Source organism: Carcharhinus amblyrhynchos, chromosome 7, assembly GCF_965287045.1.
Source record: "Carcharhinus amblyrhynchos chromosome 7, sCarAmb.v2.hapA, whole genome shotgun sequence".
NCBI lineage: Eukaryota > Metazoa > Chordata > Chondrichthyes > Carcharhiniformes > Carcharhinidae > Carcharhinus > Carcharhinus amblyrhynchos.
The window spans coordinates 110,839,213-110,983,391 of record NC_137330.1 but is presented as its reverse complement, the minus strand read 5'-3'; the positions used below and the strand labels follow the sequence as shown (position 1 = coordinate 110,983,391).

Genomic DNA, 144,179 nt, shown 5'->3' with positions numbered 1-144,179 from the left:
CTCTACTGCAGAGGATGTGGATGTTCCATCATTAAGTATACTCAAGTTTGTGGTGGACAGAATTTGGCAGTGAAGGGATATGTGGAGCTGGCTGGAAAATGGATTCCAGGCAGAAGACCAGCCTTGATCATATTCAATGATCTGCACATAAACTCTATGGGTAGGACTGTCCAGTCATGCCCACCCCAAGACTGGAAATTCCCACCCCAGAAAAATGAACCTTCAAATCGTCCGTCAAATTTTCAAATTGCCTGCAACAATTCCCATGGCAGGTGGGACCAACCTACCCCTATGTTACTGCTGAAATGAAATGCTATCTAGTGGGCATGCTAAAGCATGTGCAATCTGCGCACCAATGAGCATCAAAAATGTTTTGTGTATAACTTAGAGACATTCCTGCTATTGTATAATGTTGCCTAAATAATATTTTCAGAAAATATGAAATTTGTTAAGTGCTAGGTCTGAATGTGTGGTCTACTCCGGCTCATATTTCTTACGTTCCTATGTTGATGTCAAAGGCAGTCATTCTAACCTCAGCTCTGTAATTTGACCTTTTTGTACATTTGGATAAAGGCCATAATGAGGTCAGGAGCCAAGTGGTCCCAGCAAAACTCAAACTCAACATCAGTGAGCAAATTATTGGTAAGTATCGCTTGATTGAACTGTCAATGGCATCTTCCTCACTTTGTTTATGACTGAAAGTGGACTGATGGAGCGTTAGTTGGCCAGATTGGATTGTTCTGCTTTTGGTGCCTGTCTTACTTGGGATATTTTCAACCTTGCTTTTACAGATGCACCATAGAAAGTATCCTTTCCAGCTGTATCACAGCTTGGTGTGGACAAGACTGCAAGAAAAGGGTCGCGAACGAAGCCCAGTCCATCACACAAATCAGCTTTCCATCCATTAACTCAGTCTACACTTCCTGCTGCCTCGGAAAAGCAGCCAGCATAATCAAGGACTCCATACACCCCGAGATATTCTCTTCCACCTTCTTCCATTGGGAAAAAGATACAAAAATCTGAGATGACGTGAGATCACAGCTCCTTCCCTGCTGCTATCAACCTTTTGAATGGACCTACACCCTAGCTATGACTGTAACACAACCTCTCCTTTTTCCCTATGTACTCTATGAACATTATGCTTTGCCTTTGTAGCACACAAGAAGCAATATTTTTCACTGTCTACCAATACATGTGACAATAAATCAAATCAAAAGAAATGCTAGTGTTGCAGCTGTAGTGGAAGAGTTTGCCTAGAGGTCTGACTGTTTAGACCTTTCGGACACTTCTTTGATAAACCTCTGCAGTCATGTCCTGGGGCTCAGGTGATTGACCTCCAAATGCAGCACAGCAATCCTCCTTTACATTTGGTATGACTGAAGCGAGCCAGCTCGACTGCAGTTTTACCAATTATTATCACACAACTCAATTTTAGCCATATTGTGTATTCAGCTCACACATCACCAGCTGATTAACCAACCTCAAATAGACGATGGCCAGAATTCTCCCATCCCGCCCACCAATGGAATTCAGGCGAGGGCATAGACATGTAAAGGTCCACTGAAGTCAGGTGGGAATCTCAGGTTTTCAGGTGAGTGCGACTGGAGAAACCTGCCCTACGTGTGTCAGCAATCTTGGTAGCTTTCTGAACTCCTAAGCCACTATCTGATGTGGAAAGAATTCACCTATTTATGGAAAGGTAGTCTTGGTTTAACACATGGTGGAATTAGCCAATTTTTTTGAAGTTAAAGTGAATATAGATTGGAAAACCATGTCACATTCTTATCTAGCATTTCCTCTTTTCTGAAAATATCATTTAGGAAACATTATAGAGGAGCAGGAATGTCTCTTAATTATACACAACACATTCTTGATGTTCACTGGGGTGCAAGATGCACATGCCTTGGCATGTCCACTAGATAGCATTTCACTTGAGCAGTAACATAGAAATTATTCACAGAATATTTCTGGCCGAGCCATTTTTATATCTACGTAGCCAGCTCACCTCTGATCCCGCGCAACTTCACCTTCTGCACCAGTCTGCCATGAGGGATCTTGTCAAAGGCCTTATTGAAGTCCATGTAGACAACATCCACTGCCCTATCCTCATCAATCATCTTTGTCACTTCCTCGAAAAGCTCGATCAAGTTAGTGAGACATGACTTCCACTTCACAAAACCATGTTGCCTCTCACTAATACGTCCACTTATTTCCAAGTGGAAACAAATCCTGTCTCAAAGAACCCTCTCCAATAATTTCCCTACCATTGATGTAATGCTCACAGGCCTGTAATTATCTGGATTATTTTTGCTACCCTTCTTAAACAAAGGAACAACATTGGCTATTCTCCAGTTCTCTGGGACCTCCCCCGTATCCAGTAAGGATAGAAAGATTTCTCTCAAAGCCCCAGCAATTTCTTCCCCTGCCTCTCTCAGTATTCTGGGCTATATCCCATCAGGCCCTAGGGACTTGTCTCCCTTAATGTTTCTCAAGAACCACAATACCTCTTCCTTTTTGATCTCAACATGACTCAAGCTATCTACACACCCTTTCCCAACCTCATCATCCACAAAGTCCTTCTCTTTGCTGAATACTGACTCAAAGTACTCACTTAATACCTCATCCATTTCCTCTGGCTCCATGCATAGATTCCTTCCCTTGTCATTGAGTGGGTCAACCCTCTTGCTCTTTATATGTGTATAAGAAGCCTTGGGATTTTTCTTAATCCTGCTGGCCAATTCTTTTTTGTGACCCCTTTTAGCCTTCCTTACTCTTAGTTTAAGTTTCTTTCTACTTTCCTTGTATTCCACACTGGCTTCATGTGTTCCCAGCCTCCTAGCTTTGACAAATGCTTCATTTTTCTCTTTGACTAGGTTCACAATATCTCTCATTATCCAAGATTCCCAAAACTTGCCATACTTATCCTTTATCCTTACAGGAATGTGCCAGTCCTGAATCCCTATCAACTTACACTTGAAAGCCTCCCACATGCCAGATGTTGATCTGCCCTCAAACATCTGCGCCCAATGTACCTGTGGGTGGTGTTCTCACGTGAGATGATGGCATCTGTGTCGATGATCCGGCACACCTTGCAGAGGTTGCTGTGGCAGGGTTGTGTGGTGTCGTAGTCACTGTTCTCCTGAAGGCTGGGTAGTTTCCTGCGGACAATGGTCTGTTTGAGGCTGTGCAGTTGTTTGAAGGCTAGAAGTGGGAGTGTGGGGTTGGCCTTAGCGAGATGTTTGTCTTCATCAATGACACATTGAAGGCTCCGGAGAAGATGTCGTAGCTTTTCCGCTCTGAGGAAGTACTAGACGATGAAGGGTACTCTGTCCACCATGTTCTCTGTCTTCTGAGGAGGTCGATGCGGTTTTTCGCTGTGGCACATCGGAACTGTCAATCGATGAGTCAAGCACCATATCCTGTTCTAATGAGGGCATCTTTCAGTATCTGGAGGTGTCTGTTGCGATCCTCCTCATCTGAGCAGATCTTGTATATATGGAGGGCTTGTCCGTAGGGGAAGGCTTCTTCAACATGTTTAAGGTGGAAGCTGGAGACAGCTGGAAACTGGCAGGTATCGGCGTTGAGTACTGAAGAAGTTGCAGCAATGCCATCATCATGGGGGATGCTGGTGTAGAGTATTGAGACATCTATTGTGACGAGGAGTGCTCCTGGTTCAACTGCTCCATTGTGCCAAGTTTCTGCAGGGAGTCCGTAATGTCGCAACAAAAGCCAGTTTCCAGATGCAATTTTACAACTCACCCGCTTCATCCTGGAGCACTATGTCTTCACCTTCAGCAACCAGTTCTTCATCCAGACACACGGAACAGCCATGGGGACCAAATTCACACCTCAATATGCCAACATCTTCATGCACAGGTTCAAATAACCTCTTCACCGCACAGGGCCTTCAACCAAGGATGGTCACCTGGGCACTTCACTGCACCGCTAGCCCATGGATAACCTCACAATGCTCCACTTCTCCAGCTCCCACCCTAACATGTTAAAGAAGCCATCCCCTATGGACAAGCCCTCCACATACATAGGATCTGCTCAGATGAGAAGGATCACAACAGACACCTCCAGACGCTGAAAAATGCCCTCATAAGAACAGGATATGATGCTCGACCGATCGATCAAAAGGATTGAACATAGAACATAGAACAGTACAGCAGAATACAGGCCCTTCGGCCCTCGATGTTATGCTGAACTTTGTCCAAAACCAAGATCAAGCTATCCCACTCCCTGTCTTTCTTGTGTGCTCCATGTGCCTATCCAATAACCACTTGGAAGGTCCTAAAGTGTCCAACTCCACTATTCCACACCCCAGCCACTCTCTGAGTAAACAACCTACCTCGGACATCTCTTCTATATCTCCCACCATAAACCTTATAGTTATGCCCCCTAGTAACAGCTACATCCACCCGAGGAAATAGTCTCTGAACGTCCACTCTATCTATTTCTCTTATCATCTTATAAACCTCTATTAACTTGCTTTCATCCTCGTCCGTTCTAAAGAGAAAAGCCCCAGCTCCCTCAACCTTTCCTCATAAGACCTACCCTCCAAATCAGGCAGCATCCTGGTAAATCACTTCTGCACTCTCTCCAATGCTTCCACATCCTTCTTATAGTAAGGTGACCAAAACTGTACACAATATTCCAAGTGCGGCCTCACCAAGGTCCTGCACAGTTGCAGAATAACCTCACGGCTCTTAAACTCTAACCCCCTGTTAATAAATGCTAACACACTTATAGGCCTTTTTCACGGCTCTATCCACTTGAGTGGCGACCTTCAGAGATCTGTGGATATGAACCCAAAATCTCTCTTCCTCCACATTCCTCAGAACCCTGTCGTTGACCCTGTAATCTGCATTCAAATTTGTCCAACCAAAATGAATCATCTTGCACTTAGCAGGGTTAAATACCATCTGCCATTTATCGGCCTAGCTCTGCATCCTATCAATGTCTCTTTGCAGCCTACAACAGCCCTCCACCTCATCCACTACTCCACCAATCTTGGTGTCATCAGCAAATTTACTGACGCACCCTTCAGCCCCATCCTCCAAGTCATTGATAAAAATCACAAATAGATGTCCTGAGGCATAGTACATTGGGGAGATCATGCAGACACTATGACAACAGATGAACGAACACCACTCGACAATCACCAAGCAAGACTGCTCTCTTCCTGTTGGGGAACATTTCAGTGGTCACGGGCATTCGGCCTCTGATCTTTGGGTAAGCGTTCTCTAAGTCCACCTTCACGAGACATAACAGCGCAGAGTTGCTGAGCAGAGACTGATAGCCAAGTTCCACACACATGAGGACGGCCTCAACCAGAATCTTGTGCTCATGTCACACTATCTCTGACCCGCACGACGTGCCTGGACTTGCAAAATCTCACTAATTGTACTGTCTGGAGACAATACACATCTCTTTAACCTGTGCTTAATGTTCTCTCCACTCACATTGTTTGTACCTTTAAGGCTTGATTACCTGTAAAGGCTCACATTCCAATCATTATTTTGTAAATTGAGTTTGTGTCTTTATATGCCCTGTTTGTGAATAGAATTCCCACTCACCTGACGAAGAGACAGCAAGTGGTCTGAAAGCTACTGGCTTTTGCTACCAAATAAATCTGTTGGACTTTAATCTGATGTTGTGAGACTTCTTACTGTGTTTACCCCAGGCCAACGATGGCATTTCCACATCATGACAGCCTAACGGTGCCAGAGACCTGGGTTCGATTCCTGGTTTGGGTCGCTGTCTTTGTGGAGTTCTCCTTATATCTGCATGGGTTCCTCCGGGTGCTCTGATTTCTTCCCACAGCCCAAAAGACGTGCTGGTTCAGTGCACTGGCAATGCTAAATTCTCCCTCAGTGCACCCAAACAGGCACTGGAAAGCAGCGACTAGGGGATTTTCACAGTAACTTCATTGCAGTGTTAATGTGAGCTTACTTGTCACAGTAATAAATAAACTAAACTTGATCTCCCTTGTGGCATTTACGTATATCATTCGGGAAAGAGGATTGGCTTGTGTTCTGGTAGAAGCAGGATTGATAGATATAGAAGTCAGATTGGAAGAATGGTGGAGAGCTTCACCAATCTAATTTTGACACATTTTTATTGCTAAAATGTGTAAAATTGACAGGTTCCTGAAGTCCATTAATGCCAACCTATTTCCCACTCTGACGGCTTTAAAAAAGCTAATCAATTCAAATACAGAAGAGTTGAAATTAGAGTGACCAAGTTAAAGAAAATTGGAAAATGTATCTTTTAATAAGAGCTACAAACACGTACATACAAAATGCAAAACAAAAACATAACAAAATGTTTGCACTTAATTGATTCGATGACCCTTGGGTAATGCATATGGTTAAAAGGTCAAATCTTCTTTGATTTTTGATTTGATTTGATTTATTATTGTCATGTGTATTAACATACAGTGAAAAGCATTGTTTATTGCGCATTATACAAAGCATACCGTTCATAGAGAAGGAAACGAGACAGTCATAGCTAGTGTGTAGGGAAAGATCAACTTAATGCAAGGTTAGTCCATTCAAAAGTCTTGACAGCAGCAGGGAAGAAACTGTTCTTGAATTGGTTGGTACATGACCTCAGACTTCTGTATCTTTTTCCCGATGGAAGAAGGTGGAAGAGAGCATGTCCAGGATGTGTGGTGTCCTTAATTATGCTGGCTGCTTTGCCAAGGCAGCGGGAAGTGTGGGCAGAGTCAATGGATGGGAAGCTAATTTCCATGATGGACTGGGCTACATTCATGACCTTTTGTAGTTCCTTGCTGTCTTGGTCAGAGTAGGAGTCATACCAAGCTGTGATACAACCAAATGCTTTCTATGGTGCATCTGTAAAAGCTGTTGAGAGTCATAGCTTACATGTACAATCCTGATAAGAACCTTTCCCAATTGATGTCATGAATTCTGACCTCACCGATCACCTTCACCTTTAATAGTTTGAGTGAATTTTAGGCAGCACAAAAGTATCTGATAAGGAACCCACCTCTTAGGGGGCAGGAAATAACATGCTGATAATGGATTTAAAGGCCTGCATGGGCTGGTATCACCAGGTTTTAGTCCAACCTATTTATTTGATAATATACTCACAAGCTTTCGAGGGACACCCTCACCTGACGAAGAGGGTGTCCCTCGAAAGCTTGTGAGTATATTATCAAATAAATAGGTTGGACTAAAACCTGGTGTTGTCAGACTTTTTACTGTGTTTACGCCAGTCCAATGCCGGCATACCCACATCATGGGCTGGTATCTGCATATTGCTTTTGGTACACTGAATAAACTTGATTTAAGAAATAATATCTGTCAAGTCAGCCAAAGAGGATTCTGTCGTGCAACAGCATAAGTTTTACTTCAGCAAACTGGGCAGAGAGAGTGGCACAAGTCTATAATAAGAGTTAAAAACAGGAAATGCTGGATAACTGATACAGCACCATTCTGTAGAAGAATCATATGGACTCGAAATTTTGACCCTATTTCTCTCTCCCTAGATGCTGCCAGACCTGTTGAGTTTATCAAGCATTTTCTGTTTTTATTTCAGATTTCCAACATCTGCAGTATTTTGCTTTTATGTAATGACAGTTATCCGGGACAGATGGAGATGATGAAACTAGGGAATGTAAACTTGACTATTCCAAACCATGGGCACTCAAATTCAAAAACATTTAGTGACCTCACCAGGTCAGACAAAAGACATCAGCTGTACCTTCCAAGTGTATACTTTACCAAGAATGTCCATCATTTACAATCACATTCCAATACTATGCAAAACCATTTAAATTGCATTTCACCCATCAATGCCATTATATCATGCAGCGCCCTTTACATCCTCAGCCTTTAACTACATGTGTTCCTTCATTCACGTTATTAAACGCATGAGCCACAAAAATCCCTGCTTGTACACACTGAACACAGGCTCCATACTAATAAGTGTGTATTCCTGTGTGTCACTGCAACATAAGGTCTCTTCTGCTTTCATTTCAAAGGTAAGATTGTCCATGACATCCAAAAGAAAGTTTTATCATGCCATGTTCTCTTTATTATCTCAAATCTTGGAAAAGAAACATTCTAAGTTCTCAAGTGGGAGGCTCTAGAGCTGTCGGAAATGGGAAAGTGGGAGGGTACATAAAAGCTGTTGGTTCCTAATGATCCTGGAATCATGGAAATTTCATTGCACATAAAGAGGCCACTTGGCCCATCATGTCGCAATGATGCTGTTCTCAACCTATTATACCCATCATTAACTACCAGAGAACCATATGAAGGAGGTCTCATTTTGCTCTTTCTACTGAAAATAACATGTACTCTGCTCATCGGGAAATTAAGAACTTTCTACATAGAAGCGACCTAACTTGTTGAGTATTTACAGCATTCTTTGCTTCCATGATACAGATAGGAGACAGATGGTAAGATGGTTCCCCCATTTCCCACCTCTCGATGCAATGAATGTTTTTTCATTGGTTCGGAGATGGGTTTATCTGTTTTCTTACAACAACTGCATTTGCAAAATTATTGGGAAAACATCTTTAATGAATGTTTGAGAAGCATCTTTGGTCCCGGCCACTACGTCCTCTATGCCTGCAATTATGTAATAGAATAAAATACTAGAACTGCACAAACACAGCAGTCACTGATGGGCCGGAGATTTCAGTCCTGGGTCTGCTAACGATATTTAAATTGTATTAAGATGCACGGAGGCCATGGCACCCAGCAGGGAAACGCCCTCTGCTGGAATCTCCTGGCACACTGCGCTCCAAAAAAAAGGATCGCAGTGGGCTGAGAAAATCCCCATAGTGTTTGCACTGGTGACTCTTGGACATTAAAAACTCTTTTGGTTGTTTAAAGCCATGAATTATGTGGCTTTATTCTCTTATCCTGGGATTTCAAATTTAGTCTACTTTTTAAAGAAAAGTTGCTGTTTATCAACCAGGTTATAACAGAGTGAATGTTTGAGGTGGTGGATATGACACTAATCAAGCAAACTGCTTTGACCTGGATAATGTTCAGCTTCTTCAGTGTTGTTGGACCTGCACTCATCTAAGTGGGCAGACTTTGAAGACTCAGGATGTAAGTTATACAATTGCTCAGCCTCTGAATTGCTTTTGTAGCCACAGTATTTATGTGACTGGTCCAATTCGATTTCTGGTCAATGGTGACAACCAGGATGTTGATGTGGGGGATTCAGCAATGGTAATGCCATTGAATTTCAAGTGGAGCTGGTTAGATTCTCCGTTATTGGTGATGGTCACTCTCTGGCACCTGCATAATACAAATGTTATTGCCATTTATCAGCTCAATGCTGAATATTGTCGAGTCTTGCTACAAATGGACGTCAACTGCTTCAGTATCTGAAGAGTTGCGAATGATATTTAACATGTTTGCCAATGATTGCAGAATCCACACTTCTGATCTTATGTTGGAGGCAAGTTCATTATTGGAGCTTCTGAAGATGGTTGGTCCTGGGACGCTAACCTGAGGAATCCTGCAGCAATGTTTTGCAGCTGAGCCAACTGACTCCCAACAACTACAGCCATCTTTCTTTGCGCCAGAGATTTTCCTCCCTTATTCCCATTGAATTCCATTTTGCCTGGGCTCCTTGATGCCACATTCTATCAAATGCTGCCTTGATGTCAAGGGCAATCGCTCTCACCTCACCGCTCGAGTTCAGTCATTTTGTCCATGTTTGGACCAAGGTTTAATAAAATCAGGTGCTGAGTGGAACTGGCTGAAATTCAATGTTATGCAGATCTGCATGACATGTACAACTTCTTCTAGGCCATCAAGATCATATATGGACCAAAAGCAAAGGGTCCCTCCACTCTTCTAGCTGAAGACAGCACTACCCTTCTCAAAGGCAAAATATCCATTCAAGCCATTCGGAAGCAGCGCGACCAGAACGTTCTCAATTAGGGGTCAACAGTACCAGAAAAAAAACCATCAAAACAATCCCTCGGACGTTTGAGATAAAATTTGGGTATGTTGCCAATATTTGCTGAGGTACAGTTCTTGTCTCGGGTGACTGTGTGGAGTTTGCATGTTTTCCACGTGTCTGTGTGGGTTTCCTCCGGGTGCTCCGGTTTTCTACCACACTCGAAGAATGTGCAGGTTAGGTGAATTGGCCTTGCTAAATTGCCCCTTTGTGTCAGGAGGATTAACAGGGTAAATACGTCAGAGATAGGACCTGGGTGGGATTGTTGTTGGTGCAGGCTCATTGGGTTGAATGGCTTCCTTCTCCACAGTAGGGATTATAGGCTCATCAACAGATGAAGAACAAGGTCTGTGATCTGTACAACATTCTTACACAGATCCATGAAGCTAGTAGTTACAAACTCTCACTCAAACTTTTAGACTTTTTTACAAAAATCATTGAAGAGATACTACTCCCTGACTTCTGAAATGCCATCGTTTCACTTTTCAAGAAGGCTGATAGATCATTTCTGATAGATCATTATATACTATGGGAGTATATCCCTTCCGTACAGTGTGGGGAAGGCTTTCATGGCATTCTGCTGCATCGCCTTCCACTGTCAGCAAAGAAAGCCTTGCAGAGACCCAGGATGAGACTGGATTTTGTAAGCAAGCTGTGGGCAGCAATGCAGACCGGTAAAAAAGGATGACTACCTTTTTATGAGAAATTTTACAAAATTCCTATTATAACAGAGAAGCTCAAACTTCTAAGTTTAAAATAAATGGCAAAAGGAAATGTCTAAAAATTATAAGCGATGATGAGAATTATGTTCTTAACTTTCAAGTGGCCTGGATTTGGTAAATCCAGTGTTCAGATAATCTCTTGCGTAGTATGGACAGGTTTATCATCAGCAGAATAACCCAGCCTTTGTATTGGCATTGTATCCAAGCAGCAGAATGACCTCAAGCTGGGAGCCCTGCAGGGAGACTATTACTGCTGACTCTGATTGCAGCATTATTCACAATGAAGAGAGATTACGTGAGTTAACACAGCAAGTTTATTTTGGGGCTCAACTTTTGAATAACAACACAGGAAACTCAAATTGAACTGTTGAGGTGAGATAAGGGAGTTTTTTTAAACAAAAGACTTCTTCCCCTTGGAAATTGTATTTTCAGGTTTTGATCGTTGAATAAGATAAAAATTACAGATTCAGCCTCAAGTCTTTATGACAATCAGGTTATATATGAGACCAGCTGGCATGTGTTAACCCTGAATAAATTGTTTTCCAAATTCAATTTTCCCCAGTAGATTTTTTTTCTTTTTTTCACATCCTTCACTCCAGCATTGTGCTTTTGCCACTGTTCAGCTGACTTTCAGGAGAACTAACATTTCCTTGACCTGGAATGTTTTCCTGGGATTGTTTGCAATCATTGTCAGTAATTTGCTGCATTAGGAATAGTGGCCATAAAGCTGGCTGTTCGCATCTCTATGCTGTAACTTGCTATATAACCAGTGCACTGCTTCACTGCTGCTGCCTTCCACCATGTGCATACCTTCTTAAATGATAACTTGTTAAAATGACCATTTACTGTATTTCTCTGTCCTAAAGCATTGCTTGACACTCTGACCTTTCCCTTCTAGAATTCTGGGGTGCAGTGTTGTTATTTTACTTTAATGGCGCAGTACAAAATTTTTTTCTTGATATTTAAGAACATCCACACCTTCAGCCCATTCCAGATCATTTATCTTTGCTGGATATTCTCGAAAGAATATTATTAAACTAGAAAGACGAGGACTTGATGGATTGAGTTATAAGAGGCTGGATGGACTGAGACTTTTTTCACTGGGATAGGTGGCTGAAGGGTGATCTTACAGAGGTGTATAAATCTATATAGGATATCTGTCCTGTATAGATATAGGACAGATGCCAGAGGTAGGTTTTTACTCAGAGAGTAGTAAAAGTGTGGAATGCCCTGCTTGCAACAGTAGTGGATTCGCCAACATTAAGAGCATTTAAATGGTCATTGGATAAACATATGAATGATATTGGAATAGTGTAGGTTAGATAGGCTTAGATTAGTTTCACAGGTCGGCGCAACGTCGAGGGCCGAACGGCCTGTACTGCGCTGTAATGTTCTATGTTCTATAATGAGGGGCACAGATCAGCTAAATAGTCAATATTTTTTCCCCAAAGATAGGGGAGTCTAAAACTAGAGGGCATTGGTTTAAGGTGAGAGGAGAGAGATACAAAAGTGTCCAGAGGGGCAATATTTTCACACAGAGGGTGGTGTCTGAAACAAGCTCCCAGAGGTAGTGGTAGAGGCGGATACAATTTTGTCTTTTAAAAAGCATTTAGATAGTTACATGGATATGATGGATATAGAGGAACATGGGCCAAATGCGGACAATTGGGATTAGCATAGGGGTTTTTAAAAAAAGGGCAGCATGGGCAAGTTGAGCCAAAGGGCCTGTTTCCATGCTGTAAACCTCTATGACTCTATTCCAGAAGGAACGCCTCCAATCAGTAACAATTTGGGTTTACAGTTTTAAATTACATTTTTACCTTTAAACTCAAATCAAGCAGAAAGAAAACCTCTGTCTTTTTCTCTGATGGTTGTAATGATTTTACATAAAATGAGTTTTGGAAGTCTGAGCCAATGTGAACCACCAGACAAGAGATAAACCACATTGTCTGAGAAGGATGAAGAAAGAATTCTGTTGAATTCATCTGTTTGCACATGAATATGGAACATCAACCAGTAATGTCTGTTGATGTAGCAAAGTCGTATTTTGCTGTTTTCTGTTGTTGAGAAACTGTACTTTGTTGAGATGCATGTCTATCTGTCTTCAATATAGTTTCCACCCTTGACTGCTATGGCATGGAACAGTTCTGCATCAGAAAGAGCAGTGCAAAGAACCAGAAACCGGATCTTCTGGTCATTCTGAAGGTGACCCTGCCTGGGAGGTTCCCCGGTGACAGGATGAGGGGGCTGCACAAAGCATCATAGATATCAACAGGACCAGAATGGCAAACCACCTCCTCTGTCAGGAAGCATGCTGTGGGGAGGAGGGGGGGATAGAAAATTCCACCTGTTATTTCACTTGGCAGGGTATCAGAAACCTGCAAAAGGAATTCCACTCACGGATATCTTGTTGAGACAAGAACAGCAAACAGGACACAATCATGCTGATTTTGTACTTGCTTATGCCGAACTGACCTTGCAACTTGCATGCTACTTATCTCATAATCCTCTCCATAAATGCACCTACTTCCACCTCTATCAGTGTCTGTTTCTGCTCACCACAGGAAATAGTTGCTCAACTGGTGTGTTAAAACTGATTACAGTAAGTGACTGGGCTACTCCTACTCTGCCTGTCATGAAACCAGACGGTTCAGTTCGTATTTGTGGTGATTTTAAAACAACCACAAATCCAGTGTTGTGTGCTGATCAATAGCTGCTTCCTTTAATTGAAGATTTGTTTGCTGCGTTTTCAGATATACAGCAAGATTTTTTTAATTCATTCATGGGACATGGGCATCACTGGCTGACCAGCATTTACTGCCCATTGCTCATCAACTATTGATCTTTCACAATGTATTTACAGATGAATATAGTTGTTGAATCTCAACGATTGCTTACCATTGTTTCTCATAAAGGTCTTTCTTCATTATAAAACATTACCTTTTAGAATAACATCCATACCACCTCTGTCCCAAATATCAATGGATCAGACTTTAAGTGGACCCTTTGGTGTACAATGTTATGGGGATGATGTTCTAATTACAGGGTCCAGTGAAGAAGAGCACTGGAACATCGTCAAGCACATGGTCTCGATATCAAGGAAAAAAAGTGCAACATTTTCCAGATGTCAGTCCAGTATTTGGGTTATGTGATTGATAATAAAGCTTACATAAAGCACCCAAGAAGATGGACGCTATTTTAGAAGCACCACATCTGATGAATGTGACACAATTTAGATCTTTTTCAAGATTAGTAAATTATTAAGGCAAATTTGTTCCTAATTTAGCTGCTTTAATAGAACATAGAACACTACAGCACAAACAGGCCCTTCGGCCCACAAGTTGCACCGATCACATCTATACCTACTAAGCCATAGACCTATCTATAACCCCAATCCCATTAGATCCCATATACTCATCCAGAAGTCTTTTAAAAGACCCCAGCGAGTTCGCCTCCAACACCAACAGCAGCCGATTCCATTCACTCACCACCCTCTGAATGAAAAACTTACCCCTAACATCTCCTCTGTACTTGCTTCCCTGCACCTTAAATCTGTGTCCTCTCGTAGCCACCATTTCAGCCCTGAGAAATAGCCTCTGAGAATCCACCCTATCTATTCCTCTCAACATCTTATAAACCTCTATCAGGTCGCCTCTCAACCTTCGTCTCTCCAGGGAGAAGAGTCCCAGCTCCCTCAACCTATCTTCATAAGGCATGCCTCCCAATCCAGGCAACATCCCTGTAAATCTCCTCTGTACCCTCTCAATAGCTTCCACGTCCTTTCTATAGTGAGGCGACCAGAACTGTGCACAGTACTCCAAATAGGGTCTGACAAGTGTCTTATAAAGTTGCAGCATTACCTCCCGACTCCTAAACTCAATCCCTCAATTAACAAAGGCCAGTACACCATACGCCTTCTTGACCACATCCTCTACCTGTGAAGCCGATTTAAGAGTCCTATGGACCCGGACCCCAAGATCCTTCTGCTCTTCAACACAGCTAAGACTCCTACCCTTGATATTGTACTCCTGCATCCCATTGGTCCTGCCAAAATGGACCACTACACATTTATCTGCGTTGAAGTCCATCTGCCACTTCTCCGCCCAGTCTTACATCCTATCTATGTTACGCTGCAACTTCTGACATCCCTCCAGACTATCCACAACACCACCAACCTTCATATCGTCGGCGAACTTACTAACCCATCCTTCCACTTCCTCATCTAGGTCATATGTGAAAATGACAAACAGCAAGGGTCCGAGAACAGATCCCTGGGGCACTCCACTGGTGACCGACCTCCATGCTGAAAAAGACCCATCCACAACCACTCTCTGCCTTCTGCAGGCAAGCCAGTTCTGGATCCACAAGGCCAAAGCCCCCTGGATCCCATGCCCTCTCACCTTCTCAAGAAGTCTTGCATGGGGGACCTTATCAAATGCCTTGCTGAAGTCCATGTAAATCACGTCTACCACTCTTCCTTCATCAATGTGTTCAGTCACATTCTCAAAGAACTCAACTAGGCTCGTAAGGCACGATCTGCCCTTGACAAAACCATGTTGACTATTTCTGATCATTCTAAACTTCTCCAAATGCTCATAAATCTTGTCCCTCAGAAGCCTCCCCATCAGCTTACCAACCACTAAGGTCAGACTCACCAATCAGTAATTTCCCGGGCTATCCCTGTTCCCTTTCTTGAAAATAGGAACCACATCTGCAATCCTCCAAAACCTCTCCCGTCTCCATTGACGACGCAAAGATCATCGCCAGGGGCTCTGCAATCACTTCCCTTACCTCCCACAGTAACCTGGGGTACATCCCATCCAGTCCCAGTGACTTGTCTATCTTGATAGAGTTTAAAAGTTCGAGCACATCCTCTTCCTTAACATCCGCATACTCAATCTTTTCAGACTGCCGCAAACCTGTAGTACAACCTTCCAGATCACTTCCCGCCATGAATACCGAGGCGAAGGAGATAGAATTATGATCTCCAACCCCAAGATACTCTCCTACCGAGAGATCCGACACCTGTCCTGGTTCATTAGCCAGTGCCAGGTCAAGTACAGCCTCTCCTCTCATAGGCTTGTCCACGTACTGTGTCAGGAAACCCGCCTGAACACACCTAACAAACTCCTCCTCATCCAAACCCCTTACCCTTGGGATATTCCAGTCGATGTTTGGGAAATTAAAGTCTCCCATCACAACAACTCTGTATTACTACATCTCTCTAGGATCTGTTTCCCAATCTGCACCTCAACTTCCCTGTCACTACTGGGCGACCTATAGAAAACACCCAGCAAAGTTATGAACCCTTTGCTGTTCCTAACTTCCACCCACAGAGACTCTGTAGACTGTCCCTCCACGGCATCCTCCTTCTCTGCAGCCATGACACCGTCCCTGATCAACAGTGCCACTCCACCACCTCTTTTGCCCCCAACCCTGTCCTTCCTGAAGCATCTGAATCCTGGCACCTGAAGTACCCAGTCCTGTCCCTGAGATATCCAAGTCTCTGTAATGGCCACCACATCACATTCCCTTTATTGAAGCCAATGCACAATTGTGTGAAACAGTCTTGGGAAAGGACAACAGAATGTCAGAAAGCGTATAAGAATGTCAAAGATGCTTTGCAGAAGTCTGAAGTATAGGTTCATTTTAATCTGAAGCTACCATTGCTGCTTGTTTGCACACTTCACCTTATGAAATAGGGGCAGTAGATTCACATATTATGCCTTCGGGAGAGTAACAACCAATAGCTTTTGCTTCCTGTATTCTGGTTAATGCTGAATCTAACTATGCTCAGCTAGAAAAAGAAGCATTGTGTATAATTTCTGGTGTACAAAAATTTCATCATTATTTATATGATCATCATTCCACATTATTGACTGATCATTGACCCTTGGCTACAATTTTTTGGGTCATATAAAGGAATAGAGTTGTTAGCTGCTCGCCAATTGCCATGATGGTCACTGATGTTATCTGTGCATTCCTATTGTATAAACTATCATCAATCAGAGTGCAATGTTAATACTGATGCATTATCATGCTTAGCTCTACTTATTGAGCAGATACTGCCAACTAGTTTTGTTAATATTCTTTATTTTTTGCTAGTAGATTATTTGCCCGTGACAGCTTCTCAAGTTCAGCCATACCCATGATGGAGAGGCTGATGGATATGGTATAGAAAGGAACAATAACTGAAATGCATCGTGTGCATCCTGATTTTAAAATATACGCGTCAAGAAAGCTTGAGTTGGCCGTGCAAAGATGGCTGTCTATTCTGGGGAATCCAAGAGATCATTCCTCCTAGTCTGCATAGAAGAGTTTTTGAATAGCCACATGAAAGACATCCTGGTAAGGTCCAGATGAAGGAATTGGGACAGTTATTTTTGGTCTGGAATCAGCAGATGAAAGAAAAAGTGGGTCAGTGTCAGTCCTGTGCACGAACAGGAAATATACTGCCATTTTCTCCTTTACATTCTTGGAAATGGCCTAAAATGCCATGACAACCATTACATGTAGACTTTGCTTGTTTGTTTGAGTCACATGTTCTTATACATAATTGATGCATATTCAAAATGGACAAAAATTATGGGATCTATTACATCTGAACAAACCACTGAAAATCTTGACCAAGGTTTTGCAAGATATGATAAACCACAACAGATTGTTTGCAATAATGGTTCACAGTTTACTTCACAAGAGTTTATCTCAAAGTAAATGGTGTTCAGCATAAAAAATTCACATCTTATCATTCATCTTATGGGACAGCATGGTGGCATACTGCCGCACAGCACCAGTGATCCAGGTTCAATTCCAGCCTCAGGTGACTATGTATGGAGTTTGTTCATTCTCCTTGTGTGAGCGTGGGCTTCTTCTGGCGCTCTGGCTTCCTCCCACACTCCAAAGATGTGGAGATTAGGTGAATTGGCCATACTAAATTGACCCTTCATGTCCCAAGATGTGTAATTTTGGGGCAATTATGGGGTAAATACATGGGGTTAAAAGGTAAAATGCTCTGTCGGAGACTTGGTGCAAACTTAATGGGCCGAATGCCTCCTTTTGCACTGTAGGGATTTTCTGATTCTACAATCAACCAATAGATTAACTGAAAGATTTGTACAGTCCTTGAAGCATAACTTAAAAGCTTCAAAACAGCAAGGTTCAATCTCACATTACGTGAATAACTTTTTGTCATGTTACAGAAACGCTATTCATCACATGCACTACTAATTTATTATCACCTCAAAAAAATTTTAGAGATAGTAGAGCAACAACAACAATCTCAAGCTGCTAGACGAGACATGAAGTTAAAACAATCACTTCAACAATTATGCCACAAGTGAGAAATGGGTGTCAGTCATTGTTTTAGCAAAAACAGGTCTAATTTCTTCCACAGTTCAAACCAAAAACAAACGAGTTTGATAACACCATGCTGACCATTTTTATCATCTCAAAATGATTTATCAGGATAATCTCCAGAAAAGCCAACTTCTTTAGTACCTAGTGTTGTGAATCCTACTGCGCCAGAGTTGTATCTGAGTGGCCTGATGATTGTGTATTAACTACTATACCAAGTTAGAATGATACCAAATTAGTCCCAAGCGGAGAAGCATCTACTGAAGTTCCAAATCATACTTCTAGAATCGAGGACCATATTCCAGAATGTCATATACAATCAAAGATATAAATGGCTTCCTGATCAATTTTCCTACTGTGTATTAATAATGCATAATATTGTGTCTATTGATGCTATGTATAACATAGTAGTAATTTGTTGTCATGACCACAAGTAGAGAGGAAAGGATGTTATATATTTTAAAGTGATGCATGATTGTTTTAAGAGCTGATCACATGATTTGATATCAATCTAATTCATTTTGGTAGGACAAACTTGAATGCGGATTACAGGGTCAACGGCAGGGTTCTGAAGAATGCGGAAGAACAGAGAGATCTTGGGGTTCATATCTCTGAAGGTTGCAACTTAAGTGGATAGAGCCATGATGAAGGCTTATAGTATGTTAGCATTTATTAGCAGGGGGTTTGAGTTTAAGAATCATGGGATTAAGCTGCAACGATACAGGATCTTGGTGAAACCACATTTGCAATATTGTGTGCGGTTCTGGTCACCTCACTATAAAAAGGATGTGGAAACATTGGAGAGAACGTAGAGGAGATTTACCAGGATGCTGCCTGGTTTGGAGGACAGGTCTTATGAGGAAAGGTTGAGGGAGCTGGTAAGATGAGAGGCAACTTATTAGAGGTTTATAAGATGATGAGGGGGATAGATAAGAGTGGATGTGCAGAGACTATTTCCTCGGGTGGATGTAGCTGTTACTAGGGGGCATAACTAAAAGGTTCATGGTGGGAGATATAGGAGGGATGTCCAAAGTAGATTCTTTACTCAAACAGTGGTTGGGTGTGGAATGCACTGCCAGCTGTGGTAGTGGAATCGGACACTTTTAGAACTTTCAAGCGGTTATTGGATAGGCACACGGAACACAGCAGAATGATAGGGAGCAGGATAGCTTGACCTTGGGTTCGGACATAGCTCGACACAACATCGAGGGCTGAAGGGTCTATACTGTGTTGTACTATTCTATGTTCTAATTCGGGTGTGTGCTTAGGCTGTCATTTTACTTTCAGTTTTGTACTTCGTGCAGTGCAGACAGAATAGTTCTTCAATAAACCTGTTCTATTGTTATTTGAATCTACATGTGCAAACGATGTACTTATCTTTTATTAAGCCCATAATCCCTAATGTATTTAAGACACTACAGTCAAGGATATAAAAATACAATTGATATTCTTCAGTTCTCTGCCCAAAGGCAGGTCCAACCTTCAGCACCACAACCTTCACCATGACTAGGAAAATAGGATCCATACCACCCTAGCTAGAACAAGGATCAGGCTCCATGCAGTTGATAGCACACAATCTGATCCACACCAGCCATCCAAGCTAACTGGTACCCCAAGGAAATGTATATGCATACTGTAGTTTGGAGCTATGAACAGTAAAGGTAGAGGTTCCATCACATGATTGACCAGAAATCTCTCCCACCCTTACCACCCACTATTGGCATATGTTGGGAGGTTACAAAATACTCAATTTTTTTGGCTGCATCATGTATGCATCTTCCTTGTCCATCAAGTCCTGGGGTGGGACCTGAACCTGGAGCTTCTAGTTCAGAGCAGGGATGCTACGCACTGCACTACAAGACTTCCATAACATAATAGATGCACCATAGAATTCAGGAAAACTTTTCTTATCCAATAAGTGATCACAAGGAGTTGAAGCAAATAATAAAAATATCTTTAAAGGGAAACTAGATAAGCATACGAGGGAGAAAGGAGTAGAAGGATATGATAGTGGTAGAAGAGGTCAGATGAAGGGGATTTGTTGAAGCATGAAAACTGGCAAACAACAGTTCAGCCAAATGGCTGTAAAATTTTATGTTTTCCATTTGACTGCCACTAATTCAAGAATAATTGACAATTTTGTCAAGTCATGTAATGTAATTTTGACATTATACATTTCACTGGTCAGATTGTATCTGGAGTATTATATCTAGTTTGGTCCAACACTATGGCCTATAGAATGATCCTGGAGATGTTCCAGAGGAGAACTGCAAGAATAGTTTCCAGATTAAAGAACCTCAGTTACTCAGATCGACTCAAGAACCTTAGTCTATTTACCTTAAAACAGAATAGGCTTAGAGGAGACCTGATAGAAGTCTATAAAATAGTTAAAGGCTTGGATAACAATCCTAATGGTAAGTTATTCCAGATAACCAATTTGGTATAACTAGAGGATGTGTTTAGTCATGATGCACCAAGGGTCAGGTTTAATGGGCCAGCTGGTCTTTTTCTGACTGTCAGTTTGTTTTTAGAGGCACACCCTACCCAGTTAACACTGCAAAGTCCTTTCCATTAACGTATTTGGACTTGTGCCAAAATTCAGACAGCTACCCCACAGCAGTTAGCTAGCTAACAAGAAACAGAGGGTAGCTGTAAATGCATCTTTTTATCGTTGTTCGAATGGAATTAGGAGTGTTTCACAGGGATCTATGTTGGTCCTTCAAGTATTTACAATTTATATAAACAAGTTGGATGAAGGGATTCATAGAATCACACAGAAGGAGGCCATTTAGCCCACTGAGTCTGCACCACCAACAACCCCACCTAGGTCCTATCCCTGTAATCCCATATATTTATCCTGCTAATCCCCCTGACACTGTGGAGCAATTTAGTGTGGCCAATTCACGTGACCCTCACATTTTTGGAGTGTTGGAGCAAACCAGAGCATCCGGAGGAAACCCATGCAGACGTGAGGAGAATGTACAAAATCCACACAGTGACCCAAGGCCAAAATTGAATCCAGGTCCCTGGCGCAATGACGCTGTGCCACCATTCTGAATTGAAGTTATTGTTACTAAATGTGCTCATGATACAAAAATAAGTGAGAAATAAGTTGTGAAAAGGACATAAAGAGGCTACAAAGGGACATGGATAGGTTATGTGAGTGGGCAAAGAGCTGGCAAATGGACTATAATGTGGGAAAATTTTGGCAGGAGAAATGAAAAGAAGCATATTCTCAAAATGGTTAGAAATTGCAAAGCTCTGGAGGGATTTAGTACGTGAATTGCAAAGGTTAGTGTGTAGGACAGCAAGAAATTAAGAAAGCCAATAGCATGTTATCACTTACTGTAAGGATGTAGTATCTTGGATGACAAGCAACCACCATTAAGGTCCAGAATACTACATTTCAATAATAATGGAACTATTTACAATATTATACAACATATGTAACTCAAACACAATCTATAAGGAAATCTGATCCGGGATCTTCCTGATCCTGTTGGAATGTTGTAACTCACTGACGGATGCTCCATTAACAGAAGTAACTTCAGTTTAAATCTCATTGAGTGACTCTAAGCTTGTGAAGGTTCGTCAATACTGATAAGCTCTCCATATTCCACTGGAACTTTACTTGGCTCTTCCCCAGGACAGTTTGCAGCAGCATTAGTTTCATCCATTGCAACATCACTAACAGGCACACTAGGGGCAGCCTTTTCTTCGATTCTGTGGGAAATTCCCTTCATCTCAAATGATCTAAGTGTTTCTTCATCCTTTTTCCTTCACATATACAAAGTCTCAAATGCTCCCTCAATTTTTTTTGAGTCATAACGTTTCTTCTGTGTGTTCTGCTTTGCCTCCAAATCCCCTGTCAAATTCCGAAATATCAGGAGGGCAATTTTACTAAAGGACAGGAAAGGGAAAAAATTTCCTGTCTGTTTTTTTGCGTGCACTTAGTCTGTTGAATTTCCAGCACTCTGTGCTTCACAAGGTGCCGCCAGGAGGTTCACATCTGTTGGGGAGGCAGGCCAGAGCCTAAGCCCATCCGAGAGACCGGCATTAGCCCGCTCAGCAGGCCACCATGTATGCGCTGATCTCCCAACAGGCAGCCAAGTTTTACCAAATATCTATCCCTCACGATCCACTCCAATCACAGGACATTTTGTTACAAGTACAAGTTTAGGGCGCGCTAACCTGTTTAGTTTTGCCTCATGTAGTCATACACTGTACTATAGCGAGAGTTTACCCAGAGAGAAACTGAAAACAGGTCAAGCAATCTTTTGGAATCAATTTGATGACTCATTTCTCAACACTTCGGGTCACAACCCTCTTTGAGAAACACTGCTCTAAAGGATCCCATTTTGCTTTTGTTACTCTCTTCCTTCTTATATACTTGTAGAAACATTTACAGTTTGTCTTAATATTTTTTGCTAGCTTACTGCCATTTTATCTTGTTCCTTTTTAAAATTTTTGGTCATCTTTTGCTGATTTCTAAAACTCTCCCACCTTTTGGGCCTATTTATTTTGAAAATATTATAAGCCTTTTCCTTTAATCTAATACTGTTCTTAACCTCTGTGGATGGAGCATTTGTCCTGTGAAATTTTAATTCCTCAATGGAACAAGTACTCATTGAGAATTATAAAATGTATGTGTTTGTGAGCCAAGAAACAATTTGTCCTAAATACGTTTAATCAATTGGTTCTCATGTTCCTTTATCTTCTCTTCCTTCATCTACCTATCCAATCTATTCTTGAACGTTGTCATAGTCATTGAGCTGGAAACTATCACTGGAAGTCGATTCCACAACCATATGACTCCAGATCTCATACATTTAATCTTGTATATTATGACCTCCACATTCTTGATCTCTCAAAAACTGGAAACAGTCTACTTGAATCTACCATTTCTTATCTGTTCAGAATTTTCAATATTTCTTTCATGTTCAGGAGAACAGAAGTTCCCAACGGCACAGGGGTGACATAGTGCCACTGCCACCTCACAGCACCAGGTACCTATGTTCAATTCTTGGCTTGGGTCACTGTCTGTGCAGAATCTACACATTCTTCTTGTGTGAGTGGGTTTCCTCAGGACACTCTGGTTTCCTCCCACAGTATAAAAGATGTACTGGTTAGGCGCATTGGCTATGCTAAATTCTTTTCCAGTGTACCCGAACAGACGCCGGAGTGCGGCAATTAAGGGAATTTCATAGTAGCTTTGTTGCAATATTAACAGTAAGCTTACTTGTGACACTAATAAATAAACTTAAACTTTAACTTTAACATATACTTCTTTCAAATATGTTAACATATACTCATTACCTGTGACAAATCTGGTATCTAGTGAGGTACAGCCCCCTGATGATGCTTCTGTAATTGTAATTTCAGCAACTTTGTCATTTATTAGTTTTCTGTCTTCAGAAACTTTCAAAATATATTCCTTATTTGTAATTTGTCAGTGGAATCAATTAATATAACTTGCAATATGAACAAATTTCTTTTTGCAAATTTCATACAGTATGTTTACACACTCTTAAAATGCTTTCACGCAGCCCATGTACATTCTAACTCAAGAATCCCAAAAATTATTTCACAAAACTCTGCCCAGAAATTAGAAATCAGCAACTCTTAAAAGACCTAACATTCCTAACTCATGATGTGGAGATGCCAGCGTTGGACTGGGGTAGGCCAGAGTTGCAACTTGGCCAACGTTGTCTACCTGATACACTGCAGCAAAGAATGTCCTAAGGCATGGCACATTGGTGAGACTATGCAGACACTACAACAACGGATGGACACCGCTCGACAATCACTAGGCAGGAGTTCCTCCTTCCTGTCAGGATACAGGGCATTCAGCCTCTGATCTTCGAGTAAGCGGTCTCCAAAGCAGTCTTCACAACACACAACAGTGTAGAATTGCTGAGCAAAAACTGATAGCCAAATTCCGCACACATGACAACAGCCTCAACCAGGATCTTGGGTTCGTGTCACACTATCTGTAACCCCGACATGCGTGGGCTTGCAAAATCTCACTAACTGTCCGGCTTGAGACAATTTAAAATCAACAAAGAACAAAGAACAAAAACAGCCCTGGAAACAGGCCCTTCAGCCCAACAAGCCCACGCCGCCATGACCTTTGCCCCCTCCACCCATGACCTTTGCCTAATGTTTTATGGCCATCCACATTGAGGGAAATTAATTTAGGGACAATTTATTACTGCCAATCAGCCTAACAGCACATCTTTGGGGTGTGGGAGGAAAACGGAGCACCCGGAGAAAACCCACGCAAGCACGGGGAGAATGCACAAACTCCCACAGACACTGGCCCAAATCCATGTGTCTGCACAGCAATCAGTGATAGTCACTGAGCTGTCGTCTTGCCCAGTATCTGGTCCAGTTTAGGCACACACTAACGACATGAAGCACTAGGCCAATCTCAAACAACCAAGAGCAGCCCCAGTACGACCCATCGTGTGTATGCCCCTCGTTGGACACAAGGGGGACCGACTTAAAACCTGTGAATGAAAAAGAGAAAAAAAACATTATTAATTTACACCTCTTTAATCTGTGTTAACCCTCTCTCCACTCACATCATCTGTACCTATAAAGACCTGATTACTATTATCTTGTAAATTGAGTCTGTGCCTGTATATCCCGTTTATGAACTCAACTCTTCACTCACCTGATGGAGTAGCACTCCGAAAGCTTGTGCTACCAAATAAACCTGGACTTTAACCCGGTGTTGTGAAACTTCTTACTATTCCTAGATCAGTGAGGGCACCTAGTGTCCTTAATGTAATTGCACAACTTATACTGATATTCATTTTAGGGTATGTAGTATGAACAGCTTATAATGAAATAAAGTACTACAATTGATAAAAAAATCAGGGATTTACTGATAAGCATAGGATGATTTACATCTGAGCTCATAAAACTGGTTATTACTGCCTTAAAAATACATTTACATTACATGCCTGGTGGATTCAACAATGGGTGCTACTTGATACTGCTTATGCTAATTTACAGCCAATTGCCATGGTCAAACACAGAGACCAGACTACCCTATACATATGGAAGAAAAGTAATGTGAACAATAGCAAAGGCATGAGTTTGGGAAGGATAATAAACAGTTGCACTACAAGCTAAATTATAATTCTTTCCAGGATATAACATAAGAGAAGAATTTGGAATACTGGTGGATAGATCACAGAATTCGTTTGCAGCAGGAGCAGTGGGAGAAGCAATAGATCTTTGATCTCCATCAGCAGAGGAATAGAATATAAATCTCAAGCAGCGATGCTGAATGCATTTGGAACTTTGGTCAGGCCCTACCTTAAATACTGTTCACAATTCTGGTTATGCCAGGAAAAGATGAATGACCTCCTCCATGTGGCCAGCGTACATGATTCTTGTCTTCTCTTACCAGCTTTCCCTTTTCTGAGAAAATGATCCACTTTCTGGAGGGGTTTCAGCAAAGGAAAATTAAATTGATAATGGAATTTTGAGGAGAGGTTCTGGAATCTGAGGAAGTTTACATTGGAGAAGAGAACATGCCAGAATGTGTGATCCAAATGATTACAAACAAAATATGAAGCCATGCACAAATGAAATTGACAGGCAGGAAAAGACTGTCAAGTCCACCCCAAAATATCAATGCTCCACATCAATGTTAGTATAGACACAAAGTCCAAAAGGTTTGATTTATTACTGTCACATGTATTAGTATACAGTGAAAAGGTTGTTTCTTGCACACTATACAAAGCACACCTACATGGAGAAGGAAAAGAGAATGTGCAGAGTGTTACAATTTCTGCAGCCAATAGCTCACCTACTGGATTTTTACAGTAACTTCATTGCGGTGTTAATGTAAGCCTACTTGCAACACTAATAAATGAACAAACTTAACTGACTCCCCAAAGCCTATCCAAGTCAGCAGTATGATAGACAACACTCCACTTGCCTGGACGACCTGCTCAAAAAGCATTTGACACCATCCAAGACAACACTATCCACTTGACTGAGATCCCTATTCATCACCAAGACAGACGCAACAGTGCATACCATTTAAAATTCATCAGGCTTCCTTAGATAGCACCATCAAACACAGAACCTCTACCACCTAGGACAAGGACAGCAAATGCGTAGGAGCACAAAAACTTTAAAGTTCCACACCAAGCCACATATCACCTTGGAACTATATCATTGTTCTTTCACTGTCACTGGGTCAAAATCCTGGAATTCCCTTCCTAACAGCACTGTGGATGTATCTACACCACATGGATTGCATCGGTTCAGTTTAAAGTTTATTAGTCACAAGGAGGCTTACATTAACACTGCAATTAAGTTACTGTGAAAATCCCCTAATTGCTACACTCCAGCATCTGTTCGAGTACACTGTAGGAATATTTAGCCCCCACCCCCTATCCCTGTTCCCAGCACAACAAGAAGGCGGCTTACCCCTGCTTTCTCAAGGGCAATTAGGGGTGGGTAATTAGGGGCAGCACGGTGACACAGTGGTTAGCACTGTTACCTCACAGTGTCAGGGATCCAGGTTCAATTCTGGCCTCAGGTGACTGTGTGGAGTTTGCATGTTCTCCCTGTGTCTGTGTGAGTTTCCTTCATATGCTCTGGTTTAGAACATAGAACATAGAACACTACAGCACAAACAGGCCCTTCGGCCCACGAGTTGCGCCGAACACATCAACACCTACCAATCTATATAGACCTATCTATAACCCCCAATCCCATTAAACCCCATATACTCATCCAGAAGTCTTTTAAAAGACCCCAGCGAGTTCGCCTCCACCACCACTGACGGCAGCCAATTCCATTCACTCACCACCCTCTGAGTGAAAAACTTACCCCCAACATCACTTCTGTACTTTCCTTCCCGCACCTTAAATCTGTATCCTCTCGTAGCGACCATTTCAACCCGGGGAAATAGCCTCTGAGAATCCACTCTATCTATTCCTCTATCTAAACCTGGCCTAAATCCATGAGAATTGTAGAGCAGGAGGTGCCTATCCCAAAAATGGAGCCCCAGGTTGGGAATGCCAAGTACATGATCTTGACAGGAGCTGGCCCACACTCTTTAAAAGGCACTCATGGAATTTGTACAGCCTGGGAATGAGGTTGGGAATCTCTGAATCAGGAACCAACTGTCATTTTTTAAGTGTTTGCAAGTCATCTCAACTTTGTGAAAATCCAGGCCTACCAATAACAGTATGTAGCCAAACAGGCCATCTAAAATGGCGTTTTGTAAAGCACTCTGGGATAACTGGGCAAGAAACTAAACTGACAGGCTGCAGTTTAAAGACAGAGACAAACAGGCTACAACCCTGATGAGTGAATACACAGGATATGGGCCATCTCCAGGATGAAAGAGACTTTCTGATCACACTGGGTTGTGTGCCAGACGTAAAGGCACCGTGAATCCTTATTTAGGAGGAAGGTATGTGACCTATGTGCCTACAACACCTACAGGCATGGCCACCGGGGACACACCCAGAGATCGGTGTGGTAGCACCTGATTGGACTCTTATCGATCAGGGTGATCAAGTCCTGATCGATTGATTGGCAATGGCCAAAAAAAAGGGCGTGAAGCCAAATGGGGTATAAAGGATGCTGCACAACCAGGAATCGCTCTCTCTCTCTGACCCCACGAACGAGCTACAACAATGGTGAACATCGCCAGCAAGAGGAGAGCCACCACACCCGAGAAGGAAGAAAGAGAGACTACAGCCAGAATGCCAGACCAGAGCAAAGGACCAAACTACACAGACAACTACCAAGACCAGCACACAGATAAAGGCCAGTATCTGTTTGGGTATTTGTCAGTCACACACAGTTAAGTCAAGGTCTTGTATTGTACTTGAATTCTAGTATTTTCTGTAAGATAACTTATTGTTGGTCAGGTGGGTGATTATTGATTGTGTGGGTTTAAATAAATATTGTTTGTACTAATAAGACGTCTACTCAAAGTTATTTGTCCACCATATAAGGGTTAAAAAATCAGCCTGTTTTAACCCTTATATGGTGGACAAATAACTTTGAGTAGACGTCTTATTAGTACAAACAATATTTATTTAAACCCACACAATCAATAATCACCCACCTGACCAACAATAAGTTATCTTACAGAAAATACTAGAATTCAAGTACAATACAAGACCTTGACTTAACTGTGTGTGACTGACAAATACCCAAACAGATACTGGCCTTTATCTGTGTGCTGGTCTTGGTAGTTGTCTGTGTAGTTTGGTCCTTTGCTCTGGTCTGGCATTCTGGCTGTAGTCTCTCTTTCTTCCTTCTCGGGTGTGATGGCTCTCCTCTTGCTGGCGATGTTCACCATTGTTGTAGCTCGTTCGTGGGGTCAGAGAGAGAGAGCGATTCCTGGTTGTGCAGCATCCTTTATACCCCATTTGGCTTCACGCCCTTTTTTTTGGCCATTGCCAATCAATCGATCAGGACTTGATCACCCTGATCGATAAGAGTCCAATCAGGTGCTACCACACCGATCTCTGGGTGTGTCCCCGGTGGCCATGCCTGTAGGTGTTGTAGGCACATAGGTCACATACCTTCCTCCTAAATAAGGATTCACGGTGCCTTTACGTCTGGCACACAACCCAGTGTGATCAGAAAGTCTCTTTCATCCTGGAGATGGCCCATATCCTGTGTATTCACTCATCAGGATTGTAGCCTGTTTGTCTCTGTCTTTAAACTGCAGCCTGTCAGTTTAGTTTCTTGCCCAGTTATCCCAGAGTGCTTTACAAAACGCCATTTTAGATGGCCTGTTTGGCTACAAGTATTTAGTTGATTACACTATAAAAGATATTTCAATAAAATTGAATTCTAAGCTTCTGAAGAGTATGATAATCTTGCATTACTAGATCCTATCTTTATCTGTACTATTCTCTTCTGAATACAAATATGCCATGTTTCATCAGTGTCTGAGATACACAAGATCAAGCTGTTTTGAGAACAATTTACCATTGTTGGGTGGTACGGTAGCACAGTGGTTAGTACTGCTGCCTCACAGTGCCAGGGACGCGGGTTTGATTCCTCGCTTAGGTCACTGTCTCTGTGGAGTCTGCACATTCTCCCCATGTCTGCATGGGTTTTCTCCAAGTGCTCCAGTTTCCTCTCACAGTCCAAAGATGGGCAGGTTAGGTGGATGGGCCATGCTAAATTGCCTCTTAGTATCAGGGGGATTAGCTAGGGTAAATGTATGGGATTACGGGGTTAGGGCCTAGGTGCGATTGTGGTCGGTGCAGATGATTGGCTGAACGGCATCCTTCTGCACTGTACAGTTTTATGATTCTATGATTAAACACAAGGGAGGCTGGGAGACAGTGGCTGCGCTGATGAGTGCCAGCAATCTCTACAAGAGGATGGGGGTTCAATGCCAGGAAAAGATGAATGACCTCCTCCATGTGGCCAGCGTACGTGATTCTTGTCTTCTCTTACCATCTTCCCTTTTAGCCATGCCACATGAACACCACATGCAGCCACCTCACTGGGTCTCACTACCTAATCTCCCTCATGCTTCTTCAACTCCCCATCCTTGCTCACAGGCAGTGCTCACATATGCCAGGCATCACTGTCATCTGAGTCTGGCAGGTGGCCTGCTCACACATCCACATTTATCTTCCTGCAGGATAAGCTTGCTCATAACTGTCATGAGCAAGTGAAGCATGGCAGAGCTTTGGATCCAGACTTCTTTTGTGGAGAAAATCCTTGCATTTGCAAGGGAGGAACAACAGTGTGCTTATGCAGAGAGTGAGGTGGGTGTGAGAGAGAAAAGTGAAGAGCCTCTGCACTTGCATCCAGCTATCTGACTCACGTGAGTTCTACTGACTCAGACCTTTGCCCTGGCCATGCACTAATACCATACTTGCAGGAAAATCGACTAAGCAGTTTGGCCCATCCACCATCCCACAACAAGCCTTGACACTAATTCCAAGAAAATGTTGGCGGAAGACACTGACGATGCCTTACAGCTGTCTCCTGCACCCTCAACCAGCGCAGAGACACAGAGATCGGTGGACATTCTTAGGAGACAGGGTTCGGGTAACTTTCCGGTGAGCACCACATTGTTGCTGAGCTTCTCACAGAAGATGATACCAGCAATGCAAGGTATCTAGGCCAACATTGTAAAGGTGTCAACAACAATGGGCTTGACATCAGATCCATGCAGACAGCGTCCACACTCAAGTGTCCACCTTAATCATTACCCTCTGTAAAGCGTGCAGAGCTCCAGAGCATCTCCAGCCCTGCTGCCCAGGCACACCTTCATCCTTGCCTGACGTCCTTCCCCTGCCTTTTCTGTAGACTCCTCTTTCATGATCTCCTGCACTTCCTCCTCATCCAAGTAGACATGCCGTTCCACCAGACCCTTGTCCGACAGCTCCTCAGTCCGTTGCACAGCAAGGTTGGGGAGGGCACAGCAAACCACCACAAAACGGGAAAATCTCCCTCTGGGGGTAATATTGTAGAGCTCCACCTGACCTGTCCAAACAGTGGAAACTCGTCTTCAGGAGTCTGATGATCTTCTCAATGACCACACGAGTTGTAGTGTGTGCCTCGTCTCAGCTGGTTTGTGGCCTGCAACTGGCAACAGCAGCTACATCCTGAGGCGATAACATTTACCCGAGGAGCTATCCCTCTAGTCTTGGGTGTACCTCGAGAAGTTCAGGGATCTGGGATCGCCCAGGGAAGTTCTCATGCATGCTTCCTGGAAAATAGACACAACTGCATGATGCTCATCTCGTGGTAGTAGATCAAGTGATTAAGGGAGTGGAACCTCTTCCTGTTGATGAAAGGGAATCGCTGGTGCTATAAGCCACATAGAGACACTTGGCTGCAAAAAATTGGGGTAAACCAGCTATCTGCCTGAACTCCATAGAGCTCTTATCCTGTCTGACCTAGTCCAGTTCAAAGTGGATACAGTCCCTTGCCCTGCCAAAGAGCACACCCATCATTTCACACATGCACTTATGGGTGGGTGGGTGCCTGCGATATCCCACGCAGGCCTCCCCGGTGGAACCAGGGAAAGATCCAAATATGTAGAAATTCCGAGCTGCCATGACCTTCATGGCAGAGGCTGTCCTCCTGTGCTACATGGCGCTAAGTCTGTGAGGACATGTCAAAGGTGCCTCTTTAGTAAGCCATAATCTCTGATGGCATATGCTATCACTAAGCAACATGAAGAAGAGCCGAGTATGGTACACCTTGGGCTGGCATCTTCACCTTCAAGGTTCCTCCCCAGCTGGTGTGGTCCCTGGTCACTGATCCTGGTCTACAGCCCCCTGGTCATCACATTGACACTCCAGCATCAGTGCAGATGCACGTTGCTGCTGGAGTCTCTCCTCCTCCATCACTGTCATCAATATTACTGCTAATTCCAATGACTCCATTTCAAAATCGTCCATAATCCTACAAGAGAATAGAGAGAGAAAGAGAAGTTGGTATTCCCATGACTAATCATTACAATGCCCTGATCCATTGGCTATCTTGACCTGGGAACAGACAGTCAGGAACATCACCTGCAGTGCTCATGCATTCGCGAATATCAATTCCTCGCCCATCTCCAGAAAAGGGTGGTCCTTCGAATCTGCCCTTGCCCACTCTGATTCACAGCTGCCCATCAGTCTGAGGCCACTTTCCCTTGTGCATGTGACCAATGTGACCCACATTACAGGAAGGATGTGGAGGCTTTGGAGAGGGTGCAGAGGAGGTTTACCAGGATGTTGCCTGGTATGGAGGGGAGGTCCTATGAGGAGAGGCTGAGGGATTTGGGGTTGTTTTCGCTGGAAAGAAGGTGGCTAAGAGGGGATCTTATTGAAACATATAAGATGATTAGAGGTTTAGATAGGGTGGATAGTGATAGCCTTTTTCCTCTGATGGAGAAATCTAGCACGAGGGGGCATGGCTTTAAATTAAGCGGGGGTAGTTATAGGACGGATGTCAGGGGTAGGTTCTTTACCCAGAGGGTGGTGAGGGATTGGAATGCCCTGCCTGCTGCAGTTGTAAATGCGCCTAGTTTAGGGGCGTTTAAGAGATCCGTGGATATGTTTATGGACGAAAAGGGATTGGTTTAGGTTAGTGGGTCATTGTTTTGTAACTGGTCGGCGCAACATCGTGGGCCGAAGGGCCTGTTCTGCGCTGTAATGTTCTATGTTCAATGGAGGATCTCACAGGAGGTTCTTAAGCTTAAACATGGCATCTGGCAGAGGACATTTGGACAGTTCAGTGCATGTTGGGAAATGGGGTGGGGCACAGCAGCCGTACATACATGTGTTGGTGACCCTGGGGAGATGTGAACCCATTGGTCCTTGTTCCCAAAGAACTAGCTGCAGCCCTGATACCTAAAGCTGAGTCTCAGCCTTGGACTTACTATGGGGAACTGACATTTTTCATATTGGTGCCTTTTGGTACTTTAATGCTAATCAAAAAAAATTTAAATTAAGATCAATCATGGTCCCCACAATGAAGAGCAAAGGTGCTAAGGGTTAACTCATGAGGACAATCAGTATGACAAGCATTAATCTCAACCTACTAATTCTGCATAATTGATTCCCCGTTCAGGAAGAAGCAGTGCAAATAGGCATCTGGTTACTCAAGTGATAGACATTAGGGACCTCATTAGTGTCATCCCTCCATACTTTAGCTCACTGGATTATTATTCCTCAGGTTCAGTCAGCCCCTCCGAAAAGGAGCGGCTCCAAGTAACATTGTCTTGTGGAGTTACAGCCACCCAGCCCATCTGGCTAGGCTGCATGGCAATGAACACATCCTACCCCAGACCACATGGCCTGCACCCACCCCGAATCCAGATACTCCACCCTGAACTCTAGAACCACTAAGAGCAGACTCCAGTACTAGAAAGCAGATTCCAACACCACAGAGAGCAGACTTACCAACCATCACTAATATGAGATGTTCGTGTACCTTTAAGGAAGTTTTTTTTTAATCATGATCTCTGCAGCTCTCAGTTTCAGTGTTTCTGAGCTCACAACCTCTTTGTTTATTCTCATTGTTGCTGGGCTATCTACAAGGGTCCTTTTCATTGCTGCTGCTTAAACAGGGTTTGTTTATTTTCACTGTGATGTTTATAACTGGTTGGCTGGTCAGGAGATAGTGAGGCTGGACGTGATAAAAGGTAGACCGATTAGGAGTATAGAAATACAGAGGGACCTGGGAGTGCAGGTTCACAAGTCTATGAAGGTTGCGACACAAGTGGAGAAGGTTGTGAGGAAAGCTTATGGAATGCTAGCCTTTATAGGAAGGGGTATAGAGTACAGGAGCTGCTGTCTAATGCTTCAGTTGCACAGAACGTTGGTTAGACCGCATTTGGAGTACTGCGTCCAGTTCTGGTCACCTTACTACCGGAAGGACGTGGAGACTCTGGAGAGGGTGCAGAGGAGGTTTACCAGGATGTTGCCTGGCAATGGAAGGACTGAGTTACGAGGAAAGGTTGGAGAAACTGGGACTTTTCTCCTTGGAAAGACGGAGATTGAGGGGAGACATGATAGAGGTATATAAGATACTGAAGAGTCAATAGTGAGAGGCTGCTCCCTAGACCGGGTACAATTACGAGAGGTCATGATCTAAGGGTGAGGGGGGAGAAGTATAATTTGGATGTGAGAGGAAGGTTCTTCACGCAGGGGGTCGTGGGGGTATGGAACGTGCTACCGAGTAGGGTGGTGGAGGCAGGAACATTGGACTTGTTTAAGGTTTACTTAGATAGACACATGAGCGAAACAAGGGTTATAGTAGGGGGTATTAAATAGGGTCAGAGCCTCGGGAGACACCGGAAATGCAGACTTATATGTTAACGTTTTTGTCTTTTTATTCCGCAGGTGGAGGTCCACCTTGTTGTCAAACAAGGGGCATGCACACGGTGGGTCGTGCGTGGGCTGCTCTTGGAGGTTCCAGGAGTGGCCTAGTACTTCGTGTCGGTGTGTGTGCTTGATCCTGGACCGGTAGACGGGTGCCACAACAGCTCAGTGACTAGCATTGCTAGCTGTGCAGATACATGGATTTGGGCCTGTGTCTGTGGGAGTTTGCGCATTCTCCCTGTGGTTGTGTGGGTTTCCTCTGGGCGCTCCGGTTTCCTCCCACACCCCAAAGATGTGCTCTTAGGCTGACTGGTATACCAAATTGACACTATTCTCCCCTGAATCTGGCTAAGTTAGGGGTTCCACTCGCAGACATGCAGGGCAGGGTAGGTGTAGGAGGATGCGGCGGCGCGGGTTCGTTGGGCCGAAGGGCGTGTTTCCCATGCTGGGTTGTTCTTTGAGACAGAAGTTTTTTCATTTTCAGTTCTGAGCTACAGTCGAGGTTTAGAAAGAAAAACAAGCTAAAAAGAAGTATTTTCTCTATGTCCCAGTTGTTTTAGAAATCCTGCTGGTTATCTAAATGTCTTACCTTCCAGCAGTAAAGATTCTGCAGTTGACCAGAGAGTCTCTGAGGGGATCTGAGAAGCGGTTTTGCCTTGTTCTGAGTGAATCCAGATGACTGCAGACTTCAACCAAATGACTCAATTTCCAGTATCATGTGAGCATTAATCTTTGCTTGTTTAAAAGGATTTTGTCTATGGAAGGTTTTGGTTTTGATTGGAATGCATTAGATATATTTGTTTATGGTTTTACATTAAACATTATAGTGGTTGTTTTGCTTCTTGTTTGCAATTGATAAAAGTTTTTGCTAATTTTCTTACTATACATGTTAAATATACTCTTAAACAAACTTGTCTGATAAAAGCTCCCTAGTGGGTCATTTGAATCATACCTGAAGTGAAATACATGTTTACCATCGCCAAATTCAAGAGACAAAACTTGTGATCTAGGAGGGCTCCATGAAAAACTTTGGAGTTTCTGATAATGAACCACAACAGATGTACTCATATATCACTAAGATAAAACTTACTGACCCCTGCAAGTAAAGTCAATGATCCTCTTCATTTTCAACCCACCCTCCCATCCACCTTTACAGCTGCCCAATGTTCTCTCTCCACTTGGACTCACTAGTGCTCCGTGGAAATATTAGAGCTCATCTCCCACCAGAGGTAACAGTGCCAGGTTTGAGTTGGTGCAACATCATGGCTAATGGATGGAAAGATAACTGGGGGCAGAAGTAGCAGCATCAAGCCCACTAAGTCTATTAAAGTATATTTAAATCCATGCAAATCTCTTTCTGGTTGTAAATCTGATCGCATCATAAGAACATAAGAAATAGGAGCAGGAGTAGGCCAACTAGCCCATCGAGCCTGCCCCGCCATTCAATAAGATCATGGCTGATCTGTCTTGGCTCAGTTCCACATTCCCGCCCTCTCCCCATAACCCTTAATCCCCTCTCTCATCAAAAACCCATCAACCCGCGTCTTAAAAATATTTAGCGAGGTAGCCTCCACCACTTCAACGGGCAGAGAATTCCAGAGATTCACCACCCTTTGAGTGAAGAAGTTCCTCCTCAACTCCGTTCTAAACCGCCCCCCCTTTATCTTGAGGCTGTGCCCCCTGGTCCTACTATCCTTTCTGATGGGATCCCAACATGATCTGCATTCTTCAGTGTTTCTGTGGACCAGATGAAAGTGAATGAGGAACCCCCTTTGATCTCCACCTCTATCCTATCCATCCCATTCATCATCTTATACGTCTCAATGAGATCTCCCCTCATTCTTCTAAACTCTAACGAGTACAAGCCTAATTTATTCAGCCTCTCCTCATAGCTCAACCCCCTCAACTCTGGCATCAGCCTAGTAAACCTCCTCTGCACTCCCTCCAAGGCCAAAATATCCTTGCGTAAGTACGGCGCCCAAAACTGCACACAGTACTCCAGCTGCGGCCTCACCAATGCCCTATACAGCCGCAGCAAGACCTCCCTACTTTTATATTCAATCCCCCTCGCGATGAAGGCCAGCATCCCATTCGCCTTCCTGACCACCTGCAAGCTGGGTTTTTGCGACTCATGCACAAGGACCCCGAGGTCCCTCTGCACCGTCGCCTGCTGCAGTTTTTCTCCACGTAAGTAATAATCCTTCCTACCATTATTAGGGAAGGCAAAGAAAACGGCATTCTGAAATCTTAGCATAAGGGGATTTGCACCCATGGTTAACCTGGTCACTATTGTACTCGACCTCTTGAACTTCTTTATTTTCTCCTCACAGATCACCCTCTTCATACTTGGAATCAATCTTACTTTCTCAGCACGTTTAAACTGGCACACAGCAAACTTGGACTATATTTGCGTTTATTTTTCCTCAATGCCCATTAATCGCATTCCACAGACAAATGAGGAAGGGTGGAGTTGATTTTCCTAGGCAAGGGAAGGCTGGTTTGCATGTGTGAAGGGAGATAAATCTCCTGAGGTGCACACTGATGGGATCCCAACATGATCTGCATTCTTCAGTGTTTCTGTGGACCAGATGAAAGTGAATGAGGAACCCCCTTTGATCTGTCAAGTAAGTTAATTTTTTAAAAATATCTTTTTTAATCCTCATTTCTGGATTTCCCAACTAGGACATCATTGCCCAACCTGTTAAGCACCTCGTCAGTGTCACCGAGGTGAGTGCACAACAGGAAGAGCTAATTCAGTGAAACTGACAAGCTGGGAACGCTTTGTCATTGAGTCATCAGGCGCAATCTTACCAACCATTCATGCAATTTTTTTAAAAATCAAACCTGGCAGACTTTCCTATTCCACTTGTTAACCACTTTTTTTTGTAGTATTTTGTCAAATGTTTTCTTAAATTCTATTTAGACTGAATAGCTCAGTTGGCCAGGTAGTGAGTGTAGCGCAAAGATGCCAACAGTGTGGGTTCAAACCCCATACTGTAGTTCACGAAGGGCTGTTTCCTTGACTTGTCCCATGCTTGACATGGATAGGTTCTTCAAGCTGTATAACCGTTTGCCTCTGATGCCTATGAGTCCTTGTGAACTACAGCTAATTATCATTACCTAAGGGAGTTCATACTGCCTGAAACAGGAATAAATAGCATTTATGCTTGACCTGAAGCTGCTCCTACACATACATTTATCAACCGATCAGTTTCAGTCTTTATTTAAGAACACTGAAATTTGAATACAATACATGACTATGAATAAAAGACTGTTTCACCTGTGAAAAAGTTAACAAGATTCCATTCCATAACTTGGTAACTGTAAATCGGATGCATGATGTAACAATTCATTATCTGGTGCAGGCAATCTAGCACTGAATGGTCTCATAGGCCCAGTTACCTTTTGAAGGAACTTCTGTTGATTGCTAGAATGTTAGTTCAATGTTTGGAAAGTACAATTCTGTTAAATCACTTTAACAGTAAAACCTTCTTTCAAAATCTGATAGTGCCAAAGTTCTAACAAAATATCTGATTCATGGCTTTTTACTCTTTGCTTGTAAGCAAGTCTTTAACAATCACAATGTAACAGTTCCCAGTTACTTTTTTCACAAGCGCCCTGAATCAAAAATGTCAATGGAATAATCAAGGTAATGTGCCATCAATTGCAGTCAATTACTCAGCTACAGGTATTACATGCAGTGACACAATTCATCTCCATTCTGGCTTCTCCCCTTGGCATGCTTTACTCCATTTGATGCTTACATTGCTGACACGTTGAGATCACTACCGACATAATATGCCATTCAAAACTTCTCATAATTAATTACTGAATAACCAGACACTATTTTTCAGACTGGGGGGGATGTATGCAGTGAAGTTCTTCAAGGTTCAGTAGATGTTAGTGACTTGGCGTTGAGGTTCCAGGACACAATTTCAAAATTTGCAATGATACAAATCTTGAAAGTGTATAAAACAGTGAGGAAGATGCACAGGCTTCAAGAGAGCATACATAGTCTGAGATAAATGTTGGGCACATAGCAGAAAATTGTGAAGGAATGAAGGACAGAGATGGATGGAGGGCTCAGGATGTGATGAGTGAAACTGGATCTCAGGGAAGGGAGGATAAAGAAATGAACAGTTGTGAGGTGAATGACAGGTGTTTCACTGTGTGATTGAAGGCTAGATAGAAATTTTAGGAATCGTCTATTCTCATAAAGCGCGAGTGCTGTTCAGGTCTTGCTGCAAGCAGACAAGGAATGCTTCATTAACCAAGTTACAAACGGGACTGAACTCTGTGCAATCATCTGCGAACATCCCCAATTGTGGCTTTATTATTGAGGAAAGGCCATTGGTGAAGCAGTTCAAGATCATTGGACACTGCCCTGAGGAACTCTGCAGTAATGCAGCCTTAGGTGATTGGCTTTCAACATGCACAGTTTCTTTTGTGTTAGGCATGACTCTAACCACTGGAGAGTTTTTGCCCAATTTCCATTTCAATTTTGCTCAGACTCCTTGATGCCACAGTCAGTCAAATACTGCCTTAATTTCAAGAACATTTCACTTCATTCACCATTGGAATTCAGCTCTTTGGTCAATGCTTGGTCAAAGCCTGTAATAAAGTCTGAAGCCTACAGAACCCAAACTGAGCATCAATGAGCAGGCTATTGGTGACTTAGAGCCACTTGATACCATTATCATGACATCTTCCTCATTTGCTGATGATTGAGAATAGACTGATGGGTGGTAACTGGCGAGATTGTGTTCTGAGGGTATTTGCTGAGAGGATGTTTCCTTTGTGAGGACTCTAGAAATAAGGGGCACAGTTGAAAAATAAGAGTCATGATTTAGCAGCCATGTTAACCGGTAAATCGCGATTCTCAACACCAAGATTTCAGTTTGTGGTTTAAAGGAGATGTACGAGGCAAGTTTTTTTTTTACACAGAGGGTGGTGGGTGCCTGGGAACTCGCTGCCGGGGGAGGTAGTGGAAGCAGATACGATAGTGACTTCTAAGAGGCAAATACATGAATAGGATGGGAATACAGGGATATGGTCCCCAGAAGGATAGGGGGTTTTAGTTTAGTCAGGCAGCATGGTTGGTACAGGCTTGGAGGGCAGAGGGGCCTGTTCCAGTGGTATAATTTTCTTTGTTCTTGAAAAACAGAAATCTGTTGCCATGACCTCTGAGAGGGAAGTTAGAGGTGAACACAGGTGACCACTATCCAAGGAGGTCCAAAGGGAGAGAGGACACTTGAGCATGGGAGGCTGGGGGTGGGGAAGGTGGTAGCTATCAGTGGTCAATGATTGACCTCGTGGGGGTCTATAAGTCCATTCATGGTGTTCTGTGAGTTCAGGGGTTCATGTTGGGAGAGAGGCTGAGATGGGGAGAGGGGTGGGTGACTGAGAGGTTGGGAACAGTGCTGACTGCAGTTAGAGTCATGCAGGTTTATAACATAGAACCCCCAATTTGTCCATGCCACCTTTTGTTTTAAACCCCTAAGCTAGTCCCAATTGCCCACATTTGGCCCATATCCCTCTTTACCCATCTTACCCACGTAACTCTCTAAATGCTTTTTTAAAGGCAAAATTGTACCCACCTCTACTACTACCTTTGGCAGCTTGCTCCTGACACTCACTATCCTTTGTGTGAAAAATGTGTCTGTCTGGACCCTTTTGTATCTCTCACCTCTCACCTTAAACATATGTCCTCTGGTTTTTGACTCCCTTACCTTTGGAAAAAGATGTTGACTATCTACCTTATCTATGCCCCTCATTATTTTATAGGCCTCTATAAGAAAACCCATAACCCTCCTATGGTCTAGAGAAATAAGTCCCAGTCAATTCAGCCACTCCTTATAACTTAAACTATCAAGTCGCGGTAGCATCCTAGAAAATCTTTTCTGCACTCTTCCTAGTTTAATGAAATCCTTTCTATAATAGGGTGACAAGAACTTCAACAAGACGTCCCAACTCCTGCATTCAACGTTCTGACCAATGAAACTAAACATGCTGAATGCCTTCTTCACGATTCTATCCACCTGTGACTCCACTTTCAGGGAGCTATGAACCTGTATCCCTAGATCTCTTTATTCTGTAACTCTCCCCACGCCCTCCCATTAACTGAGTGAGTCCTGCCCTGGTTCAATTTACCAAAATGCATCACCTCGCATTTATCTAAATTAAACTCCATCTGCTATTTGTCAGCCCACTGGCCCAATTGATCAAGATTCCATTCCAATCCAAGATAACCTTCTTCACTGTCCACTATGTCACCAATCTTGGGTGTCATCTGCAAACTTACTAATCATGCCTCCTATAATCTCATTCAAATCATTAATATAAATGACAAGTAATAGTGGACCCAGCACTGATCCCCGAGGCACCCCACAGGTCACATGCCTCCAGTTTGAAAAACAATCCTCTACAACCACTCTCTGGCTTCTGTAATCAAGCCAATTTTATAACCATTTAGTTACTTCACCCTGGGTTTTCTATCCAGTGATTTTTATTATGGAGGGATGACAGCAATGGCTGCTGCTTAAGTTACTAGGATGCCTGTTAATAAAGCCTAACATCGAGGGAGGAACCAGTTATGCCCAGTTAGTAGCTGAGATCTATGTCTGAAACCTGATTGGCTCTCAGGAGTTAACCCTTGGCACCAGCTTTCAATAAGAAGGCTGGCAGACCGAGTGCCTCGGAAACAACAACCATGGGGTTCATCTCTCCTCAGGAACCCCAACTCCTTTATTAACAGTCCTATTGGATTCCCTTCCACTCCCAATGCCCATCTCTCCGTCTGAATGTGAGCGTCCAGGTACGACCAAGAAGCCCAAGTCCCTCTTGAAGGAGCCTTCAGTGGTCCCATGCACAAGGCAGGAAGGCTACAGGCTTCCTCATTGAGACATGGTTGCAGGAGGTCCAAGATAAGGGAGGACGCTTGGGTGACTCTTCTGGACATGATCCCTTCTGTGCATCAGGGGCTCGCAAGGGCTAACAATCTGAGAGCTGATGATGGGGAGTCCCCGAATGCTAGCTGCAGTGCAGGAGGGTAATGATGACTTGCAGCGAGGAAAGGGTTGTGATGCTCCTCAGGGATACTGTGAATTTCCAACTCCTTTCTGACTGACTTTTTTACTTTGTGCATTGCTAATGGTGTGATTGGAAATTAATCTTGAGATAAAATATGACAACAAGAACAGTCTGGTTCAGTCTCATATAGTGGCTAGGGAGGGGAATAGAGTGGGTGGCTAGAGGCTGGAGTCTTTGGTGAGAACAATTCCAGAAAAAAAGTTAAACAAAGGGACGGAAGACCAAAATGAAATTCTGCTTGTGGGGGGCATTTGTATGGCTAAGGTATTAAATAAATATTTTGTGCAAAAGAAGAAGATATTGACAAAGTCACAGTACAGAAGAAGGTAATAGAAAAATTGGAAATCGTAAAAATAGGTAAAGAGGAAGTACCCAAAAGGTTAGCAAAGCACAAAGGAGATATGTTAGTCAATGAATATATCCTAGTTTCTAGGCAAAATAAGGATGTGTGTGGTAAAAATTTTAGTCACACACTGCTCTAATACAGCTACAGCACTGACATCTGCTTAGAATTGTAGAATGATTACCACAATCTGTAATCCCATAGCCTGGCATATCTCTACTTTGCCATTATCACCAAGCCATGGGGTCAAACCTGGTTCAATGAAGAGAGCAGCAGGGCACGCCAAGAGCAACATCAGGGCATACACTGGACATACCTAAAAATGAAGTATCAACAGGATTATTGGCGTGCCAAACTAAAGCAGCAAGTAACAGACAAGTAACAGACAGATCTAAGCTCTGTAGTCCTGCCACATTCAGCCATGAATGTCGGTGGACAATTAAAAGCTCGCTGGACAAGGAAGCTCCACAAATATCCCCATCCTCAATGATGGAGGAGCCCAGCACATCAATGCAAAAGATAAAGCTGAAGCATTTACAACAACCTTCAGCTAGAAGTGCCCAGTTGATAATCCATCTCAACTTCCTCTGGCAGTCCCCAGCATCAGACCCAATTCGATTCACTCCACCTGGTATCAAGAAATAATGATGGGCATGGATACTGCAAAGGCTATGATCCTTGGCAATATTCCAGCAATAGTACTGAAGACTTGTGCTTCAGAAGTTGCTGCACTGTTAGCCAAGCTGTTCCAGTACAGCACAGTGACAAGTCTGACACCACCAGGTTAAACTCCAACAGGTTAATTTGGTAGCAAAAGTTACTAGTTTTCGGAGCATTGCTCCTTCATCAGGTAAGTGAGCTTGTTGTCATATTTTATTTCGAGATTAACTTCCAACCACACATTAGCTACGCACAAAATAGAAAAGTCAGTCAATGAATATATCCGAGGTTCGAGGCAAAATAAGGAGGAAGGTGGTGCAAGTTTTAGTCACAATCTCCTCCAATACAAATATAGCACTGGCAGCATCGTAGAATGGTTACCACAATCTGTAACCTCATAGCCCAGCGTACCCCCCACTCTACAATTACAACCATGAGTGCCTATTTCTCCCTCTGTAACATCAACTGATTCCTGCCTGAGCTCATATTCTGCTAAAATCCTCATCCTTGTCTTTGTTACTTCTAAACTTGATTATTCCAATACACTCCTGGCCGGCTTCCCACATTTCAAACTCTTCAAACTTGAAATCATCCAAAACTCTGCTGCCCATGTCCTTACTCGCAGCATTCATAACCTCCTGTGCTTGCAAACTTACAATAGTTCTTAGTTGAGCAACACCTTGATTTTTAAAGTTTGCGTGTTGTCTTGTTTTCAAGTCACCCCATGGCCTTGCCCCTCACTATCTCTGTCATCTTCACCAGCCTTACAAGAGATCTGCACTCCTTTCATTCTAGCTCGTTATTATTTTAATATGTGTTTAAGAGGAATTTAGTGTACCCTTTATGTTACCCAGTAATATTTTTCACACAATTTCTTTACCCCTCTTATTTCCATTCTCAGTTCACCCTTGCACTTTATGTATTGTGACTATGAAACATTCGGAAATCCAGAAGCCCAAGGATAAAGTGAATTTTATACCTTGGAGTCCTGGAATTGAGCCCAGGATAAGGAGTGTTTTTTGGCAAATACATAATTGCTCACATTTCCAACACAGATGAAATAACTGTGGAACAAGGTATCTAATAGAGGAAACGTTGTACAAGTATGCAACTAGATAAAACACCTGGGCCGGATGGCTTCATCAGAATTTTATAACTGGTCTTGCTATAACTTGTTCCTTGGCTGATTAAAATCTGTTACAAATTTCTCATAACTGGGGTGGGAATATATTGTTTTCTTTTAAAAGATTTTTTGCTGTTTGTGTAAGTCATTACTAACTTTACTAAAAAACTGTAAATCTAAAATTTCTTGAAAAATGATTTATCTACAATTACCTAGAAGGGCTTGAACCATCAATTATGTAGGAGGATAGCTAGATTTTAGTAACACAACAGTCTGAAAACAGTGGAATAAAGACTACATCGCAACGAGAAAGGATTGAATGTTGTACCTTTGAACACTGGATTCATATACTAACATTGCCATAGTCCCAAATGACCTAGGCTGTGATTGGTGGTGATTTAACCGGAGGATCACCACACCTCTAATAAGAGACAAAGTTGCAAAAGCAACTGAAAAAACTCAACCAATACAGGAATTGAACCCATGTTGTTGGCATCACCCTACATCATTAACCAATTACCTAGCCAACTGAGCTAAAGTAACCCCCATTCAAATACTATACTTAGGCTAACATTTGTTACGCCGCAGCTTCAATAGTTTGCCAAGCACCATTTCCCTGATTGTAATTTTCTGGAGTTCCTCCCTCCCTTCCATTTCCTGATTGAAAGCTATTCTTGAATGTTCGTTGTATACTCTATAATGAAACCCAACACAAAAATATATGGTCAATTCATCTGCCAGCTCTTTATTTTTCATTATCAATTCTCCTTTCTGACCACTACGCACTTTGTTAACCCTTTCCTTATTTAAGTAAATTGTAGCCTCACCTCTTCCTATCTCTAATCTCCAACAGCTGTACAACTCTCCAAGATATTTCTGTTCTTCATATTCTGGTCTTTTGTGCATCTCCAATTTTAATTCCTACACTATTGATCACACCTTCAATTGCCTAGGCCTCAAGTTCCAGAATACCCTCTCTATACCTTTTTGCCTCATTGTCTTGCTTTCCTCCTTAATACTCACCTTAAGATCTTTGTTCAAGCTTTTGGTCATCTGACCTAATATCTCCTTATGTAGCTTGGTGTTATGCTTTGTTTTATAATGCTTCTGTGAAGAGACTTGGGATATTTCATAACACTAATGGCACTACAGACATGATGGGCCAAATGATTTCCTTCTGGATTTTCTATGATACATTGTTGTTGCTGACACCACCGTGATGATTTTGAACCGCTCAGAGGTGGCTTAGCAAGTAATTCAGTAGGGTAAATAGGAGGTGAGCAACAGTCTCACCAATTATACCCACATACTGAGAATAAACGCATGTGAAAATAATCTGGTGAGTTGTGTTCAAAGCATGGACCGTTGTACTTATTTTACATTAACTACGTATTCATGATCAAAGCTTTCATTCTATGTATTGTCAAGGCCCCAATACATGGATTTCACACAGCTTCAGAAACAAGAAACATTTTCCAAATTTACTAAGTCTTCCCAATCACCATATTAGTGAATCTAGAACTGTTTTTTTATATTGTTATAACTTCTTTGGGATCTGCTTAACAGAAAACAGCTACACTAACACAACGTGAAAGTAAATTGACTCTAACATTCATCCCTAATATAAGCAAATATCTAATATACTTTGGTACTGTAAAATGAATTTTATTGGACTAAGTGTCAATACACTTTCTCTTCTTCTTCTGAGAAGATCTTCTCTCCTCCTTCTTCTGAGGCAATCCCTCAGGCTTGAAGATGGCTTGCTTCCATCACACTGTGCTCTAAGACTAATGAGTCTAATGTGAGGTCCATGGCAGTGGTGTTACTTGAAGGGAAGTATAGTAGATTGTTTGAAAGTTTGAGAATCCCCACTGATGCCTTGACTTCTCCTCTGCACATTCCCAATACATTTAGTGCCTTCTCGAATTAACTTTCTCTCCTTCGGTCGGTCACAAGCCAGGGTTGCCCATGCATGAATGGATATGTTTGACCTCTTCAAAGGTGCTTTGAGTGCAATCCTAAAGTTATTTCCATTGGGAGTTTCTTAACGTGACTGAGTTCCAGTCAAGCAGTTGCTTCTGGAGTTTGATACCAGTCATTGAAAGTAAGCATGCAGGTGTAGCAAGTAATAAAAAAAAGAGCAGTGGTATGTTGGCCTCCATAAATGAGAGGATTTGAGTGCAGGAGCAGGGATGTCTTGATGCAATTATACAAGGCTTTGATGAGGCCACACCTGGAACACTGTGTACAGTTTTGGTCTCCTTATCTGTGTAATGATATTCTTGGTCTAGAGAGAGTGCACAGAAGGTTTACCAGGCTGATTCCTTGGATGGCAGGACTGACGTATGAGGAGAGATTGAGTCAGTTAGGATTGTATTTGCTGGAGTTCAGAAGAGTGAGTGAGGATCTTATAGAATCTGGACTAGATAGGGTAGATGTTCCCAATGTTTGGGGTGTCCAGAACCAGGGGTTACAGTTTGAGGACAGACAGGGTAGGACAGAAATGAGAAGAAATTTCTTCATCTAGAGAGTGGTCAACCTGTGGAATTCGTTTCCACACAAAACAGTTGAGGCCAAATCACTGTACATTTTCAAGAGGCAGTTAGAGGCAAAGGGGATCAAAGGATATGGAGAGGAAGGCAGGATCAAGCATTGGAATTGGATGATCAGCTGTGATCATAATGAATGGCAGAGCAACTTCAAATGGTCATATGGCCTCATCCCGCTCCTATTTTCTGTGTTTCTATGGTGATAGGCACACCATGAGCTACCCAGTGGAGTTCGTTTTCAGTAATTAGTGCTTTGTGGCTGGGTAAGTAAGCTTGAGACCGTTGGACCACCTTCCTTGCCACCGAATTTAGAGGATCTTGTGAAGGCGCCACTGGTAGTACTTCTACAGTGCTTTAACATGCCTGCTGTAGGTTATTCAAGTTTCCAAAGCATACAGAAACATGGAATCACTGTTGCCCTATAAACCATGACTATATAGTCTCAGATTTGAAATCCTGATACTAATATTTTTATCCTCAGATGGCTGTGGGGCAGCACTGTGGCACAGTGGTTAGCATTGCTGCCTCACAGCGCCAGGGACCCAGGTTCAATTCCCGACTTGAGTCACTATCTGTGCAGAGCTAGCACATTCTCCCCGTGTCTAAATGGGTTTCCTCAGGATGCTCTGGTTTCCTCCCACAATCCTAAAGATGTGCTGGTTAGGTGCATTGGCCATGCTAAATTCTCCCTCAGTGTAACTGAATAAGTGCCAGCGTATGGTGACTGGAGGATATTCACAGAAACTTCATTAGTGTTCATGTAAGCCTCCCTGTGATAATAATAAACTTCAAACTGATAGCTGAAGGCTGAATCTGCACGTTGGAAGTGATGATAAATATCATCCATATATGTCCTAGTCAAGATGAAGCCCTCACGATACAGAAAATAATCCATTTCTTCCAGGATCGCATCACCGAACGTAATTGATGGGGTGTTCATGCTGGTTAGAAGGGGCCCTTAATTTCCTGGCTACTTTGGAACGGCCAAATTTATATATGTTACAGAGAAGGACAATGATCTGGAGCTCAGTTTCTGAGTGTGTACACACACAGTGTCATCTGCATACTGTAGTACCATGATTGAGGTTGGGGTGATTTTGCATTTGAATTGAGTAGGCCTGGGTTAAACAGTCAGAACACAACATAAAAGTAACTTGACCTTCTGTATTCGTTCCGAATATCATTTTGATTGATTTATTATTGTCACATGTATTAACAAACAGTGAAAAGTACTGTCTCGTGCGCGCTATATGTGTCCCGTTCATGGAGAAGGAAACAAGAGAGTGCAGAATGTAGTGTTATAGTCATAGCTAGGGTGAGAGAGAGAAAGATCAACTTAATGCAAGGTAAGTCCATTCAAAAGTCTGACAACAGCAGGAAAGCTGTTCTTGAGTCGGTTGGTACATGACCTCAGACTTCTGTATCTTTTTCTGACGGAAGGTGGTGGAAGATAGAACGTCCAGGGTGCATGGAGTCTTTAGTTATGGTGGCTATTTTGCCGAGGCAGTAGGAAGTGTGGACAGAGTCAATGGATGGGAAGCTGGTTTGCGAGATGGATGAGTTTCAAAAGTTATGGGATGCTTTGGGACTGCAAATTGAATTTTATTATATAATAGAACTAAGTACACTGACATCTAGTGACATAACAAGTACTGCATCAGCTTTGACAGCTGATTCAAATGGCAACCATCCATTGACCCATTTGGAAATATTAGTGAATTTTGCTGTTTCCCCACAGGTTCAACTTTATAAGACCATAAGACATAGGAGCAGAATTAGGCCACTCGGCCATTGAATCTGTTCCGCCATTCAATCACGGCTGATATTTTTCTCATTCCCTTTCTCCTGCCTTTTACCCATAACCCCTGATCCCCTTATTAATCAAACTATTTATCTGTCTTTAAGACATTCAATGACCCAGCCTCCACATCCTTCTGCCGCAAAAAATTCCAGATTCACTCTCTCTGGCTGACGAAATTCCTCCTCATCTGTTTTAAAAGTCCTTTTAGCCCGAGGTTGTGCCCTCCAGTTCTAGTTTTTCCTACGAGTCAAAACATCTTCTCCACGTCCACTCTATCCAGACCGTGCAGTGTCCTGTAAGTTTCAATAAGATCCCTCTTCATCCTTCTAAACGCCAACAAGTACAGACACAACAGAGTCCTCAACAATTCCTTCTTTATAAAAGCATGTTTAAAGGTCTGTTTAAATTGCTGAAATTTCATAGAACATGTTACTATCTACTTCAGAAACCAATCAGAAATTGTCAACTGAGTGGCTCAGAGAGATTGAACATAACAGCAATTGCCATGCAGCCAAAGTGTAAAATCAAACTAAAAGCCATCATCAACAAAGTACCTTCAGAATGAGACCATCAATAGGAGAATTCTGGCTGGAAGCAAATTGGTCCTGATCGGAACAGATCCAATTGACTAATTAATCCCATCTGACTAAGGATCAATCGGCGTCATTTTCAAGTTTAGGATTAAGGCAACGTAGCTCTTGGATTTATGGTGAAATTGCGTCAGTTGTGATTCTCCAGGGGGAATTTTTCCATCCCACCTACCACAGGAATCAAAGAAGGCGAGACAGGACCATAGAAAGGTCCGTTGACCTTGGGTGGGATTTTCCAGTCTCGGGGCAAGCACAGAAAATCCAGTTTCTACCTCTCAAAAGTTACAAATAGTTTCAACCAAGAGAAATTGACACAATGGCCAATCAAATGAAAGAGGTAGATGTGAGGGTGAATCCAGGGGGGATTTTTAGTAAGTATATAACAGGGCAAAATCAAGTTTTCAAATCTTTCAAACTAAAGAAATAACCAGGAGTGGAAACCCAATGAGAAGCTGGAGGAGTGGATGATGAGCTCACTCAATGAAAATATGAAATTAATGAAGGTCATATGGTTTATGGCTTACCTGACTCAACTTCAGAATCAGGAGGAAAGGATAAGCCAACTGAAGTTGGAAAAGGTGAAATGACAAAAGAAGGCCATTGATGGGGATGTAGTAGTGAATCGTCTTTTGGAGCAATTACAGAAAGAGATAAATCAAGAAATAGCAATGAGAAACACTTGTGTAATGAGTTAGAGTTTCGAACACTATTTAATTGTATTCATTTATTATTGTTACATGTATTGTGATTCAGTGAAAAATATTGTTTCTTTTGATTGGATTTATTATTGTCACATGTATTAATATACAGTGAAAAGTAACGTTTCTTGCACGCTTAACAGACAAAACATAACTTTCAGAGAAAGGGACAAGAGAGTGCAAAATGCAGTGTTACATTCATAGCTAGGGTGAAGAGAAAGGAAAACTTAATGCAAGGTAAGTCCATTCAAAAGTCTGACAGCAGCAGGGAAGAAGCTGATCTTGAGACAAATAATACTTGACCTCAGACTTTTGTATCATTTTCCCGACGGGAGGTGGTGGAAGAGAGAATGTCCGGGGTGCCTGGGGTCCTTAATTATGCTGGCTACTTTTCCAAGGCAGTGGGTAATGTAAGGGTCAACGGATGAGTGGTTGGTTTGAGCGATAGACTGGGCCTCATTCACGACCTTTTGTAGTTCCTTGTAGTTCTTGCAAGCTGCTACAGAGAAAACATACCATTCATGGAGTACACAGGGGAGAAGGAAGAGTTAGGGCACAGGATATAGTGTTGCAGTTACATAAGAAATAAGAAATAGGAGCAGGAGTAGGCCATCTAGCCCTTCGAGCCTGCCCCGCCATTCAATAAGATCATGGCTGATCTGTCGCGGCTCAGTTCCACATTCCCGCCCTCTCCCCATAACCCTTAATCCCCTCGCTTATCAAAAACCCATCAACCCGCGTCTTAAAAATATTTAGCGAGGCAGCCTCCACCACTTCAACGGGCAGAGAATTCCAGAGATTCACCACCCTTTGAGTGAAGAAGTTCCTCCTCAACTCCATTCTAAACCGCCCCCCCTTTATCTTGAGGCTGTGCCCCCTAGTCCTACTGTCTTTTTTGAGCGGGAAGAGTCTCTCCACCTCTATCCTATCCATCCCATTCATCATCTTATACGTCTCAATGAGATCTCCCCTCATTCTTCTAAACTCTAACGAGTACAAGCCTAGTTTATTCAGCCTCTCCTCATAGCTCAACCCCCTCAACTCCGGTATCAGCCTAGTAAACCTCCTCTGCACTCCCTCCAAGGCCAAAATATCTTTGCTCAGGTGCGGCGCCCAAAACCGCACACAGTACTCCAGCTGCGGCCTCACCAATGCCCTATACAGCTGCAGCAAGACCTCTCTACTTTTATATTCAATCCCCCTCGCTATGAAGGCCAGCATCCCATTCGCCTTCCTGACCACCTGCTGCACCTGCAAGCTGGGTTTTTGCGACTCATGCACAAGGACCCCGAGGTCCCTCTGCACCGCTGCCTGCTGCAGTTTTTTGCCCCGTAAGTAATAGTCCTTCCTACCATTATTCCTACCAAAGTGGACCACCTCACACTTGCCAACATTAAATTCCATTTGCCATTTCCTGGCCCATTCGCCCAGCCTATCTAGATCCTTCTGCAGACTCTCCACACCCTCCGCACAATTTGCCGTTCCACCAATCTTGGTGTCATCAGCAAATTTCAACACCCTACACTCGGTTCCCTCCTCCAGATCATCTATACAAATGGTAAAAAGCTGAGGCCCCAGCACCGACCCCTGGGGCACTCCACTAGTCACCATCCGCCAATCCGAATAGCACCCATTGACCCCCACTCTCTGCCTCCTATTTGACAACCAATCCTCTATCCACACTAACACCCTACCCCCAACTCCATGTCCCTCGACCTTCTGCAATAACCTCTTGTGAGGTACTTTGTCAAACGCCTTCTGAAAATCTAGAAAGACCACATCCACCGGCTCTCCTCTATCCACCGCCCTAGACACATCCTCATAGAACTCCAGTAAATTTGTCAGACACGACTTCCCTTTAATGAAACCGTGCTGCGTCTGCTCTATCAAGCAATTCCCTTCAAGATGCCTTGCAATTTCCTCCTTAATGACAGATTCTAACATTTTAAGGTGAAGAGAAAGATCAGCTTAACGCGTGATAGGACCATTCAAAAATCTGATAGCAACTAGGAAGAAGCTGCTCTTGAGTCAACTGGTATGTGTTTTCAGACTTGTGTCTTTTTCTCAATTGAAGAATGTGAAAGAGGGTATGTCTAGGGTTCGTAGAGTCCTTGATTATGCTGGCAGTTTTTCTGAGGTAGATGCAGATGGAGTCAATGGATGGGATTCTAACAAATGGAAGCATCTCTCCAAGCAATTGAGAAATGTTGAAAATAAAAACCAGAGTAGGCCATTCAGCCCTTCAAACCTGCTGTCATTCATTATAATCATAAGTGAGAAGTCTCACAACACCAGGTTAAAGTCCAACAGCTTTATTTGGTATCAAGTTTCAGAGCACTGCTCTTTCATCAGGTGAGTGGAGTCTAATCTACTAGACTACCAGTCTCCACTAGTAATTGTACTAGTTGTATCCTCCACTTACCTGATGGAACGGCACTCGAAAACCCGTGGTTTCAAATAAACCTGTTGGACTTTAACCAGGTACTGTAGAACTTCTTACTGTGTCCACATCATTATAGTAAGAAGTCTCACAACACCAGGTTAAAGTCCAACAGATTTACTTGGTAGCAAAAGCCACTAGCTTTCAAAGTACTGCTCCTTCGTCAGTTAAGCTTACCTGGTGTTGTGAGACTTCTTACCGTGTTTATCCCAGTCCAACGCCGACATCTGCACATCACATCATTATAATCATGGATAATCATCCAACTCGGTAACCAGCTCCTACTTTCCCATCCAACTACCTGGAAATAGTCAGGTGGACCTGGGCATTTCCATTCCCACTCAAAAAATTTCACTTCTCAATCGATTTGGGCGACGGTGGAGAGGAGATTTTAAAAGTTCCCTATGTAAACACTTGCGCCGAAAAAAAACTTACCAAATAAAAGAGCGCAAACTGCTCATTGACAACCGCACACTCCTCCTTCGATAAAATGGATGTATAATCCTCGTGCGCTCTCCATCTTTAACGGCCATTGACTTCGCGCGCTCCCCCTCCGAGCCATGTGACACACGTGATATCCCCCCCTCCCCCCAGTCGCATAACGCGCATGCGCTTCCCCATTGACCTAACGGCCGTGTGATGCGCGTGCGCTCTCTTTTCGAGCCGCGTGATGCGCATGCGCTCTCTCCTTCCGAGCCTGTTGAGTTGGCGGCTGCGGGACGCTGGCCAGTGTGATGGCGACTGCGGGAACCGGAGTCAGGCTGAGCGCGTTGCTGTTTGACTTGGACAACACCCTGGTCGACACGGCCGGGGCCAGCAGACAAGCGGAGCGACAGGTAAAGGAGGACCACCAACTTCCTCATTCAGGAAAAAAAAACCATCAGCCATCGAAATGAGGGACAACAAGATGAATCAACCTGTAGTCACATAAACCGCACTGCCTGGAACAGGCCGTTGAGCTTAACCAGTCAATGCTGCTCCTCGCACAACTATCAGCATAACCCTTTCTATGAAGCTTCCCCTTAAATGCATAATAATAAGGCAGTAGAAGGAATGACCTAGAGCTTCCTAAGTTTTGCTGCTCTTTACTGACCTAAGGGAGCAAAGTAGAAGCAACTCCGAGAATCCCTGCAGTGCAGGAGGCCATTTGACTCATTGAGCTTCCACCAGCAACATATCCAGGCCCTGTTCTTATAACCCCAATTTAGTGTGGCCAATCAACCTAACCCGCACTACTTCATGGAAAATAATGCTACCTACCCTTAACTAATTAACTCTGTTAAACAAGCACTGAAGATGGCAAAGGTACAATGAACTTTGGGTGAGGGATCTCAGATGTGCAGCACCAAAACTGACTTGGTATTTAACCACTGCTGACTGAACTAGTCAAGTCGTAACATACATATTAGCCGTATATGACAGGTGGTAAGGGACAATTTTTCTTAACTTTGTCTGCACTATGCCTGTTGCAGATGCATCTTCTGTCCATTACAGTACTGACCACTACACATTCTTTAAGGAGACAAAGCACTAACTACACAGTGAGGACACACTCTCTCGTGTTTGGCAGTATCACTGTGCTAAATGGTCTTGGAGGGAGTGCAGAGGAAGTTTACTAGGCTGATACCGGAGTTGAGGGGGTTGAGCTATGAGGAGAGGCTGAATAAACTAGGCTTGTACTCGTTAGAGTTTAGAAGAATGAGGGGAGATCTCATTGAGACATATAAGATGATGAATGGGATGGATAGGATAGAGGTGGAGAGACTGTTCCCGCTCAGAAAGGACAGTAGGACTAGGGGGCACAGCCTCAAGATAAAGAGGGGGGGGGGTGGTTTAGAACGGAGTTGAGGAGGAACTTCTTCACTCAAAGGGTGGTGAATCTCTGGAATTCTCTGCCCGTTGAAGTGGTGGAGGCTGCCTCGCTAAATATTTTTAAGACGCGGGTTAATGGGTTTTTGATAAGCGAGGGGATTAAGGGTTATGGGGAGAGGGCGGGAACGTGGAACTGAGCCACGACAGATCAGCCATGATCTTATTGAATGGCGGGGCAGGCTCGAAGGGCTGGATGGCCTACTCCTGCTCCTATTTCTTATGTTCTTATGTTATGTTCTTATGAGTCTACACCGACCACAATCCCACCCAGGCTCAATCCTCATAATTCCACGCACTTACCCTAGCTACCCCTGTAACACTAAGGGGCAATTAACAAAGAACAATACAGCACGGGAAACAGGCCCTTCGGCCCAACGAGCCCACGCCACCATCTTAAAGCATTTTCCTACATCTACCTTGACCCGTGTGTATGCGTATGGTACCCCCATTGAAAACCAGATTCAGGGGAGAATAATTTAGGGACAATTTGTTACACCAATCAGCCTAAGAGCACATCTTTGGGGTGTGGGGAGGAAATCCACACGACCACAGGGAGAATGCACAAACTCCCACAGACACTGGCCCAAATCCATGTATCTGTGTGAAAAACCTCCCTCTAGTATCCAAATTATACTTCTCCCCCCTCACCCTTAGCTTGTGACCCCTCGTGATATTTGTCTCCAATCTAGGAAAAAGCCTGCCACTGTTTACTCTATCTATTTATTATTCATTATTTTATACATCTATACACCTTAATCTCTGTCTTTCTAAGGAGAAGAGCCCCAGTTTACCCAATCTTTCCTCATAACCCAGTCCTTCCATACCAGGCAGCATCCTGGTAAACCTCCTCTGCACTCTCTCCAGGGTCTCCACGACCTTCCGGTAGTAAGGTGACCAGAACTGGACACAGTACTCCAAATGTGGTCTAACCAACGTTCTGTATAACTGTAGCATTGGACGCCAGCTCTCATACTCTATACCCCTTCCTATAAAGGCTAGCATTCCGTAAGCTTTCTTCACAACCTTCTCTACCTGGGTTGTCACCTTCAGAGACTTGTGCACTTGCACTCCCTGGTCCCTCTGTATTTCTATACTCTTAATTGGTCTACCCTTTATCATGTAACTCCTCCCTGCATTATTCCTTCCAAAATGCATCACCTCACATTTATCAGGATTAAATTCCATCTGCCATCTATCTGCCCAATATACCAGCCTATCTATATCCTGCTGTGTCACCTGACAATCCTCCTTGCTATCCACCAATCCTGCCATCTTGGTGTCATCTGCAAACTTGCTGATCACAATTGAGCATGGCCAAGCCACCTAAGCCGCACATCTTTGGATTGTGGGAGGAAACCCACACAAACACGGAGAGAATGTGCAAACACAGACAGTGACCCAAGTCGGGAATCGGCCTGTGAGGCAGCAGTGCTAACCACTGCCACCATACCACCTGTTTCTAATATTGATTGAGGGGTAAATATTGCTCAGGACACATGGGCTCTTCTTTGAAATAGTGCCATGGGATATTTTACATTTGCCTGGCAAAGCAGATAGGGCCTCAGCTCAATATCTCATCCAAAAGACAGCACCTCTGGCAATGCAGTGCTGCCTCAGTACTGCATGAAAGTGTCGGCTTTGATTTTGAGTCCTGGAGTCCAGCTTATGTAAGTGCTACTGCTGAAATTATGACTGACACTGTCATAGGAGACCATGCAAAAAATGTGATGACTACTGATGTGACCCATTCAGCAGATGTACTGGGTATATAATGCCAACTTCCTCAATACTTTCCAATTGAGCCTCTAATTTGGCATGTAGGTCATAGGGGACCAGTTGTGTCTTAAAGTATTTAGGTCAGGCTTCTGGGTCCACGTAGATAAAAGCAAATAACTGTGGATGCTGAAATCGAAAGAGAAAATGCTGGAAAATCTCAGCAGATCTGGCAGCATCTGTAAGGAGCTAAAAGGGCTGATATTTCAAGTCCAGATGACACTTTGTCAAACCTCAGCTCTTTCCTCTCCTTACAGATGCTGCCAGACTTGAGATTTTCCAACATTTCCTCTCTTTGGGTCCACATAGATCTTGGGAAGATTAGAGTTGCTAGGGCCAAGGCCTTCTTGAACACTTTGGGTACTTCCCAATGACTTTGTAAACATTGCCAATACTCGTTTTAAATGTCTGTTGCCAATCCAGGTGGATTTTCTGTAGCCAGTTCCTTCCCAAAAGGCTGAGTCCTGATCCTTTCCCCACTATTACGGGGAGATGGACTGTCTGTTGCCCATATGTAACTGGGGTTACAGTGGTCCCAACAATACATAAGGGTTCCCTAGAGTATGTGGCCAACCTAGCCTTGGTGTCCTGCTGGCTTAAAGGCAAGATGCTCAGAGTTGCGTAAAAGTCTGTTCCCCAATAATAGAGACAACGGTTCCTGTGTCTACCTCCATGTCTGGTGAGTAGCCATTTACTTGGAGTTTAATCTTGTGAGCTAAGAGGGGACATGAGAAGTCTTTGGCAGGTAAGATCAAGGAAAACTTTCTATAGGTATGTCAGGAATAAAAAAAATGACTAGAGTAAGAGATACGTTCCCCCCCTCAGCCTCCTCTGCTCCATAGAAAGCAGTCCAAACCTATCCAGTCTCTCTTACATAGCTCAAACACTTCATCCTAGGCAGCATCCTGGTGAATCTCCTCTCTATCCCCTCCAGTACAGTCACATCCTTGCTATTGTGAGGTGAGCAGAACTGCACACAATATTTTAGCTGTGCTCTAACTAATATTCTGTAGAGCCTCCCTGCTGTTACACTCTATGTACGACAGATAAAGACAAGTGTCCCATATGTCTCCACCTAAAACTAATCACTTCTTTCTTGGGCTATACTCTGTTCAAGTATTGTTTTAACTCTGACCATTAGTTCAAAGATATTTTATTCACAAACATGGATGAAAAATTATAAGTTTGAATTTATACTGATTTTCTTCCTCCCACAAGGTTAAGGATTTATTGATATCACAACATGGTTATGAAGAGACTGTTGCTGACATGATTATTGAGAAGTTTAATACTAAGTTAGAGAAGGAACATCCTGATCCCTCTACAAAGATAGATATCGATGAAGAGCGCACATTATTTTTGGAATTGGCTATACGAGAAACAAACAGACATAAACCAGACCTGGACTTGGCTAAACAATGTTATTTTCTGTGGAAAAGGACAAGACTCCAACACATTCACATCCCGGAGGAGGTGAAGGCCATGTTGATGGAGCTCCATCAGTCCTACAAGTTGCTTTTATTAACCAATGGGAGTTCTTCAGTACAAAGGGAAAAGATTAAAGTTTGCCAGTGCCAGCAGTACTTTGACCTGATAGTCGTAGGCGGTGAGCATCCGGAGCAGAAACCAGCTCGCTCTATTTTCCAGGAATGTTTCAGGCTCTTGGGAGTGAAGCCTGATACCTGCGTGATGATCGGTGACAATCTAAAGACAGATATTGAAGGTGGGGTGAATGCTGGTGTTAGAGCAACTATCTGGATAAATAATAATGGAAAGCCTGATGGAGAAAGTACAGTACCTGACTATACTGTGAAATCTGTACTAGATGTTAAGGAAATTTTGGAAAACATTAAATGTAAAGGTTAACTGGAAATAGTAATCTCCTATTTGTGTACTTTGCACAATTTTAATGGGAATAGTAGTTCAAAATAGAAGCTTAAGGATGTCCTCTTTGGTTTTTCTATCTTATTGGGACAGGGATCTAATGTTTACAGGATCATCACACTGTTACCCAAAACAAATAATTTTCCAAAAGCACAACTTAAAAATACACTGGATCCTTAACTGTTTAGTTTTGAAACCTCACGGAAACTTAGAAAATAAGTGCAGGAGTAGGCTATTTGGCCCCTTGAGCCTGCACCATCATTCAATATGATCTTGGCTGCATGCACTTACAGTATCCCACTCCCTCTTTCTCTCCTTACCTCTTGATCCCTTTAGCCACAAGGGCCACATCCAGTTCTCTCTTGAACATATCTAACAAACTGGCCCCAACAGCTTCCTGTGGTAGAGAATTCCACAGGTTCACAACTCTGAAGTTCTTCCTCATCTCAGTCCTAAATGGCTTACCCCTTATTCTTAGACTGTGACCCCTAGTTCTGCACTTCCCCAACAGGGGGAGCATTCTCCCCACATCTAGTCTGTCCAGTCCCCTGAGTATTTTGTATGTTTAGAACATAAGAACATAAGAAATAGGAGCAGGAGTAGGCCATCTAGCCCTTCGAGCCTGCCCCGCCATTCAATAAGATCATGGCTGATCTGTTGTGGCTCAGTTCCACTTTCCCGCCCTCTCCCCATAACCCTTAATCCCCTCTCTTATCAAGAACCCATCAACCCGCTTCTTAAAAATATTTAGCGAGGCAGCCTCCACCACTTCAACGGGCAGAGAATTCCAGAGATTCACCACCCTTTGAGTGAAGAAGTTCCTCCTCAACTCCGTTCTAAACCGCCTCCCCTTTATCTTGAGGCTGTGCCCCCTAGTCCTACTGTCTTTTTTGAGCGGGAAGAGTCTCTCCACCTCTATCCTATCCATCCCATTCATCATCTTATACGTCTCAATGAGATCTCCCCTCATTCTTCTAAACTCTAACGAGTACAAGCCTAGTTTATTCAGCCTCTCCTCATAGCTCAATCCCCTCAACTCTGGTATCAGCCTAGTAAACCTCCTCTGCACTCCCTCCAGGGCCAAAATATCCTTGCGTAGGTGCGGCGCCCAAAACTGCACACAGTACTCCAGCTGCGGCCTCACCAATGCCCTATACAGCTGCAGCAAGACCTCCCTACTTTTATATTCAATCCCCCTCGCTATGAAGGCCAGCATCCCATTTGCCTTCCTGACCACCTGCTGCACCTGCAAGCTGGGTTTTTGCGACTCATGCACAAGGACCCCGAGGTCCCTCTGCACCGTCGCCTGCTGCAGATCTATGAGATCTATGAGATCCTCTCATTCTTCTAAATTCCAGTGAGTACAAGTCCAGTCGATCTAGTCTTTCTTCATTTGTCAGTCCTCCATTCCAGGAATCAGTCTGGTCAACATTCGCTGGACTCCGTCAATAGCAAGAATATTCTTCCTCAGACTAGGAGACCAAAACTGCACATAATACTTAATGCGTGGCTTCACCAAGACCCTGTATAACTGTAGCAAGACATCCTTACTCCTATACGCAAATCCTCTTGCTATGAAAGCCAGCATGCCATTAGCTTTCCTCACTGCCTGCTGTACCTGCATGACCACCTTCAGTGACTGTTCCACCATGACACTCAGGTCATGTTGCACTTCCCCTCTTCCTAAACTATTTAGATAACATTCCTCTTTCCTGTTTTTGACACCAAAGTAAATAAGCTCACATTCATCCATATTATTATTGTATTTGCCAACTCAGCCAGCCTATCCAAGTCACCCTACAGCCTCTTAGCATCCTCCTCACAGCACACAGTCACCTAGCTTAGTGCAAATTTGGAAATAATGTATTCAATTCCTTTGTCCAAATCATTATATTGTGAATAGTGGGGGTCCCAGCACTAAACCTGCAGTACCCTACTAGCCACTGCCTGCCACTCTGAAAAGGATCTGTTCATTCCCACTCTCTGCTTCCTGTCTGCCAATCGGTTCTCCACATCAATACATTCTCTCCAATACCATAAGCTTTGATTTTGCTCACTAATCCCTTGTTTGGGACCTTGTGAAAAGCCTTTTGAAAGTCCATATACACAATATCCACTGGTTCACCCTTGTCCATTCTACTGGTCATATCGTCAAAAAAATTCCGGAAGATTTGCCAAGCACAGTTTCTCTTTAGTCAATCCATGCTGACACAGACTAATCCTGTCATCGCTTTCCAAATACTTAATTACATCCTTAATAATTGACTCTAGTATTTTCCCCACCATCGATGTCAGGCTAACCAGTCTATAATTCCCCATTTTCTCCCTTTTTTTAAAATGTAGAGTTATATTATGTAACTCCAATTCACTGGAAATCTTCCAGAGTCTATAAAATGTTGGAAAATGATCACCAGTGTATCCGTTATGCCTAGGGCCACTTCCTTGAGTACTCCAAGATGCAGAGCATCAGGCCCTGGGGACTAATCAGGTTTTAATCCCAGTAATTTCTCCAATAAAATTTCCTAGCTAATAAGGATTTCCTCAGTTCCTCCTTCAGGCTAATGGTAGAAGCTTTGGAAATCTTTTAAACTTGGTAGTGAAAGCTTTAAAAATGTTTTGAATGCTCTTTTAAAAACTATTGTTTGGAGCTGCGTTATTTTTAATTTCTCATATCAAAGCTCATGTTCAGTGTAACAAAAGGAAATCAGTTGGAAGAAGAAGCCAAGTTATCTCAGCTCTTCAAAGCATTCATTTTGTTTTTTTAAATATATCATTAGACAGTAATTAATTTGTGGCAATTATCAGGAAACGTAGCATGCAGTCCAATCCCAGTGTTCAAATACAGCAGATCAGAATGGAAGTAATTTGTGTTTAACTTGGTGCAATCTGAGATTTGATAAGATTGTAAAAGATTAGGCGAATTTGTTTTAATTTCTATTTTAAAATAGGTGTTTTGTGTTTAGGATTTCAAACCGCAATGTCGTGACAACTGAAATATCTTCTCCCCATCTTTGAAATGATGTTTCAGTGCCAACCAAACTGACCAAGAGACACCAGATTCAAGTTGATGTCAGTCAGATTGGGTGCTTGGGCATAGAAAAGTGGGACCAAGTTATCGTGCAGCTCCTCCTTCACAGAAAGGAAACAGGATTGAGATGGCCTATGGTAGTATCCATGATTGAATTACTTGCCCGCTATTACTGTCCAGTCCAAATGATCAATACAGTAAAGTGACGTGAGTTAAAATAAAAATTCCCTTTTAAATTGTGACGGTTAGAGTACAGTACCACACAGAATTATTTCAAGTGGGTTCAGGCTTCCGAATGATTGATTGGTGGATTGTAAAGTTCAAGAAAAATCATGAAATATAGAATAAAGACATTACATTGTATGTAGGGGAAACTGAGGTGTAACATAAACTAGCTTAAAGTTTATTTATAACACTGCAATGAAGTTACTGCGAAAATCCCCTACTCTGGTGCCTATTTGGGTACACTGAGGGAGAATTTAGTATGGCCAATGCATCTAATGAGCACATCTTTCAGACTGTGGGAGGAAACCGGAGCACCCAGAGGAAACCCACACACAGGGAGAACGTGCACTCCACACAGACACTGACCCAAGCTGGGAATCAAACCCAGGATCCTGGTGCTGTGAGGCAGCAATGCTAACCACTGTGCTGCTCCACTAGTAATGCTGTGGTAGAAATTATACAAAATTAAGTATAATATCAAATGAGATTATCAGCCCACGCTGCATTTTAGCTCTCTTATTTGAAAGGTTTATTTTTAAAAAAAGACTTGAAATGACTTGCACAGAATAGTATATTTATGTTCCCACTGCTGTTTTGTCAATGTTGTATAATGTGTCATAAATGAAGTGTGAAATTTAAATCAAAAAGCAAATACACTAATGCCTCAAACTTAATTGTTTGGAAATTACAATGCAGTTGCTTGAGGCAGGAAAGGAGCCTGTTGAATTTCTGAATCCAATCTGTAATTATTATGCACGTTAAAACTGTCTCGAGATACATTTGGATAATGTCTGCATCAGAAACAAAATTAAAGGTTTTCATTCATTGTTTGTATCCCTTTGACAGATAATTAAATATTTCTACAAGTGTGCTTATGATTTTTTTGAAAACTAAGTATTCCAGCAGAGGAGAAGCTTTAATTAATCAGTTCAATAATAAGGCCCGATTAGAAAGAATTCCACTAAGAAGGAAATTAAAAGTTATGTTTATCTTTATCAGGTATGACTATTCTGACTAACTGCTCAGCATATCTTGAATACAAATTTCTTCTATCCCAACCACCCCCAGCTATACAGGCACAGGGTAGATTTTCTTCAGGGTTGGTCTTGCAGGGTATTTGACAGTCACAAAATGCTTCTGGTGCTATTCAGCTGCAAGGAAAAAGGACAGGTGTACTAGTTTGACACAATAGTGGAAACTAAGTAGTATTAGGGACCAGATTAGAAGCTCCAACGTTATAGAATCCCCACTGTGCAGATGGAGGCCATTCGGCCCATCAAGTCTGCACCCATTCTGACTAAGCATCTTAATCAGACCCTACCCCTGTCACCACACACACAGGGAGAAGGTATATTATGAAGTTAGCCTAGACTCCAACTATTTTTGATTTTGGCATTATTGTGAGCATATGATGTTCTGCTCGAGGTGTGATTCTGTTGACCCAGTAGTTTATTTAACAACATGGTTAAAAGTATAACAAAAAATTGGCATAATCTTTACCAGTTGAGATACTTAAACATGACAAGGTATAATACTTAACTGATAGCTATTTCTATTAGTATCTATTCAAACAATATCCCCACAGATATAAATTCCTCTTCAGAATTGGTTAGCAAGACACAGGCTTACCTGAATTCCCAGTCCTCCAGCCTTTTAACCTCTCTGGATAGAGATAGAGGTCAACCACGGAAAGCAACTGGCCCAGACAGGGTACCCAGACAAGCACTCAGATCCTGCGCAGATGAGCTGGCGGGGGTATTCACAGACATTTTCAACCTCTCTGTTTACAACGATTTGAGGTCCCTATCTGTTTCAAGAAGATGGCCATCAGCTTGGTACCTGAAGAAAATCACGCAGCATGCCTTAATGATTATCGGCCAGTGGCTCTGACATCTATCATTATGGAGTGCTTTGAAAGGCTAGTCATGGCACGAATCAACTCCAGCCTCAGGACTACCTGGATACAGTAGTTTACCTATTGCTGCGACAGGTCCACAGCAGATGCCATCTCTCTGGAGCATTAACAAGGACACTTTTGTCAGACTCCTATTTGTTGACTATAGCTCAGGCTTTAACGCTATTTTTTCCACGAAACTCATCTCCAAACTGTGTCCTGGGCCTCAACACCCCACTCTGCAATTGGATCCTGAACTTCCTGACTCAGACCACCATCAGTAAGGATGGGCAACAACACTACCATGATCATTCTCAACACCAGTGCCCCATAAGGCTGTGTTCTCAGCCCCCTACTACTTATACACCTATGACTGTGTGGCCAAATCGCCCTCCAATTTTCAAGTTCGCTGATGACGCCACTGTAGTGGTTTAGATCTCAAACAATGATGAGACAGAGTACAGGAATGAGAGAATCTGGTGAACTGGTGCAGCAAAAATAATCTCTCCCTCAACGTCAACAAAACAAAGGAGATTGTCATCAACTTTAGGAAGCATAAAGGAGAAGATACACCTATCTACATCAATGGGGATGAAGTAGAAAGGGTCAAGAGCTTCAAGTTTTTAGGCGTCCAGATCACCAAGATCCTGTCCAGGTCCTCCCAGTGCCAACACTATAGTTAAGAAAGCTCACCAATGCCTCTACTTACTCAGAAAACTAGGAAATTTGACATGTTAGCTACAATTCTCACCAACTTTTACAGATGCACCACAGAAAGCATTCTTTCTGGTTGTATCACAGCTAGGTATAGTTCCTGCTCTGCCCAAGACCACAAGAAACTGCAAAAGGTCATGAATGTAGCCCAATCATGGGGTATCCAGACGGGCACTCAGATCCTGCGTGGGTCAGCTGGCAGGGAGTATTCACAGACATTTTCAACCTCTCTTTACAATAATTTGAGGTCCCCATCTGCTTCAAGATGATTATCATCAGCATGGTACCTAAGGAAAACCAAGCAGTGTGCCTTAGTGACTATTGGCCAGTGGCTCCAACATCCCTCATTATGAAATGAACCAGCCTCCCATCCATTGGCTCTGTTTACATTTTCTACTGCCTCGACAAAGCAACCAGTATAATTAAGAACCCCACGGACCCTGGACATTCTCTCTTCCACCTTCTTCTGTCAGGAAAAAGTCTGAAGTCATGTACTAAATGACTCAAGAACAGCTTCTTCCCTGCTGTTGTCAGACATTTGAATGGACTTACCTTGCATTAAGTTGATCTTTCTCTATATGCTAGCTATGACTATAATACTACATTCTGCACTCTCTTATTCCCTTCTCTATGAATGGTATGTTTTGTCTGTATAGCCTCAGGGAACAATACTTTTCACTGTTAATACATCTGACAGTGATAAATCAAATCAAAAACACCCACCTTCTGTCTGTCAGACAACAGCCTCCAGGGGAAAACCTGTCTTCACACAGAAGAAATCAAATGAGATGGGGCAGGGGGGTGTAAACGAGGGGGAGCAGGGGACCACTTCTTGCCTTTTACAGACCTCTGGAGATAGATACCTATGTTCTAACAGGTCCCCAGACTTCAATTTCCAGAAAGAGAAAGTGCTGCTGCTTTTTTCCAAGTTCAAGCTGCAACTGTCTGCTTTTTTACTCTGTAAGCCAAGCTCCCCTATATATGATGTTCTTCTGGTCAATTAACCTAATCAAACCTTACTCATAAACCCCAGGGCAGTTCTTTTAACAGCCCAACAAGTAAAACGAACTCAAATTAACTTAGGGACAAATTAAGAGGGGCAGCCCCCCCAAAAAGGGGGGACGGCCCAAACAGTGATAGTCCAAAGGAAACTTAAAACATTAAATCAAAATGTTGTTGTAAGGGTCTATAACACACACCAGCCCCTGCGGTGCCCAGCGGGCGCGGAAGGTGTCAACTGCACCCGTGGACACCGCGTACTCCGTCTCCAGGGACACCTGGCCGCAAACGTAGCCGCGGTAGAGGGGCGGGCAGGCAGTCAGGATGATGGCCCCGTCGATTGCCCGCTGCCTGGACCTGTTGATGGCGCGTCTCGCCAGGCCCAGCAGCAAGTTCATGAGGAGGTCGGCGTCCCGATGCACACCCCAGGGCACAACTCTAAGAATAACAATAAGACATTGGCCCAGATTAAAACAAACTCCATTAATTAGGATGAATTAGCCTTCGGCAAATCAGCAGTGGGCTGCCAGCTGTAGACAATTCAGCTTTGTAATCAGAGTTGAAATATAAAACAGTCCCTTCAAAAAAAAAGACACAAAATACATTTCCTAAAGGTACAGTATCCCCACAATAGCACTGCCAATCCTGGATAGCCAGGAAGACTGCTGGAATGAAGGTTTGTTCTCTGTACATTAGTATTAGCAACCTGGAGAAAAAAGTATTTTGCATTCTTTTAATTTTGTCTCAGCCTGTCTGTCTGCACCATGATTCTGTCACATTACTTCCAGTAGAATTAATGTTGCGTGGGATCAACTACCAGGGAATTCTCTGCCTGTTTTCAATGGTTTTTGGCTCTGAAATAATCTTGCTAAATTTCTCCACATCTGACCCCTTAAAATCTACTGCTTTGACTGTGCATTTGTTAATCCATCTCAATATCTACTCTGACTCAATAGTTAGAGTGACACAAGGTCACATACTCAACCAGTGTGTGATGGGACCAAAAGAGAGAATGTGGAAAATCTCAGCAGGTCTAGCAGCATCTGTAAGGAGCAAAAAGAGCTGACATTTCAAGTCCAGATAATTTTTTGTCAGAGCAGGAACCAGTGAAATCCCACTGGAAACAGCCTTCCAGTCGCAAAAATAGGATTCCTTTTTTGTTTCCTATCACTGGACCACTTTTGTATCCAACTTGCAACATTTCCCTGGATCCCATGGGCTGTTACTTTTTTTAAATTGGTATGTCATTCAGGAACTTTGTCAAAATCCATATAGATCACATCAATCCTTCTTGTTAACTCCCAATGCCCATATTTCTTTAGGGTATGAGGCATGTTCATAAGAATACACATTCAAATCGCTTACTCACAAATTAAAATGGGTGTCCTGCAGTTATGTGCATCTCATATAACCATAGGTTGACTGAAAGGTAAAAATGTACCTAGGAACAGAAGTGCACGTAGCTGTTGATGAAATCAGTGCATGAATCAGATAATGAAGATAAATGGATGGCACAATGCTTTTTGTCAGAGCAGAATTTTAAAAAATAACGCTTAGTAACTGCAAGGCACCAGTAGCTGTCTGTATTATATATAAACTGATTAAAATCAGATACTGGACAATTTTTGGCACAATCTTATGCTGCAGTTTCTGATCCACAATTAATTACTCACGTATAGTGCCTGCATATTATGGGAACTGCAGCCTGCTTCATTTTTTCGGCAACCTAAAAACTTCAGTAACTCGCCTTCAAATTATTTTCAAAAACACAATATAGAAAATATCTGCAGGACTGGGTGGTGCAGCCATGCCATAATGGGTATTTTTTTGAAGAGCACTGCATTTAAATTAAGTACGGTAAGAGATTTCACAACATCAGGTTAAAGTCCAACAGTCCAAACCTGTTAGACTTTAACCTGGTGTTGTGAGACTTCTGTGTTTGCCCCAGTCCAATGCCAGCATACCCACATCATGGCTTTAAATTAAGTTTCAGTCTGAACTGATAGACTGAAGCATAATTCAACCCATTTAAAAATGTAATTTTTGCAAACTGAATTCAGTAATTATGCATGAGGAAGGTCCATCTTAATTCATCCACCCAGAGATTCCGACATCCATACAAAGTCCACCATTCCATAGCTTATAATTCATAAAAATTATACAATCCCTACAGTGGAGAGACTGTTCCAGCCTGCGCTGACACCAATCCCAGGCCCTTTCCCTGTAACCCCATGTATTTACCCTGCTAATCTCCTAAGGGTAATCAATCCAACCCGCAGATCTTTGGACTGTGGGAGGAAACCCACACAAACACAGGGAGAACATGCAAACTCCAGATAGACAGTGACCTGAGGCTAGAATTGTACCAGGGTCTCTGGCACCTTGAAGCAGCAGTGCTAGCCACTGTGCCACCAAAACAATTTTTTTTTTTACAAAATATATTTCTAGGGAGTTCATCTTTACTACTGCCTGGTTTCTATTCCACATATTGATAATGTAAAAAATGTTTTGATGGTAATTCTAATGTAGCCTCTCACTTGTTTGAACCTGTTGAACAATTGATTTACGCTAATGGATGTACCACCAGACTGGTGATGACAAGGGTGGAATATTGTGTCCTCCAAGATGAGCTTGGTGGAGGGGATGCATTTAGTTGGAAGGGAAGGTGGCAGGTAGGGACCTTCCTACCCTGAGTCCAGGATGTGAAAACCCATGTACAGAACTTGCTGAAACTCCCATGTTTCTGCAGTCTTTCCTCAAAGATCCAGACACCTAACATCTGGTAGTTCTTCTCTTAAGCTCCCCTAGTTTCCCTTGTACCATAGTGACCTGAACTGAAATGCAAGATGTCTTTTTCTCATTCATTCATGAGACATGGGCGTCACTGGCTGGCCAGCATTTATTGCCCATCCTAGTTGCCCTTGAAGGTGGTGGTGAGCTGCCTTCTTGAATTGCTGCAGTCCATGTTCTGTGGCCCACAATGCCGTTATGGACAGAATTTCAGGATTTTGACCAGCAACCATGAAGGAATGGTGATATATTTCCAAGTCAGGGTGATGAATGCCTTGGAGGGAAACTTGTATTCCCATGGAACACGATACTTGGTGGTTCCCATGAATCTGCACTCCTTGGCCTTCTAGATGAAAATGGTTGTGGGTGCCACAACATGTAATTTAAAATGAAGAAGTTCTGTTGTGAAATTGTGGTGGTTATCACTTATATCAGGAATTTCCACTCAAGGGTAGATACTACAATTTTGTAAATTTAGGAGAAGTAGTAATCCCAGCCTGCTGAAAGATTTCTTACAGAATTTTTGAATAGCTCTTTAATATCAGATCCTTGAAACTGCTCAAATATTTGCATAGTGAAAGATTAATAATATGTGCTAACATTTGATTTTTCAAATCATAGCCAGATTTGAGAGCCAGGTGCAAAGTTACAACAAGATAAGTCCCACTGGAATTTCTTGTGCAATAATTGAAGACTTGTATGTTACCTTATCATAACTCCCTGAAATGTCTAATCGCATTCCATATCAGACAAAATGCGGTCAGTTTTATTGTGCCAGGAAATCTAGTAAATTTCAGAATCGGTGAATGACCAATTGATTGTTTTTCTTCCAGTGTTGGTTAAGAGAAATGTTAAAGACAGATGCCACAACTCCTGGTAAATTAGGATCCTAAATCCGTGCCCAAACCACTAGGACAGGTTGAAAATATTCAAAGCTCAGCACTTTCTGCTGTTATTAGTAAAAAAAAGTACAATTTCAAACTTCCTCCAGTTTCCCATTCTTTGTAACAAGTGTAAGGTTATCAAGCAAACAGAATCCAGACTGGGAGGCAGTGAAGATCAGAACTCTAAACTGATGTACTGCACCCTGAAGGTCTCTTTCAAAGTAGCAGAGCTGAGATTTGAGTCTGGACTGTGGTACAGCACGGTGGCACAGTGGTTAGCACTACTGCCTCAGTGCCAGGAACCCAAGTTCACTTCCCAGCTTGGGTGACTGCGTGTGGAGTTGGACATTCTCTCCGTGTCTGCACGAGTTTCCTCCGGGTGCTCCGGTTTCCTCCCACAGTCCCCATGCTAAATTAACCCTACTGTCAGGGGACTAGCTAGGGTAAACGTATAAGGTTTGTTTAGTACTGTGGTCAATGTAGACTTGACAGGCCAAATGGCCACCTTCTGCACTGTCGGGATTCTATGCGAACCTCAAGTGGATGTTAAAGGAACCCTATTAGCAGGGAGGAAATAAAAAAAAATAATTTCTTGAAAAATAAATGTTATTTACTGGTTGTGCTGTGTCCACAACAGCAGCGCTCAAGACTGCACTTTTAGTAGACATAATAAAAGTAGATTCTCACACAAAAAATATTCTGCAAGTATTGCTGCTATGGTATACAATTCACCCTGAAGCTTTGCTGAATGCAACTTCAAACACATTAGCTGCAACCAGTCAAAAGCAACTTAATTCTCAAATAAATCCCACGAGATATCAATGCATGTGCTGCCACCAAGAGTCCGCAGCAAGATCCAAATATAAAAATCGGCCGGAAAACAGTCTTACTGCTCTTACCATGTGCTATCATTCCTCATTCTGTACAAAATATACAAACTGAGTGAAATACATTTATCAAAAAGAAAACCCTGCTGAAATGAGCCTGCCATATCATCTCACGTCCAGTCGAACCTTAATGTTCATTGCTGCCAGTTCAGCTACGAAGTATCGGAAAACATAAGGCACGGAGACAATCTCAACGGTGTCTGACTGGTGACAGAGAGTGCACTGATATTTCCTATGACGTGTGGCAGACCATGATGGTGGGGGCTTTTCCAGTACTGGCGACAGAAGGCTGCCGCACTTGATGCAAACATGAGCAACAGATCGGTCGGAGCAATTGAAGAGGCGATCTTGAAGCAAGAAGGATGTTCCGTGGGCCAGCAGGGCATCACGTTCCATCTCCCCAAATCGAATACCACCTTGGACATTTCTCCCTCCTAGGGGCTGGTTGGTCACCTTATCCCTCGTCCCAGTAGTTCTAACTTGGAACTTGTCGGACACCATGTGTCGCAGACGCTGATAGTAAACCACTCCAATGAAAATATCAGCCTCCAGCTCCAACCCACTAATGCCACTGTAGAGCTTTTCCGTGCCATAGTAGTTGTATCCAGCAGCCTGCAGCATCTTCCCAAAATATTCTAGGGCAGAGTTTTCCTCAGAGAAGGTGAACGGTGTGGCGTCATGGCACAACCCATGCATGGCAGCAGATTTACCCGCCATGCTTTCAATCAGCATCCCGATGGTCATACGGGAAGGGAATCCATGGGGATTGAACAGAATGTCTGGCATCATTCCACTCTCCGTGAACGGCATGTCTTCTGCTGGCCACAAACGACTCAAGATGCCCTTTTGTCCATGCCGGCTCGCAAACTTATCCCCAATGGTGGGGTTACGAGGGACTCTCATGGTGATGCACACACGCTTAAATGGTGCAGTTCCATTATCATTACTGCAGACTTTGATGTTATCCACGACACAGCTTTCTTTGCTCCTGCAGAAAATCAGGCAACATTTTTTTGTAAAGAGTTAAATCTATTCACAATCTTTAAAGCTCAGCACCTGGTTAAAAACTACCCAACCACAAGACTTTAACGTTATCGTAAGTTTCAACAATGGTAACTTTGACCACAAACTAAACTACGAACTGGAAATGAACAAAGTCAGAAGTGGCCATGCTCCGCCAAAAACTTCTGGTGATCAAAATGCAACATTTTTTTGGAAGCTTGCACCTCTGGGTCCATCAGAAAAGGGGAAGTTTTGCTTTATCCTGCAAAAGTGATGTGGGAAAAGCTGTTCTCACAGCGAGTGATTCAGGTCAGGGCAATGCCTGGCAGTGCGGTGAAAACATTCAAGAGGGCGTTAGATGATTATTTGAATAGGGACAGCATGCAGGGGTATGGGGAAAAGGCAGTCGTGATTTTCATTTGGAGTGTCAGTGCAGACATGATGAGCCAAATGGCCTCCTTCTGCACCGTAATAATCCTGTGATGTTACTGAAACATCCCAAAATCATACCACACATTATCTTTCGAAGTACAGCCACTGTCACTATGTAGCCCAACAAAGTATTAATTGCCCGTTGGTGTATATTTTTTTAAATATATATCAATCTCTGTCAGCGAGTGTGCAGAGGGCAAAAATACAAAACATTTCACTCGTCAATATAAATGTCACAGGATACAAATTCAAGCTCAGATTTCACTTGGACCTTTTGACAAAAAGCAGTGCAAAGAAAATCAGGAATATTTTCCATACTGTAACAACGTACAGTATCACACACACCATCAAAATTTTACTTACTTGTAGTACATCACAGAACTCTCACCAGTGTTGAGATTCACGTAACTATAAAATGGATCACCATACTCCAGTACGGCCCCAATAAACGGTAGTCCATCATCATCAAGTTTCTGTGCCGTTCGCTTATCACCAGGTTTGACACCAAATACAAACAATCCATCATTTTGCTTAATCTTTTGGTCAAGGTCTATCATTTCAGTCTTATAAACACTTCCATGAGCAAATCCTCGTTCCCAAGATGCCTTGTTGACAATCTTTTTCACACATGTTTGGAAAAAAACACAATTAGGGTCTGTACTGCATACAGCTAGTTCAACTTGAGAATATTTTCCAAAACTAAACAGTGCTTGGTCTGAACTTCTGCGAGTGGCAATCACTCCACTTCTACTTTCTTACTTGCATATCTTGATTCTCTCTCACCCATCGTACCACCGCAGGCTGGATGAGAACTATGGGGAGCAGGTGCTCCTCAGGCCTTCAGTCAAGGGCTGCAGAATTAGATGGAAGGAGGCCCCTCTTCTCTTAGCACCAGTAGCCTAAATCAGGCAAACTTAAAGGTCCAGCCATCTGCAAGCCAGGAAGGAAGGGGGAGGCGGGGGCAAAGAGTTGAGGGAAATGGGGATGTCGGAGAGTTGGGTGGGGTGTAGGTCAGATAGTTGAGGGGAGGGGGCAGAGCATGGGTTGGACAATCAGGGGAGGGGAAGGAGTGTTCCATGGAGGGAATCCTGGCTGAGAGGATTCAGAGTCCCATGTTGAAGGTGGAGGTGGTGAATCCCTTTGGAGATATGGAGCTCGACAGGGAATGGGATGAGAGTGGTGGCGGTGGCGGTGGCGGGGTGGGGTGGGGAGGGGTCCAGTGTCGGTTTGCGTAAGCATGGTCACACAATAATTAGCACTGCTCTCTCACAGCACCAGGGACCCAGATTCAATTCCCGGCTTGGGTCACTGTCTGTGCAGAGTCCGCATGTGTCTGCATGGGTTTCCTCCCTCAGTCTGAAAGATGTGCTGTTTAAGTGCATTGGCCATGCTAAATCTGCCCTCAGTGTTACCGAACAGGCGCTGGAGTGTGGTGACTAGGGGATTTTCACAGTAATTTCATTGCAGCATTACTTGGGACACTAATAAATAAACTTTAACTTATCCAGAAGGTGGGATTTGCTTTAGTTTTAACATTTTTTCATCTAATGAAGGAGCAGCGCTCTGAAAGCTCGTGATTCCAAACAAACCTGTTTGATTTAACCTGGTGCTGTGAGACTTCTTACTGTAAGATTTTCTGGGTAGCCATTGATGTAACAGTCAGATTCATCTGAAGTTTATGATTTAAATATGGTTCCTAGTGCAGGTTAATTGATCACCGGAAGTTTGCATTTCCTGGGCAATTATCCGTACCTGGGAAGTTCCCGGGGGAACCGGCTGGGCTTCCCAGGGCATCTTTGGGATCTCCCCTACTTATACTGCCCCTAGAGCTCAGAGGTTACAGCCGCATGTATTGGAACTATGTTTATCCCAGAACTGTTCATAATTTAACCAACTATACCTCTGAACAGTGATGATCATAGGGTTGATATTTTACAAAGTTTTTTTAAAAATTATGTGCGAATTGAGGTAAAGAATATTTAGATGGAACAATTCCATTTCAAGCATTTTGCTATAGTACCAAGCTCACCATCTCAGGTGCAGATTAAAACTCTCCAAATATTGCCCTCATCGATGTATCTCAAAACAAACTTCAGAACACGTCACAAGTTGAACCAGTGGATAAACATTCATTTCTTGCAGAGGCAATCCTCTCATGCTGTTAGTTTTATCCCAACTTTTGCGTTGAGATTCTTACAGCCAGCAGCAGATGCTTTCACCCCATCAGATTGAGCTAGATTCAAACCCTGCTCTATAGCTGACTCTAACTCACTGGCTGATACTTCATTAGAGAAGAACAATGTGCAACAAAATGTGATTTATACAGAGAGCTGATGAACCTTGGGATGGCACAGTGGCACAGAGGTTAGCACTGCCTGCCTCACAGCGCCAGGGACCCAGGTTCAATTCCAGCCTCGGGTCACTGTCTTGTGTGGGGTTTGCACGTTCCTCGTGTCTGCGTGGGTTTCCTCCGGGTGCTCCGGTTTCCTCCCAAAGTCTAAAGATGTGCAGGTTAGGATGATTGGCCGTGCTCAATTGACTCTAATGTCAAGGAGATTAGCAGGGTTAATGATGGTTATGGGAATAAGGCCTGGATGGGACTATGGTCGGTCCAGACTCAATGGGCCTAATGGCCTCCTTCTGCACTGTAGGATTCTATTCTATAATTCACACTTGTGGGGTCAGTGTGCTTACAGGTATGTGTACAAGTAGCTTTCATGTGATTTAGTTTTAATGAAGTACTTAGGGACTCCTGCCTTGCTCAGTCGAACAGCTGCTCTTGTCCAAATGGAAAAATCAGGTGAAATAGTGACAGGATGTACTGCATATAAAGTACGAATTATTCCAAAAGCTTGGTTATTACAGCAAGAGGCTTTGCCTTGGTGATTTCTAAATGCAGAGGAAGATCTAATTAACTTGGGAGTTTCCTCCAGGACTAAAACAGTGTTGACATTTAAAACATTAAAATAAGTTTCTCCATGTTAGATGACAGGACTTTGTTGCATGGTATTTACGGCACAGGAACTGGTCTACGTCAGGCTTAATGCTCCTTATTCCCACAACACATGTATATGATCCCAATGCACTCCGTTCCTGGTTTGAGATATGATTGCAGCATTTTATAGATCTTCTGCACTAAGAATGAGAAGGAGTTGGGATAGATTAGCATTGATAAATGTCAATATGCAAGTGCCAATTCACCCCTATTATTGCAGAGGTGATCAACCCAGGTGGGACTTTCAATCACCAACAAGAAAATAAGAGATGTGCGCCATTTAACGGCAGGTAAAGAACATCACTTGTTTCAAACAATACTGGGGAGATGATGGTGGTATTATCGCTAGATTATTCCAGAAACTCAGCTAATGTTCTGGGGACCCAGATTCAAATCCCACCATTGCAGAAGGTGAAATTTGAATTCAATAAAATGATGACCACAAAATCATTGTCATATGTCAGAAAAATCCATCTTGCTCACTAATGTCCTTTAGGGGAGGAAATCTGCCCTCCTTAACTGTTCTGGGCTTCATGTGACTCCAGAACCGCAGCAATATGGTTGACTTTCAACTGCCCTTGGGCAACTAGGTTGAGGCAACAAATGCTGGCCAGCCAGCGACGCCCATGTCCCACGAATGACCAGAAAAAACATTGGTCACCCCACTTGTTATGAGCATAGGAGTTTGTACTCAGCAAAATTAAGACAAATTCAAGAAGCAAATACATACCATAGCATCTTCCATGTCATATCCAGTGTATGAGATGACAGCTACAATAGCATTTGTTCCTATGGGATAGTTATCTATATTGAAGTAGTCATACATGTGTGGTCGCACAAGAGGACTCTGAGGAGTTTGAAGGCGATAGAGTTTATTATCAGATCTGTCTGGGTAAGTGTGTAATGGAAAACCCATTGTTTGTTTACCTAAAAGGATGGAGAAGTGGAAATTAATCATTTACTGGGCTTTCATTATATCATCAGTACATAAAATGAACAAGCTAAGCATCTGTTATATACGGCTTTTTGTTACATTATTTTCTGAACATAAACCTGCAATAATGAAAAATATTGCCATAAACTGACACAAAAGAATGACCAAGAAAATATCACTAAAGGCAAAAATTGAAATATTTTCATGACTACATTACAGTATCGAGTAGGGACCAAAAGGCACGATTTAAAAAGTCTAGTTCCACAATTAATTTTAATTTAACATCCTTCCCCATCTCATCACTGTGATAATTTTCTCCCCCTCTTTATATCCTGAAGATCTTGGTTTCTACAGTATGTATGGTACCAAAGATATTAATTGCCTTTTTAGTTCCTTATTAAAGGGTCTTTCTTGATATACCAGCTTTATGTAGAGTGTGCTGGCAAGGTATTCAACTATGAGAAAAAAACTTTAAAGCTAGAAGCAATCCTGCCATCAAAACGCACATATGTTCACTCCAGCACACTTCAGTGGATCGTGATCAGGAAAAGGAATTCTGGTCAAATACCTCTCCTTAACCTAGGTGCTTCAAGTCAAACTGCACCATGCCTAACTGCCACCCTTGATATTTTAGCACCGACCATATTCAAATCCACAACCTTACAGGGAATCCATGTGATTTGCCACCTATGTAGTGCAGCTCAACTTGTATGTTGAAAACCAATGTTGCACAAGTTTTTAGCTTTTAAAAATTTTAAATTACGTTGATTGGATTACATTTCAATTACCGGCAATGACTTAATTTTAAAATTTTTTTGACTTGTACTTCTGTTAATGCTATTCTGAAACCAGCTCTAACCAAGAGGACGCACATAGCAGTCTTAATATGGAGGCATCTGACATCTCTTCACTACTGTTCTTCCAGCAGCAAAGCCAAGATAGGGAACTCACCACCAGTCCTCCCAATGTGCTATTTATACAGTTGTTTGAGCAGATTGCACGCTTCACCATTGCACTGACTCAGTCTGTAACAATCTTCAGAGTTAAAATGAAAAACTTTTGAGCCAAAGTATCATTCCATTTTCCCTTCATCCTCATCACCTCTTCTACTCATGGACACGGCACCAGAGCTACAGACACTTCTCCGATGCCATGTCTAATAAGCCAGCCAATTCTTCCACAGCCATTTGTTTCAAATCCACTGGTCTCTTTTGCAGAGGGTTGTACTATCTTCACTTAAGCAGGATAGTGGAAGTCAAATAACATTTACAGCAATTCCAATCTCTAAACTACCAATGATTCCTGGCACAGTTAATTTACATTTTTACTTACCCATCTGACACTGGTACATGTTCCTGGGACTTTGGTTATGATCAGAGTAAGGAATGAAATTAGCCACCACACTCAGCATGCTATGGGGAAAGAGTTCCTGATGGCTGGTTACTCCAGGCAAGATATCCGTCTCAGTGATAGCAATATTCATGTACAGCTGTATTGACAAGAGAATGTATTACAAACATTATTAAGAACTGCATCAACAACTGCAGTTCCAGATTCAAAACGTTAGCTCCATTCTCTCTCCACAGATGCTGTCAGAGGCCTGCTGAGATTTTCCAGTATTTTCTGTTTTTCTTCAGATTGCAGCATCTGCAGTAATTTACTTATATATTAAAAACAGCACATTTGCTTTTTAGCATTATAATCACGTTGTGTTCTTGAAAAGAAAGGAAACATTAGTTCTTTTTTTAATTCATTAGTGTCACAAGTAGGCTTACATTTACACTGCAAAGAAGTTACTGTGAAAATCCCCAAGTTGTCACATTCCAACGCCTGTTTGAATACACAGAAGGAGAATTTAGCATGGCGAATGCACCCTAACCAACATGTCTTTCCGACAGTGGGAGGAAACCAGAGCAGCCAGAAGAAACTCAAGCAAACACGGGGAGAAGGTGCAGACTGCACATAGACAGTGATCTAAGTCATGAATCGAACCCGGGTCCCTGGAGCTGTGAGGCAGCAGCGCTAATGACTGTGCCACTGAGTAACTTTGAACCATTTGCCTCAGAATGGTTTTCAGGCACTTTATCCATTTTTTTTTAAGTGGAAGGAGAAATAGCTTCTCTTTAACCCACTTCTCTCCTTTGCAGAGGGAAGTAGTATATTCACGTAAACAAAGCTGGTGGAATTTCAATTCAATTAACAAAATCTGGAATTGAAAGCTCCAGAACGGTGACCATACAACTATCAATTGTGGTAAACATCTGGTTCACTACTGTTCACCGGGAAAGGAAATCTGTCACCCTTATCTAGTGTAGCTCATTTTGCAGCGTTTCTCACATTTCACTTCCTCTAACAGATTCTTCACGAGGTCAGGTCATTGCCAGTTCTGGCCTTTGCCTCTGTGCCCACTGGTGTGAGGTTTCGCAGCCTGTGAAGGTCAGACTGCTTCAAACTGGCCTTTGGGAAAGGTCACATGGTGTTAGGTTGTCTGCCTACATGACAGTCCAGATCCACAGCAGTGTGATTTGACTCCTAACTGCCCTCTGAAATGGCCCAGCAAGCAACTCAGTTCAAGGGCAATTAGGCATGGGTGACACACAATGGCCTTGCCAGCAACACCCATGAAAGAGTAAATTTTAAAAAAACTCTTCCCCATTGACATGATTACAACACAATCAAAAATGTTATCATTTGCATTGCAATATATTTAAGGAACAGTTAGATGTTCGGATGGAAAAACATCGGGTCAGTATGAAGATTAATTGGGCCAATGGTATCCAAATTTATTTTATCACCTAATGAGCAATGAGTTAGACATTTCCAAAATGCATCATTGAAAAGCGTTGGTACTGGGAGATTATTACCTGTTCTAGTGTCCCAATAAGCTCTTCTTTTCCCAAGGCCAGGTTTCTGACAGGCCGCATCATCCGACTCATGGTGGTGAAGATGTATAATCCTGGGTAAATGCTAGGCTTACCCATCATTGGTATAAGAACAATTTCAATCCAAGGAGGGATCCTTTTCAGCTGCAGCACCTAACAGCAGAACAGACCATAGGCAACACTATTAATATTTCCTTCTTAACATCCATTCATTTTAATCCTCTGCGTCAATTATAAATTTACTAACTTGGCCAACCATTTTTTCCCCACGAGCAGCATAAACCACACAGATTAGACATAGTCTAGTCAATACTGAATTAGCTGAGCTCAACAGAAGAAAGGGGCTTTGCAATTAGTGTCAACACTGAGAGGGGAGGGGAAATCAAGGACAGTACTTGTTCATCATCTTGAACTAAGACAACAGGCAGTCCTGTGTTTCCCACTCCAATCCAATCCCACTTTTAATAAAAATGGAGAGACCCTGAGTGATGCAGAGCCCCACTTTGTCTACCACTTGCAGGTGGTGGTTCTTAATAACAATGAAGAAAGACGGAGATGAAGAGAGGTGCTTCCTCACATTTCCCATTGTCCAAAGCAATGATATTCAACCTTCTCTGGTGCCTTGCAATCAACAAAAGCCTGAAAACACTCGCAAGGGAAAACCAATCTTCAACATACAACCTCAGCTAATGCAAAGGAAAAGGATGCTGTAATTGCCAGGAATATTCTTTATTACTTTATTGCTTTATAAAGCAACAAGAATAATGTGCAGAAAATGCAACAGAACAATACACAATGCACAATTCTTGAGATATTATCCTAATGACACACATGTACCGGCTCAGGAGGACATCTCTCATGATGTATAGCTCACTGGGACATTTATAAACCCCTTAAAATTCCAGTGACTCTATTATCTCTAGAGAAAAACTTCAGAATGGGTCTAGCAGCCGTGGGGAAAAGGAAACCAACTGCAGACCCCAGAATATGGGTGGTGTGTGGGGCAGTATAAGTTTGATTTTTTTTATCTGTGATGTGGGCATTGATGGGTAGGCCAGCATTTAAGAGTCAACCACATTGCTGTAGGTCTGGAGTCATGTATAGGCCAGACCAGGTAAGGACGGCAGATTTCCTTCCCCAAAAGGACATTAGTGAACCAGATGGGTTTTTATGACAATCGACAATGGTTCCATGCACGTCAGACTTTTAATTCCACATTTTTATTGAATTCAAATTACGTCATCTGCTGTGGTGGGATTTGAACCTGGGTCCCTGGAGCATCACCCTAGGTCTTTGGATTACTAGTCCAGAAACAACACCATTGCGCCACTGCCTCCCCAAAAATAAATATGAAATAAAAAACAGAAAATAACGGAGTAAAATTGATGCATACTTTAAAATTGCGTAATGTATCAACAATACTAGGTCCCATTTCTTTTTCCACCCAGCCAACTACAGCACCATCCAAGACAACTGGGTAGCATTCAGAATATGGCTTGCTGGGTGTGCCATCAACTGGTGTAACACCTGTAGAATGTAAAGATCAGAAACAGCTCACAGCTGGGCTTACACTGATAATAAACAGTAAAACATGCAGCTTTACATTAAGGAGCATCATTACTGAAAAGAACAATATATTTGACGATTGTTAATTCCCTCTGACAAGGGCCAGAAGCCCATCCGTACATACAAAAACTTTATCTTTATTTCTTATTTTTAAACTGAACTTTCCTGTTGATCAAATTGACCCTCCGTCCAGAGGTGATCTCCAGAATAAGGTAATTTTCTAAGTTTCAGGAATGTCACACCTCATCAAGTCACGGTACCATTGTGCTTCCACAGAATGGCAAAGTCAGATTGCCATCCACTCCTAGTTACTTACCTGGAAATTTAACCACTCATTTCTCACTCAACCTTCCATTCAGGTTGTATGAGAACTGTGCAGTGTGCTCCTAGGGCCTCAGTCGAGGGCTAGGGAGTCGAAGGTATGGAAGCCATGCTCATCTTTTTTTTTTAAGAGCACCAATTGCCCCACATTAAGTTAAATTTAAAAATCCAATCATCTTCAAGTCAGGAAGGGTGATTGGTCTGTAAGGTAGGTGGATAAGGTAGGCAGGTTGGAACAGGGAACAGAGTTGGTCAGTGGGGAATGGGCAGGATGTTGGGAGTTTGGGGATAGGGAGGTCAGTGGGGCTCTGACAGCAGGGGTTAGTGCAACAGTTAGGCACAAGTTCCACCCATTACAACATCCAAAACTCAGGTTACAGCCTACATTTTCCTCAGTCTGAAAAACAAGCACTACTCTTTCTGTCCCTTGGCCAATTTTATATACATGAGGTGGAGATGCTAGCGTTGGACTGGGGTGGGTATAGTAAGAAGTGTCACAACACCAGGTTAAATTTCACAGGTTTATTTCGAATCACGAACTTTTGGAGTGCTGCGCCTTCATCAGATGATATAAATATAGATGTTGCCAATGTCAGTTGCCTAATCCCATGAGCTGCCACTGAACTGCAGTCCTATGGTGAGCACAGTAATGCTCACAAACAGCAAATTGTCAGACACTTACATTCAGCACTCTGCTTACATTTCAATGTATAAGTCTGACTGCAACAAGGAGTTTACACAGTATTTGTTAAGAAATTATACACTAGACAAGAAATCTTTAAATCTTTCTCAACTTTTGAACAGTTGCATATGATGGACCAAACACCCATGCAATAACCAGATTGTTTTAAGCAGTTTACTCTGTAATCGCTGTGTTATAAACAATAACCTATTCATATCATTTCATACACTTCCCTCATCACTTACCCAGTGCACAGAGCAGGGCTGGCAGTGAGACTGTACTTGATGTTTGAGTCACAATCTCACAAATGACCGTCAAGTGATTCATTAGCCCACAGGGCTCTCCATCCGGTGTGTGCACAGGGCACAGGAAGCCCCAGGATTCTGGCAATAACTTACGCACAGAGGTGGTTCTCATCTTAGCAAACGCAGCCCCTCTGTGCACGCAGCGGAAATGGGAGAGGTAACGGATAAAATTCAGCTTGTCTGCCACAATGCATAAACCCGAATCCTGCAGCATTCCCAGACCTGGGACAAGAGAAGAGAAATAAATTTGAAATTAAAATGTACCATTATGCAGCATCACAAGAAATACTGTATGTATTTTCAGATTTGTGTCTGCATTTCAATAAGAGATTTCGTTGAGCGTATTTTGCATGTATATTTGACATAATGATTAGAGGTGCCTCAGTTTGTGAAGATGCAATGAAGTAGAACTTATTTTATTGATTAATAACAGAAACAGAGTGTGTGTGTGTGTGTGTGTGTGTGTGTGTGTGTGTCTATATTGTGAGTACGTCAGTACGTATGTGAGAGTACGTGAGAGAGAAAAACTTGTTTATGCCAAACTTCACTTGCATTGTACTTTCAAAGCATGTAGCCAACTTCTAAGCTAATCCCAGAATTCCTGCTGAGTCTAAAATGTGGTCAAGTTAGCTGTAAAGCTTAGCGTAATAGTTACGTAGGTGGAAGTACATCAAAATGAAATCTTTTAACTAAAGCAAACCATACAAAGGATTCCACAAATGCTATCCATCAGTACACGGACATGGTTGATCAACTGCTTCTTTGTTTAAGCATCTTTCAGCCAGTTTTACTTTTAGGCATGCTAACATAATTGGTAGCACCTTTGACCACTGCTGGAAATGTTTACACTCTAGCTGTAGGGAGTAACAATTTTGGTATTGCTTCAAGTGCAGCAATACAAATGTGCAAATCCACAGCAAGTTGAATATTTTTGTGTAGTTTGTTCATCTACAAAACATAAATCAGATTTTCCAGTAACTGTCTATTTGCTAACTGATTTAAACACATTTATAATATCTTGTTATAAGCATGGTGCTCACCCGATTTTGAACGTAGGTTTCCTGTGGCCAAAAGATACTCAAATGGTCGTGATAAATCCGGCACTAAATTAAACACTTTCATGAGATTTTCCGAAGTAATCTGGATTGTTCCTTTCTGGCTCTTCTTGTCCAGCGCTAATTTTATGGACTGTAACCAAAACTCCATTTTCTCCTGTCAACAAGAATCAAGGGAAAATAATTTACTATTTTTTTCTAAAATATACATACTAACATAAACTTGAGTGTGATCAGTTAAAATTTCCCCACATCGATTATATAAAAGTGAAAGTTTGGTTCAATTGGTGGCACTGAATGTTAATTTATCAAACTCCATTCTAGGACTTGGGTAACTAAAGTAGACCAATGCTACCGTGCTGTGCCAGAGGAACACTGGACCGTGGGACAGGCAGTCAACAGACCTGTGCGCCTGTACAGACAGACACATTCCATGACACTTCTCTGGCGAGCAAGGAAAATTTCCTGGTGTCCTGGCCACAATCCTTCCCTCAGCTAATAGTAACAAAACAGTTTAACTAGTCATTTATCTTATCAGCTGTTTGTGATATATTGTGTGAATTGGCTGTAATGTGGCTTTATTCTTGTATTTTAATCACTTTGACACTCCTCAAAAATCTTGGAAACCTAGTAAAAGCAGTTCCTTCTCTCCTAAACACAAAGAGAACTTTGAAATTGTCCACACACTTATAAACATTTTAGTAAACGTATTTGCCCCAAAGGCACACTGCTGGTTTATATATTATTTCCCTCTTCTCCAATTTCACGCCACATTTTCTCCTGAAGACATTGATTTTCTGTTGCATTGCAGTGCTACAGCTTCCAGCATGCTCTGGTACCTAATCCAATTGGCCATTATTACTGCATGAATCTAAACTACAAATGTCAGCAAGCTATTTGACAAACACAAGGAGACTGATTCTCCCATCCTGCTGTGCTGATCTGGGTATCACTATAGCTAGTGGCCCGACCCCACTGGAGAGAAAGGGGGTGCCAATTAGGGCCCCTCAGGGGTAAGGCGCCAATGCCCAGTGAGCACTTTGGCATTGCCCATCCAGGGGATGGAAATTGATGGGGAAGGGGGCAACAATTGGTGGTGGGGGGGGGGTCCCGCTGCCATTCTGCAGTCACAGTTGGTGGGGGAGGAGGGAGGCAAGTGATTGGGGATGACTATTGGGGTGGGAGTTGGGCAGCCTGCTGGACGAGGAAGGGAAGAGGAGTGGGTGGTGGGGGGAAATCGGGTAGCTGCCAGCGATCAGGAGGTCGTCAGACAGGGGCCACTGCGCATCCACCGATCTCAGCGCTGACAGATTACTGCACACGCAGTGGCCCACTCAGCGCTATGCCGCTGGCCTCAAGGGCAGGAACAGGCCCCATTCACTGATTTTTTTTAGTGTGATTCACGCTAGCGCATTCTGAGGTGCACAGAGTGTGGGAGATTATTTTCTAAACTGCCACTGAAAAAAGTGTAATTTACTCCACTTTTCACACAAATTCAACAGCGAGAATTTTTTTGGGAGAATCGCTCCCAAGGTTGCTGGATGACAAATCAGGAATCAGGAGCTCAGGCTGATAATTCCCTTTCATACTGAGAGCAGCCTAGACAACTGCACTTGTGGCCAAAAGCAAAATTGTGCAGATACTGTAAATATACTCGTCCAAATTCAAAATCACAGCTTAATTCTGCTCACTTCTAATAAATTTAACTTGTAAAACCTGGGAAATGCACGCCATCCAAATGTGTATTGCCAGAAACTGGTTAAATACAGTAATTCTCCTTTACTGTATCTCTCGTTAATCTCTACTAAAAGCCTACACTGATTTATCTAAACACAAAGCCTAAGCCATAACTTCTACATAAATCATAATTAAGTGTACATTTAATATATAGTTTTCTGAATAGTGTTCCATACCTGTCACACAGCCACACCTGCAGCTACACATTCTGACAACTAGATGGAGCTTTCAAAGATTCAGAAACTGCAGATCTCCACACCAACACAGCCAGCAAAACTTAAATATTTGAAAGAAAATACATTTTGTCCTGACTTTTCATTAGCTGCACCACGGGAAGTCCATTCCAAACAACATCCAGTTCAACCAGGTATAGTGGCCCAGCAGTTTATATATGTATTGCTTAGGCCAGCAATCCAGAGACCTGGACTAATGACCCAGAAACACAATGGTAGATGGGTAATCTAAAATTAAGTTCTGGAATAAAAAGTATCAGCAATAACGACCATGATGCTATAAGATTGTCATAAAGCCCACCTGGCTCACTAATTTCCTTTAGGGGAAGAAATCAGCCACTCTTACCTGGTCTGCTTTATATGTGACGCCTTTAACTACCCTCGCAAAGGAGTTAAAAAGCAACTCAACTGTAGTTAAGAAGATGGCTCCTCAAGAGTAATTAAGATTTAACAGTAGGTACTGACCTTGCCAGTGGGCCTATTATCCAGTGAATCAGTGGGTTAGATACTTTTGCTTTACCTCTTAACAACTGTTATTTACATAGCACCATTGACAAGTTCTCAACATCTCAAAGTTCATGAACTGTAATGTTTGAACCATAGCCCCTGTTTAAATGATGTGGGGATGCCGACGTTGGACTGGGGTAAACACAGTAAGAAGTCCCACAACACTAGGTTAAAGTCCAACAGGTTTGTTGGACCTGTTGAACTTTAACCTGGTGTTGTGAGACTTCTTACTATAAATGAAGGAAACACAGCAGCCAGCTTACACGAAGCAACCTCCACAAATATATTGTGATAATGGCCAGATAATCTGTGGGGCGGCACAATGGCTAGCATTGCTGCCTCATAGCACCAGGGACCCAGGTTCAATTCCAGCCTCGGGTTACTGTCCGTGTGGAGTTAGCACATTCACCCCCTGTCTACATGGGTTTCCTCCAGGTGCTCCAGTTTCCTCCCACAATCCAAAGATGTGCAGATTAGGTGGATTGGCCATGATAAATTGACCCTTAGTATAGGGCGATTGGAGGGATGAATTCGAGGGGTTACAGGTAGAGGATGTGGGATTGTATTTGGTGCAGACTTGATGGACCAAATGGCCTCCTTCTGCACTGTAGGGATTCAAAATATATATACATAATACACACACACACACACACACACACACACACGTACATAAAAGAGATGGTTAATTATTGCTGTTCTGCTTGCCCAATGAGATTTTCAACATCAGCTTGAGAAGGCAGCCAACGGGATGTAGTTTAAAAATAGACCAAAGATAAAAGTCTCCATTGGCGTTAAGTTCTTTCAATTTTGACTCGTTTCAGTCCAGTTCTCAGCAAGCCCGTAGCTCAAATTTTCTCTAAGCTTGCTATTAAAGATCTATTTTGCAGTGGACATTGCCAGCCTCCCATCCATTCATCCCATCTACACTTCCCACTGCCTCAGAAAAGCAGACAGCATAATTAAGGATCCCACACACCCCAGACATTCTCTCTTCCACCTTCTTCCGTTGGGATAAAGATACAAAAGTCTGAGGTCACATACGAACTGACTGAAGAACAGCTTTTTCCCTGCTGCTGTCAGACTTTTGAAAGGACCTACCTTACATTAAGCTGATCTTTCTCGACACCCTAACTGTGACTGTAATACTACATTCTGCAAACTCTCCTTTCCTTCTCCTCTCTATACTCTCTGAACGATATGCTTCATCTGTACAGCATGCAAGAAATAATACTTTTCACTATATTCCAATACATGCGACAATTATAAATCAAATCAAAAAAAAAATGCAAGATCTATGGTCCTCCCAACTGAAGGAAGAAATGTGCCAGACAAAGACAGCAGTGTAGGGTCACAAGAAAAAGGATGGGGGGGGGGTGGGTGGGGAAACAACAATTAGACAGTGCTGTCATTAGGATTTGACTGAAGTGGCCTTGTGAAACGTTAATACCATGCCCAATTAAATGATGCACAGCGATTCTGCTAGATTCCTGCCAAACTTGGTTGTCTGGTGCTAAACAAAATAGTGGTGATGGATATACCCTCAAAACAAATTTCAAAAAAGTACAATTGTAGCAAAAACTTGTTATTTTCAAAATGTTTTATTACAGCTCTGGGGAGACTGACAGCAGACTTTCCTTCAACAGCCCCTTCCCAACCTGTGGCCACTACCATCTAAAAGGACAAGGCAACAAGTGCATGGAAATATCACCATATACAGGTTCCCCTCCAAGGTATCACAGCAGCCTGACTTAGACCTATATTGCCATTACTTCACTCACTGGGTTAAAATCCTGGAACTCCCTCCCTACAGCACTACAGGGTGTTCACTGAATCATCAGAAGTTTTTCAGCACAGACAGCAGTGTACTTGGCCCAATGTGTCTGAGCCAGCCTACACGCCTACAACACATGGACTGCAGCATTCCAAGAAGGCAGCTCCCCACTCCTTCTCAATGCCAATTTGGAAATAAATGCTGGCATAGCCAGCAATGCCCATACCCATAAATGAATGAAAAAAACTGCAGCTATACTCCATAACTGCAAGTTAATAAAAAAAATTGTTCTCAGACACAAACGAGCAGCATGTTGGCTCAGTGGTTAGCACTGCTGCTTCACAGCTCCAGAGGCCCAGGTTCAATTCCCGCCTCAGGTCACCGTCTGTGCGGAGTGTGCACTTTCTCCATGTCTGTGTGGGTTTCTTCTGAGTGCTCTGGTTTCCTCCCACAGTCCAAAGATGTGCAGGTTAGATTGATTGGCAATGCTAAATTGATCCTAGTGTCAGGGGGATTAGCAGGGTAAATATGAGGGGTTATGGGAATAGGGCCTGGGTGTACTATGGTCAGCACAGACTCAGTGGGCTGAATGGCCTCATTCTGCACTGTATGGATTCTATGGAAAAAGTGTCACATGCTTCCCCATCCAGAAGCTAACAACTTAATTAAAATTGCATTCTGCAATTATCGCAAAAATAAAATTAAGAAGAATGGTTTTAGTTACAGGAGTGTAGGGGTTTAGGTGCCATTTAGAAACATAATCTACATTGGTTGTATCAATACCAGTCCATTCTAGTTACCATGCAGTAGACCAACCTTCAAAAACATCAGGTAGAGCTGTCCCGGCGTTAACACTTCATGATTTATCAAGCTATCTGGATTCTCTTCTTGACATTCATCCTTGGCAAATGCAAACAGCTTCCGGGTCATCAAGCAGAGCAGGTAAAACTTCTCCACGTTGGATTTCAGATGTATGCAGAGACACTGACTGCAGACAAACAAACAAACAAAAAACACAATCCTATATACCAAATATTAACTGTAGCAAAGGCACACCAATAAAACATCAGCTGTGTATCTTGTTCTTCATTGCACAAATGGGCGCCACAGTGGCTGGCACAGCTACCTCACAGCACCAGAGACCTGGGTTCAATTCTAGCTTTGGATGACTGTGTGGAGTTTGCACGTTCTCCCCATGTTTGCACGGGTTTCCTCCAGGTGCTCCAGTTTCCTTCCACACATCAAACAAGTGCAGGTGAGGTGGATTGGCCATGTGTGGGATTAATGGGTTAGCACAGGGGATTGGGTCTAGGTAGGGTGCTGTTTCGCAGGGTCGGTGCAGACTCAATGGATTTCTTTCTGCACTGTAGGGATTACAAAGAACAAAGAAAATTACAGTACAGAAACAGGCTGTTCAGTCCTCCAAGCCTGCACCAACCATGCTGCCCGACTAAGCTAAAACCCCCTTCTCTTCCGGGGATCATATCCCTCTATTCCCATTATATTCATGTATTTGTCAAGGCGCCTCTTAAAAGTCACTACCACATTTGCTTCCACTATCTCCTCCAGCAATGAGTTCCGGGTACCCACTACTCTCTACATAAAAAATCTGCCTCATACATCTGCTTTAAACCTTGCCCCTTGCACCTTAAACCTGTATCCCTTCATAATTGACTCTTCCACCCTGGGAAAAAGCTTCTGACTATCCACTCTGTCCGTGTCTCTCGTAATCTTGTAGACTTCTATCAGGTCTTCCCTCAACCTCCATCGCTCCAGTGAGAATAAACCAAGTTTCTCCAACCTCTCCTCGTAGCTAATGCCCTCCATACCAGGCAACATCCTGGCAAATCTTTTCTGTACCCTCTCCAAAGCTTCCACATCCTTCTGGTAGTGTGGCAACCAGAATTGAACACTGTATTCTAAGTGCAGCCTAACTAAGGTTCTGTAAAGCTGCAACATGATTTGCCAATTTTAAAACACAATGTCCCAGCCAATGAAGGCAAGCATGCCGTATGCCTTCTTGACTACCTTCTCCACCTGCATTGCCACTTTCAGTTACCTGTGTACTTGTACACCTAGATCCCTTTGCCTATCAATACTCTTAAGGGTTCTACCACTCACTGCATATTTCCTGTCTGTACTGGATTTTCCAAAATGCATTACCTCACATTTGTCCGGATTAAGCTCCATCTGCCATCTCTCTGCCCAAGTCTCCAACTGATCTATATCCTGCTGTATCCTCTGATGGTCCTCATCACTAGGTGCAAATCTATCAACCTTTGTGTCATCCTCAAACTTACTAATCAATCCAGTTACATTTTCCTCCAAGTCATTTATATATATTACAAACAGCAAACGTTCCAGCACTGATCCCTGAGGAACGCCACTTGTTCCAGCCCTCCATTCAGAAACTCACCCTTCTACTGCTACCCTCTGTCTTCTTTGACTGAGCCAGTTTTGTATCCACCTTGCCAGCTCACCTCAGATCCCATGCAACGTCACCTCCTATACCAGTCAGCCATGAGGGACCTTGTCAAAGGCCTTACTGAAGCCTATGTAGACAATATTTACTGCCCTACCCTCATCAATCATCTTTGTCTCTCCCTCAAAAAACTTGATCTACTTTCCTTGTATTCTATACTTGCTTTGTGTGTTCCCAGCCTCCTAACTTTGACAAATGCTTCATTTTTCTCTTTGACTAGACTCACAATATCTCTTGTTATCCAAAGTTCCCAAAACTTGCCATACTTATCCTTCATCCTTACAGGAATGTGCCGGTCCTGAATCCCTATCAACTTACACTTGAAAGCCTCCCAAATGCCAGATTGTACAATATGAAAATGTTACTGAAAAAGTAGATAGCTGGGTTGATAGCCAATTATTTTCCAATCATCTCTGGCAGAAATAACGTACTTTCATGTGCATCATATTTCCTGATGTAGAGATGCCGGCGTTGGACTGGGGTAAACACAGTAAGAAGTCTCACAACACCAGGTTAGAGTCTAACCAGTTTATTTGATAGTAATCCCACAAGCTTTCGGAAACGGCGTTCCTTTGTCGGGTGTGTGGAAGGTTCTGATCAGAGAAGAGCATATAAAGTCACACACAGTTTACAGAATACTGATTCAAATGCAAGTCTTTACAGCTAACCTGCTATTCAAGTCTTAAAGATGCAGACAATGTGAGTGGAGATAGCATTAGCATAGGTTAAAGAGATGTGCATAGTTTCCAGACAGGAGAATAAATGAGATTTTACAAGCCCAGGCAAGTCACAGGGGTTACAGATAGTGTGACATGAACCCAAGATCCCGGTTGAAGCCATGCTCACGTGTGCGGAACTTGGCTATCAGTCTCTGCGCCGACGTGTGTCGTGAAGGCCGCCTTGGAGAACGTTTACGCACACATGAGCACGGCCTCAACCGGGATCTTGGGTTCGTGTCACACTATCTGTAACCCCCATGACTTGCCTGGGTCTGTAAAATCTCACTTACTGTCTTGTCTGGAAACAATGCACATCTCTTTAACCTATGCTAATGCTATCTCCACTCACACTGTCTGCATCTTTTCAGACTTGAATAGCAGGTTAGCTGTAAAGACTTGCATTCTAATCAGCACTCTAAACTGTGTGTGACTTTATATGCCCTTCTCTGATCAGAACCTTCCACACACCTGACGAAGGGACACCGTTTCTGAAAGCTTGAGGGATTACTATCAAATAAACTGGTTGGACTCTAACCTGGTGTTGTGAGACTTCTTACATCATATTTCACACAGGAGGTAGAAACGGAGATTGTAGAACTCCAGTGTGTAGAACAGCTAGTGAGAATCATTATTCAAAGAGAAGTGATACCAAAGAAGTCACTATCTTAAGACAAATTCCCTTTACCCAACTTTCTAAAATGCTCAATAATGGAAATTTTGACCAGAAGAAGAAGGGTGGAAATGTGGTACTGCTTTTCAAAGCAAGATAGAGAGACAATCGAGGAAGTTCTCAGCTAGTTGGTCTTACTTTAGCTGTCGATATTCAACTAAAGTCTGGAAATACAGGACAAGAAATGAGTGTTAATCAAGGACAGTTTGCACTGACTTCTAGGAGACAGCTCATATTTGTTTTGTTGAAAAATCATACAAACTTGACATGTTAACCCTGTTTCTCTGCCCACAGGTGCTGCCAGCCTGCACAGTTTTCAGATTTCCAGCATTCACTGTATTTTGCTTTTATTATTATGTTCACCCGTGTGCCTAACTCTATCTCCCTTTCACTACTGTGATCTTGATGTCACTACATCTTAATTATTATCTCTCTTCTAGGCATCAGTTTAATTCGCTTCAATGGCCTAGCTCCAGATCTGGACATGTTTTTGTTTATTCATTCGTGGGACATGGGCATCGCTGACTGGCGCAGTATTTATTGCTCATCCCCAGTTGCCCAAGGGCAGTTGAGAGTCAACCACATTGCCGTGGCTCTGGACCCACATGTAGGTCACACCAGGTAAGGATGGCAGATTTCCTTCCCCGAACCAGAGGGGTTTTTCCGACAATTGTCATTGATTTCATGGTCATTAGTAGATTATTAATTCCAGGTTTTATTTTACTGTACCCAAATTCCTCCAGATGACGTGGCAAGATTTGAAACCAAATTTCCTGAACGTTAGCTGAGTTTCTGGGCTAGTAATCTAGCTATTATGCCACGAGACCAAAAGAATAAACAATCAAACATCTACATTAAAGAGTGTTGCTTACTCAAACAGGAATTCTGCAGCTTGCTCATTTGTGTACCAATCGGCAAGATAGAGCTTCACACGAAATCGTTCCCCTAGGTAATTCAGGACCTGCTTCTTTGTGGTGCATCCTTCCATCATCACCATTCTCAACATCTGTGCCACACAACTCTTGAAGAAGGAATTGTCCTCTTTTCCTTTAATTAACTCCTGGTAAATCTGGTGGTCTGTGAAGTCAACCATCGCCTGCAAAGGACAAAAGCTACTAGGTTAGGATGAAACAGAATGAATACTGGAAGCCCAGAGGAGGTCCAACAGCACCTAGTCGGAGATAAGTCAGGTTATCATTTCAAGTGGAGAACACAAAGGATTGACCAAAGATACCTCGCCCTTCCAGATAATGAGAGCTGGAACACTTTCCACGGCCGAAAGCGATGGTCTTAAACCCATCCATAAATTTGTGCAACATACAGCTTGAAATGATGTAATCAGCATAAAGGTAAAGTCGCCATTGTCCCAAATGACCATAGGCACTGACTGATGGTCACTTAACCAGAGGATCACCACACCTCAAACTTGCCCCTCGCCTGAGAAGATGGGCATTCATGAATAACCTCTGCTGGTACAAAAGTTGAACCCGTGCAGTTGGCATCACTAACCAGCTGTCCAGCCAACTGTGCTAAACCAAGGTCAGCACAGAATGCCTTTGATGTACCCCATTTCAGCCTGTAGCACTTTTAATGTAATAAAACATCTCAAAGCACTTCGGGGAGTGCTTTAAATGAAGATCAGACACAGCGACACAGAAGATGAAATTAAGAACGGGCAAAAACTTGATCAAAGAGGTATGATTTAAGGAGAGTCTTAAAGGATGAAAGAGAAGCAAAGAGGTGACTAAGAAGGAGGCAAGGTACTCTATTCCAATCCTCTACAAAAGGCAACGGGAAGCAACAGAATCAGTCACATTTAACCCTTTCTTCCTTTGTAGTATCACGTGGTTACAGTTCATCATGCCTGTGCCAGTTCTGTAACAGTGCTATCCAAGAACTCCACCCAGTGTCCCACCATTCAGCATAGCTCAGCAAAGGAATGGAGAATGAAAAAAATTAAATTCACTCATTCTCTATTACATAATTCCAAAGCCTCATTGTTCAGAACCCATTTCCCTCCAGAACTTAGGTGATTGGTGAGATTTTTATCTGTAAAGTAATTAACATTAGTGTTCAGTACCATTCAGTAATCCTCTGATTTTTCAGTCTGTGTCCATATACAGCAAGATCTGGACAAGATTCAGGCTTGGGCGGATAAGCGACAAGTAACATTTGCACAAGAGCCAGACAATGATCATCTCCAACAAGAGAATCAAACCATCTTCCCCCTACATTCAATGGCATCAGTGTCACCATCTGAGATTACCACTGAATCAAAATGTAACTGGATCAGCCATATAAATACTGCAGCTACAAAAGCACATCAGAGGCTGGGAATTCAGTGAGTAATGCACTACCTAGAACATAAGAACATAAGAAATAGGAGCAGGAGTAGGCCATCTGGCCCTTCGAGCCTGCCCCGCCATTCAATAAGATCATGGCTGATCTGTCGTGGCTCAGTTCCACTTTCCCGCCCTCTCCCCATAACCCTTAATCCCCTCTCTTATCAAAAACCCATCAACCCGCTTCTTAAAAATATTTAGCGAGGCAGCCTCCACCACTTCAACGGGCAGAGAATTCCAGAGATTCACCACCTTTTGAGTGAAGAAGTTCCTCCTCAACTCCGTTCTGAACCGCCCCCCCTTTATCTTGAGGCTGTGCCCCCTAGTCCTACTGTCTTTTTTGAGCGGGAAGAGTCTTTCCACCTCTATCCTATCCATCCCATTCATCATCTTATACGTCTCAATGAGATCTCCCCTCATTCTTCTAAACTCTAACGAGTACAAGCCTAGTTTATTCAGCCTCTCCTCATAGCTCAACCCCCTCAACTCCGGTATCAGCCTAGTAAACCTCCTCTGCACTCCCTCCAGGGCCAAAATATCCTTGCGCAGGTGCGGCGCCCAAAACTGCACACAGTACTCCAGCTGCGGCCTCACCAATGCCCTATACAGCTGCAGCAAGACCTCCCTACTTTTATATTCAATCCCCCTCGCTATGAAGGCCAGCATCCCATTCGCCTTCCTGACCACCTGCTGCACTTGCAGGCTGGGTTTTTGCGACTCATGCACAAGGACCCCGAGGTCCCTCTGCACCGTCGCCTGCTGCAGTTTTTCGCCACGTAAGTAATAGTCCTTCCTACCATTCTTCCTACCTGACTCCCCAAAGTCTGTCTTCTGTCCACCATCTACAAGGTACAAATTATGAATGTGGTGGAATACTCTCCGTTGCCTGGGTGAGTGCATCTCCAACAGATTTCAAGGAACTCAGGAAGTAACAGTCTAGTTGGTTAGCTCCCCATCCACTATTTAAACATTCATTCCCCCACTATCAGTGCACAGTGACAGCAGCATGGGCCATATATAAGATGCACTGCAGCAACTTGCCAATGTTCCTTTCAAACCTGCAACCTCTGCAGCTAGAAGGACAAGAGCCACAGAAGTGTGGGAATTCCACCATCTGCAAGTTTCCCTCCAAGGCATCCTGAGTTGGAACTATATCTCTGTTTCTGCACTTGCTGGGTCAAAATCCTGGCATTATCTCCCCAGCAGCACTGTAGATGTACCTACACCACAGTAACCGTTGTGGTTCGAGTAGACAGTTCATCACCACCTTCTCAAGGAATAGGCAACAGATACTGATTTGCTAGAGTCACTCATATCCTCTGAAAGGATAAAAAAAAGTCTCTGGACTGTAAGATTTTTATCATAAATCACATCTGTCAAAAGGACTCAGTCTTTATTTTTAACCTCTACCTTTTCGGCAGAAAAAGCAATATTCATCTCACCTTAAGCGCAAAGCAAAGCGGTAAGAAGAAGAGTTCCTTCTGGTAAATGAAGTTGACCATGACAGTGCCATTATCCAGATAGTGGAGGTTCATGTTAATAGCAGTGTGCTCATCTTTCACACAGTGCATGCTTATACCTGATAGGAGAAAACATAATACAGCTTGCATTAAAACTCTAGCCTATCACTTTCACGAAACGTCACTTTGTTACAAGTTAATTTTCTTCCCCCACTTCAAGTCTTGCAATGTCATGAATGAGAAATGTAGCAATCTGACCCCATGCTTCCTCTCAACAACATCTAACAGCAAAATTAACAAGGAATGTGGGGGAATTAACTAATGTTGTGCAACTTTGTGTCAGAGCGGGCTGATAATCATGCCAGTCTATCAAGCTTTTGATGTATGTGCTTCAGGGAGTGGGGGGAACTGTTTCTAATTCATGTTCTCCATGTCTGCGTGGGTTTCCTCTGGTTGCTCCGGTTTCCTCCCACAGTCCAAAGATGTGCAGGTTATGTAAATTGGCCATGCTAAATTCTCCTTCAGTGTACCCAAACAGGCACTGGAGTGTGGCAATTAGTGGATTTTCACAGTAACTTCACTGCAGTGTTAATGTAAGCCTACTTGTGACTAACAAATAAACTTTAAATTGAGAAATTTTGAAAGTGATTGAATTACAGAAGTGAATGTATGAACTTCCAAAGCTAAACTAGAGCACCAAATATTATGGCACAAGTTTAAATATTATGGTCTTCCTTAAAAATTTGCAATTTAAATACTATAGTTAATTTTATCAATAGTTATTCTGCTCTCTTTCTCTTTTGCAGGGACAAAATGGTTGTTTTGACACGAAATGAGAAGTGGTAATGCTTGATATAAGTTCGGAGCGTAAGCGACACAATTTTGGATGAGCTGAAGTTGACAAAGGCAGATAGAAAGCTGACCATTCAGCGCAAATAGTTACACCTGGAAGTGCCAGGACAAGAATCAGTAGTAATGGAGTGAGGTAGTGTAGAGGGGAAATAACAACGTTTATCGAGAACATTTGTTACTGAGAGGATATGGGTCAGGAACTCAGTTTGAGATTGATGAGAACACTGCTAAATTGCAAACATTCTAGTTCAGCCTGAGAAAGCAGCCAGAAAGAGGGGCAAAGCAAGTGCCAAATGTCCCCTGAGAAGCTAAGTATTGACAATAAATTTTAAATATAATATTGCAGTATGCCTACCACTGTACGAGCCACTTTCAGCACAGAAATACACAGTGGGATTCTCTTTGAGCATTTGTTCAGTGAACGAATGGATAAACTTAGCACACAATTGAAGAAACTGCACTATCTACTTTATTACAAAATTGCTGCAGGCATTGGAAATATTATATTCATGATGAGAAGATTGAAGCTTGCTGATGTGCTGGGCACTGACTATAGTTACATTAAAATCAATACTGATGCAGCAATGCTGAGAACCACTTCAGCAGCCTTCAGTTGCAGCTTTGCTGAAATAGGATTGTTACTGCAGAAACAACAAACCACACGTGAACGGAGAGACGCACAACAAATACCTCGATACCAATACAGCCACACAACGTCCACTAGGAAAATATCACAATAGGGACTAAAAATCAGCTCATATCGATTACAACACACCCATTCCATTGCCGGGAAAACAGCAACAAAAACAAACACAAACACATCGGCTCTCACTGCTATTTAATATTCAGTGACCCCTCCCGGAAATACACCTAGATGGATGTTAGGCGAGGACAGTTCAGACTCAGCTGTGACGAGTTTGACATTGTAGCAACACCCAGTGTCACGGTTCACAAATGAATGAGGACCTGAGGACAAGTACCAACCGACTCAAGAACAGCTTCTTCCCTGCTGCTATCAGACTTTTATAATGGACCTACTTCGCATTCAGTTGATCTTTCTCTATCTCCTAGCTGTGACTGTAACACTACATTATGCACTCTCTCCTTTCCTTTTCTATGAATGTTATGGTTTGTCTGCATTGCACACAGAAAGAAATATTTTTCACTATACTAATACATGTGACAATAATGAATAAAATCAGATCAAAGCAAATCAAATAACCTGTTGAGGAAAAGGGTCCTAAGTAGGAATCATCACCAAGTCAAGAGGAGGAAAGCTGGAGATGGGTAAGAGGGTGGGGAATGTTGCCATCAATAGGGACACACGTGGACTTGAAAGTGATGTGGCTTTGGGAATCAAGTGTTAGGGTTCAGAAAGAAATCTTCCATAAACCAACAGCTGCTAGATTGTTTCACATTATGTAAAAATAACATAGTATCAATCAATATTTCCCATAAATAACAATCACGTTTAAGAAGTAATGCTCAGTCATCAGGCTTTGAATTTACTTTTAAAAATTTATAATTACCATATTGTGTATAATTAGGGCCTCTGCTCTTCCACTTGGGTCTCACCATAGCAATGGGAAAATTTCGTCGTGGCATGATCAGCATCCGAATGATTTTTTCAATACCATTTATTATGAAGTATCCTCCCATTTCCTGTTGAAAAAGGATAAATACTAATTTCTATTATCTCTTCTTTAAAATCTTAATATGTCAAGTTGATTCTAATTTTGAACTCAAATAAAGCCAGTTACATTTCTGGTTAGTGGTAACTCTCCCCAGGTTATGTTTTAGCAACGATGTTATTAAGAATATTGATTAATAGGACATTAGGTTTCATGTTATCTACACCAATGCCAGGACAATTTCCTGAATTCACTGTTTGCAATAAGATTTTAACAGTGATTTTTCAAAACCTTACTGGAAATAATCAGTTTCCCACTGTGTTTACAATGTCAATACATGGCGACCGAGGTTTGAATTCTATAAAAAAGGTATTCCAGCAGAGATGAATGACAACATAGGAACTTTCCTCTCTTTCTTCCCCTCGTGCTGCCTGAATTCACTCTGGAGATAGAATATCACACAGAGAAAAGGAAGTCATGCCACAGTTGTTAATTTATTACCTCTGCTTCTTCATGATGTTTAATGAGATCTTGAGGAGAGAGACGGTATAGGTTGCAGAGTTTTGATTTTACCATAATAGGAATCAAACCAAGGCTCTGTTTAATAATCCCCTTTGGTTCACCATTCACTGACCAGCCAATGTCTGCCTAAGAAAGGAGGAAATACAAGTTAAATAGATGCAAAAGACCAGATACTCCAAAGTGTCTCTTCTGAAAATGAAAAAAAAATCACCATAATCACCATCAGACAGGACACAGGTGGAATGCTTTAATAACATACGGCAGACAACAAATCCATCCATGTCATTCTGAACTCAGTTTATACCAGAGGTGTCTGGAATGCTGGGGAAAATTGACAGTATGCAGTCATTTTATTCAAAGATAATTCCGAATTAAAATCATGCAAAGCAAATGTTCCTAGATTAGGAATAAGGCAGGGAGGGAACATCATCTACAATGTCCATTCCTGATTACTACTGTCTCCTACTGGAGAATACATATATAATGGGGTGGCATAGTAGCACAGCAGTTAGCACTGCTGCTCCACAGTGTCAGGGACCCAGATTTGATTCCCAGCTTGGGTCACTGTGTGGAGTTTGCACATTCTCCCCGTGTCTGAGTGGGTTTCCTCCAGGTGCTCTGGTTTCCTCCCACATTCTGAAAGACATGCAGGTTAGGTGCACTGGCCATGCTAACTTCTCTCTCAGTGTATCCGAACAGGTGCCGGTTTGTGGCGACTAGGGGATTTTCACAGTAATTTCATTGCGGTGTTAATGTAAGCCTTACTTATGATTAATAAATAAACAAACTTTTAATGGTGAAACAGCTGAGAACAGTGATGAATAGCTTACAAATGCTCATTGATAAGCATAGCACACGAAGAATGGGCACTTGAATAAGTAAGAAGTCTCACAACATCAACAGGTTTATTTGGTAGCAAAAGCCACTAGCTTTGGGAGTGAAAGCTAGTGGTTTTTGCTACCAAATAAAACCGTTGGACTTTAATCTGGTGTTGTGAGACGTCTTACTGTGTTTACCCCAGTCCAACGCCATCATCTCCACATAACTTGAATATGTAGCAAAGGGCACTCCATGAACAACACCCTTGAGGGTCAGTGTTTTCAGACAACATAACATTTACAAAGCCAATGTTTCAAGTTCGGATGACCCTTCGTCACAGCTTCATCAATTCTGAGGAAAGGTTATCCAGACTTGAAACGTTGCCTCTATTCTCTCAACACAGATGCAGTCAGACCTGCTGAGATTTTCCAGCATTTTCTGTTTTTGTTTGAGATTCCAGCATCTGCAGTATTTTGCTAACATTTATGGAGCTGGACAAGTAACCTAGTTGTCGAGAGTTTTTAATCCTGCAATGGTGAATAGCGACATTCAACTGAATAAATCTGTGGGTTGGCACTAGGAAAATGACCAAGAACCTGCCAGTATCATTAAAATCAAACAGGTTCAGTGAAACTCCTCTAGCCACACTGGCCTACATGACACCAGTCCAAAAGTATCCAGTTGATTTTTAATGCCTACAAGGCAAATGGAGTTTGTCAAGGATTGCCAACATCACAAGAACAATTTTTTTTAAACTGGGTTTATGAGAGGGTATATGAAGGTGGGTGGAGCTGGGCAGGGACATGGAGCCGGGACTAGTGGTTTCAAAGATCAGTGTTACAATTAGATTGATAGACTGGAGAAGGTGGGCCTCTCAAAACAATTGATGTAGAAAGATTACATTGGTGACGCAACTCTGGATGCAAATCCAGTTACACGTTACCTTGCAACTCTAAGGTCATCTCCAGCAGACCCAAGGTGATAGATGTTTCAGATCATTGTTTTGTATTACTATTGTTAAAAGCAGCACTAGTTGTAAAGTTCCAGGCTAAGGAACCGACATTAGTATTTAGTCTAAATAGCAAAAACAATTCCAATTCAATTATGTGATTGCTGCATTTCTTAAAACCTATACTGGAAACTACAGGTCGGATCAAATTATACTTACAGTTAACTTGCCCTTATAAGTACTTCGTCGTCCTCTACACTCCGCTGGGTAGACTCTCAGGTCACTGCAGATGCTGCCTTTTGGCACCATGGGGGGACTGATGAAAGCATCCACAAACGCCAGACTGATCCGCTCATTTTTATAATTTAACTCCAATGGAGGAATAGCCTGTAGTGAGCACATTTAAACAAAATGTATCGGTAAGAGATCACGATGCACTATCACACAAAGCGCCATTTTAAAAAGAAATCCATGACAGCTAGCACAGCTCTGTGGAAGTGGCAACAACTTGAATTTATATAGCAGCTTTAACGTAGTAAGACATCCTATGGTGTTCCACAGCAGAATTATCAAACAAAATTTGACACTGATTCAATAGCGTTATTAGGACAAATGGTCAAAGGTTTAATCAAAAAAGTAGATTTTAAGGATCATTTTAAGAGAGGGAAAAAAGGGACAAGAAGCAAAGAGGTTTAGGGTGCAAATTCCAAAGGCCTAGGCAACAACAACCAACGGTGCAGTGATTAAAATCAAGATGCACAAGAGGCCAGAACTGAAGGTTTGTTAGGCTGGAGGAGATTACAGAGATAGCATGAAAGTTTCAAGACTGGCATGTTGGAAGACTGGGAATCAGTATTGGTCAGAGGGCATCGGGTGGTGGATAAACAGGACTTTGTTAGGATATAGCAATATTTTGGATGAACTCAAGTTTGAGGAGAGTGGAACAGGGAACACAGATGTGTTTGCACGCAAATCTTTGAAGTGACAGCACAGGCTAGTAAGGCAGTCAGTAAGGCATGGGTTATATTGTCAGGGGAAGAACAGAAAAACAAGGAAGTTATGCTAGACCTACATAAAACATTAGCTCTGTCCCACCTGGGGAACTGTGCCCAGTGCTACACATCATACTTTAGGAAGAACGTGATGGCTTATGAGAGGATGCATGAGGGACATGAAGCCACGCAGGGACATGGAGCTGGGACTGGAGGTTTCAAGGATCAGTGGTTATAATTAGATTGCTAGCCTGAAGAAACTAGACTTCTCAAAACAAAGAAGTCTAAGATGAGATGCGTTAAAGTTCTGACTACTGCTGAGGCCCAGGCTCTTCCTGCTCAGGTCCATGTTCCAGCTCCAAGGGCAGCACGGTGACACATTGGTTAGCACTGCTGCCTCACAGCTCCAGAGCCCCGGATTCGATTTCCAGCTTGGGTCACTGTCTATGCAGAGGCTGCACCTTCTCCCCATGCCTGTGTAGATTTCCTCCTGGTGCTCCAGTTTCCTCCCACAGTCCAAAGATGTGTGGGTTAGATTGATTGGCCGTGCTAAATTGCCCCTTAGTCTCCTGGGATGTGTAGGTTGGATGGATCTGTGGGATAAATGTGTGGGATTGTGAGGATAGGGCCTGGGATGAGATTTTTGTCGGGGCAGACTCAATGAGCCGGATTGTCGTCTTCTGCAGTGTAGGGTTTTTATTTCTAATCCCTGATGCTGCCCAAATCCCTGCCCAGCTTCACATCCTTGTCCCAGCTCTGTGCTCCAGCTCCATATCCCTGTCCCACCTCCGTACAGTAAGAAGTCTGACAACAACCAGGTTTAAGTCCAACCGATTTATCAAATAAATCCATTGGACTTAAATCTGGTGTTGTCAGACTTCTGTGTTTACCCCCAGTCCAACACCGGCATCTCCACATCATGCCTACTACCAGCCCCACACCCCAGCCCCATGCCCCATACCCCAGCACCTTGTCCCAGCCCCAGCGCCTTGTCCCAGCCCCATGCCCCATACCCCAGCACCTTGTCCCAGCCCCATGCCCCATACCCCAGCCCCATGCCCCACACCCCAGCCCCAGCACCTTGTCCCAGCTCCCGGCCTGCTGCACGTGCTCCGGGCCCGCACTCACCTGCACCGCTCGCGCCAGCCCCTCGCCCACCGCCTGATCGAAGGAGTCCACATGAGCTCTGACCAGCTCCTGTAGGGCCTGGTGCTGCTGCGGCCCCGCTCTCCCGCCCTTCAGCTCCGGGGCCGTCAAATTCTTCAGGCTCGGCTGCAGCCGCTCCTCACCACACAAACTCTCCCATTTACCGGCCATGTCCAACCCAGCCCAGCGACCGGAGGGGAACAACTGCACAGGACAACAGTTCCGCTTCGGGATCGCTCAGTGCAACACTATAGGGAGGCATTTCCACTGACGCTCATTCAGTTTAAGCTTTGTTTTCATGAGTATTATGCCAAAAATTACCAAAAGAAAATGTATATAGTATATATAGAGAGAGTATTTGGAGGGAAGAAGAATAACCTGTAGCTCAACAGTTTTGTTTTAGTTTATTTATTATTGTCACAAGTAGGTTTACATTAACACTGAAAGGAAGTTACTGTGAAAATCCCCCAGTCACCACACTTCAGCGCCTGTCGGGTACACTGAGGGAGAATTTAGCATAGCCAATGAACCTAACCAGCACATCTTTCAGATTGTGGAAGGAAACCAAGAGCACCTGCAGGAAATCCACACAGACACAGAGAGAAAGTGCAGACTCTGCACACACAATGATCCAAGTTGGGAATCAAACCCAGGTCCCTGGTGCTGTCAGGCAATAGTGCTATCCACTGTGCCAACACACCACCACATTTGATAGATGGTGAGAAAATAAATGCACTCTTAAAAATGCACAAATCCATCAATGTAAATAATTTATGACCTATTGCATTCCTTTTGATAGTATTAAAACATTCAAACCATTAGCTCTAATTCATTTTGTGTTTAAAAATGTCTCATACCTCTTTGTAGGGCTTCCTTTGTTATTTGGTACTTTTTAAAAAATGTATTGATTTGTGGGTGTTGCTGTCTGGCCAGCATTTATTGCCCATCTCTAGTTGCCCTTGAGAAGGTGGTGGTGAATTCCTTCCTGACAACTGAGTGGCTTGCTAGGCCATTTCAGAGAGCAGTTGAGAGTCAACCGCATTGTTGTGGCTCTGGACTCACACGCAGGCCAAACCATTAATGAACCAGATGGGTTTTTCCAACAATTAACAATATTTTCATGGTCATCAATAGATTCTTAATTCCAGATATTTTTTATTGAATCCAAATTCCACCATCTGCTGTGGCAAGATTTGAACCTGGGTCCCCAGAATATTAGCTGAGTTTCTGGATTAATAATCTAGCGATAATAACACTAGGCCATCACCCCTGATCTTTTTGTGATGAAACTATGTATTTCTTCATGATATAAAAGTTAAAGTTAGGTATCATCAATTATCTGCAGCAGGATTAGGGGAGATGTCTCCTTCATTGTGATTGTCAGTGGATGTTTCACCACAATTCTATTCAACTACTGGAAAAGAAAGCATTTAGATAAAATTAAAATATTGCAGATGCTGGAAGTCTGAAATAAAAATATAAATCTGAAATAAAAACTCAGCAGGCCTGCCAGCATCTCTGGAGAGAAAAGAAACAGTTAATGTTTCAAGTCCGTAGGATTCTGACTCTTCCATCATATGGTCTCAAACCATTAACTCCACCTCTCCCTCCACAGATGCAATCAGACTTTTCGAGCATTTTCTGTTTTTATAATAGGAATCAGTATTTGAAGCATTACCTAGGGCTCAATGACTTACATTTGTGTAGCACCTTTAATGTAATAAAACATCCCAAGGCTCTTCACAGGAGCATTGTTAAACAAAATTTGACACTGAATCATATAGGAAAAGATTAGGGCAGGTGACCAAAAGTAGATTCAGGAAAGGAATTCTAGAATTCCTATTGCTGGGGAAATGGGAAAATTTTCTTCTCTAATAAGTTACACAGTAGGAAGTACCTCCATATCTGTGTAGATTAAGGAAACATAAACTGTCAGACTACTTAGGCTTTGTCTCAAATCTCAGTGATTATTTTAGCTATGCATTCCAAGGAATTTCTAAGCATGATCTGTGCTGAGTTATCTGACTCAGTCAAGGTGGTAATAAAGGTTTTGTGTCCATGTCTCAGGCTCAGGGAAAGGAAAGAACCAGGTTTCCTACTCTTAACCATTGAGAATGTTCCAGCGGAAGTATAGACGTTGTTAGCGCAAGTGGGCGAAACGACCACTATGGACTCAGGGTGAAGTTCAATAACGGCACAGCTTTATTTTCTTTTACGTCAACGGAGAAGTGCAGTCAGGACATACAATCAGACTGTCCCGAAAGCGCTCTAACGATCCGCCACAGCGGGCTATAGTTATACCTGAACTCCGGTGCAGTATGCGATTCAAATGCTAATACTTTATTTACAGTATTCGACCTTAGCCATCCTGTCTCAATGTTTTCAAGTGTTGGGGAAATTGTTTTAAGTGTGTGTTAATCGTTTTTGTCTGATTGGTTATTAATGGTCTAGAATCTCTGAGGTTTGAACCATAGGTGTGTCATTGATCTCAAAAGAGGTTGGGGGGCCAGGGATGTTTCCTTAGCTATGCTAATTTTAGGTGTCTCCATGGGTTGTTTGACTGTTTTAGAAGTGCTGCTTTTGATGGGGTGGGGATGTGTTTTTTAATTTAGTTCCTGTAGGTGCCATCCTGTCCAGCTTCCCTTGTGTGCTAGCCCTCATTTGCATTCTAAAAGCATGCTCTTGCCTGCTAGTCTGTGTCTGTTACTTTGTGATTTTTAGTGGAGAGGCTCTGAGTGTAACTGTAGTCTGCTTCCATATCGTGTGCCCAATTTCATAAAATTTGTTGTCCGATAACAGACATGACAGCAGCAACATGGAAAAGATCAGCCCAGTAATTTCTCCAACGTTGTGCCCTCACCACCCTCCTGCAAACCCCAATCTCCACCTCAGTAACCCAATAGTTGGCTGACAACCATCAAAACTCACACAAGGAAATAGGTCTTTTTGCTGAGATAAAGGAGAGTGATCAAAACCCATACAACAGATTTAGCAGATGAGAGAGAGATGATGCATAGTCATTTGGTTAGCAATAACTTTCGTGAGGTTTTAAGCTGCCTGTAGCAACTGATACACAGAAACATCTAAAACTAGTACCTTACAGTTTGAAGGAATTATTTTTTCAACATTCTTTTCAACTTTTGTCTGTGAATCTCTCCCCACCCCATCTTCTCATTTCCTGGGCCAAATGCATTCTCTTCCTACTTCACAACTCCTTCCAGTACATCTGTCATGAGGCTGAGGAGTTAGCAATAGTAGGCTATTTTTGAAACGGTAGAGAGTGGAGAGGGGAGAGGAATACAACAGTATCACCTGATCCCACATTACACCCAAACATCTGCTTTATGCCCTCACCAAATGTTCACTTTCAATGAGTTACTGTACAACAGTCAGAAAAGAACAAAAAATTACAGCACAGGAGCAGGCCCTTCAGCCCTCCAAGCCTGCATCAGCTATGCTGCCCGTCTGAACTAAAACGCCCTACCCTTCCGGGAACCATTTCTTTCTTTTCCCATCCTATTCACGTATTTGTCAAGATGCCTCTTAAAAGTCACTATTATCTCTGTTTCCACTACTTCCCCAGGCAGTGAGTTCCAGGTACCCACCACCCTCTGGAAAAAAACTTGCCTCACACATCTCCTTTAAATCATAAAGACAAACTTTAAGACAGTTCATAGAATCCCTACAGTCCAGAAGGAGGCCATTCAGTCCATCAAGTCTGCAACAACCACAATCCCACCCAGGGCCGATTCCCTTAATCCCACACATTCACCCTGCTAACCCATCCTAACACCAGGGTCAATTTAGCATGGCCAATCAACCTAACCCACACATCTTTGGACTGTGGGAGGAAACCCATGCAGACACAGGCAGAATGTGCAAACTCCACAGAGTCACCCAAGGCTGGAATTGAATCCCGGTCCCTGGCGCTGAGAGGCAGCAGTGCTAACCACTGTGCCACGATGCTGGCCCCTCAGTTGGAGCACTCTTGCTGTTGTTCTGGCTGAGAACAGGCGACACAGACCGAGAATTGAACTTCCCAAGTTTATAATGCCTCAACTACTCCAAGAGGAATGTGCATTTAAACCTTTCTAGAACTAGAGGTCATAGCATCAAAACAAGGGGGAGAAGATTTAGGACTTTAGGAGTTGAGGAGGAACCTCTTCACCCAAAGGGTTATGAATCTGTGGAATTCCCTGTCCAGTGAAGCAGTTGAGGATCCCTTGTTGGATGTTTTTAAGGCAAGGATAGATTGATTTTTGAACAGTAAATGAATTAAGGGTTCTGGTGAGTGGGCAGGTAAGTGGAGTTGAGTCCCTGAAAAGACCAGCCATGAACTTACTGAATGGCAGAGCAGGCTTGAGGGGCCAGATGGCCTTCTCCAAGTTCTTATTAAGAAAACCCAAAGTTGACCTCTCTCTAATCTACTGTAGTACAAGTCCTCTGGTTTTGTTTGGTAATCTCTATAATCTGTGCTTCAGGAAAACACATTTTAACTAACATTTGATTGAAGGTCAATATATCGACAGCCTGGAGCTAGAACAATTTCAGTGGGAAAGCTTTCTTTTTTTGCACCAATTTAGACACTGGCCGTTATGTCTAGGATCTGGATTCCAATGCAGTTCAGTCCGATGGGATGGTAGTCTCTCCTGGTTGTGTTTAATTCTCAGTTTAAATTTACCTGATGTTATTTCTCTATTTCATTTTAATGTTGCAACGTTTAGTTGTCACCTTGGAATCCACAATGAAACGGAGAACAATATTATTAGTGCCGTAGCTATCAAAAGGTTACTTTCCAAGTAAAATTAACAATTGACACAGATTCAGAAATGAAGACAGGAGATGATTGGTAATTCTGTTTATTCCTCATGATATTGTTTTAAAGTTAGATACCAAGAAACGTGCACTAATAGCAACATGTCATCATAATAATCTGCCTGTGATGACTGTGACACAGGATAACATTTTATAGTGCATTCCATAGAGAATATTATATGGGAAGATCTTAACTGGAACAGCACTCCTGAACCACTCTGGAGTAACAACCAGGTTGTTCCTGATATTTAACATTTTAGACAGTAACATGCCTCCATCCTCAATAGTGCACAGAGTTTTACTCATGGAAAGGAAATAAAATCATAAATACTAGAACAAAAAAAAGACATTTGACCTATGAAAATAATCATGCATTATAAAATAACAGCAGCAACAACAATCTGGACAAACATTGCAGGGCGACAAAAAAAAAATCAAAAACCACACATATGAAATATCAAAATTGTTATTCTAACTTGCTAAACAAAAGAGCAATTAATTTCAGAGAGGTGGGCAGTTTCTGTGATGTAGATACATAATCTGTGAATCAGGACAAAATGCATTTAGTGCATGCTACCATTTTCCAATTTCTGCCATATTAATCCTAGTCAGCTGTACACAGGCTTTTTATAGGCTGCAAACAGAATGAACTAATTTTTTTTTTAAAACAGTGTGTTTCATTCTGCAGTGATTCCAACACAAATGGCAACCAAAGGAAAGGCAGAAAAGGGGAGAAAGAATTCTTCCCCCCACTTTATAAAATTAGCATTTTAAAATACCATTCCTTCTCACCCTCCCTCCCTCTCCCCTCAACTCCTCTCAGAGGATTAAGTGTTTGCAATATAATAAAAACAATAAGTATAATTCTTTGTTTTTTCACATCCACACTATCAGCTGCATTTCAAACAGGAACACTTGAGTATACAGATAATCTGAATGAAAGCACTGTGTGATAACTTTCGTTCATGGGTATCTGAAGTGCTTAGTGTTTATGACTGATAAATAATTTACATCTCATAAGGAGTACAGTACTGCAAGGTGGTTTGGGCCTTACTGTGTCACAGTGATATCCATCTCTATGCACCATTATATGTGATATTAGCAGAATGCAGCAGATTGTGAAAAATGTTGACACATTAAGTATAGTCCCAAAATTTCAGTATTCAATTTGAAGTATTATTGAATACCTCAATGAAAGTCCAGAACAGTACTTCTAATCGCATAATCCACAAACAGATGACAAGATAACTACTGCATGATCCCTGCTAATTGTCTGTAATAAACAAAGCATATTTTTGCAGCATTTCTGCAGTTTGAAGCAGCATGTACCAGTTTACAGCAGCTCCCACTGTCATGCTTTGATTGTAATTTTCCAACAAGAATCTCAAAGCTGTACATCTAGCAAGTTGCTGATTTATACAAGTGACCAACATTATCTCATAATTCCAAAGCTTTCATAATTATTCTTCATCATGAAGGCGATGGTCTCTTAATAAGACTTCCGAGGGCTATGTGTTGAGTTTATATGCATGATTCACAGCACTCAGTTGATACTGATAACATATAATTTATCAGATTGCGAAATAAAATGGAGATGGGAAGAGGAGGAGGTGGCAGCGTAAACCGACTCTGTTAACTTCCCAATTTGATGAAGACAGACTGTTGGCTCGGCTTCTGAGGGGAGTCACTTAATGGAAAAACAGAGGAAATGGCTACATCCACTATTCCTTGGCAAAGTTCAGCGTAGAGTTTCCTGAAAACATCAAGAAATGATTTTATATAAACTCTTTGAACTAGATTTAGCTACTGAAGCAAAAACAAAATACAACAAATGCTGGAAATACTCAAGCAGGTCAGGTAGCATCTGTGGAACGAGAAACAGAATCATCAATCTGAAACATTGACTCTGCTTCTCTCTCTACAAGTGATGCATTATCTGAGTATTTCCAACCTTTCCTTCAGTTACTGAACAGCTGATTTAGCCAAATTGTGTTTGTTGCACTTGAAGTAGTTTAGATCAGATATAAAGTTGCATTTTTTTACTGTTCCTTTATAGAATTGCAAAGATTATATAAGCATCAAGAAACAAACAGATTAGCTAATTAGTATAAGTGCCATCATACTATATTGTCAATGTGTGATAGCCAAGTGGCAGTATAACTCAGATTGTTGATCAGATTCACTAAAGTGACAGCTGTAAAACAGCCAAAAGTAGACAGTCTCACAATACTGGGCCTTCACAATGTGCATAGTGGACCTCTAGGTCTAATATAAATTTCTATTTAAGAAAGTTCTATTTATGAACTTTATGAGAAAAAACAGCTGCCTTTTGAACATCATGTGAAAACCAAGGCACAAGGTAAGAAGGTGGTTAGGTATTTTTCAAGAATACTTGCTGCAGGGACTTGCCTCTGAAGGCAAAATAAATATGTCCAGACATTGCACATTTTTTGAGTAAACAAAGGCATGGGAGAATGATGTGTTTGCCATTGCAATATCTTAACCAATCAGAGCCAATTTGCCAATTAGCACTCCTTTCCTATGTAGTATAAATTGCTACTCTCTGAAATTTTGCATTCTTGTGTCTATCCTGATGAGTACAAGATGAAAAGCTTCAGCAGCATGCTTCTTTTCCAGTAATACTTATAGTAAGCCAGAATATATTGACAAAGAGTTTCTGTTTGATTTCCTCACCTCACTACTTTCATCTTGAAATTAGGAAGTTAAAGGCTCACTCCCAATTGCAAGTCCACTTATGGGAATGGACAATAACTTTGAAACCAAGGATACAATCCAGTGCCATGGACCCACAAACAGAACACCCTCAATGATAAAATTGATGTTTAAAATCATAAAGAAGAAGCACTTGACATTGAGAGCTTGTTACTTTCAATTTTGATTTCTTTCCCCTGCAGTTTACTCAAAAATTATTACTAGTAACTCTTTTGTGGTGATATACTTTATTTCCATTGGCTTGTGTTGATCTAATTGGGGGGTGGGGGAGATGGGAAATTGTGACATTAAGTAAAATAGGAGTAGATTCATGCAGAGCCCAAACACTAGCATAAACCTGTTGGATCAAATAACCTGCTTTTGTGCTGATCTGTAGTGGCTCAGTTCCACTTTCCTGCTTTCTCCCCATAACCCTTAACTCCCTTGCCTACCAAAAACCTATCTACCCGTGTCTTAAATATATTTAGTGAGGTAGCCTCCACCACTTCAACAGGCAGAGAATTCCAGAGATTCACCACCCTCTGAGTGAAGAAGTTCCTCCTCAACTCCGTTCTAAACTGCACCCCCCTTATCTTGAGGCTGTGCCCTCTAGTCCTGCTGTCCTTTCTGAGCAGGAAGAATCTCTCTACCTCTACCCTATCCATCCCCTTCATTATCTTATACGTCTCTATAAGATCCCCCCTCGTCCTTCTGAACTCCAACGAGTACAGACCCAGTCTATTTAGTCTCTCTTCACAGTCCAACCCCCTCATCTCCGGTATCAGCCTAGTGAACCTCCTCTGCACTCCCTCCAAGGCCAAAATATCCTTGCGCAAGTGCGGCGACCAAAACTGCACACAGTACTCCAGCTGCAGCCTCACCAGTGCCCTGTACAGTTGCAGAAAGATCTCCCTGCTTTTATATTCTATCCCCCTCGCTATAAAGGCCAGCATCCCATTCGCCTTCCTGAATACCTGCAGACTGGGTTTTTGCGACTCGTGCACAAGGACCCCCAGGTCCCTCTGCACCGTAGCATGCTGCAGCTTTTCGCCCTTTAAATAGTAATCCCTCCTACTATTATTCCTGCCAAAGTGGATAACCTCACATTTGCTAACATTGTACTCCATCTGCCAGGTCCTTGCCCACTCGCTCAGCCCATCTAGATCCCTCTGCAGACTTTCCACACCCTCCGCACAATTTGCTTTTCCACTTATCTTCGTGTCATCAGCAAATTTCAACACCCTACACTCAGCCCCCTCCTCCAGATCATCTATATAAATGGTAAATAGCTGAGGCCCCAGCACCGATCCCTGCGGCACTCCACTAGTTACCAACCGCCAATCAGAATAGCACCCATTGATACCAACTCTCTGCCTCCTATTAGACAACCAATCCTCTATCCACACTAACACCTTACCCCCAACTCCATGCCCCCTATCCTTCTGAAGCAACCTTTTGTGCGGCACCTTATCAAACGCCTTCTGAAAATTGAGAAACACCACATCCATCGGTTCCTCTCTGTCTACCGCACTAGTCACATCCTCATAGAATTTCAATAAATTTGTCAAACACGACTTCCCCATAACGAATCCGTGCTGCGTCTGCTCTATCAAACAATTCTTCTCATGGTGCCTCGCTACTTCTTCTTTGATGACAGATTCAAGCATTTTTCCAACAACAGACGTTAAACTAACCGGCCTATAATTTCCTGCCTTTTGCCTGCTACCTTTTTTAAACAGTGGCATAACATTAGCCGTTTTCCAATCTTCTGGCACTTCCCTGGAATCCAGTGAAGTTTGGTAAATAATCACTAAGGCGTCTACTATCACCTCTGCCATTTCCTTCAGAACCCTAGGATGCATTCTATCCAGTCCTGGGGACTTGTCCACCATCAGTCCCATTAGTCGATCAAGCACTACCTCTCTAGTGACAGTAATCGCATTCAGGACCTCAACTCCTACCATCCTTCTATCTTTAATATCCGGGAAACTATTTGCGTCCTCCTCTGAGAAGACCGAGGCAAAAAATTTATTTAAGGCCTCAGCCATTTCCTCATCTCCCACCACTAAATCCCCCCTCTCATCCTCTAAGGGTCCAACATTCACTCTAGCCACCCTCCTCCTCTTTATATATTTATAAAAACTCTTACTGTCCTTTTTTATATTTAGTGCTAGTTTAGCTTCATAGTCTATCCTTCCTTTCTTTATCAACTTCTTAGTCAATCTTTGTTGATTTTTAAACCTCTCCCAATCTTCTACTTGCCCACTACTTTTAGCCACTCTAAACGCATCATAAGAACATAAGAAATAGGAGCAGGAGTAGGCCAACTAGCCCTTCGAGCCTGCCCCGCCATTCAATAAGATCATGGCTGATCTGTCGTGGCTCAGTTCCACATTCCCGCCCTCTCCCCATAACCCTTAATCCCCTCGCTTATCAAAAACCCATCAACCCGCGTCTTAAAAATATTTAGCGAGGTAGCCTCCACCACTTCAACGGGCAGAGAATTCCAGAGATTCACCACCCTTTGAGTGAAGAAGTTCTTCCTCAACTCCATTCTAAACCGCCCACCCTTTATCTTGAGGCTGTGCCCCCTAGTCCTACTGTCCTTTCTGAGCGGGAAGAGTCTCTCCACCTCTATCCTATCCATCCCATTCATCATCTTATACGTCTCAATGAGATCTCCCCTCATTCTTCTAAACTCTAACGAGTACAAGCCTAGTTCATTCAGCCTCTCCTCATAGCTCAACCCCCTCAACTCCGGCATCAGCCTAGTAAACCTCCTCTGCACTCCCTCCAAGGCCAAAATATCCTTGTGTAAGTACAGCGCCCAAAATACTCTCCTTTATTTCCTTCGATAACCACGGCTGATTATCCCTTCTCCTACGTTCCTTCTTCACCATTGGAATAAATTTCTGCTGAGCACCGAAAAAGATCTCCTTAAAGATCCTCCACTGTTCCTCAGCAGTCCTACCGACCAATCTGTGCCCCCAATCTACATTTGTCAATTCCTCTCTCATCCTATCGTACTCCCCTCTATTCAAACAGAGGGCACAGGTCCGGGACCCTACTTTCTCATCCTCCATCTGCATCAAAAACTCAACCATACAATGATCGCTCGTCCCAAGAGGATCCCTCACAACAAGATCCCTAATTCTACTTGCCTCGTTACATAACACCAGATCTAAGATAGCTCGCTCCCTCGTCGGTTCCGTCACACACTGTTCAAGGAAGCTATCCCGGCAGCGTTCCAAGAACTCTTCCTCAAGCCCACTGCGTCCAACATGGGTCAACCAATCAATATGTAGATTGAAATCCCCCATAATTATCGCTGTTCCGTTTCTGCACGCATCATTTGTTTGCTTGTTTATAGCCCGCCCCACCTCCAAGTTATTATTTGGGGGCCTGTAGACCACACCCACCAGCGTCTTCCTCCCCTTACTGTTCCTTATCTCCACCCACAACGATTCCACATTCTGCTCTTTGGAGCCTATATCTTCCCTTACTACTGCCCTGATACTATCCTTAATCAGCAGAGCTACCCCACCCCCTTTTTCTTCCCACCTATCCTTCCTAAACACTTGATACCCCTGGACATTCAGCTCCCAGTCCTGGTCACCCTGCAACCACGTTTCTGTAATGGCCACCAGATCATATCCATTTGTGCTGATCTGCGCCACCAGTTCATTCACTTTGTCCCGAATGCTTCGTGCATTCAGGTGAAGTGTCTTTATCCCAGCCTTTGTCTGGGCCCTACTTGAAGGAACGCCACCAACCTTTCTCATGTCCCCTACTCCCTTTATTATTGGGATATCCTCAACATTTTCCCGTGCCTGTACCCATACCCTCTCTTTTACTTTAGACATTGTAATTTCTCCCATCCCTGCACCCCCCGCTCCTCCCCCCTAATTAGTTTAAAGCCCTATTTACAGTCCTAGTTATACGATTCGCCAGGACTCTGGTCCCAGCACGGTTCAGACCAAGACCATCCCATCTGAACAGGTCCCATCTGCCCCAATACTGGTGCCAATGCCCCATAAGTTCAAACCCATTCCTCCCACACCAATCCCTGAGCCACCCATTCATCTCTTTAATCCCATCTACCCTAAGCCCATCTGCACGCGGTTCAGGTAGTAATCCAGAGATAACCACCTTGTTGGTTCTGCTTTTTAATTTAATTCCCAGCTTTTCATACTCCCTCTGCAGATCCTTAGTTCCCATTTTGCCTATGTCGTTGGCACCCACGTGTACCACAACGACCGGATTCTCACCCTCCCACTCCAGGTTCCTCTGCAGCCCAGATGAGACATCCTGGATCCGAGCACCAGGCAGACAACACACCCTTCTGTATTCTTTATCCCTGTCATAAAGGACAGTGTCTATGCCCTTAACCACACTATCCCCAATAACCACTACATTCCTCTTTACTTCTTCCTCTTTGTCCTGTGTCTGCACCACTGCACAGTTTGCTTATCAGCCTTACAGCCCTCGTCCTTGTCCACACTGGGAGCAAGAACCTCAAACCTGTTGTGCAGATTGAGAGGCTGACGCCTTTGGGTCCCCCCCTCCTTCCTCCCCACTCCTCCCTCTTACCCTTCCTCACCACTCCTCCCTCCTTCCTCCCCCCAGCAGCACCCTCTTGTTCCTGACCCTTAGAGTTAACCAGTCTAGGGGGTGTGGATCTCTCTTGCACCCCATTATCCAGGCTACACTCCCTATCCCTGATGAGCCTCAGTGTCTGAAGCTCAGAGGTCAGCTCATCTACTTTGAGCTGGAGCTCTTCAAGGAACCAGCACTTACTGCAGACATGGTCACTGGGAAGGACTTTGGGGTCCACCAGCTCCCACATCATACAGAAACAGCACATCACAAGCCCCTCCATCACAGTCTCTTAGTAATGACTAAACACAGTTAAGAATTTAAACTTACCTAGCCCTTTTCTCCGAAGCCCTTTGATCCAAAGCCCTTACAGCTCACTCTGCTTCCCGCCGTCTACAGCAGGCCTCCTTTTAAACTTTGCGGGGTAAAAAAAAATCCCTTCCCACAAAGCCCCACGGCCCACTTCCTGTTATAAGATCTTTCAGAGTAATATTGAAAACAATTTCTAAATTATTCACAGCTCGATATTAAAACATTTATAAAGACAATACAAAAACATAAGAACATAAGAAATAGGAGCAGGAGTAGGAGTAGGCTATCTAGCCCTTCGAGCCTGCCCCGCCATTCAATAAGATCATGGCTGATCTGAAGTGGATCAGTTCCACTTTCCTGCTGTCTCCCCATAACCCTTAATTCCCCTGTCTATCAGAAACCTATCTACCGTGACTTAAATATATTTAGCGAGGTAGCCTCCACCACTTAAACGGGCAGAGAATTCCAGAGACTCACCACCCTTTGAGCGAAGAAGTTCCTCCTCAACTCCAATCTAAACTGCCTCCCCCCTTATCTATACAAGTTTATCTACAATAAACTAAGCCATGCCATAGTATTTAATGAACTGCCACATAAAATACAACAAAGTGACTATGGGAAAAGCTTAATTAACAAATCTGCAGCTTACTGAGCACAGGCTGGAGCTCCATTCACTTCAATTAGCCAGACTTTGAGATCTTCATCAACCATAAAGTCAAATCCAAACAGTTGAAAGCTATGGTATGGGAGCAGCTTGGTGCCAATTGCAGGTTCTATACACATAAGGCAGCTTCTAAAGACAAAATAAAAAAAAAGGAATTATAGGATTTTTAAAGTTAACAACATTCACCATGACTAATCAAAAATAGAAATCAGAGAACAGTTGCAAGTTGCTAAAATACACACAAACATCATATTCTTAAGTTTTCCAAGAATAATCTGTCAGATATAGTACAAGGGCATTTGGCAAGCTCTCATCAAGACTGAGGGTTGCCGACCCTCCAGATTGCCCTGAAATTAAGAATTCTTATTGAAAATTAATCTCCTGCTGCAAGCAACCCTGGAGAATCATCACAGCAGTAGTAAAAATGAAACAATTTTTCCATTTTTGAACACTTTACTCAATATAAAAATACTGAAAACAGAGGGAAAACGTTTGATTAACAGCAAAGACTAATTCATCTGAGTAACAGAGTCTGTTCCTCTTCCAATTGGCTTGGGAAGGCAGTGCCTCTAGGGGATGGACCAATAACAGAAGTGTGAGGAGGGGGTGGTTCAAATCAGGGACATGTGAGGAAACTTCCAAGAATACCACAAACTATGTTGGCAAACCTACCCAGGCTTCTGGTGGAGGAAGTTATCAAGCACATTGGAAGCAAGCTGCTCATAGCAGAGTAGCATATTCAAATGTAATTTATCTAGATTTTGAAACAGTCCTGAATAAGGTAACCGTATTAGACTATTTAATAAGATCAGACAATGTGGAGTCAGGGAACCAGTAGCAGAATGGATTGCTAGCTGACTTGAAGACAGAAAGCAAAGAATGGGTATAAAAGATAGTTATTCACAGAAGATATGAAATGGTGTCCCTGTGAATCTGTACAGTTCAAAATTTACATCAATGATTTGGACTTGAAGCAAAGACACGATGACCACAACTTAATGGTCATTCATCCTAGTGGAAAGATCTGGTCCCACCGGCAGCATACCCTTGCTGTGGATTTCCTGATGGTGAGAGATACATTCAATAGGAAACCCCATTGACAACAGCAGGTCCAGAAGATCCCACTGCCAGCCAATGGCAGGCTGCCCTCTGCTGCCGTGAAACACAGGGCAAGTTGTGCAGTAAATTGCACCCAATTCAAAATTTGCAGAAAAAAGTTCTTAAAACTAATTTTATTACTGTCAAAAGTAGGCTTACATTAACACTACATTGAAGTTATTGTGAAAATCCCGTAGTCCTCACACTCCGGCACCATGGCCTACTCCTGCTCCTATTTCTTATGTTCTTATGTACACGGAGGGAGAATTTAGCATGGCCAGTGCACCTAAACAGCACGTCTTTCAGACTGTGGGAGGAAACCCACACAGACACAGGGAGAATGTGCAAACTCCACACAGTCAGCCAAGCTGGGAATTTAACCTGAGTCTCTGGTGCTGTGAGGTAGCAGTGCTAACCACTGTGCTGCCCCAAATGATGACACCAACTTGGGAGTGATAGTCAGTACTGAGGAGGACTGCAACAAATGACAGGATGACATTAATAAACTTGCAGAATGAGCAAATAATTGGCAAATGAAGTTCAACATGGAAGGTAGTGCATTTTAATAGAAAGTATAGAACATAAGAAATAGGAGCAGGAGTAGGCCATCTAGCCCTTCGAGCCTGCCCCGCCATTCAATAAGATCATGGCTGATCTGTCGTGGCTCAGTTCCACATTCCCGCCCTCTCCCCATAACCCTTAATCCCCTTGCTTATCAAAAACCCATCAACCCGCGTCTTAAAAATATTTAGCGAGGCAGACTCCACCACTTCAACGGGCAGAGAATTCCAGAGATTCACCACCCTTTGAGTGAAGAAGTTCCTCCTCAACTCCGTTCTAAACCGCCCCCCCTTTATCTTGAGGCTGTGCCCCCAAGTCCTACTGTCCTTTCTGAGCAGGAAGAGTCTCTCCACCTCTATCCTATCCATCCCATTCATCATCTTATACGTCTCAATGAGATCTCCCCTCATTCTTCTAAACTCTAACGAGTACAAGCCTAGTTTATTCAGCCTCTCCTCATAGCTCAACCCCCTCAACTCTGGTATCAGCCTAGTAAACCTCCTCTGCACTCCCTCCAAGGCCAAAATATCCTTGCATAAGTACGGCGACCAAAACTGCACACAGTACTCCAGCTGCGGCCTCACCAATGCCCTATACAGCTGCAGCAAGACCTCCCTACTTTTATATTCAATCCCCCTCGCTATGAAGGCCAGCATCCCATTCGCCTTCCTGACCACCTGCTGCACCTGCAGGCTGGGTTTTTGCGACTCATGCACAAGGACCCCGAGGTCCCTCTGCACCGTTGCCTGCTGCAGTTTTTCACCACGTAAGTAATAGTCCTTCCTACCATTATTCCTACCAAAGTGGACCACCTCGCACTTGCCAACATTAAATTCCATTTGCCAGTTCCTGGCCCACTCACCCAGCCTATCTAGATCCTTCTGCAGACTCTCCACACCCTCCGCGCAATTTGCCGTTCCCCCAATCTTGGTGTCATCAGCAAATTTCGACACCATACACTTCGGGAGGTCACTAACTTGGAAAGTGCAAATCTAGGTTGGTTAGAGGAACAAAAGTACAAATACATCAATCACTAAAAGTTGTGTCACAGGTTTGCAAAGTCATGAGAAAGCAGGCCAAGCACTAGATTTTATTTTTGCATAGGTATAAAAAGTAAGATTGAAAAGTAGAACTCAAGAAAAATCTTGGTTAGACAAGATTTAACTACTTGCAATTCTAGTCACTATATAATAAAAAAAAGGATATAGAGGCGCTGGAGAGGATGCAGAAATTTACCAGAATGGTGCCTGGTATGGAGGGCATTAGCTACGAGGAGAACTTGGAGAAACTTGGTTTGTTCTCACTGGAGCGATGGAGGTTGAGGGGAGATCCGATAGAAGTCTAAAGATTATGAGAGGCATGGACAGAGTGGATAGCCAGAAGCTTTTTCCCAGGGCGGAAGAGTCAATTATTAGGGGGCATAGGTTTAAGATGCGAGGGGTAAGGAAATGTATGAGGCAGATTTTTTTTTTTACAGAGTAGTGGGTGCCTGGAACTTGTTGCCGGGGGAGGTAGTGGAAGCGGATACGGCAGTGACGTTTAAGAGGTGTCTTGACAAGTACATGAATGGGATGGGAATAGAGGGATACGGTCCCCAGAAGGGTAGGGGGTTTTAGTCAAGTTGGGCAGCGTGGTTGGTGCAGGCTTGGAGGGCTGAAGGGCCTGTTCCTGTGCTGCAATTTTCTTTGTTCTAGATAGTTACAATGGTAAATTTAGACAAGAAAAGTTAGGAGGCTGCTAGAGTGGAACAATCAGCATAGGCTGGTTAGGCTATATGACCTATTTCTGTGCTGTACTTCATGTGTAATAAAATGGCTCATACCACACAAATTTCATCTCTTACAAATTATCTCAGAAACCCTTCCCTCCAAGTAAAAGCACACAAAGCAAAAGTCTTTGGGAATCAAGAAAAACTAGAGTAGCTGGCGAGTACAATAAAAATCAAAGCACAGTGCTTGGGTTCTCCAAGAATACAGGAATCTAAATATTATACAAATCACATTATCTCATCAGGTTTAAACAATATTGATGAGTAAACTGAAGCTCAGCCCTATCAGTGCTGGGCAGTTACCAGCACAGCATGTGAAGATGGAAGTTAGCTGAATAATATTAACCTGACAATCATTTAGCCAATTATCTCAAAGGAATAAATGGTTTGGTGGTACACTGCCAGAAAAGACATTTTGTTGAATTTTTTTGTCTTGTACTCATCAGGATAATCACAAAAATATCAATGTTAGGAGAAACAAACTTTATAAAGTCTGGAAAAAAAGAGAGCTGATTAATTGGCAAGTGGAGTCTGACTGGTAAAAGCCTTGCCATGTAGAATGCACCAGTAAATGGTGACTGACCGTTAACTGAATAGGCATTGCCTTGAGGAATGAACCTGTGAATGGCTATCACTTATTTTGTTTAGCTGAAACAAGCACAATTTGTGTACCTGTCCTTTCTGTCTGCAAAGAACGCGGTATTATTATACGTAGCTTCCAGTACACGCAAAAATTCCAAACTGAGCATGGTTAACGAGTGTTGTCAGCACAACTGTTGGCACACTGAGAACTATTTAACAGTCATCCAATTGCAGAATCACATCTAATGTTGGATATTGTGTTTTGCGAGCACAGGCTGCTGAGGTACAGTGTGTACCTTTCCTGTTGTAAACAGCAGAAGAGACAGGCTGCTTGATGAAGTGTTTGGGATGTATGGCCTACATTCTTAGCATTACACTGGCAGTGAAGTTCATATACCACATTACTAGTCCATATGATGGGCAGAAGATCTTTTTGGCTTGATGAGCATCCTGTTACTGGCAAATACCACTTGTGCTGATACTCCATAGTAGTGGGATGAAAGTTTGAGCAGCAGGTGAAGCTAGTAGACCGAAATGGCAGAACATGGACAATATCCCAAGATCAACCATACAAACATTGTTAAGGTGATCTAATAATTCTGAGTTACGTTGGCCCCGCAATTACAGGAGAAAAGCTGTGCAAAACAGGTTTGTTTTGTTCCTTTTCCCCATCTCCTTCAAATTTCTTATTTCGAAGTTTTGGAATTGTGCTGGAAGTAGATCCATAAACAAAAGTCTCCATCCAGCGCCCATGCCAAATGACCATTCTTCACATCGCACCCTAGAGAGTGTACGTAACTGCATATTCAGTTGAACCTACTTCAGCAAGGAAGCACACATATACCAGCAAGAATCAGATTCATACTGATGTTTCCCCTTCCAAATCTAGATTACATCTTACATACTGCAGGTACAGCACAGCACAAGAATTTTTTTTTCAATTTACAATAAATAAGTTTTCAAAGAAGCACAGGCAGCACAGTGGCACAGTGGTTGACACTGCTGCCTCACAGCGCCAGGGGCCCGGGTTCGATTCCCAGCTTGGGTCACTGTGTGTAATTTGCACATTCAACCTGTGTCTGTGTGGGTTTCTTCCGGGTGTTCCAGTTTTCTCCCACAGTCCAAAGATGTGTTGATTAGGTGGATTGGCCACACTAAATTGCCCCTTTGTCTCAGGGGGACTAACTAGGGTAAATTTATGGCATTATGGAGATAGAGCCTGGGTGGGATTGTGGTTGGTGCCGGCATGATGGGCCACACTGTAGGATTCTATGATTCTAATTATTCCTTACATTTATTTATTGGAAACTCTTCTCTAACAAAATAAATGATGGCTATTTCCAATGCACAGGAAATAAATTGATGTCATCAGTGAGTTATTTGCTAGCAAGTCAAATGATTGATAGATTCTTGAGAAGTACTGCACATGATGAAATGTCCCTCATGCCTAAAATTATTAGGAGACAATTCACCAGTGGTCAAGCAACAAAGCTGTGATCTGACTGGTCTGTATATGGTTCAGTTATACAGTGCGCTGTACAGTTACCCACTGCATTCAATATTGCAGGCCAGCTGTCATATGCCTTGAAATAAGTTATAAAAATCTGCAAAGTTCTCCAGTACATTCCTGCCAGGTGTGATGGGGGTTTACTGACAGGAACCAGCTGTTAAACAAAAAAGCCACCCATGGTATTTTGACAGCCTGGCATCCCCCCTGCTACTCTCACAACATCCTCTGAATGACCCAACTGAGTCATGACAAGAAAATTAGTGAAGTGTGCAAACCTGTTAACCGCCAACAACACTCTCAATATCATCCAGCAGCCACAACCACGTATGGCTCATTAATTTAAATGAAAAGATTACCAATGAAACAACAGCCCAAATAATGCAGAAATTCAGCAAGGTTCAAACTGCACCTTATGATTTGCTTGATTTGTGGTAAAACACTGTTTTCCAAGTTCACATTATGAGTGTTCATTAAATACTGATTGAATTCTTCAAAGAACATTTCGTTGCCTTCTTCATATTTCCCGTAATTCTTGGAGTACTCTTTCTGAATGCAATGATTTGTCAGGTGACTGGTTTTGTCTTGAAAATCAGTGCTATTGTAAGGATCGGAGGAAGTCCGCAATACACCTTCCTTGTAGAGGTAGATGTTATATTGATGGTCAAGAAGTACCCAGCTTCTGGAAGCACAAGGGAAGAAAAACACACTGTAAGGGCTTGGTATATCAGAACAGATGCACGCAACTACATTTCCACCACTTCCAGTTCATTGCAGTGATTTCAATCTGTTATTTTGCCAGTTTTCCATTTCTCCAGAAAGAAGGATTTTTTTGCCATACCTTTCACAGCTAATCACAAAAACAGCCAATGAAATATTTAAAAGTGTTGTGATGCGGCAATCAATTTTCTGCACCGCAAGGTCCCATAGATTGCAATGAGATGGTGAACCATATAATCTGTTTTAGTAATATTGATTTAGGATAATTACTAGACAGGACACTGGAGGGAACTCAGCTGCTTGTCTCTGAATAGTGTTATTGGATAATTGGTGGCAATTGGGCCTATGGGAGCGCTGCACTGTCAGGGATCCTGCCTCATTTGAAAGACTGAAGTGTCAGTCTAGACTTTTCAAGCTTAAGTTCCAGAGTGGGACATTCAGTTCTCATTAAACCAAAACTGAGAAAAGATCATAGAATTCACTAAAGTACAGTTCTGCAGAAACCAACAGCCAATCTCCACATGCAAGCCTAAGGGCAGCACGGTGGCACAGTGTTTAGCACTGTTGCCTCACAGCGCCAGGGCTCCAGGTCATTGTCTGCATGGAATTTGCACGTTTTTCCCATGTCTGTGTGGGTTTCCTCCGGGTGCTCTGATTTCCTCCCACAGTCCAAAAATGTGCGGGTTAGGTTGATTGGCCATGATAAATTGCCCCTTAGTGTCAGGGGATTAGCAAGGTAAACGCGGGGTTATGAGAATAGGGCCTTGGTGGGATTGCGGTCAGTGCAGACTCGATAAGCCGAATGGCTTCCCTCTGCACTATAGGGATTCTATGTATACAGAGCAGGTTTCTTTCAACTGCAGATCGTATGCAGGTTTTGCCCAAGATCAACCATCTCCTCACTTGACGCACACATTTCCAAATGAAGTCACTGTAATGTGGAGCAGGAAGCCTGATCAATAGCTTCCCTTCTTGATCTGAATCACTGAAGTATGACAGACAAGATTAGTTTACTCTGCCTAAGCATCAAACTTTACCACTTCCATTAATGATGTCCAAGATTAGTTAATTTGGGACTTCCCTGGGCTATCTGGTCCAGTTAAAAACAAATGCAGGAAATTTGAAACAAACAGAAAATGGTGGGAATTCATACTAGGTGAACATCTACAAAGAATTAAAATTTAGTTTTAGCCCTTTGTCAGTTATACGCCTAGAAACATGTGACCACAGCAATATGTCAACCAGTGCATCCTTTAAAATAAATACTCAAGAATAGAACCTGCAGCCATAATTAAACATGCAATTTGATGTGAAGCCTATTGTTCATTTGAATAGTTTTAAATATCTAAATTTCTTATATTCTGTTCTGACTCCTCTAAGATCTTTCCAAACACCCAACTCGATGGCCATGCTTTTAGTTCACGCTTCATGACCTTTCCTCTGGACTTTAATCAATTTTTGTCTGACAATGTGGAAAAATATTCCAAAAGAGGTACAAATACAAGTTGCTGCCATTGCCTGGGGAATCATCCACTTCAGTTACGTTTAGAAGCCTCCACCTCATGGCACAAACAGCTAATGAGGCTGTTCAGGGCTCAGAATACCAGTCTAATAAAATATCATGGTCAGAAAATGCTGGAAAAGCTCAGCAGGCTTGGCAACATCTGTGGAGAGAGAAACTGAGTTAATGTTTCTAATCCAATATAATTCTTCAAATAGTCAAATGGACATTAAATTCTATTTCTCTCTACATAGATGCTGCCAGACCAGATTTTCACTTCAGATTTCTAGCAACTGAAGTATTTTGCTTTTATGATGATCGCATATTGGTTTTGCTGTGCAGTTTGTTTTTAGGGTAGCTATAGTTACAAGGTCATCAGCCGTGCCATTCTTACACTGACTGCTTTCCATTTAGAGTCAGAAGTTGATCTCCAATTCCTCCCACCTCAGGCATTTTTATCTATTTTCTTAACACACATGATAATCTTCCACATGCCAGACTATGACCAAAATCGTGGGGAACCCAGTTGTTGAGAACTGACTACCTGAAGGTGCAAAGATTCCTCCTACTCCTCCAGATGGCAGACAGAGACAGCTATGTGATGTAGCACTAATCTTGTCTTTCTATTAATCAGTCTTTACTTCTATTAGCAAGCTACTGTACTATATTATGAACATGCAATACCAAGTTTCCCAGAAATACAAGCAGGTTATTAGTATTACTCATCACCTCTTTGCAATTGCATTTTTAAAAATATTCACTTCCAATCTACATTTCTATGTCTTTGTTTTTCATCAAATCCCTACAGTGCAGAAGGAGGCCATTCAACTCATCGAGTCTGCACTAACTCTCCAACAGAGTACTGTACCCAGGCCCTATCCCCATATTTACTTTGCTAATCCCCACATTTTAGGGCAATTTACAGTAGCCAATCGATCTAACCTGCACACCTTTGTACTGTGAGAAGAAACTGGAGCACCTGGAGGAAACCCACACAAGAGGGAAAATGTGCAAACTCCACATAAACAGTCACCCAAGATTGGAATTGAACCTGGGTCCCTGGTGTTATAAGGCAGCAGTGCTAACCATTGTGCCACTCATAAACCATGGCGCCTCATTCTAGAATACCCAGAAGGGGAAAACACCTGCTCTATTTCTACCCTGTTTTTACAACCATTGACAATGGTTTCATGTCAACATTAGACTTTTAATTCCAGGTTTTTATTCAATTCAAATTTCACCATCTGTTAAGATGGGATGTGAACCCAGGCACCCAGGGGATTATCCTGGTTTCTGAATCACTAGCTCAGTGACAATACCATTACACCACCACCTCCCCCTTTTCAAAAAACTTGTATGTCAATTGAAGGATTAGTTTCAAAGTATCTATGTACATGGAGAACATAAACTGGGGACACTCACGATCTCTCCTTGTAGTCAAGGTTCATGTTGGGAGCTCTTTAATATCAAAGATGCATCTATCCTACCATTTGCCATGATAGTATTACTGCACTGCAAATACTGTTTGATGAGGATGCTACATTAAATTAAACAATGTTGTATTATAAGAACATAAGAACATAAGAAATAGGAGCAGGAGTAGGCCATCTAGCCCTTCGAGCCTGCCCCGCCATTCAATAAGATCATGGCTGATCTGTCGTGGCTCAGTTCCACTTTCCCGCCCTCTCCCCATAACCCTTAATCCCCTCTCTTATCAAAAACCCATCAACCCGCTTCTTAAAAATATTTAGCGAGGCAGCCTCCACCACTTCAACGGGCAGAGAATTCCAGAGATTCACCACCCTTTGAGTGAAGAAGTTCCTCCTCAACTCCGTTCTAAACCGCCTCCCCTTTATCTTGAGGCTGTGCCCCCTAGTCCTACTGTCTTTTTTGAGCGGGAAGAGTCTCTCCACCTCTATCCTATCCATCCCATTCATCATCTTATACGTCTCAATGAGATCTCCCCTCATTCTTCTAAACTCTAGCGAGTACAAGCCTAGTTTATTCAGCCTCTCCTCATAGCTCAACCCCCTCAACTCCGGTATCAGCCTAGTAAACCTCCTCTGCACTCCCTCCAGGGCCAAAATATCCTTGCGCAGGTGCGGCGCCCAAAACTGCACACAGTACTCCAGCTGCGGCCTCACCAATGCCCTATACAGCTGCAGCAAGACCTCCTTACTTTTATATTCAATCCCCCTCGCTATGAAGGCCAGCATCCCATTCGCCTTCCTGACCACCTGCTGCACCTGCAAGCTGGGTTTTTGCGACTCATGCACAAGGACCGAGGTCCCTCTGCACCGTCGCCTGCTGCAGTTTTTCGCCACGTAAGTAATAGTCCTTCCTACCATTCTTCCTACCAAAGTGGACCACCTCACACTTGCCAACATTAAATTCCATTTGCCATTTCCTGGCCCATTCGCCCAGCCTATCTAGATCCTTCTGCAGACTCTCCACACCCTCCGCACAATTTGCCTTTCCCCCAATCTTGGTGTCATCAGCAAATTTCGACACCCTGCACTCGGTTCCCTCCTCCAGATCATCTATATAAATGGTAAATAGCTGAGGCCCCAGCACCGACCCCTGGGGCACCCCACTAGTCACCAACCGCCAATCCGAATAGCACCCATTGACCCCCACTCTCTGCCTCCTATTTGACAACCAATCCTCTATCCACGCTAACACCCTACCCCCAACTCCATGTCCCCTGACCTTCTGCAATAACCTCTTGTGAGGTACCTTGTCAAACGCCTTCTGAAAATCCAGAAAGGCCACATCCACCGGCTCTCCTCTATCCACTGCCCTCGACACATCCTCATAGAACTCCAGTAAATTTGTCAGACACGACTTCCCTTTAATGAAACCGTGTTGCGTCCGCCCTATCAAGCAATTCCCTTCAAGATGCCTCGCAATTTCCTGCTTAATGACGGATTCTAACATTTTACCTACCACAGACGTTAAACTAACCGGCCTATAATTCCCCGCCTTTTGCCTGGCACCCTTCTTAAACAACGGCGTAACATTAGCCGTTTTCCAATCTTCCGGCACTTCCCCGGAATCCAGCGACGTCTGGAAAATAACCACCAAGGCATCCACTATAACCTCCGCCATTTCTTTCAGAACCCTCGGATGCATTCCATCCGGTCCTGGGGACTTGTCCACAATCAGCCCCTCCAGTCTGTCGAGCACCACCTCTCTAGTAACAGTAATGTCATTAAGACCCTCCATTCCTACCACCTTTCCATCGCTAACACCCGGCAAATTATTCACGTCCTCTTCCGTGAAGACAGAAACAAAAAAGTTATTCAAGACCTTAGCCATATCCCCATCCCCTACCACTAGCTCCCCTTTCTCATCCTCTAAAGGACCAACGTTCACCCTAGCCAGCCTCTTCCTTTTTATATATTTATAAAAACTCTTGCTATCCTTTTTTATATTAAGTGCTAGCCCAGCCTCATAGCTTCTCCTACCCTCCTTTATCAACTTCTTTGTCAATCTTTGTTGACATTTAAACCTTTCCCAATCCTCTTCTCGCCCACTGCTCTTAGCTACTCTAAATGCCTCCGCTTTTAATTTAACACTTTCCTTCACCTCCTTCGTTATCCACGGCTTATTACCTCTCTTCCTACTGTCCTTTTTAACCATCGGAATAAATTTCTGCTGAGCACCAAGAAAGATCTCCTTAAAGATCCTCCACTGCTCCTCAGCAGACCTACCTTCCAACGCACTCCCCCAGTCCACATTCGCCAATTCTTCTCTCATCCTACCATACTCCCCTCTATTCAAACAAAGGACGCGTGTCCGGGAACCCACTTTCTCCTCCTCCATCTGCACCAGAAACTCCACCATACAATGATCACTCTCTCCAAGAGGATCCTTCACCGCAAGGTCCCTAATTCTACCCGCCTCATTACATAGCACCAGATCCAAGATAGCTCGCTCCCTCGTCGGCTCCAACACACACTGTTCAAGGAAATTATCCCGGCAACATTCCAAGAACTCCTCCTCGAGCCCACCTCGTCCAACATGGGTCGACCAATCAATATGCAGATTGAAATCTCCCATAACTACTGCCGTCCCATTCCTGCACGCCGCACTTATTTGCGTGTTAACAGCCCGCCCCACCTCCAGATCATTATTCGGGGGCCTATAGACGACACCCACCAGCGTCTTCCTCCCTTTGCTGTTCCTAATCTCCACCCACAACGATTCCACGTTCTGCTCTTTGGCTCCGATATCATCCCTTGCTACCACCTTGATACTATCCTTAATCAGCAGAGCTACGCCACCCCCTCTTTCCTCCTGCCTATCCTTCCTAAACACTTGATAGCCCTGTACATTCATCTCCCAGTCCCTGTCACCTTGCAGCCACGTCTCTGTAATGGCCACCAGATCGTATCCATTTGTGTCGATCTGCGCCACCAGCTCATCCACTTTATTCCGAATGCTTCGTGCATTCAGATAAAGCGCTTTCATCCCAGCCTTCACCTGGACCCTATTTGCCGTAACGCCACCAATTGGGACATCCTCGGCCTCTTCCCTTACCTGTGCCCTATCCTTAACTTTAGACCTCGTAGCGTCACCTACCCTCGCACCCTCCCCCCCCCCCTAATTAGTTTAAAGCCCTGTCTACAGTCCTCTTTACTCGATTCGCCAACACTCTGGTCCCAGCACGATTCAGACCAACCCCATCCCGCCCGAACAAGTCCCACCTACCCCAATACTGGTGCCAATGCCCCATAAATTCGAACCCATTCCTCCCACACCAATCCCTGAGCCACCCATTCACTTCCTTTATCCTGTCAACCCTACGCCCATCTGCACTCAATTCAGGCAGTAGCCCAGAGACGACCACCTTGTCGGTTCTACTTTTTAATTCCATTCCCAGCTTCTCATACTCCCTCCCCAGATCCTCAGTCCGCACTTTGCCTACGTCGCCGGCACCCACATGTACTACAACGACCGGGTTCTCACCCTCCCACTCCAGGTTCCTCTGCAGCCCAGCTGTGACATCCTGTACCCGAGCACCAGGCAGACAACACACCCTTCTGTGCACTTTGTCATTGTGACAAAGGACAGTGTCAATACTCTTCACCCCACTATCTCCAATCATTACTACGTTCCTTTTCCCCCTCTCTTTGCCTATGTCCTGCTGCATCACTGTACCGTGTGCAGTTTGCTCACCAACCTCACCTGCCTTGTCCTCTTCCAGACTGGAAGCAAGAACCTCAAACCTGTTATGCAGATTAAGAGGCTGAGGCCTCCGCTCCTCACCCCCCTTCCTCCTCCCAGCAGCCCCCTTTTGTCCCTGACCCTTAGATTTAGCCAGTCTAGGGGCACCCTCTCTCCCCCTGATGAGCCTCAGTGTCTGTAGCTCAGAGGCCAGCTCATCCACCTTGAGCTGGAGCTCCTCCAGCAACCTGCACTTACTGCAGACATGGTCACTGGGAAGGACCCTGGGGTCCGCCAGTTCCCACATCATACAGAAACCACACATCACATGCCCCTCCATTATTCACTGTAATTTTTTATGGGGAAAAAGTTTTTTTCCTTGTTTCTTGCTGTAGTAGTTTTGAAAAAATTTTTTGTCCTTGTTTTTTTTCAAACAAACTCACCTGGCCTTTTTTCCTCCAAGCCCTTTTTGATATTAAGCCCTATTAACTCACTCTGCTTCCCACTCACTCCGCTGCCCGCTCAGACGCTGCCCGCTGTCTACACCAGGCCTCCTTTTAAACCTGGCGCTGATTTAAAGCAGGCTGGTCCACAACTGCCTTTTCACCACACCCTCAGAATTCTTAAAGCAGTAAATACAATAAATAAATGCTTTAAACAGTTCTACAAAGAGTAAAGTGCTTTAAACTTATTTTAAACAGGTTTTTAACAGGTAAAATCTTAGCTCTCTCTCTGCTCCAGCAAACAATGGAAGGCTTCACCGTGTGGCCCCTTGATAATTAAAGATGTGTATATATTTTAACCAGAGGTAACAAGTTCAATGCTTTATCTTTGAAGCTCAAGGTTTATTTGCAAACCCAACAGCATCACAATGAGACTGATCTTTGATCCTGTATATAATTGAAGCCTTTCAATTGATATGCTCAGTGTTGCACCCAGCTCCTGGTAACTGAATGACAATCATCAAAAGACTTTCTACACAGATATGAAGGTATCTCTTTGATTGTGTTTATATAAGAATATAAATTGTGTTCAAATACATCAAAGTGTTTGTCTTCGATGGCAGTAATTAAGCAGCATTGCTTGTCATCATAATGCAGTCTTCACCTATTGCGTGTTTAAAACAATCAGTTGAAAATGCATTCGAAAACACCACAGCAGACAAGGCTACAGACCAAGTGCTGGAAAATGGAATTACAATCCCGATAGTGCAGAAGACAGCCATTTGGCCCATCAAGTTTGCACTGGCTCTCAGAAAGAGCATCTTACATACATCCATCTCCCTCCCCTATCCCTGTAACCATGCACAATTACTATTGCCAGTCCACCTAACCTATAAATCTTTGAACACTAAGGGGCAATTTAGTCTAGGCAGTACACAACAGACTGTGGGAGGAAACTGAACAGCCAGTGGAAACTGATACAGAAAGGGAGAATATGAAGACGGCACAGTGGTATAGTGGTTAACACTGCTATCTCACAGGCCAGGACCCAGGTTCAATTCTGGCCTTGAATGACATTCTTCTGGTGTCTGCGTGGTTTCCTCCCACAGTCGGAAGATGTGCGGGATAATTGGATTAGCCATGCTAAATGTGTGGGGTTACAGAGTTAGGGTGAACATAAGAACATAAGAAATAGGAGCAGGAGTAGGCCATCTAGCCCTTCGAGCCTGCCCCGCCATTCAATAAGATCATGGCTGATCTGTCGTGGCTCAGTTCCACTTTCCCGCCCTCTCCCCATAACCCTTAATCCCCTCTCTTATCAAGAACCCATCAACCCGCTTCTTAAAAATATTTAGCGAGGCAGCCTCCACCACTTCAACGGGCAGAGAATTCCAGAGATTCACCACCCTTTGAGTGAAGAAGTTCCTCCTCAACTCCGTTCTAAACCGCCTCCCCTTTATCTTGAGGCTGTGCCCCCTAGTCCTACTGTCTTTTTTGAGCGGGAAGAGTCTCTCCACCTCTACCCTATCCATCCCATTCATCATCTTATACGTCTCAATGAGATCTCCCCTCATTCTTCTAAACTCTAACGAGTACAAGCCTAGTTTATTCAGCCTCTCCTCATAGCTCAATCCCCTCAACTCCGGTATCAGCCTAGTAAACCTCCTCTGCACTCCCTCCAGGGCCAAAATATCCTTGCGCAGGTGCGGCGCCCAAAACTGCACACAGTACTCCAGCTGCGGCCTCACCAATGCCCTATACAGCTGCAGCAAGACCTCCCTACTTTTATATTCAATCCCCCTCGCTATGAAGGCCAGCATCCCATTCGCCTTCCTGACCACCTGCTGCACCTGCAAGCTGGGTTTTTGCGATTCATGCACAAGGACCCCGAGGTCCCTCTGCACCGTCGCCTGCTGCAGTTTTTCGCCACGTAAGTAATAGTCCTTCCTACCATTCTTCCTACCAAAGTGGACCACCTCACACTTGCCAACATTAAATTCCATTTGCCATTTCCTGGCCCATTCGCCCAGCCTATCTAGATCCTTCTGCAGACTCTCCACACCCTCCGCACAATTTGCCGTTCCCCCAATCTTGGTGTCATCAGCAAATTTCGACACCCTGCACTCGGTTCCCTCCTCCAGATCATCTATATAAATGGTAAATAGCTGAGGCCCCAGCACCGACCCCTGGGGCACCCCACTAGTCACCATCCGCCAATCCGAATAGCACCCATTGACCCCCACTCTCTGCCTCCTATTTGACAACCAATCCTCTATCCACGCTAACACCCTACCCCCAACTCCATGTCCCCTGACCTTCTGCAATAACCTCTTGTGAGGTACCTTGTCAAACGCCTTCTGAAAATCCAGAAAGACCACATCCACCGGCTCTCCTCTATCCACTGCCCTAGACACATCCTCATAGAACTCCAGTAAATTTGTCAGACACGACTTCCCTTTAATGAAACCGTGTTGCGTCCGCCCTATCAAGCAATTCCCTTCAAGATGCCTCGCAATTTCCTGCTTAATGATGGATTCTAACATTTTACCTACCACAGACGTTAAACTAACCGGCCTATAATTCCCCGCCTTTTGCCTGGCACCCTTCTTAAACAACGGCGTAACATTAGCCGTTTTCCAATCTTCCGGCACTTCCCCGGAATCCAGCGACGTCTGGAAAATAACCACCAAGGCATCCACTATCACCTCCGCCATTTCTTTCAGAACCCTCGGATGCATTCCATCCGGTCCTGGGGACTTGTCCACAATCAGCCCCTCCAGTCTGTCGAGCACCACCTCTCTAGTAACAGTAATGTCATTAAGACCCTCCATTCCTACCACCTTTCCATCGCTAACACCCGGCAAATTATTCACGTCCTCCTCCGTGAAGACAGAAACAAAAAAGTTATTCAAGACCTTTGCCATATCCCCATCCCCTACCACTAGCTCCCCTTTCTCATCCTCTAAAGGACCAACGTTCACCCTAGCCAGCCTCTTCCTTTTTATATATTTATAAAAACTCTTGCTATCCTTTTTTATATTAAGTGCTAGCCCAGCCTCATAGCTTCTCCTACCCTCCTTTATCAACTTCTTTGTCAATCTTTGTTGACATTTAAACCTTTCCCAATCCTCTTCTCGCCCACTGCTCTTAGCTACTCTAAATGCCTCCGCTTTTAATTTAACACTTTCCTTCACCTCCTTCGTTATCCACGGCTTATTACCTCTCTTCCTACTGTCCTTTTTAACCATCGGAATAAATTTCTGCTGAGCACCAAGAAAGATCTCCTTAAAGATCCTCCACTGCTCCTCAGCAGACCTACCTTCCAACACATTCCCCCAGTCCACATTTGCCAATTCTTCTCTCATCCTACCATACTCCCTTCTATTCAAACAAAGGACGCGTGTCCGGGAACCCACTTTCTCCTCCTCCATCTGCACCAGAAACTCCACCATACAATGATCACTCTCTCCAAGAGGATCCTTCACCGCAAGGTCCCTAATTCTACCCGCCTCATTACATAGCACCAGATCCAAGATAGCTCGCTTCCTCGTCGGCTCCAACACACACTGTTCAAGGAAATTATCCCGGCAGCATTCCAAGAACTCCTCCTCGAGCCCACCTCGTCCAACATGGGTCGACCAATCAATATGCAGATTGAAATCTCCCATAACTACTGCTGTCCCATTCCTGCACGCCGCACTTATTTGCGTGTTAACAGCCCGCCCCACCTCCAGATCATTATTCGGGGGCCTATAGACGACACCCACCAGCGTCTTCCTCCCTTTGCTGTTCCTAATCTCCACCCACAACGATTCCACGTTCTGCTCTTTGGCTCCGATATCATCCCTTGCTACCACCTTGATACTATCCTTAATCAGCAGAGCTACGCCACCCCCTCTTTCCTCCTGCCTATCCTTCCTAAACACTTGATAGCCCTGTACATTCATCTCCCAGTCCCTGTCACCTTGCAGCCACGTCTCTGTAATGGCCACCAGATCGTATCCATTTGTGTCGATCTGCGCCACCAGCTCATCCACTTTATTCCGAATGCTTCGTGCATTCAGATAAAGCGCTTTCATCCCAGCCTTCACCTGGACCCTATTTGCCGTAACGCCACCAATTGGGACATCCTCGGCCTCTTCCCTTACCTGTGCCCTATCCTTAACTTTAGACCTCATAGCGTCACCTACCCTCACACCGGCGAAATAGCATCTGGGTAAAATACTCTGTCAGAAAGTCAGTGCAGACTTGATGGGCCAAACAGCCTCCATCTGCACTGTAGGGATTCTGTGAAATCTACAAAAGGTGCAAACTCCACAGTCACCCAACACCAGAATCAAACCCAGGTCCCTGGCACTGTGAAGCAGCAGTGCTAACCACCATGCCATTGTGCAACCCAGTTTAGAATAGATAGGTGTTTGATGGCCACCACAGACACGATGAGTCGAGGAACCTCATTCTGTGTTGTAAAACTCTATGATCACCGTATTCACTATGACAGAGTCAAAGTGTACAATTTATGAATGGAAAGATGTTTGCAGCGAGGAACAGATCCCAGTGCAGGACTCTGGAAGGCTGAAGAGATCAGAAACACAGTGCTAGAAGAACCCTTAAAATAAGCAAAATACTGCAGATGCTGGAATCTGAAACAAAGAGAATGCTGGAAAAACTCAGAAGGTCTGGCAGAATGGAGATTCCATTCTCTCTCTCTCTCTAGAGGAATCCTTGATGGATTGTCTGTGGTTTAACCAAACAGTTTTCCAAGTTTGAGAGAGTAGGACTCTAAGAAGATATTGTCCTCTCATGTACTTTGCTGCAAAAAAAAAAATCAGGATTGAGGACTGTACAATCCAAAATTGTCTCATCTTAGACCTGTTTTCTACTATTTATGTAGTGATATTCCATTTAAAAAGGTGGCTGAAAATTCTGGAAGCGTTTCACTCTAATTAGGATAACAGCAAGAGCTGGAACATGTTTCAGGTCAGTTCATGAGAGCTGGTACAAAACCAGTGAAAGAGAAAAAAGGGCTGGAAAAACTCACAAAGGAGTATTGTTTTTTGCAATTGTATTTTTTTTCTTAATTCATTCATGAGATATGGGCATTGCTGGCTAGGCTGGCATTTATTGCCCATCCCTGGTTGCCCTTGAGAAGGTGGTGGTGAGCTGCCTTCCTGGATCTCTGCAGTCTATGTGCAGTGGGTTGACTTCAGATTACAAGCTATTAAAGTATGGGAAGGCAGTTCCTCACCTCCTATTCAACTCGCAGAGTCAGAGAAGGAAGACTGGAACAAGATTTCAGAAACCAGAATCTGATCCCCTTTACCTGATGTCAAATTTGCGGTGCCCTGGTTCTAACAGTAAAGGCCTCTCGAGGTATTTCTGAATCACGTGAACTTGACCTTGATTATCTATGTAATCCATCAATTCATTGGCATCAGAGGAAATAAAAATTCCAGTACCTGAAAAGAGACAACAATGTAGAAATTTGATTAGAATCATATACCTGGTATGGAGTTAGAAACTCTACCATTGTTAGCAAGTAAAGAAAGAAGTCACAATTATTTAGGTCTTTGATTATTGCCTTGTGAACTTTCAAAGTCTTCAAATCCAAATAAATAAATCATTGATAACATGACATGAAACTTGTGCAGAGTCATAACAGGGTCTTGCATTTCAGTGTCACATCTGGTGGCTCTAACAATGCAGCACTCCATCACAGTAATGCACAATGTGGTATCAGTCTAGTTGATATGTTGAAATCTAAATGACCCTTCACTGCGTTGAGTATGAGTGTAAGCAAACAACATGGCGCATTAATTCTTTATTACAACCCGAAACATGGCATAATAAATCTTCTACTACTTGACATTCATCTTCCCAATTGGCTACAGAAGAGAGCAAGATACTTCAGTGGAACACATGAAGCAACACAGCACCAAATCATTCAATAGTATCTCAACTTGAAATTCCTACAGTTAAAATATAAAACGTAGACCCGTTGGTTCAATGGATAACCACACATCAGTTACAGAACCAAGCTATACAAGCCAGGAAGTCTCATGGTCAGATGCAGCTAGCTGATCTACCTACAATTAGTCTGTGTGCCCCAGGGAAATATAGGCCCGTTTCTTATTCATGATCACCAATAAGGGACTCCTACTCATTGCAGTGATGTGAATGTTCAACAACATTTATGAAACATCACTCATTAGAAGTAAAAGTGGAGTTACAAGGTTCTCCACAGCTGCAGGTCAAGTTCAAGGAGGACAATGAGTGGTGGTGAAAGTTAGTGGTCAAGAGTTAGATTTTTTTAAAAATCAAGGAATAAAGGCATGGTCGGGGATGTGATTCCAGACATTGAGGGCAATTGGCTGAAAGGGCTACCATAATAAAATTTACAGAAAAGGAGAATGGGCAGCAGTCATGGATTGGGAAGGATGGAGGGTTCAATCAGGGACTTGGGACTCTTGACGCAAAACATTAACATCAACACTTACTATAACCAGACCAGCCACATTGAAGAGTTTTAATACTACCTGCTAGCCAGGTCAGTTCTTTCAGGATACTTCTCCTGCAGTTCCTTAAATGCAGAGTAAGCCGTTCTCTTCACTTGCCAAAACCATTTGCCTTCTCCCCCTCAAACAGCAATTTTTCAACTACGTTGTGCCTTCTCAAATGTTTGCCAAAATAGGGATCATTTTGTGATGTGAGCTTACATCTACCAGGACCTGAATGGAAACTGCCCAAAACCATATCATAGCTCAATCTCCTTACAGCCTGCCCATGGAGAGGTGGCTGTCACTTTATTATCTCAACAGATGCAGAAGTCTGAATACTGTGCCACAGATACCCTACAGTGCAGAAGGAGGCCATTCAGTCCATCAAGTCTGCACCAACCACAATCCCACTAGGCCCTACCTTGTAACCCCAGATATTTACCCCACTAATCCCTCTAACCTAGACATCCTAGGACACTTACGCGGCAATTTAGCATGGACATTGCACCTAACTTGCACATCTTTGGACAGTGGGAAGAAACCCGAGCACTCGGAGGAAACAACGCAGACACAGGAAGAATGTGCAAACTCCACACTGACAGTGACCCAAACCAGGAATTGAACACCAATCTCTGGAGCTTTGCCATCCCCGGCACCAAGTTCTGACAAAGCAGGTATGTTAAAAATTCATGATTATTATCCCAAGCTAAATAATTTCTAAGATTTACGAATGAATCCACCAAAATTAATTCAAATAGCTAATGACTAAAAGCCATTCTTTGTGGATCACCAGTGTAAACACAATGGTCATAGTATTCAAGGGGAGGCAGAGAAGGGATCAAAGCCATGTTTGAAAGGCAGCAGAGATCAAGATCACATCAAGTTTAATGGTAGGCCCTGGTTATCAATCTTTTCACTTCTTTGCCTGGTTGGCAGCTGGTTCCCTGAAGACCAGGTGGGAAAGCCACAGCAAGGGACTATTAGGCTCCCCATCAAAAAGAATTCCGCTCTTCATAACCCACAAGCAATGCTGTAGGAAGCACTTGCCTGAGGTGAGTTTTAAATGTTTAGATTTAACACACAGGCATCAAACATACCTTTGGCACCTGCAGAAGATTTGGCTATCCATACGTTTCTTTCCCCATTTTCTTGCCTCTTGTGGTATGATGCCAGGAATGCTTCTCGATCATCCGTCCTCACATTATTTCTTTGTGCTTTGATGCCATTCTTCACAGGTATCACTGTGGTTTGGAGACCCATGGGATAGATGACATAAGATTCTGGAAACCAGGTGCACGATTCCATCAGTTCTGGGATTGTCTTGATGAGCCTAATTTAGCAAAAGTAAGTTGCTTCACTGAAAAAGTGAACTATGAAAGTATACAAACTTCATTTTAGACAGACAAACTTTAAATAAATCTTAAAGCAACACAAAAGCACTCAAAGTCTTAAGACCATCACAAAATGGTCTTCATTCAATGTATAAATCCATCTCAAGGGCACTCTCTTACTAGTGCCACAAGCTCTTTTGGCATGGTGGCACAGTGATGTCTCACAGCTCCAGGGACCCAGGTTCAATTCCAGCCTCAGTCACTGTGTGGAATTTCCACATTCTCCCCATGTCAGCATGGGTTTCCTCCAGGTGCTCTGGTCTCCTCCCACAGTCCAAAGATATGCAGATTAGGTTAATTGGCCATGTTAAATTGATCCTAGTGTGTGGGGGATTAGCGGGGTAAATGTGTATTACAGGAATAGGGCCTGGGTGGGGTTGTGGTTGGTACAGACTCAATGGGCCAAGTGGTCTCTTTCTTTATTGAGAGATTCTATGATTAACTGTACAAGCATCATAGACATGGTCCACACCTAAAAGATACATGGAGACATATGTGCACACACAAATTTCTAGTTTTATTCACCAACTAGTAATCAGAGCCTTCCCTAACCCACTGGCATGTTGGACAATTGTAGCACTGAGCACAAATCAGCATCCTTTACTGTCAGTTTTGTTTAGGTTCACATTGTTCAGTGGACCATCCAATGTCATGGGGGGTGGGGTGGGGGGTAAAAAAAATTAAAAATTATTTCAGCAAGAACAGTGAGGGCTGGATGTTTCTAACTCCTTACACTCAGTTCCCACTGATCACAGTACTGAAAATCACTCTAACATCGTCACAAATAGCATCTTATGTGACTACGATAATAGCAAAATATCCCTCTGTGTTCTTCTCAACCTGCCTAGTAAAAAGTACTTCTTGACCACACCATTCCCCACCAGCATTTCTCCACTGTCATCCAGGGTTGAGACTGCGCTTGCCTAGATCCACTCTAACCCCTTCACACACAGAAAATCGCTTGCAATTACTTCTCCTCCAGCTCCTCTGGTGTTCCCCATTGATCAGTCCTTGGCTTCCAATTTCTCATCTACATTCATCTCCTTGGCAATATCATCCAAAAACACTTCAATTTCCACATATGTGCCTCATCACCACTTCTCTCAACTCCACTAAATCTAAATTCAGACGTCTTGTCTGGCATCTAGTAATTTCCATCAGAAGTTTCCATCAATCAAATATTGGGAATATAGGAGCCATTGTCTTTGGCCTCTAAAGCTACTGACTCCATTCCTTTCATTGGCAATTGTCTAAAACTAAACCAGACTATCTGCAATCTTTGCATCACATTTGATCCTGTGATGAACTTCTGAACACAGCTCCACACCATCACTGCTCATTTCCAGCTATGCAACATTGCCCGACTTCATCCCTGTCTCATTTGTTGTTCATTTGTTGCTAAGACCCTCAGCCATGCCTTTGTTAGACTCGATTATTCCAATGCACTGCAGGCTGGCCTCCCAATTTCTACCCTCCATAAACTTTGATCACTTCCCAAGACTCTGCTTCCCATGTTCTTACTGGCATCACTCATTCCCTTTCACCCTTGTTGGCTGACCTACATCCTAATCAAGCAACAACTTTATTTTTAACTCTCACCCTGATTTTCAAATCTCTCCATGGCCTTGCTCCTCCCTTTCCTTGTACTCACCTCCACAAACCCGCCAAGATAATTGCGTTCATCTAATTCTGGTCTCTTGAGCCTCCTTAAATTTTAACTGTTTGGTAGTGCTACCTTCAATTGCCAAGGCAATCCCTCATTCTGATGATTGCCAAGTGTATAAAATTTATCAAGCAGACTTACATTAACACTGCAATGAAGTTACGGTGAAAATCCCCTCGTCACCTCACTCTGGCGCTTGTTCATATACACTGAGGGGGAATTTAGCATGGCCAATGCACCCAACCAGCATGTCTTTTGGACGGTGAGAGGAAACTGGAGCACCTGGAAGAAACCCACAAAGACACTGGAAGAACGCGCAGACCCCTCGCAGACAGTGACCCAAGCCAGGAATTGAACCCAGGTTCCCGGCGCTTGGAGGTAGCAGCGCTAACCATTGTACCATCGTGCTTAACTTTACTTCATAAAGTTCCAACTACCACACTTGAGACATTTTAGTATATTAAGGACACTATATAAATAAGCTGTTGCTAAATTACTGGCCATATTTCTCCTTCCACAAGATCACATGACAGACAGTTTGCAAAAACTGAACAAGACAAAGGAACCACAGTTGGCTCATTACAGATTTTCAAAAATCCTTTGCTACAGTAGCATTCACAAGAAGTCTTTTTCACTGTTGAAAAGACTTGTTAACAGCAAAAGATGCACCTCTTGTTCAGACCACTTATTTATACAATGCAACTCGTGTTGTACAATGTGCAACATCAATTTATTAAAATGAATGCATCAAGTTACTTGAAAAGTGTCTGCTTTTTATTTCAGAAAGTGAATGTTTCCCAAGACTTCTCTAATTAGTGCCTACGATACTGTAGCCTGGGCTGCTAAATACAAATAAGAAAGTAATGTACTTACTTGACTAATGAAGCCTTGCGGCAGAGTTTGTCAGCGCCCCTATAATAGTTCACAAGCTGTGCAAGTCCTGGTTCATGACCTATAAACAACCAGAAGTGCTATTATTAGAATATGCATTGTTGGACTTGGCACTGTATAAAACCCATAACTCATAATTACTTAAAAGGAAAAACATTGTACCAATACACTGTTCAGTGTATAGCACATCTCTTGGTGTGGTATTAAACCATGAAAGCTAGGACCTAGGTAGGTCAGAAGTTCCAAATCGCTTTGTGCTCTTTTGGCTATGATCAAGCATAAAATCAAGCCTGAGATCAGGTGTAATGCCCACTCTTGTCAGCTTGGATCTAGTAGGTCTCTCATGTAGGGACCATGAATTGGATTCAATTTGAATTGGTTTTTGGAGCAAGCAAGGAGATGAATTAAAGGCTTGCCCTATTCCACTCTGTGCATTGGGGTTTTATATCTGAGAAAGCAATAAAAATTAAAAGTTCCATTCCTGTTCTCAGCTGAGTTCCTCAACTCAACCAGTGTACTAATGGGAGTACTATAAATAAAATGGTGGCGATTGGGCATGGTGGCAGGCAAGTTAATCTTTTAATTATACCTCTATTACCACTGAAAACAGAAGTAAATGGAATGGGAGATTCTTAAAAGGAAATTGCACAGTGAAACAAAGTATCATCTGTTAGGAAAAGAGACTTGCATTTCAACAGCACCTTTCACAACAGGACTTCCCAAAGTATTTCACAGACAATGAAACAGTTTTTCAATGCTGTAACTGTTGTAATGTTGGAAGCCCAGCAACCAGATTGTATACAGCAAGGTTTCATGAACAACAATGTAATGTGACCAGGTCATTTTTTGTTCTTTCATGAAATGAGTGTGTCACTGGCTCAGCCAGTTTTTGCTGACCTTTCCCAATGCCCTCAAGAAGGTGGTGGTGAGCTGCATTCTTGAATTGCTGCACTCTACTGTGGTATCAGTGCACTCACAGTGCAGTTAGGAAGAGAGTTCTAAGTTTTAAACCCAATGACAGTGACAGAAGCGTTGCTAGTAATTCTGGTTCAGGGATAAATAATGATTTGAAGACGGAAAGAACCCCTCCACTGCTCTTCCCGAAGTGTCCTAGGATTTTTACATCTCGCTGAACATGCAGACAGAGCCTTGATTTAAAATATAATACAGACGAAGATGATGTTATAAACTTCTTCACACATACATAAAGTAACTGTAATTTCTTTTTAAAAGTGTGTATTTTACTGATTTTAATAACAAATTCTTATTAATCTAGTGGCTACAAACATCTAAGTATCCCAGGTAAACACATAATTTAAGATGACCATAGTTATTAGGTTTGCTGCATTCTGGGATCACTATTAGACTTGACAGAAGTTTATGTATTAGTCACAAGTAGGCTTACATTAACACTGCAATGAAATTACTGTGAAAATCCCCCTACTCGCCACACTTCAGTGCCTGTTTGGGTACACAGAGAACTTAGCATGACTGTGGGAGGAAACCCATGCAGACACGGAGAGAACATGCAGACTCTGCACAGACAGACAGAGTGATCCAAGACTGGAATCGAACCCACGTCTCTGGCACTGAGGGGCAGCAGTGTACCTCGGGGATACTGTGGTGGTTTCAGGAAGGGGAAATGCAGCAAGGTTGAAATCGTCTGCTTATGTGCCATGTCTTACACTTATTGACAAAATCTATATTAATTGTGAAGACATCTTTAGTAAAAGGTATAACACTTTTGTCCAAGATGATTTTCTTTTGGTACAAGGGAGAATACTTGCAATAAGTATTTCCAGTTTGCAGGTGCAGAACCCATCAAGTTGGAATTGTTTCAGTTGCTATTATTAAAATAATCACTTGCTTCTTGTTAAACTGCAGGAAATGCAGAAATGAGCTTGGGCAGCTGATCCATTCCTAGACTTCAGTCAGTGCTGCATGAATCGACTACTGGGAAGGGCAGTCAATGCAAATTCACCCTTCAGTTCATTTTTGCTTCTCCAGACAAGCAATATTATTCTCTCCCTGCCTCCTTTCCTCCTCACCGACCTCCTTCAACAACAGACAAGATTAGAAATTTGCTGTGAGAGTACTCAGGAGATGAAAATGCAAGTTCCATCCTTCTTCTTGGAGTGCAATGCAACACTAGCTCTCTGCCCCACCCAGTCGGGTGAAAGAGGACTCTTCCAACATTGCTCCCTACGAGTCACCAAGCACAAACGAAGGGTCTGATGTCATCGAGTCTGTGAAACATGGCTGCACTAACATAACATATTCATGGCAAAACACTGGCCAGCCCTGACCCAGCATCTTGGCATACTGCAATGCACACATTGCAATATTCAAACATCTGCAACTATCAATTCGAATGCACCAGGACAGGTAAAAGGTTACTGAAGCTTCCTGCAAACAAAAAAAAAAGACTCAAACGACATACACATATGGACCCCTCCCAATAATATCAGCACATCTTATACAAAAGGATATGTTCTGCACCAAGTACCTGCTGGCAGTGTCTGTGTTTAATTTTACAGTGCAAGTACAAATTTCCAGTGTGACTCCTTGAAGAGCTGGACATGCTAACCTATCCTTCTCCTGACATTTCCGGCTTTAACTTTCATTCTTCACAACCACATTAATGATACTTACTCAACTGCACAATCTATAATCAGGATCCAACAGTCTGTGAAGCTGAACCTCTTAAACCCTTTGGCAAACCCAAGAGAGGGAGATCAAATTTTTTTTTTGGGGGGGGGGGGGGGGGGGGGGAAGAGAGGGTGGAGCAAAATGAAACAGCACCATTCCTATCTTCATCGTAAATACTGTTAGTGACTTGCATATACAACATACAATCCTGGAAAAGGACAGTTTTACCAATGCACCCGTCATTTAGCGTGGGGAGGGGATGCTGTGTCACTGCAATAGCCTGCAGGCATTCACTGAAGATCATACATGTGGAGATGGCACTGGAGTATAACTGTCACTTGGTCAGGTCTACCCCCAGTGAACAGTCAACAGCTATAGGAGCAAAAAAAAAGGCAAATAGTATACAAGCAACATTAGAAGTGCTTTTACATAGCTATTAAAGAAATATCGGCTCGAAATCAGTGTTTCTATACCCTCAGTGAAGAAGCAAAAAGTTGAAGTGATATCACTGCATAACTTGCCATAAATGGTACAGCAGGAGTTAAGAAAATCAAATCACTTCAAGTTAAAGTCTTGACAAGAAACCTTTAAGTTAAATTGAATATTTAACTAGATGTTTTAGAAAAATATTCTAGAGACGAATAGGCTTGATCAAGTACAGTGGATTTGGTGCATTGAAGGCTTAAATCCCCTGGGTTATGTTTAATGTAACAGAATACACTGGATAAACATTAAGGGCCAGCTCCCGGAGGTAGCAGGCAGGACACCGCCCAGATCTGCAGTGCAAACCTGCATTGGGTCTGGAGATGACAGACCACAACACACACACACACCCCAACAGATGGGAGGCACACTCACCCAAAACAACAACAAAAAAGGCAAATGGTCCCCAAGCAGTGCAAATTGCTCCCTCCTGTGCCAGTCTTACCCAGGGTGCCGAAAGGCAGCTTGTTCCTCTCCCCCAGCATCAGGTTGAACCTGGGGTTGTCCCTCTTGAGTCTCCGCCATTGTCCCGTGGAGATCAGCACTTTGCCCACTTCGGCGTAGATGGAGCTGTTCCGATCCCGCACCACAAAGGTGTACATAATAGAGAAAGGGGAGAGGGAGGGAGGGAGACAGCTCCCACCCCACACACACCCTGACACCACACTGGGCACTCACTGGTAACCGCACTAACTGATCACCCCACTAACCGGTTAGCCTCCCTGCCTGCCTGGTGCTACTGCCCGGCTCTCCAGCCAGTCCCCTCTGTCACTGCTGGCCCAGCTCTGTGCAGCTCAGCAGCGGCTCTCTCTCACACACACCAGCGTGCTGGGCTGGGCGAGACTGGGAGGAGTAGCGCCACTCCTCCCGGCTCTCCAGGGGAGGGTCTCCTCTTTGGTCTGTTGACTCCTCTTTGTCTGTCGAGCCGCGGCCTCCGGTCAAGGGTTCGGCGCTGTGGTTGTGCTCGTGGCCGCCGGGGTCATTTTTTTCAACGCGGCACTGGCCTAGCCTGACCCGACTTGGTTCAGGTCAGTGCTGCTGCTCTTTCTTTTCCCTCCTCTCCTCCTTCTAACTTCATTCTTCTCTCAGCAGCCGACGTCTCCGATCCAAATAAGTCGAGAGCGGCGAGGGGACCGCACTGCGCGTGCGCCGCCCACCCGCGGGTATTCTGGGAATCGTAGTTCTCCACCTTGCCAAAACTACAAATCCCAGGATGCACCTTGCCACAGGCTCGTCCTGGGGGGTTGGAGGAGGCAAGAATTTGCATTCAATTGTGTGCTGGCATAATGATAAAAACAGAACATGCTGGAAATATTCAATAGGCCTGGCAGCATATTTGATTTGATTTATTATTGCCACATGTAGTAACATATGGTGAAAAGTATTGTTTCTTGTGTGCTATACAGACAAAGCATACTGTTCAAAGAGAAGGAAATGAGAGAGTGCAGAATGTAATCGTACAGTCATAGCTGCAGTGTAAAGAAAGATCAGCTTAATGCAAGGTAAGGCCATTCAACAGTCTGAAAGCAACAGGGAAGGAATTGTTCTTGAGTTGGTTGATACGTGACCTCAGACTTTTGTATATTTTTCCCAACAGAAGAAAGTGGAAGAGAGAATGTCCGGGGTTATAGGGTACTTAATTATGCTGGCTGCTTTGCCGAGGCAGCATGAAATGCAGATAGGTGGCTGGTTTGTGTGATGGATTGGGCTACATTCACGACCTTAGGATCTTGGGCAGAGCAGGAGCCATATCAAGCTCTACCAGAAAGAATGCTTTCTATGATGCATCTGTAAAAGTTGGTGAGAGTCATAGCTGACATGCCCAATTTCCTTAGTCTTCTGAGAAAGTAGAGGCGTTGGTGGGCTTTTGTAACTATAGTATCGTCATGGGGAGACCAGTTCAGGCTGCTGGTGATCTGGACACCTAAAAACCTGAAGCTCTCAACCCTTTCTACTTCGTCCCTGTTGATGTAGACAGGGGCATGTTCTGCTTCCTGAAGTCAATGGCAATCTTCTTCGTTTTGTTGACATTGAGGGAGAGATTATTATTGCTGCAGCAGTTCACCAGATTCTCTGTCTCATTCCTTTACTCTGTCTCATCATTGTTTGAGATCCAACCCACTATGGTGGTGTCATCAGCAAACTTGAAACTCGAATTGGACAGGAATTTGCCCACACAGTCATAGGTGTATAAGGAGTATCATAGCGGGCTGAGAACACAGCCCTGTGGGGCACCAGTGTTGATGATGATCATGGAGGAGGCATTGTTGCCTATCCTTTTCATCTGTGTATATTAAGTTGATCTACACACTAACTATAACTGCAACACTAAATCCTGCACCCTGTCTCTTCTTTTTTCCCTATGTAGTTGAAGTTTATTTATTAGTGTCACAAATAGCCTTACATTATGGCAATGAAGTTCCTGTGAAAATCTCCTAATCGCCACACTCCGGGTGCATTGAGTCTTCACTATTGTCCTGTGGAGATCAGCACTTTGCCCACTTTGGCGTAGCTGGAGCTGTTCTGATCCCACATCGAGGGAGAATTTAGCACCCAACCAGCACACCTTTCGGGCTGTGGGAGGAAACAAATGCAAACTCCGGGCAATTTGTGCAGACTTTGCACAGACAGTGACCCAAGCTGTCCCAGGCATTGTGAGGCAGCAGTGCTAGCCTCTATGCCACCGTGCCCTCGTCTACATGATGAATTTTTTTCTATATTCATGGGACATGGGCATTGTTGACTGGGTAAAAAGTCTGACAGCACCAGGTTTAAGTCCAACCGATTTATTTGATAGTAAACTCACTAGCTTTTGGGTTTGTCCCTTCATCAGGTGAATGGAGAGTTCTGGCCTCAGACAGAGCATATAAAGCACAGACAGTTTACAGATTACTGATTAGAATGCAAATCTTTACACCTAACCTGCTGTTCAAGTCCTAAAGTGGCTGACAATGTGAGTGGAAGGAGCACTGATCACAGGTTAAAGAGATGTGTATTGTCTCCAGACAGCACAGTAAGTGATGTTTTGCAAACCCAGGCAAGTCACGGGGGTTACAGATAGTGCGACGTGAACCCAAGATCCCTGTTGAGATCGTCCTCATGTGTGTGGAACTTGGCTATCACTGGCCAGCATTTATTGCCCATCCCTAGTTGCCCAAGTCAACCACATTGCTGTGGTTCTGGAGTCACATGTAGGCTAGACTGGGCAAGGATGGCAGATTTCCTCCCCTAAAGGACATCAGTGAACCTGGTGGATTTTTCTGACAATCGATAATGGTTTCATGGCCATCAGTAGATTCTTAATTCCAGATTTTATTGAATTCAAACGCCACCATCTGCTATGGTGGGATTCAAATCCGAGTCCCCAGAACATCAGCTGAAATTCTATTAGACCATCATCTCCCGTATGAATAGTATGCTTTGTCTCTGTAGTGCACAAGAAACAATACCTATCACTGTACTGATACATGTGACAATAATAAACCAAATCAAAGAAACAGGAGTTAACGTTTCAGATCTGTGACCTTTTTCATCATGAACCGTGCTTTTGCCAAGTTTCATAGAAGTTAGAATGGTGGCAGATGTTTATTTCTTCTCCCAGAGGAAATTATGCCCAGGATTTCTAACTGGTGCAATATAAATGCAAATTGTGTTTTGATTAAAAATAATGCTCCAGAAATTGGTTCTGGGAGCATTGGTAAAGTTGTCAGCCTCCAAAGTATCTTAGAATCATCTGGCATTGAAAGTTAAACTCTAAGAGCTACCAATGCTGCTTTGGGAGCAGTTTGGGAGAAAAGGCACCAGCAATATTAAAGAGATTGTGTGCTTTAATCAAGATTGTAACAGCGAACTCATACAAAAGTACAAAAGCAACATCCTGTGGATGCCTGAAATTTGAAATAAGAATCAGAAAATGCTGGAAGTACTCAACATTTGCGGAGGGAGAAATAGGGTTAATGTGTGGACATTTGCGGAGTCATGGAGATTCTGTGGGCCTTTGAAAATAGTGGGCGAGAGCCAAAAGTCTCACCCTCATTTCCGACAAATCCCATTTTTTGCCGGGATGAGGTCAGGTGAGACTTAAACATGAGGGAAATGTAAAGTCAGCAGAGCCATTTAGATCAGTGCTGAATCCAAACAGATTCCATTTTCACTGTAACCTTAAATGGCAGTGTGGGAGTCACAATTTTATGGAGGTAATATTCATGCTCATGATGTCAGATAAGATGTATAGGAGTGCCGAGCTGTCAATTTATATAAATCCACAGCCCTTTAAGAATTACACACAAACAGACAGCCTGTGTCTGTGTGAGTTAAAAAAAACCTGTTGCATTAGTTACAGTATTGACATTATATATTGACATTAGTCTAATGACTATCATTATAACATAATTAATGATTGGCTGCTTTGCACAACCTACAATTATCCCAGCAGGGGGTTGTAAATTCACAGTTTGATGGACAGCTGCAGCAGGTTACTAAATGGATTAGCTGCCTTCGATGTGAAGTTTGAATACTCCTCTGTTTACTTTGATAAGGATTAAGTACTTGAGTTTTTAAAGTTCTGAATGGTTCTTATGAATGGGTTTGTTTTTTTTATAACAAAAGTTGTAGTAGACATTCAGATTATCTCAACACAGTTTGCGAGATCTGCCTATAGTGGATACTGGCTGAGCTGGCATGGAATGTGTAAGGGATGGTGGATAGGGGGGCATCTGTTGGCATGGAGCATATGAGGGGCTTTGGAGCCCTCATGAGTTGGCAGGATGGGGTGTGAGATTGAGGCCTTAACATTTACCAAAACAACTGGAATGAAGTCCCAGAGAAGTCAGGCGAGCATTTTCAACCCTCAGAACTTGGCAACTCCTGTGGCTGTCTGCAATCTGTGTCTGTTTCCAAAATGAGGGTGAGCCAAGCTGGGAAATTTTCTGACTCCAGCTACCCATCTTGGGAGTGAACATCCAGGCCAACATTTCAGATTGACGGCCTTTCGTCACAACTGGGAGAAGTTAGAAATGTGTAGGTTTTTAAGCATGTGAGAGTGGT

The 144,179-nt window shown here is 43.1% G+C and overlaps 3 protein-coding genes across 3 annotated transcripts; 1 reads left to right on the top strand and 2 right to left on the bottom strand.

The window, feature by feature from the left end:
* Window positions 1-51,858: 51,858 nt before the first annotated feature.
* Window positions 51,859-57,245, top strand: nanp (N-acetylneuraminic acid phosphatase). Its single transcript, XM_080193393.1, has 2 exons — window positions 51,859-51,991; window positions 56,019-57,245. The coding sequence occupies exons 1-2, from the start codon at window positions 51,890-51,892 to the stop codon at window positions 56,664-56,666; spliced, it is 750 nt and encodes a 249-aa protein (XP_080049519.1). The 5' UTR covers window positions 51,859-51,889; the 3' UTR covers window positions 56,667-57,245.
* A 10,866-nt stretch (window positions 57,246-68,111) lies between these two features.
* polr1b (RNA polymerase I subunit B) lies at window positions 68,112-99,285 on the bottom strand. Its single transcript, XM_080192954.1, has 15 exons — window positions 99,094-99,285; window positions 97,193-97,360; window positions 95,185-95,331; window positions 94,582-94,714; window positions 92,183-92,319; window positions 89,271-89,494; window positions 85,344-85,515; window positions 80,265-80,436; window positions 79,165-79,446; window positions 77,744-77,877; window positions 76,333-76,503; window positions 74,801-74,957; window positions 73,265-73,461; window positions 69,903-70,156; window positions 68,112-69,093 (listed from the first exon to the last, which is right to left on the bottom strand). Exons 1-15 carry the CDS (start codon window positions 99,280-99,282, stop codon window positions 68,211-68,213), a joined length of 3,420 nt encoding a protein of 1,139 aa, XP_080049080.1. The 5' UTR covers window positions 99,283-99,285; the 3' UTR covers window positions 68,112-68,210.
* Window positions 99,286-103,945: 4,660 nt separating this feature from the next.
* On the bottom strand, window positions 103,946-140,257 carry ttl (tubulin tyrosine ligase). Its single transcript, XM_080192953.1, has 7 exons — window positions 139,579-140,257; window positions 135,984-136,062; window positions 133,154-133,386; window positions 130,883-131,018; window positions 118,139-118,408; window positions 112,196-112,339; window positions 103,946-105,679 (listed from the first exon to the last, which is right to left on the bottom strand). The coding sequence occupies exons 1-7, from the start codon at window positions 139,733-139,735 to the stop codon at window positions 105,559-105,561; spliced, it is 1,140 nt and encodes a 379-aa protein (XP_080049079.1). The 5' UTR covers window positions 139,736-140,257; the 3' UTR covers window positions 103,946-105,558.
* Between the last annotated feature and the right edge of the window lie 3,922 nt (window positions 140,258-144,179).

Bases quoted from the DNA above. Each gene is read 5' to 3' on its own strand.
- nanp (XM_080193393.1), top strand. From the start codon at position 51,890: ATGGCGACTGCGGGAACCGGAGTCAGGCTGAGCGCGTTGCTGTTTGAC. The intron at 51,992-56,018 runs GTAAAGGAGGAC...TCCTCCCACAAG, and splicing joins GCAGACAAGCGGAGCGACAG to GTTAAGGATTTATTGATATC.
- polr1b (XM_080192954.1), bottom strand. From the start codon at position 99,282: ATGGCCGGTAAATGGGAGAGTTTGTGTGGTGAGGAGCGGCTGCAGCCG. The intron at 76,504-77,743 runs GTATGCATCAAT...TTCTGCTGTTAG, and splicing joins ATACATTACGCAATTTTAAA to GTGCTGCAGCTGAAAAGGAT. The intron at 74,958-76,332 runs GTAATAATCTCC...TTGTCAATACAG, and splicing joins TTATTGGGACACTAGAACAG to CTGTACATGAATATTGCTAT.
- ttl (XM_080192953.1), bottom strand. From the start codon at position 139,735: ATGTACACCTTTGTGGTGCGGGATCGGAACAGCTCCATCTACGCCGAA. The intron at 131,019-133,153 runs GTATGTTTGATG...GTCTCTTTTCAG, and splicing joins ATCTTCTGCAGGTGCCAAAG to GTACTGGAATTTTTATTTCC. The intron at 112,340-118,138 runs GTGCAGTTTGAA...TTTTGTCTTTAG, and splicing joins CAAATCAAGCAAATCATAAG to AAGCTGCCTTATGTGTATAG.